We start from the raw sequence: 114,317 nt of genomic DNA on the forward strand, positions 1-114,317 counted from the left end.
CTTCATTCTCCTATTGTCGTATTTTATGCGTACACATATTGCCCCATATCATCGTTTTTCACTTGGTTTATGAAATGTGATTTTATAAAATCCAAATTTTTACGATCAATTTCGTATTATTTCAAATCAAATTAATACGTTTTTAAGCTAGTTTCAATTTTTAAGAATCCTTTAAAACGAAGGTGATATTCGATACTTGGTAATTCGAGGAATCGTGCCCTAACATGTTGGGTTGCAATTTCTCGTTCGCTCAAAGTAATCGAAGGTCCCTTCAAAATTTCACTCATGTCTTCTAAAAAACCCTTTAAAACAAAGGCAATACTCGGTGTTTGACAATTCGGGAATCATGCCCTATCGTGCTGGGTTGTGATTTCTCGTTTGTTCAAAACAATCGAATATTCCTTTATGTTTTCACTCATGTTTTTTTAGAAAACCCTTTAAAACAAAAGCGATATTCGATGTTTGGCAATTCGAGAATCGTGTCCTATCGTGCTGGGTTGCGCTTTTTCATTTGTTCAAAACGATCGAAAATCCCTTCGGAATTTCACTCACGTTTTCTAAAAACTCTTTAAAATGAAAGAAATGTTCGATGTTTGGCAATTCGGGGAATAGTGTCCTATCGTGCTGGGTTGCAATTTCCCGTTTGTTTAAAATAATCGAATATCTCTTCGGAATTTTACTCGTATTTTCTAAGGTGAGGCAATGGTTAATGTTTAGAAATTAAACCCACCGAGATACCTCTTGAAAAGCTAATAGCTTTAACACAGTGAGAAAAATTAAACCCCGATCTGTTAATAATACAATTTGCTTTTTTACCACTTAATCTTGGTTCCAGTAAACACAATATCCAGACTAAATTTCACTTATATTCATGAAGGACTTGGAGAAATTTACTGCTAGTCCACCCTTAATAATTCCCACGAAAAAAAATAGATCTAAAACCGTATACAAAATTAGAAAAAAAACACAACCTTATTATCCAAGAGGTCAACTCTAGTCAATTGCTTTTCTATTCTTAAAGAATCGTCTGTTTTAGTTTCCCCTTGTTATGAGTCAAAATAATATCGGCCAAGTGGTTTATTGACTTAAACAATAGGAATCGTGAACTTCCAACATTTTTGAAGCGGCTGTTTCTGCCATGGTTAATTTTATTAAGTTTTTTGTGACACGTCCACCTCTAATTTTATCACCAGAACCCCTACCAGCTGCACGATCCACGCTCTTCTCCGAGACCAACCCAATATTCTTTTCCACCTGAGAGTTGACATTTGGGTTCTTATTTTCTTTGAAAATCATCACCGTATGTTTGCTAGGGTCAAGACTGCTAACCATCACTAACACTGCAATGCCCACCATTCTTTCCATCACTAAGTTCGTAGTGGAAAAAGCTCCTGGAATAACTTCATTAGTTTCGTTAACTAACCCGTTACCCAAACCATCAGACCCGTCGTCCATACCCAGACCTCCATTACTGAAATCAGTTGTAGAGGACTACTACTGCTCCGAGCCCTTCATTGCCCTGTCGAAAAGAGAAGATGTCTTAACTCTTAGTGATCCACTGAGGTCCAATCTATTTCTTTTCTCCCTTAGGCCCTTAGAGAACCTATCATCTATGATTTGAAATCCATCAGTCTTCTTGCTAGACGAAACAGGCCCAACAGACAACCTCCTAGCAACACTATTAACTCTTACCGGACCTACCATGTTCCTAAAGCCCGATTCATTAAGCTGGCCTTTATCTAATGCTCCACTCCCCAATTGACCGTTGTTGTGTAGTAAAATCCCCCTACTTTCGTGAGGCCCATTAGATATTATTTTGCCTTTATTACGTCGAATACCAGTCGATTTGTTTATATTACTAGGGAGAATTACTGCATTTGATTCCATAACGGTCAAGGCCCTAAAATGAAATCGCCCATTGTCCTTCACTGAATTTTCAGTGTTTACCTACGAGTTATCCCTAAACTTTCACCTAGATTTTCTTTCTACCAGCATCCACGACCCGTATCTTTCACCCTTTTTCCTTATGTTATCCACGACCATGCTGTGATTTTTCGATATCATTTTAGATAGTGAAGGTCAAAGGTCCTAAATGTGCAAGCTTCCTTTGCATGGATGTATCTTCCACAACAAAAATATACCATTGTTAAGAACTCATATTCAACTCTTTGGATTTTTCTATTAATTGGAATTTTCAATATCAGTGGCCTATCTAAATTGACATAGATAGCCATTTGGGCAAACTGACCTTTTGCTCTATTATCAGTGTTCATGTCCAATTTGGACACTTTCTCAATCATTCCCCCTATTTCCATTAAAATCTTATGCTTATACAAATATCCTGGCAAGCCCAAAAGCCTGATCCATGACATCAACACTTTTGAAAATGCTTGTGTTAGATTAAAGGACACCATCTATGGTTGCACTGTCAAATATTAACCAAATATAATCCAAGGAACTTCTCACAGTCAAGCTTGTTTTGGAATTTGGCCAGGAAGTATCCATTTTCAATATTAATTAGATGAAATGGTGAAGAGGGCTTTCACAGGCTATAAACTTTATTCTACAAAACTGAATACCCAATATGACGACCTAGAAGTTTCAAGATCACGGTGTTATCCATAACCTAATAAGAATTTGATGGATTCTATCTGAGAATTCAATAGAATGAATGCCATTCACAATAGACTTCTAAATATCTCCTTTCAACAAATCAAAGTCCTCTTTCTCCTTAAGACTATTCTCACCAGAAATGGATGAATGACCTATTAGTTTGTCTTTCCAATTATTGGTTGTTTAGCAATCAAATCAACCATCTATTAATTGTTAAAAACGAATTGAATTTTACAGTAGAAAAGAATGGTAGACAAGAAGAAGAGAGAAAGAAATAGGGAAAAAGTATGGCAAAGAAAAGATATGGATACTAATTTGAGAATAAAAGAGAAGAACTTATTTATTTTTACTGTGTCCTCTTCAACACCCCTCCCTGCTTATATAACAGAGTCTTGGAGCTGTTATAATCCATAAAAATTAGAACTACCCACATATTTACAGACAGCAAGATCGAAACCAACCAAATCATGTGTTTTGATTTGTTTCCAAACCCACCGTATTATTCAAAATAGAAAGAAATAAAAACAACTAGTAAAATGAGTATGTAACAACTACTCAGGGATAGAAGGTCGGGGAGTAACGTCACAGATCAGCCAAATCCTCTCAGGTGGCATCCTATGGAAACAAATTTGCCTATTTAATCAACACCTCGGTCGTTGCCTGGTTTCCCCCTTAACCAATCTCCTATCTATAATCGGGACTGGCTATTTTGGAAGGGTCCCATCCCAATCTGTTGCTGGCAGTACAGGTTGAACTAGTTGCTGGCCAACATGATGCTTAAGCTAGGACACATGGAAAGTTGGATGCACTTGTGAGTTCGGGGGTAGTTGAAGGTGGTAAGCGACTTCCCCAGTCTTGGCTTCCACTTTGAATGGCCCAAAATAATGAGTAGCTAATTTATGGCTGAAGATCTTTTGGAGGCTGTGTTGTCGGTGCAGTTAGAGCTTCAGATAAACCCATTCTCTCACCTGAAACTGTCGATCATTCATTCTCTTATCTGCAAAATGTTTTATTCTCTCCTGGGTGCGTTTGAGGTGGAATTGCAGTATTTTTCTTGCAGCCTCTCGTTGTTGAAAGCTTCGGTCTACACAAGCCACACCCGACGAACCAGTTAAATATGACAGATGATGTGGAGGTGCCTGCCCATATAAAGCTTCATAAGGCGTCTCCTTGATAGCAAAATGGAAAGTGGTGTTATACCACCATTCAGCTAACGACAACCAACAACTCTATTTTTTTGGTCGTTCCCCAGTCATGCATCGTAAATAATTTGTTAAGGCAGTTGCTTAGGGTTTACGTTTGTCCATCTGTTTGCGAGTGGTAAGCATTTGAATGGTGAATTTTTGTCCCAAGCTTAGTGAAAAGTTCCTGTAAAAAATTACTGACAAAGACCTTGTCCCTATCGAAAACTATAGTGTCCGGAAGGCCATGGAGTTTGAAAATATAATCTAAGTAAGCTTGAGCAACTGTTAGAGCCGAGTATGGATGGTTCGAAGCTACGAAGTGCTCATATTTCATCAAACGGTCTACTACGACCCATATTGTGTCCTTCCCCTTTGTAACTGACAACCCGTTTATAAAGTCCATGCTTATATCTACCCACGTTCTAGTAGGTATCGGTAGTGGCTGCAACAGTCCTGGTGAAGCTGATGGGTTATATTTGTTCCTTTGCTAGACACTATATTCTATCACCTACCTTTTTATGTCTTTGGACATCCCTTTCTAATAGACCCAACCTGCTATGCAATGTCATGTGACTGTAGTGCCCGAGTGGCCCTTTAAGACACTGTTATTGAAGAAAGTTAAAAGCTCCTTTTGTATTTCTAGATCAGATCCCACAACCAACTTTCCTTTTCTCCTAAGACACGAACCATCCCATAAGTATTTTGGATGGGAGCTAGGATTTTGTTACAATTTGACACACAACTTACTTAATTGTGGGTTGTGTTTCCATGAATTCTACACATGAGGATACAATTCCGAGACAAAAGAACTTTTCACCATTCAAAACAATTACTTCGAGGAGCAATCAGGTTGTCGAGAAAGAGCATCGGCTACTATATTCTTACTCCATTTTCTGTACACAATATCAAAACTATATCCTAGCATTTTGGCCGCCCATCTTTGTTGGAAGTGTGTGATGGCTTGCTGGTCGGAAAGGAAACATAGGCTTTGATGGTTGGTTTAAATCTTGAAATGTTGACCAACCAAATACTGATGCTATTTCTTAACAACTAATAGTGTTGCTAGTATTTTTTTGTAAATAGACAGCGCATTATGCCTTACCCCGAAGGCCTTGCTGAAAAACACCACTGGGTAACCCTGTTGATGGAAGACAGCCCCAACTCTAATATCGCTAGTGTCAGTGTCAACACAAAATTCCTTGTAAAAATCAGGTAGCACCAAGACAGAGGCTAAACTGATGGCCACTTTCAGAGCTTGGAAAGCTTCATCGATAGACGTTGTTGGAACAAAGTCAGCAGCAACACACAAACAACTATGAATTTGCTTAAGAACAAAAATGAAACTGAGAGCAAAAGTGAAAATGAACTTGAGCAAAAACTTAGATGAATAATCAGCAGCACACTTCATTCATTGATAATGAAGACTAAATACAAAGTTTTCAAGTCAAATGACTATTACCTAATGATTTAACTACTCCCACTAATTTACTAATACAAATTTGAATTACAAAACAAGTAAGTTGACATATCAGCTACTACATCAACTTCAAATCAAAGACAAATCCTGCTAACTTTGACAACAAGTTACAAAGTAACTAAACTAAGTTACATTGAAACAAAATAATCAAAATGAACAGATCTTGCTGCAAATCTTGCTGCTATACTTGGTTCTGCTCCAATGCTGGTCTGTTTGCAAAGTTGCTGGCCACATGTTGCATTGCAGGCCAATGCTCAACACTCCTCCTTGGACTGTATGCAACACACACCAATTTTGCTTCTTAAATTTTCAAACCTTGTTGTACCAAGTGGCTTAGTCAGAATATCAGCCAATTGGTTTTGTGAGCTGCAATGAACAAGACTGATTTCACCAGATGGCTCAGCCTCTCGAACAAAATGAAACTTAATCTTAAAATGCTTGGTTTTTTTTATGAAAAACTGGATTCTTAGCAATAGCCACTGCTGATTGATTGTCAACCATGATTTCAGTAGGCTCAAGTTACTCTTCATTGAGATCATTTAGTAGCTTCCTAAGCCAAATGGCTTGATTTACTACTGCTGCTGCTGCTGCTATGTACTCTGCTTCTGCAGTTGATTGAGCAACAGTCTATTGCTTCTTTGAGCACCAGCAAAACACATTCGAGCTAAGAGTGAAAAAATACCCCGAAGTGCTTTTCATATCATCAATACAACCAGCCCAATCACTGTCTGAGTAACCAACCAGCTTCAACTTCTCTTCTTTCTTAAATAACATGCCAAACCTCAAAGTTCCTTTAATGTATCTCAGCACCCTCTTGGCAGCCTTGAAATGCACTACATTACAGCAATGCATAAACCTTGCCAACAAACTTACAGCATGCATCAAGTCAGGTCTGGTTGCTGTTAAATAGAGCAAGCAACCTACTAAACTCCTGTACTCCTTCTCATCGACCCTTGCATGATCACCAATGCTTGACAGCTTCTCTCCTTGAGCCATTGGTGTGCTTACAGGCTTGCAATTTTGCATGCTAAACTTGTTAAGTATCTTCAAGGAAAATGCATGTTGGCTAATGAATATCCCTCGATCAGTCTGGTTCACTTCCATGCCAAGGAAGTAGGTCATGACCCCCAAATCAGTCATATCAAATACTTCTTGCATCTGTGCTTTAAACTCATTGACCAGAACATCCTTGCTTCCAGTCACTAGCAAGTCATCGACATAGATTGAAACAATCAGCAATGTCTCATCCTTGGATTTCTTCACATAGAGGGTTGGTTCACTCAGGCTTTTCTCAAATCCGAGTTTAGACAGGTAAGCATCTATCCTGTCATACCATGCTCTAGGTGCTTGTTTCAGCCCATACAGAGCCTTTTTCAGCCTATAGACCTTGTCTTCTTGTCCTTTGACTTGGAAGCCATCAGGTTGCTCTATGTAAATCTCCTCCTTGAGAAAGCCATTTAAGAAGGCTGACTTAACATCAAGTTGATGTATCTGCAATTTCTTCTGTACAGCCAAAGCAAACAACAGCTTGATGGTGTCCAATCTAGCAACTGGGGCAAAAGTCTCCTCAAAATCAACTCCATACTGCTGATTATACCCCTTAACCACCAGTCTTGCCTTGTGTTTATTCAATGAGCCATCTGCATTGAATTTTTCTCTAAAGACCCATCTAACTCCAATAACCTTCTTCTCTGGTCTCTCAACCAAGTCCCAAGTCTAATTCTTTTGAATCATGTCCATTTCTATTTCCATAGCTTTCTTCCAACATCCTTAGCTGCTTCTTCATAGCTCGAAGGCTCCACAATGGCAACATTGCATCTCTGATAAACATCAGCAATGGATCTGGTACCTCTCACAGGAAGGTCATCAACATTGCTATTACTAGGCTCACTTTCAACTAGTTCCAAGTTGTCCTCAGCTGAGTTCTCTTCAAATTAACTAGCATTTGAACGATTCCAATTCCAAATCTTCTTTTCATCAAATTTGATGTCTCACTCACCAAAATCTTCCTTGTTGAAGGATCATAGACTCTGTAGCCTTTCTTATCACTGCTGTATCCTACAAAAATACATGGAACAGACCTCTCTTCGAGCTTGGTCATTCTTTCTGCAGGTACAAGGACATAGCACACACATCCAAAGACTTTCAAATGAGAGACTGATGGTTTGAGTCCATACCATGCTTCAAAAGGTGTCTTATCCTTGACAGCATGTGTTGGAAGCCTGTTGAGCAGGTACACCGAGCTATTGACAGCCTCTGCCCAAAATGAGTTTGGAAGCTTGCTTTGGAACAGCAAACATCTGGCCATATCCATTACAGTCCTATTCTTCCTCTCACACACTCCGTTTTGCTGAGGACTGTACACTGTGGTTAGCTGATGATGGATCCCAGCCTGCTCACATAGCCTCTTGAATCTATCAGATAGATACTCAGCCCCATTATCTGTTCTCAATGTCTTGATCCTACTACCGATTTGGTTTTCAACCATGGCTTTGAACTTTCCAAAAGCTTCAAACACATCAGACTTCTGTTTCAAGAAGAAAATCCAACAAAATCTGGTCAGATCATCAATGAAAAGTACAAAGTACTTACTCCCATTTAGTGAAGGAGTCTTCATTGGGCCACAAATGTCAGAATACACCAGCTCAAGCTTCTCTCGAGCTCTCCATGCTTGACCAACTGGAAAAGGAAGCCTGGCTTGCTTGCCAAGTTGACAAACATCACAAACACCTTCAAGTGGCTCAACCTTGGTCTATCAACTGCCAAACCAAGCTTATACAGCAAATCAAGTGACCTGAAATTTGCATGACCTAGCCTCTTGTGCCATAGGCCAGCACTGTCACTTTGGCTCAAATATGCCCTCCTTTCAAGCTGACTAACGTCCAACATGAAACACTTGTCTGCCATAGGTACTGTGACAACTTCCTGACCAAGAGAATCTTCAATAACACAGGAACCACTTCTAAAGAACAAAGAATAGCCTTTTTCAACCAGCTGACCAACACTTAGCAGGTTTTGGTCTATATCGGGCACATACAACACATCAGTAATCAGCTTGTTACCTGAACTTGAGCTGATCAACACATCACCCCTGCCTTTAGCTTCAATGAAGCTCCCATTGCTAATTCTGATCTTTGAGCTAAAACTTCTGTCAAGCTCCTTAAACAAGTTTACATCAGCAGCCATGTGATGTGAGTAGCCACTGTCTACAAGCCAACTACATTTGGTTTTGTTTGTAGTTGCAAGGAAAGATGCACTGAAAACATGCTCCTCTTGAGCTTGTTGATCCTCAGCAGGATGTGCCTGATCTTGTTGCTGTACTGGAGCTTTGCCTTTGCTTCTACAGATTTTCTCAACATGACCATATTGCTTACATTTCCAGCATTGAACATCTGGTCTTCTCCAACAGTTTCTTTCTGAGTGTGTGGTTCTTTTGCAATGAGTGCATGGTGGGTAGGTCTTCTTGCTTGAATCCCTTCTAATTTTATCCTTCTTGTCCAGCCAAGGCTTCTTGCCTCTTTATTTGCACTGGAGCTTTCTTTGGCCCTTGCTTGAAAGGCTCCCTCAGAGTTTTCTTCCTGCCTATTAGCCCTTCTCTGCTCTAAAGCATAGAGTGAGTTCACCAATTCTGATAAAGAGATGGTTGTGAGGTCTTTCGAGTCCTCCAATGAAGATATCTTAGACTCAAATCTCTCAGGAAGTGTGGTGATCACCTTCTCAACCACCCTACTTTCAGCAAAGTCTACACCAAGCAGCCTTATATTGTTCACTGTGGCCATTATTCTGTCTGCATACTACTTAATGGTCTCAGCTTATTTCATCTTGAGATTTTTGAAATCTCTCCTTAGATTAACCAGCTGTTGCTGTCTAGTCTTCTCAGACCCCATAAATTCCTCCTTCAACCTATCCCAAGCTTGCTTAGGTGAGTCACATGCCATAATGTGAGTGAAAATAACATCAGATACTCCATTCTGCAAGCAGGCCATGGCTTTAGGCTTCTTGGCAGTCTCCTCTACATGCTGTCTCATCTGAGTAACAGTGGGATTGGCTCTCAATGGAGGTGGCTCGGCATCATTCTCCACTGCACTCTATAGATCGTGTGCCTGAAGGTACGTTTTCATTTTTACCACCCAAATGTGGTAGTTCTCACCAGTGAACACAGGAGGTGGAGGTGGTGTGAAGCTCATCCTACTATAACAAGTTCAACAGCTTCGGTTTCTACTTTCTTAAGCTCGATTTCACAAACAAACAGCAACCACCAAGAGAAGGTCCTCAAAGACTTAGGCTCTTGATACCATTTGTTGGAACAAAGTCAGCAGCAACACACAAACAACTATGAATTTGCTTAAGAACAAAAATGAAACCGAGAGCAAAAGTGAAAATGAACTTGAGCAAAAACTTGGATGAATAATCAGCAGCACACTTCATTCATTGATAATAAAGACTAAATACAAAGTTTTCAAGTCAAATGACTATTACCTAATGATTTAACTACTCCCACTAATTTACTAATACAAATTTGAATTACAAAACAAGTAAGCTGACATATCAGCTACTACATCAACTTCAAATCAAAGACAAATCCTGCTAACTTTGACAACAAGTTACAAAGTAACTAAACTAAGTTACATTGAAACAAAATAATCAAAATGAACAGATCTTGCTGCAAATCTTGCTGCTATACTTGGTTCTGCTCCAATGCTGGTCTGTTTGCAAAGTTGCTGGCCACATGTTGTATTGCAGGCCAATGCTCAACAGACATCTATACCCATTCTTTCTTCTTTAAAAGCTTGGTAAGAGGTTTAGCAATGGTTCTGTACCCTTGTATGAACCTCTTGTAGTACCCCAATAATCCTAATAATGATCTAAGCTCCTTAGTTAAACATGGTTTAGGCCAAATAAACACATTATCGACCTTTGATTTATCCATGACCATTGTGCTACGAGAGATAACATGGCTTTAGTACTCGATGCTGGTAGCTCTAAACTAATATTTTTCTTTTTTAGCAAACAACTGGTGGGATCGCAAGATGTTTAACACTTGTTCTAACTGTAATAAATGTTCAGACAATGAGTTAGAGTGTAGCAATATGTCATCAAAGAAGATGAGTACCGATTTCCTCAACATAGGTTTAAAAATTAAATTCATTAGAGCCTGAAAGGTGGATGGAGCGTTAGTGAACTCGAAAGGCATCACTAAAAACTCATAATGACCTTCATGAGTCCAAAATATCGTCTTGTGAATGTCTTCATTATGCATGCGGATTTGATGATAGCCGGTGCGAAGATCCAGTTTCGAAAAAAACATTGCCTGACTAAGCTCATCTAATAGTTAAGAATTGAGAAATTGTCTCTGATAGTTAACTTATTCAATTGTCGATAGTCCACACATAGATTCTGACTCCCGTCCTTTTCTTTTACCATTATAATTGGAGAATCAAACACACTATTACTATCTTTAATAATCCTATTGTAGAGCATCTTTTGGATCAATCGTTCCATCTTTTTTTTTGAATGATCGGGTAGCAATAAGGTCTCATCTTGACTATTACCGATTCATTGCGCAGCAGAATACTATAATTTTGTAAACATGACCAGGGTACCCCAACTGGTGTTTGAAACACCCTATTGAATACCTCTAAGAGATTGAACAAATCCTTAGGAATTGGTTTAGGTGGCAATTGCAATGATGCCTGGTTAGTCATAGCCATTAAGAGCATACAAGGGCCCCAATGATTCCCCACAATAGAAAAGCTTCCAGCAACCTCTTAATCTCGCAATACTTGTATAGCCCCTAGCTGAATGCCTAATAACGAACATTTATTTCCTTTGTGATTAAACCACATTGACAAAGCCTCGAAGTCCCAAGTAATGCTCCCCACGAATAGAAACCACCGCACCCCTAAAACCATATCACAAACTTTAGCTGGTAGAACAAAGAAATTTGTTGAAAAACGTAGTCCTTGGGCCTCCCATTTCACCCCTTGGCACAACCCTTGGGTGAATATACTACCCCCATTAGTCACCATGACCTTCAACTTATGTTTTTGACTGAAGGTTATAGCGAGCTGCCTCACCAGTCTTGCTCCTATAAAATTGTATGCTTCCCAAATCAACCAAAATAATAACGTGGGCATTTCCCACCGATGCTGCCATCCTCATGGTATGGGTACCTTGGGATCCTTGTATGGCATGGAGCGAAAATATAGGATCTTGGGCCACCATTTTGATCGAAGACCCCACTGATTGCTCTAATTCTTCATGGGCCTCTTCCCCATCCTTATCTGGTTCTGAATTTAACAATAGCTGATATAGCTAAGACCTAACACATCTGTGGCCTACACTATATTTGGAACCACACCAAAAGTATAGGCTCTTCTTTCTCCAATCGTCAATCTCTGCTGCTAATAACGCATTGTTAAACTTCTTTTGTGAACCTGCCATCGAAGCTGACTTGTGAGCTGTATTTGGCCCTATGGAACCACTATTATTAAGTATTCCCTAAGGATTAAAAGTTTAAGAAATAGTACTTGTATGACTCTAAGTGGAAGACTTCGCAGAAGTAGGACTTCCTGTCAAGAGTGCCCTCCTAGAAGATTGTTGCAATTTGCCCTCTACCTTACGCATCGCTTGAAATCCTTCTACCAATGTTTTTGGCTTGAATAATTTTAAGTACTGCCCGATTTCAGTTTTCAAGTTACTAGTAAATATGCTTAAGGCATATGATTCTGGCAACTGCAATTGATTCAACAAGCTAACAAAAGTGTTGTGATATTGGTCCACCGTCCCATGTTGCTTCAATGTCACCAAGTCGTACATGGGGTCTTGAAAATAACCTGACGCAAAACGCTCCTACAAGCTCTGTGCATAAGTTTCCCAAACCAACATGTGAAAGCCCCATTGCCGTTTTACATAAAAATATTACTAGCCGATAGCTTTGCCCTCTAAGTGTAACATAACTGTTCAGACTCTAGCATTAGAAGAGACCCTTTCGACATTAAAATATTGTTCCAATTTTGCCCACCAACCTCTAAAATTGGATCTATCAAAACATGGACATTATAACTTGTGCAACTTAAAGAAGTGATCTTCCACATGGGACCACAGACTGATATCAACCTTAGGTAAAAAGGAACGAGTGCCCTTTAAAGGTGAGTTAGGAGATGTTTCTCTGGGCAAAAAGCCGATTGGTAAAAACCTAGTATTCCCTTCCGTTTATCACTCGACTGTCTAACAAAAGCTGTAGTAGATGGCTAAACACTAGCGACAGAAGTAGACGATCGACCCAAATATAGTTTCAGCAGTCCCTGCATTTCAGATTTGGTCTCCCTTCATAACCCATCCTTTAGTTCCCTCAACTCCAGCTTGAATTCTTCCTTGAATTCCACCTTTAACTCTTTCAATTCGTCATTCAACTTTGTGCTCCACTGGGAAACATCCTCCTACAGCTTTGCCACCATTTGCTACAGACTTTCCACATCTTTTTGAAGTCGAGTAGAAACATCGTCGCCAGACATCGTAGATCGGCTCTAATACCTTGTTAATTGTTGGAAACAGGTTGAATTTTACTTAAGAATTTGCAGCAACTTACAGCAGAAACGAATAGTAGACAAGAAGAAGAACTTATATATTTTCACTGTGTCCTCCTCAACTCCCCTCCCTAATATAATAGAGTTTTGGAGTTGTTACAAACCCTAAAAATCAGAACTACCTACGTATTTACAGGCAGTAAGATCGAAACCAACCAAATCATGTGTTTTGATTTGTTTCTAAACTCACCGTATTATTCAAAATAGAAAGAAATAACAACTAGTAAAATGAGCACGTAATACCATCATATCATTACCCTCATCTTCGTCTTTATCCCTAAAATGAACCTTTTTAGGATCAAACTTTCCATATAGAAATCTCCAAATCCAGTATTTTCCCAGAGAGAAGACATCGGTACTTGTTTAATAACACTTATATTTTAATCCGCCACTTTATAATTTTCATGACTTAAGTTGTTTTTAATCCCTCGATTTTAAGAGTCAAAGCCAAGAAAGTTGTTGATTGTTTTCTTTGTTAATTTTTCCTCTACTGCCACCTATCACCACCAATTCTTTTCATCACTTAATGACAACTGCCAAGTCCCATTACAGGTAAATAATACTTGATTTCATTATATTTTTAGAATCACCTTTTGTGATCTCCAAATATCATGTTTTTACCATAGTTTATCTTTAATATAAGTTTGTATGATTTTCTACTTTGAAGCAAAAGTGTTAGGCAAACCGTAGAAATGTGGCTGATTGTAAATTAATTAATTGCTTCTAGGTTATGGAAATTTAGAAATTTAGTTTGTGATTTTTACGCTTTAAAATATTTTACTCAAAAGCGCGTAGTTAGGGATGAAAAAATTTCTATTTAGGTTCTTTAAAATTTTTATAAATTTAAATTAGTAAAAATAAAATTACACTTTGACCCCCTAAAAATGATAAAATTTTAATTTGATCTTTTAAAAGTTATAAATATATATGCTATTAGAATGATGAAATTACATTTTTACTACCGAAAAAATTACAATCTAATTTCGGCCCTCCTAAAAGAATTTTCTAGATTCGCCCACGATATAGCACCTATATCTTACAAAAGTTATACATTTTGTTACCCAAAGGTAATGTGATAACCTTTTAGTATTTAATTCGAGTTTTAAAGTTTTTTTTGAAGTAATTCAACTTTTAGAGTTGATTTGATCAAAATTCATAATTAGCTAATAATATTAGCAATTTACTTTCATCAAATCAACTCTAAAAACCAAATTAAATCATATTCATTGGACCATATTTGATAAATTAAATGCAAAATTAAATAAATTCACAATCAACAAAATTATGAAGAATTCAAATATAATAATATTAGTAATTAAAATGCAACAAATCACTCTTAAAACCTAAATTAGACTTTTAAAAGTTAATATCATTATCTCTGAGTACCGAAATATATAATTTTTATCAAATACAAGTATCATATTGAATAAAAAAATAACACATACCATATAAAGAAAATGTCAAACTCAAATGTCAACTGATATATTCAAAATGAGCTGAAACAATTAAAGCCTTCAGAGCGACATTTATAGGTGAAAATCTTGTTTCAATCAATTCATTAAACCAACTTGCACACCATATCAACAATGCCTTCTTTGTTTCTGTGGACAAGATCACTAAGCGCATTAAACTCACTTTGTTGTTAACATTTGTATCAAAATGGCTTAAGCTACGGGTTTTTACTTACGGATAGGAAGGAGCTGTCGGAGCGTGATTTGGAGTCGAAATTTTAATTTCCTGCTCATCTTGATGATGGGAAGAAGAAGGAGAAGAAACAGGGAAATCATTGAGAAGAATGGTACCAAGACCAATTTCTTTTGAAGGAATTTGGAGGTTGTTGATGTTAACGTTATAAATCAGCACATCATCTTGAGATTCAACTCCATTGAAAAGATGTGGTTCATGTCTTAGAATTTTCTGAAGGTCCCTTTCAAGTTTTTGGATTGTTGTAAGACTATTGTAAACAACTGCTGACCTTTTCCTTGAATGATTTCTCCATGAACTTCCCAAATCTTCAACTGCATAATCAAACACCCAAAATTTTATAATTAATTTACTCAACTTCTAGGGTAGAAACAGTCTAATTATGAATGTCATCCTTTTATGAAAACCGAAAAGATTGTCTTTTACTTTAATTTATTAGAACTTAGATTCTCATATTTTACAAAAATCGAGAAATTAGTCGAAACATTGTTAAGTTTTGATGTTGAATTTCTAACACTCAATAATTTATATGCAAGCAATTAGTAAAAATAAGCAAAAATTAGCATTTCATGTATTTGCTGACAAACTTTTTAGTTTTTATAAAGTATTAAAATAGAAGGATTAATTTCTCCATTTTTACAACGTAAAGAGGTGGGATTCATAATTAGACTCATATTTGAAACATATGTGTACTTGATACAATGACTCGAATATAACATGTTAAAGAAAAAATATATAATCCTCCTAAATTTTAATGACACTATCTATCATATTAAAATTGTTCATACAATAAATACACGTGTTTTAAAAATATTTCATGTCAAATCTAAATTGATATTTAACGCCTAAGCTAACATTTAGGATATGAAAAAACTTGATTCATACAATAATGATAATTTTTAAAAAATAATAAAATGTTTTGAATTTAAAAAAAAATAATTAAACCATTAAAACATTGATATAATAAAGAAAAGGTATGAGGTAAAAGTAAGTGGATAATGAACCTGGATGAAAATCATCATCTAGATTCTCTTGTTTTATAGAGCAAAAGTTGAGATTATGTGCAGTTGAAGACTCAGAACTTGCATAATCTCCCATGGCGGATGATGAATAGGAGGCATTGCCATTGTTAGTCACAACTGATTTGGGCACTGCTTTTCGTTTCTTCTTTTGAATAATTTGAAGAGTCTTGGGTATATAGTTTTCCAGGGGTTTCCCTAATCTGTACCTTGAACCACAAGCATTGCACAAAACTGGTTTCTCGGGTGGTCCATTTCGCCAAAGTGGTGTGCCTAAAATAACCAAAAACATCATAACAGTCGTGGAGCAGACGGAAATGGAAAATTTTTCATTTAAGCCCTTTATAAATTATAAGATTTTAAATTAGTAATAATAAAATTACACTTTAGTCCTTCAAAAGTGATAAAAATTTAATTTAATCCTTTAAAATTATAAAGATATAAACTATTAAGATAGTGAAATTATATTTTTACTGTCGTAAAAATATAAAATTTAATTCCGCCCAAAAACAATTCTAACTCAGTATCGATTTAGGATTAAACTCGACAAGATCTATTAAATAATATTTCATATTTAATTAACATAGTCTACACCAAAAATAATTCAAATAAAGAATATTTTTATTAGGGTTTACTAAAAAAATTAATATTTAAAACTCAAAATCATATGATAGTGAGAATATAATTAATTGCAACAAATATTTATAAATTGAAAAAAAAAAGGGGGTGGGGGAGAGAAAAACTCACTGTCAATCCCACAGTGAAAACAAGGTCCTTGTTTTTTCATTTTAGTCCCAAATATAAAATCCCAATCTGTGAAAGCCAAAATCAGAAAAGATTCAAAGTAAGCACTGTAAAATAAACATCAATTTCTACAAAGAAAAACAAGAGACTTACTTGAGAACTCAATATCTACCTATCAACAAACTCTCTTCTTTCTTTTTTTTTTCAAATTTTGCACTACCCATTTGTCCAAACATGCTTGTGGAATCCATATAAATGCATTCTATTGTGGGTTCCACTATGTGTATGTGTGATGTGGCAATTCTCCATTTTTTTCTTCTCTGTGAAAAAAAAAACACCTTATAATTGGAAATATTTTTCAAAATTGCATATTTATTTTATTTTTATTAATTGCTTTGGATATTTTACAATGCAACAAAATCATCACATTTATGAGGCATAGAAAGATACCATATATATAATTACCCATTAATTCTTTGAGTATGAACTTATTAAATAACAACACATTAAGTGTATAAGCAATTATATGCAAAGATTTATTATTAAAATTTTTTTAGTTAATTTTAATAGGAAAATTTATACCAAATGTGATTGAAATCTTTAATTTTTATCAAACTTACAAAGATACTACTAACGTTTTCGAATTATTATCAAGATGCCACTCCACCGTTTACCGTTATTTGGATAATGTGAATCCGATTGTAACATATATTTTAAAAAAAAAGGGGTAAACTATTAAAATAGTCACTTTTGTTTATCTCAGATCATATTTTAGTCACTTACGTTATCATATTGTAACATTTTAGTCATTGAACTGTTAATTGTTGTTAATAGTGTAATGGTAAGCTGAGATGACACGTTAAATAATCATTTTAAACAAAAATTTTAGGTTAATTTATACAATCGGTTCCCATATTTTTTCATTTTGAGCAATTTAATTTTTTTCTTTTATGTTCTTCTAATTTTCCTTCTTTTTTTTCTTTTTTTTTTCATTCTGTTCTGCTTCTCCATCTGTCTTCCTCCCTTCTCCATTTCTTTTAACGTAGTTTTTCTATGTTTTTCATTTGTTAAAACTAGTCCTTATGCTTTTATTTTTTTAAAACAATTTAATTTTTTCGAGTAACGTGAGGTTGTAGACTAGTTTCAACAAATGAAAAACATAGAAAAACTACATTAAAAGAAATGAAGAAGGGAGGTAAATAGATAAAGAAGCAAAAGAGAATGGAAAATAAAGAAAAAAAAGTTAAAATAACATAAAAGAAAAAATTAAATTGCTCAAAATGAAAAAAATATAAGAACCAATTGTAGAATTTAACCTAAAATTTTCGTTTGAAATGATGATTTAACATGGCACGTTAGCATATCGTTACACCATTAATGACAATTAATAGTTCAGTGACTAAAATGCTACAACACAATAACGTAAGTAACTAAAACGTAACATTTAAACCATAAGTGACTAAAATATAACCTGAAGCAAACAAAAGTGACTATTTTGATAGTTTACCCTTATTAAATTCTATTTTCTATTTTATTGTTATTTTTCCTTATCTTTCGCCTCCCTTTTCCCTTTCTTCTTGTTCTTCTTCTTCTTCATTTCTTTTCATCTTATTTCCCTGTCCCAACAAACCCTAACCGCCAAAGCATGAAACCAACTTTTGACCTAAACCTGATTTCCGTAAATCTCTTATTGTCATATTATAGTCTTCTATCATTTGATAATGTTCCCAACATCCCCTTCCTTCAATGCAGAGAGAGAGGAAGAAGAAGTGCAAACTCAAACTAATTCAGTGAAGAGTCACTGAGCAGCACCTTGATGTTAAAATATCAGCCTGCAGGAACACCGGAAATGGGCCAAATAGAATCGGGAAAAGAAAGATGTCATGGCAAGATCAGGTCTCTTGCTTGTAATAGATGTGCTTACTGCTTAGTTTGAGGGATTCTAATACTAGTCACCCTCCCTTTATTTTATTTTAATTGCTCCATGTTCTTTACTTTCTGAATTTTTTTCTCGAAAATATAGTTGCATTTGTTGGGTTTAAAAAGATAAATATAAAAATGACTACTTGAGTTCTCATTGTAAATGTAATTTAGTTGCAGATGGATGCTGCTCTACTCTACTTTGGTCCGTCGGAGTAATTGAGAAGCAAGTTTCTTCCCTTACAATTATTTGTGATGTAAATGATGATTATTGAAAGGTTTCAAATTTTGTTCCTTAAGTTACGTTTGCTAAGTAATGGAAGATGATCTTTGCACAAAAAATGAGGGTATTTGGAGTAAGCTGGGGGGGGGGGGTTGTTGTCGTTTTAATGTGGTTGGAGGTAGAGGGGTTTATTTTTAACGGAATTCTGGGTTTGGGGGGAATTTACTTAGGGTATCATTTTTCTTTTTTGAGATTTTAGGGTTAAAACTCTCAAGAAATTGATTTCCCTTTTTGAGAGTGAACCAAAAAGTAGGGTGAGGGTGGGACAGTGATAGAGACATAGGAGAGAAAAGCTCCAGGAAAAAGGGAGGGAGAACGATGAAAGTGTAGTTCTATTGGAGTTTAATGGCCATTTAAGAGATTTCAGGTGAAAAAAATAATAATTTAATATTAAAATGATAAAAAAAATTTAAACACATGGCATCGCCACATCAAATAAACACCGTAACGACTTAAAAAATTGTGGTATCAGAAAATGTAATTTTGAGATTCTATTTCTATAAATTAAATCCGTCAATATTTTTAGAGTTATTTTAGAAAAAATTAAATTTAGGGTAGGTAATTTCATTGAGTTAGTGCTTAATTAGAGTACAGGAATAAAAAAAGATTTATAAAAGAATTGCAAATTGAAATGAATATAAAGGACTTGTAAATTACATAAACCATTATATGGGATTAATAATAGTGGACGGTTATGAATTAGTAATATATGTGTTTTATATTGTAAAATTTAAGTTATAATTATGTTAAGTAATAAAATTATAATGAATAAAAAATATAGTTAGTGGAATTAAAAGAAACAAAACCCATTTCTTGTTCCATTTTATATGAAAACCGAATTGAACAAGAAGAAAAGGGGGAGAACGGCCTTAGGGTTTATAAATGTCAAGTGTTGAATTTAGTTATTTTCTCATAACTTTTATGTTTTTTGAATTCCGGTACTATAAGTTAGTCGAACCATGTCCTACTTTTCGGTACTGCTTAAGATTTTAAATGTTACCATTGCTCATTAGTTAAAACTTTAGAGACTAATTTGATGGATTTTTAGGTTAGAAGTGAAAAGAACTAAATTACAAAAAATTCAAAGTTTAGGGGTAGAAATGAGAAATAGGGAGTTAAGTTTAGCTTAGAATGAAATTGATATAAAAATTTGGGATTAAATGTGAAAGTTAAGTTAGTTTCGATTTTAGGGACTAAATTGAATTAAATTTAAAAGTTTCATAAATTAGCATTTGAAGGTGAAATTGTTTGTGAATTGATGAAATGTGTTATTTATTTTTATTCCGTAGCTAACGTCAATTTGAATTCCACGAAAAGGAAAGAAAAAGACAAAGCCGTCAACGAATAGCTCGGAGTTTACGATTTATGTTTCTATAATCCGAACTAATTTATAAATTGCTGCATATTGATTTGTTTGTTTAGGGTAAGCATTTGAGGTGAGAATGCTTCTCAATTGGGATGATTTGAGCAATTTATGATGATGAAGATTCAGTTATGCCTATTTGAGAAATATATGTGTTTTTATAAATGTATGAATTGAATTAATGTTTTGGGAAAATTATGGTTATCATAAAGTTGAATAAATGTACACATGTTGAGAATGTATATGAAATTGAAACATTGGTTGTTTGGAAATATGAAATAAAAATCCTATTAACTATTCAGATTGAGTTGGATATAGATGGCATACCATAAGATAGAAAGAGTTCAGGGTTACTTCGACTTTGAGTCGATGAGACATTGGGTGTCAATTTACTTCGGTTTAATCGATGAGACACTGAGTGTCAATTTTATTTATAGCGCTGGGTGCAACCATTTGCTTTATATTTATCTGTTGTGGCATTGGGTGCCACATTAGTGTGTTGGTTAGATTCGTGTACCTGTCTCCGAGCTATAACACCCCTAACCTATATCCGTCACCGGACTATGGTTACGAGGCATTACTGAACAAAAACATAATTTCAAACGTTCACATATTCAAACAAATTATATTTATATATATAAAGTACATTGCCAATTAATTAATAAACATACATTAGTAATCATATTACATTTACGAATCATACTTCAACATTAACCGAATCCATACCATTCAAATAATCACATTGTTCATTAGAAAATATATATATACGCATGTAGTTTCATTATAAACCAAAACATTATGGCAAGCATCATTCGAATACACAAACATGTACATGTAAAAATATATATATATACATATAATTAACATCTTGCTAAAATTCATATAATTCCCATAGTGCATTATTACACAAATCAGTATTCATTTGGTAAATATCTTTATCTTACTTACAATCTATATTAAACAACTAATCACTTTAAATACACATAGACTTTACATGCAAACCGAACTAAGTTCTTTTCATAACAACAAAACATACCCTATATCATGTATATCAAAATATACTCTAAACGAGCTTATCATATGAACTTATGTTTATAATACCATAATTATCAATCACAACCAAGTTCAATAAACCATTTTCAAACTATTTCAAAACATATATCACCAATCGCATATACTTTTCATTCATTTCACATAACATTAAAATCAAAATAAAATAAACCATTACAAAACAAAACCAAAACCAAGCTTTAATGTTAAGCCATATTCACATGGCTCAATTTATACATATTCAAAGTTGAACAAAATACATATTAGCCTATACATGCCAAAAAGTTGAAAATAGACTTTTTAAAAGTACCGAAAGTTGACAATAGTGTGGATGACTTCGATAAAACTTACAACCAAAATCTATAAAATAAAATAACAAGAACACACAGAGTAAGCTAACTTAGCATAGTAAGCCTTAAGCAAATTAAACAACTCATTGTATAATCAAAACATTCAAACTAGCCAAATTATATCCATGATGCTATACTTCATCTTAATAAAATACCTTGGCCGAATGTTCACAATCAATTATATAACACCATATAAATATTTCCCATAAAACTAATTACTCAAGATCAATTATATCATCACATAGACACTTATATATAAAGTCGAATATATAAGGTTCATCATAACAGTACATGTGACCTATAGTTCAAAATTCAATAGTACGTCACATATGGCCGAAAATGCACATTCAAGTTAACTTCACATTTAACTGAATATACAAGTTCAATATAAGCTCACATGTACTCACCTTTTTGGCTGAACATATACAATGCAAAATTTAGCTCAATTTTATTTGCTCAATATCCACAATAACTTGAATTCTTATAATTATAGACTTGAAAACAAATCACCAGTATAAAACCTGCTAGGCATAAGCCTGAATCACCCACTGGCACAAGGCCTGCTAGACCCAAGGTCTGATATTTATTCACCGGCACTAAGCCTGCTAGGCACAAAGCCCGATCAAAGTCACCGGCATAAGGCTTGCTAGGCTTAAAGCCCGAATATCACAAATAAAGAATCATTCCACTACATTTCATATATCAAATTATACAATACTCTATGTAACACATACCACTTTCAGAGGTTTTAAATCAGTCAAATGAAACTCAATCACAATAATTCAATGATACATCACATTCGGCTATTATACTAATAGATTATAAAATTCAAATCATCACAGTAAAACATTCTATGTTCAAAATAAACCATGTTTAATTACTTAAAGACTTACCTCAGATATCGACGGACGTTACAAATCGGCTATTCGACTATTTTTGTTTTTCCACGATTCAAGTCTGATTTCCTTTGTTCTTGATCTATATAATTTCAAATTAACCTCATTTAAACAAAATTTGATTCAATTAAATCCAACAACACATAAATAGGCAAATTACCATTTTACCCCTAATATTTCATACTTTTTACAAATTAGTCCTAATTGTATAAAACACCAAATACTCAAAATCTCATCACATCATAGCTAGGCCGAATCTTCCTTATGTCCATACTAATCCATACATTCCAATTATTTTTCATTTTAGTCCTTCAATTTATTATTTTTTCAATTTAGTCCTATTAACTAAAAATCATCAAAAACTCCAATACAAAACATGTTAATCTAAAACATATTTTTGATATTTCATCATCAAATATCACAAAACACAAATATTCATCAATGGCATAACTCAAAATATTCACCAAAATTAAAAATTCAAGCATGGGTAAGGTAGTACTCGAAGCAACGTTCTCAAAAACGTAAAAATTATCAAAAATTGAAACCAAACTAACCTTGAATCAAGCTTGAAATTGGCCGAAAATCGCAAAGCTCTTGATTCTTTTTCTTTTATCAAGTTTCGGTGATGGAATATAATGAATATAATTTTTATTTTATGTTTTAATATATTATATGTTAACATTTAACATATTTTACTTATTTAACCTTATAAAAATAATAACATAAACATATACATTAAGGGTACATTCGGCCATCACTAATATAAATGATTATTTGCAACATAAATACTCCATATTAAAAAGCCATTATCAATTCGACCTTTATGAATTAAACTATCAAGTTTTCAACTTACGCTATTAAGTCATTTTATCAAATTAAATACACAAACAATCAAATTTTCATACGAAATTTTCACACATGCAAATTCAAATATAATAAACACAAAAAATAATATTTAAAATTTTTTTCTAACTCGGATTCGTGGTCCCGAAACCACCGTTCTGATTAGGGTCTAAATCGGACTGTTACAACTCTCCCCTTTAGGGATTTTCGTCCCCGAAAATCTTACCGGTTAATAGGTTTGGATAACGCTCTTTCATTGTATCCTCTGGCTCCCACGTTGCTTCCTCAACTCCATGTTTATGCCACAATACTTTAACCAATGGAATTTTCTTATTTCGCAACTCTTTAATCTCGCGAGCCAGAATACGAATCGGTTCTTCCTCGTACTACATATCGAGCTTAATCTCAACTTCAGTCGGACTAATCACGTGTGAAGGATTAGATTGATATCTACGAAGCACAGAGGCATGAAATACATTGTGAATCTTTTCTAGTTCAGGTGGTAACAGCAGTCTATATGTAACCGACCCAATCTACTCGATAATTTCATACGGCCCAATAAATCTTGGATTCAATTTGCCTTTATGACCGAATCTGAGTATTTTCTTCCACTGTGAAACTTTCAAAAACACTCTATCCCCGATCTGAAACTCTATGTCTTTACGTTTCAAATCTGCGTACGATTTCTAACGATCTGATGCTGCTTTCAAACTTTCACGAATCACTTTTACTTTCTGTTCGGTTTCTTTGATCAAATCGACCCCGTGTATCTTATTTTCACTGACCTCAGTCCAGTACAAAGGTGTACGACATTTACGATCGTACAAAGATTCATAAGGTGCCATTTTGATACTCGGTTGAAAGCTATTATTGTATGCAAATTCAATTAGAGGTAGATATTGTTCCCACGTACCTTCAAACTTGAGAATGCAACATCTCAACATATCTTTAAGTATCTGAATAATTTACTCGGACTGACCGTGTGTCTAGGGATGAAAGGCAGTGCTAAAATGCTGTTTAGTACCTAATGCATATTGCAGTTTCTTCCAAAACCAGGGTGTAAACCTCAGATCTCTATCTGAAACAATAGTTATAGGCACACCATGTAACCTCACGATTTGAGTAACATACAATTCAGCCAGTTTATCAAGCGAGTAATCTGTACGAACTGGAACAAAGTGAGTAGATTTAGTCAATCTATCAACAATGACCCAGATTGCATCTTTCTTGCTCGGTGTCAACGGTAAACCAAATACAAAATCCATCGTGACTCTATCCCATTTCCATTCAGGTATCATGATCGGTTGAAGTAATCCAGAAGGTACCAGATGCTCGGCTTTTACTTGCTGATAGACTAAACATTTCGATACAAAGTTAGAAATGTCTCGTTCCATACCTTGCCACCAATAGTGCTGTTTCAGATCATTATACATCTTCGTACTACCTGAATAAATAAATAATCTATTGTTGTGAGCTTCATTCAAGATCATCTAAATCAACTCTATATTTCTCGAAACACATATTCAGTTTCTGAAACTCAAACAATCATTAACATCAACTCGAAACTCTGAATCCACATTTGAATCACATTGAACCCATTTCACTATCAAATCGTTGTTGATTTTTTGGGCTTCACAAATCTGCTGAATAAATAACGGTCTTGACGGTCTTACTTTTAACTCAGCTATTATCGCACCATCATCTGACATAGCTATATGTGCATTTATTGCACGCAAATCAAACAGTGATTTTCGGCTCAAAGCATTAGCAACAACATTAGCCTTTCCCGGGTGATAGTCAATTACAAGTTCATAATCTTTTAGCAATTCTAACCATCGACACTGTTTCAAATTCAAATCTTTCTGGGTCATCAAATACTTCAGACTTTTGTGATCGGAATAAACATTACATTTCTCCCCGAATAGATAATGACGCCATATCTTCAACGCGAATACTATAGCTACCAATTCTAGATCATGCGTTGGATAGTTCTTTTCATGCGGCTTTAACTGTCTCGAGGCATAAGCTATAACTCTGCCTTCCTGCATCAAAACACATCCCAAACCATTTAAAGATGCATCACGAAAAATAACAAATTCTTTATCCGATTCTGGCTGAACTAGCACTGGAGCTTCGGTCAGAAGGGCTTTCAACTGATCAAAGCTTTTCTGGCACTTTTCTGACCATTCAAACTTAACATCTTTCTGCAGCAGCTTCGTCATCGGAGTTGCAATCATAGAGAAACCTTTCACAAACCTTTCACATCGAACTCGTCGAAAGGTAATAACATCAAATCGGCCAGAAAGCATGAATTTCGAATCATTAACGGGCAATTCTTACACACTTTGTCAACCAAAACACACCGACCCAGGGGGTTTGATACTCGAATTACAAACTCAGTAGACTCAATAGGAAAAGTCTTACTGGATACTAATGTTTCACACACATATGAATGCGTTGAACCAGGATCAATCAATGTAATAACACTAGTATCATAAAGAGTGAAAGTACCAGTAATAACATCTGAGAAAGAAGCCTCCTTGCGAGCTAGTATAGCATATGCTCTGGCAGGTGCATGAGCCTCAGATCGAACCCTTGTATCTTTCGTCCTTCTCTGACTACCACTCACATTACCTGAATGTCTGGGTGGTCTGCCTTGTGCTGACATGTTACTCGCTCTCGCATTCTGAACAGTGTTTTGCTCGGCTAACATAGGAAAATCTCGGATTAAATGATCCATCGATCCACATTTAAAACAAGACCGATCATGCAATCTACAACTTCCAAAATGCCATTTACTATAATACTTACACTCGAGTCTGTTCTGTCGATCATTGCCAACATTAGTAATTGAAGTAGCTCGTGAACTCACAGGAGGTCGGTCTCGATCTCGTTTAGAAAAAGTCCGAAGTAGCTTTAAATCGACTAGAATCATCTAGGAACTTCTTCGATGCTGATTGAAAAGTCTTACTCGATGATCTTTTACGGGAATCTCTGGCTTCAAAATCAACATTTCTTTTCTCTTTCCCGAGCTCTTCGGCTTTGTAAGCTCGCTCAACAAGTACCACGAACTTTTTAATTTCAAGTATACCAACCAACAATTTAATGTCTTCATTTAAACCGTCTTCAAATCTTTTACACATGATAGCTTCGGTTGAAATACATTCACGAGCATATCGACTAAGTCTCACAAATTTTCGCTCATACTCGGTTACGGTCATACGACCCTGTTTCAATTCCAGAAATTCTTTTCGTTTCTAGTTGATAAATATCTAGCTAATGTATTTCTTACGGAACTCCGCTTGAAAGAATTCCCAAGTCACTACCTTTTTTGGGACCACCGATACTAGTGTATTCCACTAATGATATACAGTGTCTCGTAACAAAGATATAGCACACTTTAAAAATTCATCTAGAGTACATGATAACTCGTCAAACACACGGATAGTATTATCGAGCCACAACTCGGCCCGTTCAGCATCATCATCATCAATAGCCTTAAACTCTTCGGCCTCGTGTTTTTTGATTTTATCTACAGGAGGCCTGTTAAATCTCATCGGATCAATCATCAGAGGTACCACAGGTATCGAAGATGGATTATTAGTAGGTGGAGGTTGTTGTACAGCCAGATTAGTCCGGATATACTAAGTAAACCATTCGTTTATCATTTCGTAGAAGGCTTATTTAGCCTCCCCCTCATAGCTACTCGAGATAGGTCGTGATTCAACTGGCGTTGTCCCATGCGCGGGAGCAGGCGCTACGCTCTCAACATTATCAGCCACAGCTCTATCGGGACCCATTTACTATATAAAAGCTCAATTTCAAATGTCAGAAGTCATCACACTATCGCAGTATAAATTTTGGCATGTATAGCTAAATTCACACACGCTACGTTAGTCCTAGAACCGACTAAATCGTAGCTCTGATACCAATAAATTGTAACACCCTTAACCCATATCCGTCGTCGGACTAGGGTTACGAGCATGACTGAACAAAAACATAATTTCGAACGTTCACATATTCAAACAAATTATATTTATATATATAGTACATTGCCAATTAATTAATAAACATACATTAATAATCATATTACATTCACGAATCATACTTCAACTTTAACTGAATCCATACCATTTAAATAATCACATTTTTCATTAGAAAATATATATATACGCATGTACTTTCATTATAAACCAAACCACTATGGCAAGCATTATTCGAATACACAAACGTGTACATGTAAAAAAAAATATACATATAATTAACATCTTGCTAAAATTCATATAATTCCCATACTGCATTATTACACAAATCACTATGCATTTGGTAAACATCTTTTTCTCACTTACAATCTATATTAAACAACTAATCACTTTAAATACACATACACTTTACATGCAAACTGAACTAAGTTCTTTGCATAACAACAAAGCATACCCTATATCATGTAGATCAAAATATACTTTAAACAAGCTTATTATATGAACTTATGTTTATAATTAACTGAACATGTACCATAATCGAATTATCAATCACAACCAAGTTCAATAAACCATTTTCAAACTATTTCCAAAACATATATCACCAATCGCATATACTTTTCATTCATTTCACATAACATTAAAATAAAATAAAAAATAAACCATTACAAAACATAACCAAAACCAAGCTTTAATGTTAAGCCATATTCGCATGGCTCAATTTATACATATTCAAAGTTGAACAAAATACATATTAGCCTATACATGCCAAAAAGTTGAAAATAGACTTTTTAAAAGTACCGAAAGTTGACGATAGTGTGGATGACTTCGATAACGATCCCCGAGCTTGAAACTTACAACCAAAATCTATAAAACAGAATAACAAGAACAGACAGAGTAAGCTAACTAAGCTTAGTAAACCTTAAGCAAATTAAACAACTCATTGTATAACCAAAACATTCAAACTAACCAAATTATATCTATAATGCTATACTTTATCTTAATAAAATACCTTGGCCAAATGTTCACAATCAATTATTTAACACCATATAAATATTTCCTATGACACATATATATAAAGTTGAATATATAAGGTTTATCACAACAATACATGTAACCTATAGTTAAAAATTCAATAGTACGTCGCATATGGCCGAAAATGCACATTCAAGTGAACTTCACATTTAACCGAATATACAAGTTCAATATAAGCTCACATGTACTTACCTTTTTGGCTGAACATATCCAATGCAAAATTTAGCTCAATTTCATTTGCTCAATATCCACAATAACTTGAATTCTTATAATTATAGACTTGAAAACAAATCACCGGTACAAAACCTGCTAGGCGTAAGCCTGAATTGCCCACCGGCACAAGGCCTGCTAGACCAAAGGTCTGATATTTATTCGCCGGCATTAAGCCTGCTAGGCACAAAGCCCGATCAAAGTCACCAGCACAAGGCTTGCTAGGCTTAAAGCCCGAATATCACAAATATAGAATCATTCCACTACATTTAATATATCGAATTATACAATATTCTATGTAACACATACCACTTTCAGAGGTTTTAAATCAGTCAAATGAAACTCAATCACAATAATTCAATGATACATGACATTCGGTTATTATACTAATAGATTATAAAATTCAAATCATCACAGTAAAACATTCTATGTTCAAAATAAACCAAGTTTAATTACTTAAAGACTTACCTCGGATATCGATGGACGTTACAAATCGACTATTCGACTATTTTTGTTTTTCCTCGATCCAAGTCCGATTTCCTTTGATCTTGATCTATATAATTTCAAATTAACCTCATTTAAACACAATTTCAGTCAATTTAATCCAACAACACATAAATCAAAAAATTACCATTTTACCCCTGATATTTCATACTTTTTACAAATTAGTCCTAATTGTATAAAACACCAAATATTCAAAATCTCATCATATCATAGCTAGGCCGAATCTTCCTTATGTCCATACTAATCCATACATTCCAATTATTTTGAATTTTAGTCTTTAAATTTATTATTTTTGCAATTTAGTCCTATTAACTAAAAATCATCAAAAACTCCAACACAAAACATGTTAATCTAAAACATATTTTTGATATTTCATCATCAAACATCACAAAACACAAATATTCATCAGTGGAATAACTCAAAATATTCACCAAAATAAAAAATTCAAGCATGGGTTGGGTAGTACTCGAAGCAACGATCTCAAAAACGTAAAAATTATCAAAAACCGAAACCAAACTAACCTTGAATCAAGCTTGAAATTGGCCGAAAATCGCAAAGCTCTTGATTCTTTTTCTTTTATCAACTTGCGATGATGGAATATAATGAATATAATTTTTATTTTATGTTTTAATATATTATATGTTAACATTTAACATATTTTACTTATTTAACCTTATAAAAATAATAACATAAACATATACATTAAGAGTACATTCGACCATCACTAATATAAAGGATTATTTGCAACATAAATACTCTATATTAAAAATCCATTATCAATTCGACCTTTATGAATTAAATTATCAAGTTTTCAACTTACGCTATTAAGTCCTTTTATCAAATTAAATACACAAACAATCAAATTTTCATACGAAATTTTCGCACATATAAATTCACATATAATAAACACGAAAAATAATATTTAAATATTTTTTTCTAACTCAAATCCGTGATCCCGAAACCATCGTTTCGTTTAGGGTCTAAATCGGACTGCTATAACTCTCCCCATTAGGATTTTTCGTCCCCGAAAATGTTACCGATGAATAGGTTCGGATAACGCTCTTTCATTGTATCCTCTGGCTCCCACGTTGCTTCCTCAACTCCATGTTTATGACACAATCTTTAACCAATGGAATTTCTTATTTCGCAACTCTTTAATCTCGCGAGCCAGAATACGAACCAGTTCTTCCTCGTACGACATATTAGGCTTAATCTCAACTTCAGTCAAACTAATCACGTGTAAAGGATCAGATCGATATCTTCGAAGCATCGATACATGGAATACATTGTGAATCTTTTCTAGTTCAGGTGGTAACAGCAGTCTATACGCAACTGACCTAATCCGCTCGATAATCTCATACGGCCCAATAAATCTCAAACTTAATTTGCATTTATGACTGAATCTGAGTATTTTCTTCCACTGTGGAACTTTCAAAAACACTATATCCTCGATCTGAAACTCTATGTCTTTACGTTTCAAATCTGCATACGATTTTTGATGATCTGATGCTACTTTCAAACTTTCACAAATCACTTTTACTTTCTGTTCGGTTTCTTTGATCAAATCGACCCCGTGTATCTTATTTTCATTGAGCTTAGTCCAATACAAAGGTGTACGACATTTACGACCATACAAAGCTTCATAAGGTGCTATTTTGATACTTGATTGAAAGCTATTATTGTATGCAAATTCAATCAGAGGTAGATATCGTTCCCACATACCTTCAAACTCGAGAACGCAACATCTCAACATATCCTCAAGTATCTGAATAATTTTCTCGGATTGACCGTCTGTCAGGGATGAAAGACAGTGCTAAAATGTTGTTTAGTACCTAATGCATATTGCAGTGTCTTCCAAAACCGTGATGTAAACCTCGGATCTCTATCTAAAACAATAGATATAGGCACACCATGTAACCTCACGATCTGAGTAACATACAATTCAGCCAGTTTATCAAGCGAGTAATGTGTACGAACCGGAACAAACTGAGCAGATTTAGTTAATTTATCAATAATAACCCAGATTGCATCTTTCTTGCTCGGTGTCAATGGTAAACCGAATACAAAATCCATCGTGACTCTATCTCATTTCCATTCAGGTATCATGATCGGTTGGAGTAATCCAGAAGGCATCTAATGCTCAGCTTTTACTTGTTGATAGACTAAACATTTAAATACAAATTCAAAGATGTCTCGTTTCATAACTTGCCACCAATAGTGTTGTTTCAGATCATTATACATCTTCGTACTACCCGGATGAACAGATAATCGACTATTGTGAGCTTCATTCAAGATCATTTGAATCAAATCTGTATTTCTCGAAACACATATTCGGTTTCTAAATCTCAAACAGTCATTAACATCAACTCAAAACTCTGAATCCATATTTGAATTACATTGAACCCATTTAACTATCAAATCGTTGTCGATTTTCTGAGCTTCACAAATCTACTGAATAAATAACGTTCTTGCTTTGAACTCAGCTATTATCGCACCATCATCTGACATAGCTATATGTGCATTCATTGCATGCAAAGCAAACAGTGGTTTTCGGCTTAAAGCATCAGCAACAACATTAACCTTTCTCGGGTGATGTCAATTAGAAGTTCATAATCTTTCAGCAATTCTAACCATCGATGCTGTCTCAAATTCAAATCTTTCTGAGTCATCAAATACTTCAGACTTTTGTGATCTGAATAAACATGACATTTCCCCCCGAATAGATAATGACGCCATATCTTCAACGCGAATACTATAGCTACCAATTCTAGATCATATATTGGATAGTTCTTTTCATGCGGCTTTAACTGTCTCGAGGCATAAGCTATAACTCTGCCTTCCTGCATCAAAACACACCCCAAACCATTTAAAGATGCATCACGAAAGATAACAAATTCTTTATCCGTTTCTGGCTGAACTAGCATTGAAGCTTCGGTCAAAAGGGCTTTCAACTGATCAAAGCTTTTCTGATACTTTTCTGACCATTTAAACTTAACTTCTTTCTGTAGAAGCTTCGTCATCGGAGTTGCAATCATAGAGAAACCTTTCACAAAATATCTATAGTAACCAGTAAGTCCCAGAAAACTTCTAACTTCAGAAACATTTCTCGGAGGTTTCCAATCAAGTATTGCTGAAATTTTACTGGGATCAACCCGAATACCTGATGCTAAAACAATATGTCCCAGAAAACTAACTTCGTGTAACCAGAACTCACATTTACTAAACTTCGCATACAACTATTTTTCTCGCAAATTCTGTAACACAAGTCTCAACTGCTCGGCATGTTCGGTTTCGTTAGATCAGTATATCATCAATGAACACAACTACAAACCGATCTAAATACTGCCTCAAGATCTGATTCATCAAATCCATAAAAACAGCAGGTGCATTAGTATGTCCGAACGGCATAACTAGAAACTCATAATGTCCGTACCTCGTTCGAAAAGCAGTTTTTGGCACATCGGAGTCTCTGACTCGCAACTGATAATAACTCGATCTCAAGTCTATCTTCGAAAACACTGAAGCCCCTTTTAACTGATCGAACAAGTCGCCAATCTGTGGCAACCGGTATTTATTCTTTATAGTCACTTTATTTAACTGGCGATAATCAATACACATTCTCATAGTTCCATCTTTCTTTATCACAAATAAAACTGGTGCACCCTAGGGAGAGAAACTAAGTCGTGCAAAACCTCTATCTGTTAACTCTTGTAGTTGTGCTTTCAATTCTTTTAATTCAATAGGTGCCATCCGATACGGAGCTATCGAAATCGGAGTCGTCCCCAGTACTAACTCAATACCAAACTCTACCTCTCAGATAGGTGGCAAACCCGACAATTCTTCAATAAACACAGCCGGATACTCGCACACAACTGGTGTAGATTCAATCTTCTTTTCAGTTACTTTACTATCAAACACATAAGCAAGGTAAGCTTCACAACCTTTTCTCACATACTTTCGAGCTAACATCGAATATATTACTGCTGGTAAACCATTCAGATCATTAGATTCAATCCGAATAATCTCATTGTTCTGACATCTCAAATCAATGGTGTTTCTTTTACAATTAACAAAAGCATCGTGCAAAGTCAGCCAGTCCATACCCAAAATTATATCGAACTCGTCGAAAGGTAATAACATCAAATCGGCTAAAAAGCATGAATTTCGAATCATTAACGGGCAATTCTTACACACTTTGTCAACCAGAACACACCGACCCAGGGGGTTTGATACTTGAATTACAAACTCAGTAGACTCAATAGGAAAAGTCTTACTGGATACTAATGTTTCACACACATATGAATGCGTTGAACCAGAATCAATCAATGTAATAACACTAGTATCATAAAGAGTGAAAGTACCAGTAATAACATCTGGGGAAGAAGCCTCTTCGCGAGCTCGTATAGCATATGCTCTGGCAGGTGCACGAGTCTCAGATCGAACCACTGTATCTTTCATCCCTATCTGACTACCACTTGTATTACCCAAATGTCTGGGTGGTCTGTCTCATGCTGACATGTTACTCGGTCTCGCGTTCTGAACAGTGTTTAGCTCGGCTAACATCGAACAATCTCGGATGAAATGATCCATCGATCCACATTTAAAACAAGACCGATCATACAATCTACAACTTCCAGAATGCCATTTACCACAATACTTACACTCGAGTCTGTTCAGTCGATCATTACCAACACTAGCAATCGAAGTAGCTCGTGAACTCATAGGAGGTCAGTCTCGATCTCGTCTAGAAAAGTCCGAAGTAGCTTTAAATCGATTAGAATCATCTCGAAAATTCTTCGATACTGATTGAAAAGTCTTGTTCGATAATCTTTTACGGGAATCTCTTGCTTCAAAATCAGCTTTTGTTTTCTCTTTCTTGAGCTCTTCGGCTTTGCAAGTTCACTCAACAAGTACCACGAACTCTTTAATTTCAAGTATACCAACCAGCAATTTAATGTCTTCATTTAAACCGTCTTTGAATCTTTTACACATGATAGCTTCGGTTGAAACACATTCATGAGCATATCAACTAAGTCTCACAAATTTTCGCTCGTACTCTGTTACGGTCATATGACTCTGTTTCAAATTCTAAAATTCTTTTCATTTCTGGTCGATAAATCTCGGTTACGGTCATATGACTCTGTTTCAATTCTAAAATTCTTTTCATTTCTGGTCGATAAATCTCGGGCTGATGTATTTCATATAGAACTCCGCTTGAAAGAATTCCCAAGTCACTATCTCTTTCAGGACCACCGATACTAGTGTATTCCACCAATGATATGCAGTGTCTCGTAACAAAGATATGGCATACTTTAAACATTCATCTGGAGTACATGATAACTCGTCGAACATACGGATAGTATTATCGAGCCACAACTCAGCCCGTTCAACATCATCATCATCTTTAGCCTTAAACTCTTTGGCCCCGAGTTTTCTGATTTTATTTACAAGAGGCCTATTAAATCTCATCGGATCAATCATCGGAGGTATCACAGGTATCGGAGATGGATTATTCAGGGGTAGAGGTTGTTGTATAGCCGGATTAGTCCGGATATACTAAGTAAACCATCCGTTTATCATTTCGTAGAAGGCTTATTTAGCCTCCCCCTCATAGCTACTCGAGATAGGTCGTGATTCAACTGGCGTTGTCCCATGCGCGGAAGCAGGCGCTACGCTCTCAACATCATCAGCCACAGCTCTATCGGGATCCATTTACTATATAAAAGCTCATTTTCAAATGTCAGAAGTCATCACACTATCGCGGTATAAATTTTGGCATGTATAGCTAAACTCACACACGCTATGTTAGTCCTAAAACCGACTAACCGTAGCTCTGATACCAATAAATTGTAACACCCCTAACTCATATCCGTCGTCGGACTAGGGTTACGAGGTATTACTGAACAAAAACATAATTTCGAACGTTCACATATTCAAACAAATTATATTTATATATATAGTACATTGCTAATTAATTAATAAACATACATTAATAATCATATTACATTTACGAATCATACTTCAACTTTAACTGAATCCATACCATTCAAATAATCACATTTTTCATTAGAAAATATATATATGCATGTACTTTCATTATAAACCAAACCATTATGGCAAGCATCATTCAAATACACAAACATGTACATGTAAAAATATATATATATACATATAATTAACATCTTGCTAAAATTCATATAATTCCCATAGTGCATTATTACACAAATCACTATTCATTTGGTAAATATCTTTATCTCACTTACAATCTATATTAAACAACTAATCACTTTAAATACACATACACTTTACATGCAAACTGAACTAAGTTCTTTTCATAACAACAAAACATACCCTATATCATGTATATCAAAATATACTCTAAACGAGCTTATCATATGAACTTATGTTTATAATTAACTGAACAAGTACCATAATCGAATTATCAATCACAACCAAGTTCAATAAACCATTTTCAAACTATTTCCAAAACATATATCACCAATCGCATATACTTTTCATTCATTTCGCATAACTTTAAAATCAAAACAAAATAAACCATTACAAAACATAACCAAAACCAAGCTTTAATGTTAAGCCATATTCGCATGGCTCAATTTATAATATTCAAATTTGAACAAAATACATATTAGCCTATACATGCCAAAAAGTTGAAAATAGACTTTTTAAAAGTACCGAAAGTTGACGATAGTGTGGATTGACTTCGATAACGATCCCCGAGCTTGAAACTTACAACCAAAATCTATAAAACGGAATAACAAGAACACACAGAGTAAGCTAACTTAGCTTAGTAAGCCTTAAGCAAATTAAACAACTCATTGTATAATCAAAACATTCAAACTAACCAAATTATATCCATAATGCTATACTTTATCTTAATAAAATACCTTGGCCGAATGTTCACAATCAATTATATAATACCATATAAATATTTACTATACAACTAATTACTCAAGATCAATTATATCATTATATAGACACTTATCTATAAATCCGAATATATAAGGTTCATCATAACATTACATGTGACCTATAGTTCAAAATTTAATAGTACGTCACATATGGTCGAAAATGCAAATTCAAGTTAACTTTACATTTAACCGAATATACAAGTTCAATATAAGCTCACATGTACTTACCTTTTTGGCTGAACATATACAATGCAAAATTTAGCTCAATTTCATTTGCTCAATATCCACAATAACTTGAATTCTTATAATTATAGACTTGAAAACAAATCACCGGTATAAAACCTGCTAGGCGTAAGCCTGAATCACTCACCGGCACAAGGCCTGCTAGACCCAAGGTCTGATATTTATTCACCGGTACTAAGCCTGCTAGGCACTAAGCCTGCTAGGTACAAAGCCCGATCAAAGTCACCAGTACAAGGCTTGCTAGGCTTAAAGCCCAAATATCACAAATATAGAATCATTCCACAACATTTAATATATCGTATTATACAATATTCTATGTAACACATACCACTTTCAGAGGTTTTAAATCAGTCAAATGAAACTCAATCACAATAATTCAATGATACATTACATTCGGCTATTATACTTGTAACAGTCTAGTTTAGACCCTAGTAAGAACAGTGGTTTCGGGACCACGAATCCGAGTAAAAAAATATTTTAATATTATTTTCTGTGTTTAAAGTATGTGAATTGATATGTGTGAAATTTTCGTACGAAAATTTTATCGTTGTGTGCTTGATTTAATAAAAAGGACTAAATCGCGTAAAACCTAAAAGTTGCATGCTATTAGTTAAAGGTGTCAATTGGCCTTGGCTTTTTAATATGATGGCCTCAAATGGTAAATAGCCCATTTATAAGATAGTGGATGATATTTGGTTTGGCATTTGTGTATATATGAATTTATTTTAATGGTAAAATGGTAAAATGTTAAAAAAAAGTTTAATTAAATAAATCAAAAGCCATGTGTTTTTGTCTTTTTATGCTATCATCTTTCTCCATAGCCGAATGTGAAAAGAAAAAGATGAGTTTGGAAGCTTTGAATATTCGGCACTTTGAAAGCTTATTTCGGGTATGTGTTTTACTCAGTTTTTTATAATTTTTACGTTTTTGATATCGTTGCTTCGAGTACTAGTAAACCCATGCCTTAATTTTTGGATTTAATGAAGAATTTGAGATTTTCCATTGTTTATTATGTGATGAAATTGTTGTTTGATGATGATTAATAAATCTTTGATGTTTGATTTTCATGTTTAATTAAGTGATTTTTTTATAAAAATGTGTATTAAGGACTAAATTTAGAAATTTATAAATTGAGGGGTCAAAACGTGAAATAAATAAAAGATATGGGTTGCTAGAGACCTAAGATAAATTCGGCCTAACAGGGGTTTGATGAAAGAGTAATTTGTGTTATTTTGAGATAGGGATTAAATTGTAAAAATGTGAAATGTTAGGGGATAAAATACAAAATGCCCAAATATGTGTCTTTAGATAAAATTTAATGAAATGTTGAATAAGTGAGTTAATTTTGATATTAATTAGATTGGCAAAAGTGGAATTCAGATTTGGATCGGGGGGAAAATCAAAGTGGTCGATTAGTCGTCTCGTTCTGATTATCGTTGTCCGAGGTAAGTCCTTAAGTAATTAAATTTGATTTGCTGCGCGCTTAAGATTATATAAAATGATAAGTAATTATTTGACCTTTACAAGTTCGATTTGCAATAAGTATATTGTATTTAGGCTATAAAGCCGAATATGAAATGGATGATTTATGTATATAATGTGGCCGAATGACTATTAAGTGATGATGTGAAAGTGTGTAATATGTGTATACAATTTTATTGTACTTGTTTGTATAAAGTCGAATGTGAATTGAATGGTATATATGTGGTGACCGAATAGCTATTATGAAACAAAGTCAAAGAATGTGATATTTGTATAATAGATGAATTGTGACTATTGTTCCTACTTGATCGAGGTTGTGTGTGAAATAATTTGTGAATATGGCCTATAGCCAAATGGTTATTAAAAGTGAAACTGGGATAGTGAAAAGATTATATGTTCCTTGTGTATGATTATTGAACCGAAAGTTAAAGGGTAGGTGTACATTTTGTGCTTATATTCGAATGAAGCAATTGAATTGCTAATGTGATATGTTATGTGAAATGTGTTTACATGTGAATAAATATGCAAGACACTAGAAATGTATCCGGGCTAAAGTCCCGCAGGCTTTGTGCTGGAAATGTATCCGGGCTAAAGTCTCGCAGGCTTCGTGCTGAAAATGTATCCGGGCTAAAGTCCCGCATGCTTCGTGCTGGAAATGTATCCGGGCTAAAGTCCCGCAGGCTTCGTGCTGGAAATGTATCCGGGCTAAAGTCCCGTAGGTTTTGTGCTGGTAATATAATTTCGGGTTTTATACCTAGCAGGCCAAGTGCTGATGAATTTGATAAAAGTATACAATTACAAGATCCTACACTAAGTTGACAAATTGAAAGTGCATTACATATTAAGTTGGCCAGGTATGTATCATGTACTCGTATGCGATTTTGATTTGAATTAAATTATAAATATATAAAGTGATGCATCTGTGAATAAGTGTTATGACTATAAATGTGATCGTGATATATTCGGTAAATGTATGAAGTTATGTGAAGTGATTCTATGTTTATATTCAAATATAAACACTTGGTAATTGTGGAAAGGTTTGTGGAAGTATATGATTTTATATTTAGGTGATTACGATCATGGAAAATTAAATGTGAATATGATATTGTATTTTATTCGTTTCAATTGAACTAAAGCTGATAGTGAAGCATTTTAATGCCTATGTTATATGAGTTCGATCTTGAATGACATGATATACATGTTTAGATAATTTGAATGCAAGGAATGTGTGAAAGAGCAAATTTGTAATAAATCTGCTTGGGACAGCAACAGTAGCATGATTTTGAAAAATCATCATAAATTGTGAAAATTGAATTAGAAGCTGAATAAATTATGTAATTAAAGATTAATTAGTCTAGTTTCTTATAAAAGAAACCGTGTAAACAAAAGAATTGTAGATAATGAGATATTTGAAGTGGCGTGGGATAGAGTTAAAATGACTTTGAAATCCCCTGTTTTGTATTTAGAAAATTATTGTAAATTGTACAATGATGATTATAAGATAAAATTTATATTATTAGACTCTTTAATGAGTCTAGTTTCAAATTAAATAAATGATAACATATTTCGAATTCTGTATAATGAGAAAATTGATTCGTAGTGAAGAGTGGTCAGATTAGTCAAACAGTGAAACATGGGAAACTTCAATAAAAATTTGGTATTGATTGGTCAAACCAAAAATTCTAAAAATTTTATGGATGGGAAATATATGAGCCTATTTTCAGGGAAAATTAACGACACTTGATTTGGAGTTTCTTAGCTCCAGTTATAAATAATTTAGTGACTGCTGCTCAGGAAGACAGCTTGTAGTGAATTTGTGATTTTGTTGCAAACATGGTTAAAACTAGTTAATAAGATGCTTTTCGAGTTCTTATGATCTTATTTGTGATTTCAATATTTGGTTTTAATTGAGTTCAGATTCAAGTGAGGTGAATTTGCTAAAAATGCATTATGTTCATGGATACTTGGCCAAAATGGCAATTAACTAGGAATGATTTCTTGAAAATTTGAAATAATCGATCTATAAGTAAATTAATTGTTTGCATTGCTTAAAACTTACTAAGCATTGAAGCTTACTCCTTGTTCTCTTTTCCATTTCTTATAGGTTTATACTTTAGCTCGAGTTGGAAGAGCCGGAGATATCATCACACTATCGAGTCATTATGTGAGTTGAGAAGATTGTATATCATCATGGTTTAAGGCATGTATAGGATAGACTATAGGTAGAATGATATTTCGACTTTGTATACTTTATAGCCATGCGAAGATGGCTTGCTCATTTTGTTTAGAGAAGCCTTATAATTGAACTAATATGTTGAAATGTTTTAGTTATAACTTGATAGTAGTTAATTTGTTATTAGATATTCGGTTATGTTTTGATAGTGAGTCATTTTGGAAATTTATAAGAGCTCTTATGGAAAATTAATGAAATAGGTTTGCATTGTTGATAATTTATGTCTGGTAAGTATCTTTGACCTTATAAAAGTTTTGTTCAGTCAAGTAATACCTCATAACCTTATTCCGGCAACGGATACGGGTTAGGAGTGTTACAATACTAATAGATTATAAAATTCAAATCATCACAGTAAAACATTCTATGTTCAAAATAAACCATGTTTAATTACTTAAAGACTTACCCCGGATATCGACGGACGTTACAAATCTGCAATTCGACTATTTTTGTTTTTTCCCGATCCAAGTCCGATTTCCTTTGTTCTTGATCTATATAATTTCAAATTAACCTCATTTAAACATAATTTCATTCAATTTAATCCAACAACACATAAATCAACAAATTACCATTTTACCCTTGATATTTCATACTTTTTACAAATTAGTCCTAATTGTATAAAACACCAAATACTCAAAATCTCATCACATCATAGCTAGGCCGAATCTTCCTTATGCCCATACTAATCCATAAATTCCAATTATTTTGCATTTTAGTCTTTAAATTTATTATTTTTTCAATTTAGTCCTATTAACTAAAAATCATCAAAAACTCCAATACAAAACATGTTAATCTAAAACATATTTTTGATATTTCATCATCAAACATCACAAAACACAAATATTCATTAATGGCATAACTCAAAATATTCATCTAAATCAAAAATTCAAGCATGGGTTGGGTAATACTCGAAGCAATGATCTCAAAAACGTAAAAATTATCAAAAACTGAAACTAAACTAACCTTGAATCAAGCTTGAAATTGGCCGAAAATCACAAAGCTCTTGATTCTTTTTCTTTTATCAAGTTTCGGTGATGGAATATAATGAATATAACTTTTATTTTATGTTTTAATATATTATATGTTAACATTTAACATATTTTATTTATTTAACCTTATAAAAATAATAACATAAACATATACATTAAGGGTACATTCGGCCATCACTAATATAAAGGATTATTTGCAACATAAATACTCCATATTAACAATTCATTATCAATTCAACCTTTAAGAATTAAACTATCAAGTTTTCAACTTACGCTATTAAGTCCTTTTATCAAATTAAATACACAAACAATCAAATTTTCATACAAAATTTTCACACATGGAAATTAACATATAATAAACACAAAAAATAATGTTTAAATATTTTTTTATAACTCGGATTCGTGGTCCCGAAACCACCGTTCCGATTAGGGTCTAAATCGGACTGTTACATGAGTTGTGTTGATAGGGGAAGTAAATGATAAATTTTGAGTATCGATTTGAAATGGCAAGTAATGTGAAATGAAAGGTGTATTGGATATTAATATAGGAAAGGGATATGTATGAATGGAATTTTTCATGTATTAACATTAGTAAAATGTATATAATATATAGAATAGTATCTTCTAGTTTGGATTTGAATATTTTTAATGTATAATACTTTGCTAAAAATGTTTGGTTTATAGAAATGCAAATGAGTTATACTCAACGTACATTTTCATTTCGTGCGCAGGTTAGGTACTTTTCGGTTCGTACATCGACTCAGCATCCAAAAATAATTTCGGACTCAAAATTTGGTGATGTTCTTATTTTGGTTCTTGGCATGTACCTAGTGAATCTTGTGTTGGAATGTTGGTAACATAGTTGATAGCATTTTGGACCTTGATGTTTTGATAGCTATGTAATTATATAAGGTGTTTTGGTAATGAGCAATTTGTTGATAGCTTAATGGTGGTTTTGATAATTTGCTAAGTGTTTTAAGGTGGAGAAGTTTATATGATAGGCATTGTTTCGAGGTATGCTTGTATTTGGTTTAATGCCTATTATTATGCTTAGTTATGTAATAGTTTCACTTAAGCTTTACATTATTGTAAAGCTTGTTTTCATTCATGTTAATCTTGCATTTAGTTGATAATGCTTTGTTGTATGTATTATAAATGAAATCGAAAGTTTGGTTATACATGAATAGGTATGTTTCGATGATGATTTGCATGTCTTAATTATGTCTAGGTATATCAATTGAGTTTAGGTAAGTTTTGGGCATAAAGTGGACCTTTTAAAGGGAGATTTTACTATTTTTAAATTTAGGTATCGATACCTAACCATATGAACAGTTTTAATAATAAACAAAATACCAAAATGATATCGATTTTTATTTGAGTATCGATAATTTTTATAAAGTATCGATACCATAAAATAAATATTGATACCCTTGTTTTGCAAAGTAAACAGAATTGAAATTTGGTATCGATTTTCAATAAGGTATACCAACTATGGATTTTCATTATTGACCTTTAAACTTTAAAATTTTACAATTCAATCTCACTATATGCTTGTATTTCATAGATAGGTCCGTGTAGATATCAAATTTTTTAATATATTTGATTTTATATATGATTATTTAATGATAAAGAATTGAGTCTTTGTTATTTAAAGTATCTGTTGTTTGTTGGATTTTTTTAATAGCATCTTATTACTCGGGTCTAACAATCGGGCCGGGTAATGGGTGTTACACACACTTTGGACAGAGCTTTCTCGATCCACTTTATCCGACAAGCATTCATCAAGATCAAACTTGAGCTCTTGCCTTCTTCGTTCAATCAGTTGGAGCTTACATAGGATTGGATATTAGTCTAGTTGAGCCGACCAATTACTTTTGTCCAATTATAAAGAAAAATTTTCAACAAAAGGCATGGAATAATTTAGAAAAATTAAAAATTAATGAATAAAAGAGTCAAAGAGTAATTTACCCAAATTGAAAATAAATGCTTCAAATAGATAGCGTATATATAAAAAAAAACTATAATTTAAACATTACTATTTACTTTACTTTTTTTTAACCTCATATTGCTATAATATATATATATATTAGTTTATATTCTTATGTGATGCATGGCTCAATAGTGTAATTAAGTTTATAATATTTTACAATTTTAGTTTTTGTTTAAAAATTTTAATGAATTTCTTCAAAAAATCATTAAAAAGTTGAAAAAAGAAAAAATAATGTAATTACAAATTTTTTTCAAAAATTTAACTAATTTAGAATTAGTTATATGAATGCTATTTAATTTTAAAAATATTTAATATCAAAATAATACAAAAATATCATGGTTTGAGTATTAATATTATTATAATATAATTTTAATAATTTATTACTTGTTATTTATTTTAATGTTAAAATTGTTAAAATTTTATTTTTTGTATTTTTATTTTTATTTTTGCTCTCCTTTAATCGGTGAATGTAATTATCTCTTATCATATTTGAAAAATATAAGTTTAATTTGATAAATGTTATTAATATGTGTCTTTTTAAAAACTATATTTTAATAATAATTTAATATTTATTAATTTTAATATTATAAATTTAAAAGTTAATTTATAGTAAAATCTTAAAACGAAGAGATAATTCATTTAAAACTAACTTAATATTTAACAAATAAAAATTATGAAGAAAAAATTAAATAAAAGATATGGAATAACTTAAAAAAAATTTGAAAGACAATGAGTAACAGAGTAACTTACCCAAATCCTAAATAAGTGTTTCAAAGAGTAAAAGGTTAATTTTGATAAAAAGATGAATATACCATTGTTATTATTTATTTTATTTATTTTTCTATTTTTAATTACAAAAATAATCAAAATTAATTACATATTAAAATATTATTAAATTAAATGTATTCATTTATTTCATAAAAAAAATTATGTTTAACTTCAATAAAAAATTCAAGTATTTTAAATATATATTATGAAAATTTAATTAATTATCATTAATTATAATATTTTAATGAAAAATAAATTGATTAAAATATAACAAATGATTAAATATTTAACATGTATTTGGTTAGAAAAATCTTAAAAAGGAAAAAAAATGTAAAAGAGAACACAAAAACAAAGCATAATTATTATTTATAACATTTAAAAAATAAATAAATTTACAATCGATGAGACCTTCCCTTGATAGAAAGGCTAACGCTTTTGGAACTTTAAAATCTCAAATTTAAGTATCATTCTGTGTAAATCATACGTGGATTTTCATTTCATATTTATTTTGATTTATATTACATCATGTACGAGTATTTTATAGATATATCTTGATTATTTGTTTAATTTACTTTATAATAATTAATTTTAATTATAGATATTCAGACATATTCTTTGTAATTATAATTGCAGCTATATGTTAACTTCAAAAAAAAAAAAACTTTGCATATATTAATTGGAAAATATATTGTGTTTAATATATAGTTAGATTAGAATATAATGTAATTTATAATTTAATTTAATAATAATTAAATTAAATTTTTTATAATTAATTAGATTTTTATTATTTTTAATTAAAAATTATTGAATATAAATATTGGAAATAAAAATAAATAAAATAATAATTAATTGATAGCTGATAAAAATATTTTTATTTAAATTCACTTAATTAAATTAAGACTTAAATATTTAATATGCATTTGCGTTAATTTTTTTAAAATAAACAAAAAGTAAAATATAACAATTTTCTTTTTAAAATAAACTTATGGCCAATAAAGCCTTAACCTAATGTCAAGGTTAAGAGTTTAAAATTTTTAAAATTTCAAGTTTGGGTCTCGCTCTAAATAAACAATGTGTGGGTTTTTAGTTCATATTTATTTTCGTTTTTCTTCAATTATATTTGAGTCCTGTATAGATTTATTCTAATTTAGATTTGGATCTATTCTTATTATTAGTTTAATCGCACTTTATAATAATTTTGTATTTGTAACTTTAAAAATAAAAAATTATATATTAATTGAAATATACACTATATTTAACATGTGATTATGTTAAAAAATAATGTAATTTTAATTTAAAAATAATTAAAAATTTTATAATTAATTTTTTACTTTTAATTAAAAATTATTGAATATTGAGTTTGATAACAAATAAGTAGAATAATAAATAAATAATAAATCAATTAAAATTTATTTGATAAAGATACGTTCTTTATTTAAATTTGATAACTTTATCTTTTGTTATTAAATCAATTAAAGTTATCCTTTTATTTAAAACTGATTTAATAAATAAATTTTGGAGAATTAATGTATTTCTCATTAAACTTTAGTGAGTTAGGTGGATATTTTTCAAATTTTAGAGTATAAGTATACTTTTTATTTTTCATTTAGATGCAATATTGGAGGTGGGGATGGGGTAATATAGTTTGAACCTGTTTTAAATGATGTTTGATAAGAGATTTAATCACCATTTTATACAAGTTTAAGACAATAATACTTTTTTATTAAACTTTGAGTTTTTGCTTTAATCTATATCATTATTATTTAAGCTCTTGATCGATGTTGTTTGAATTAGACCATACGGTCAAAACAGGAACCGGCTAGGGTACAGTCCTAATAGTGGCATTAAACCAATTAGATCAAGAACCGATATGAACCGGTTGAACCAATTAAAAAATCAATTGAATTGGCAGTTGAATCGACCAAAAAAATGATTGAACTGGCGGTTGAACCGACTAAAAAATGATTAAATCGAATTTTTTAATTTTTTAATCGAATCGGTCGAACTGATCAAACCGATGGCTTGACTAATTTGATCATCGGCCCAATTTAAAAAACATTGCTCCTAACAGAAGTTGGTGCTATGAGTCAATCTGGCATCAATTCGATTAAGGAAATTACGAAAATATTATTCTGTAATTAAAATAAATTATATTATTCGAGAGTACTTTAATCTTTTTATTTAAAAATAATAATAATAATATGCATATGATGATATTTGAACTTATACTAATTGCATTAGTAAATCTTTTAACTTACCACTCAACTGAAGCTTTATTTTATTATGGATAACTATTACATCCATTAATTATATTCATTTAATATTCTTAGCTTGATGTATTTATATATTTAAATTTTTATTTTACTCACATTTTAATCTATTTTTTATTTTAATATCATCGATATTTAATATGTTATCATTAATGATTTTGTTTTGGGTTAAAAATAAGCAAAATGATCAACTCAATTGTTCAAAAGCATCACAAAGTGTATCTTGTTGAATAGTCCTTAATACATCATTGGGAGGCACATTGAAAATCTGTAGGCTTGACTTCCATGCTAGACAGGGTTTAGCCAAGCGGTCCGCAACTAAGTTTTCCCCTCTAGGGACGTACTGAATCCGCCACTACCCTTCAGATCGCATAGTCTTTTAGTCCCTTTGAAGCACTGTGATTCTTGAATCTTCCATCTCCTTATCGGTTAAGGCCTCAAATTATTTGTCTGAATTGTGGCCCATTTAAATTGTTAATGAATTTCAAACCATATATTTTAAATATATTTAAAATTTAGGTAAACTATAAAAAGAGTCACTTTTGTTTGTCTTATGTTATATTTTAGTCACTTATGTTATCATTTTGTTACGAAGTGATCACTCTTCCGTTAAGTTCCGTTATCTCCCTAACGGTAATCTTACGTGGCAGTCCAATTAGATTTTAAGTATATCTGTTAATACATACTTCATCTGGCTAAATTATGCATTTGAGTGAAAATTGTATTATTTGTAAAGTTCTTTCTCTCCTTTTTACAATGCCAATAGAGTGAAAATAATTGTTAACTATGAGACAAAAGATTCTGATTTCTCAAGCATGAAATTGCTCATATTATTTGGTAATTAATTTCAATTTCGGTTGCAGCTTTTGTCTAGAAAATTTATTTATCTAGAAAAATCAATTGGCATTGTAAAAAAGAGAGAAGAAATAAACAGGCACTGCATTACTTTGATCCTGTATTTATATATATATTTTTTACTTCAGCTGGTTGCTGATTTTGTCTGCAAAATGAAAGTAATCAATTTTAATTTCACATGTGGTTGTCTTTACCATGAATACCTCGCGCATAATTTATGAAAATTTTACTCTATAAGTTTGCTCCACAAGATATATATTTTAGTTTATCTATATATATATATATTAGTGTGAGGATGAACATTCCATATGGCTTGTTATAAATCCGAGTATTAATAACAACTGTACGATATTAAAAAGTTTCATTTGACGTATATTAGAAAGGATAGTCATCCTTCCCCCGGTTGAAGAACGTAATTATAATAGTAAATCAAATGCATAATTAAGCCGGATGAAGTATGTATTAACAGATATATTTAAAATCTAGTTGGACTGCCACATAGGATTACTGTTAGGGAGATAATGGAACTTAACGGAAAAGTGATCACTTCGTAACAAAATAATAACATAAGTGATTAAAACGTAACATTTCAAACATAAATGACTAAAATGTAACCTGAGGCAAACAAAAGTTATTATTTTTGTAGTTTACCCTTAAAATTCTACATATGTGATTTTTTTCATACATACACTGTTTTAATATTTGTACTAAAGATTAACTGGCTTACTTTTCTTTAATAAATATTGAATGGGCGCACTCAAGGGACGACATTGATGAGCCGCTCTTTACATGGCTAATAAATTACTCTAATTATTAATTAAGAACAAAAATCTAAATTATATTTTAACTCCTCTCCCTTTTGGATGTCTAATCATATTGCAACATTCTTACTCGCCATAACAATAATCTTATTATAACAGAAAAGTAAAATAAAAGGAAATTCAATTGAAATATTGGGTATAGAAATAGAGATGTTAGGGATTGCTTTTAATTTCTTATGTTATAATGTAAATGTTATTATGTGAAAAGGAAACCATCATTTGGCCCCCACCAATCCAATGATATTTCTCACATTTTTTGCTTTCCTTTTCACTCACATTCAATCTTCTTCTATGGGCTTCAATCAAATCCTATTTGCCGGAGATTTGTATGACTCAATTTTGGGGTTTATATTACTTTCATGCACTATCAATTACGACGGCTGTTTTCTAAATATAAATTTTAGTAATTTTTTAAATAATTTTAAAATAAATCTTAAATAATTATTTTTTAGACAATCTTTAAGCGGGTCGAGTTAACTTAATTTAATTTAAAATTTTGAGATACATTTGATGAATTAAGTTTGAAGTTGAAATAATTTTAAGATTGGTTAATTTTGAGTTTGAATTATTTTAAAAATTACTTAAGTTGGAGCCACATTTATGAGTTATTCAATTTCGATTTTTTGAATTTATTTGAAAGCTAATCTTGTTTTTTTTAATAATTTTTGTTTCCTATGATAATAAGAGTGAATTTTATCATATTTAGGAGCTGACAGGGGCTGAACCCTTTAAAATAGAAAATTATTATTTAGGCTTTTTAAAATTTTTTAAAATTTTAAATTAGTAAAGGAAAATTGCACTTTGTCCTCTTAAAATTATAAAAATTTGATTTAATCTTTTAAAAAATATAAAGGTATAGATTATCAAAAATTAAAATTTTATTCAGCCCCTAAAAAATTGTTCTAGCTTCGCCCTTGGAAACATAGAGGCCAACCTTCTATTTCTACTATTAAATTAATTGACTTCAATGAGATGTAAGTTAAATTCAACCTTCTTGATTATCAACTTTAGACAATTTAAGAATATTATTTTCCTTTACAAGAGCGGATAATATTAAAATTATGTATTTATTTAATTTTTTCAATACATAAAGTATCATTATTTTTGTAGTCTTAATTCAATTAGCATGAGTATTATTCCCAATGCAAGAGAATGTGAGTTTGAGTGTGCCAAAGCATATTATCCTTTTATTTATGGGTTGAGGAGGGGCTATAAATAATTCTAAACATTGTATAAAAAATAACAAATATAATCAGAACTTATAATAAAATTATTATAAAAAATCATTATTTTTACCTAATAATTGAATATTTGAATGACTAGTCAATTTATGACTCAATCCACGTTTTGTTTTCTCTTTCTTCTTTAACAAAAGTTTGATCCTACAAATTATAAATCTCAAATTGAACACAACACAAGTTGTGTTTAAGTTTGAATATGAGTCATTAAATTTAAAATATTATACCTTAAATTTAATGATATTCTAAATAAATTAAATTATGTAATTTTTTTATATTACTAGATTTTAAAATACTCACACAGTGAGTGAAAAAAATATAATTATTTAATTTTAAATGATACGGTTCGTTGACACGATTGTTATTGTAATAATTAGAAAGACACGCTTTCTGGCGCGTCTAAATATGTATCTTCTTTTACTTTAAAGTTTGAGATGTTTGTAATTAAATGTTTAATAAGCAATATATATAAAAAGAATAATATTACATTTGGTACTTGTACTTTCATAAAATATTTAATATAGTATCTGTATTTTGAAAATGTTTAATGTGGTGTACTTGAATTATGAATATGTATTTTATCATTGTTCTTGTACTTTAATAAAATGTCTAATGTGGTAGCTGAATTATCAATATGTACTTTGTGTCATATTTGTTGCAAAGATGGTACCGGAGACCAAGGTCGTACACTTGAAGAAATACAAGCATCACTTACTACTTCTCCGTAGTGAGAACCAAGTGTAATGAGTTGCTTTCCTGTACTAATTATTATGATACATGGTGTTAACAACATTTCTGAATTGCTAAATCAAGCAATAAAAAATTGACACATAATTTTTTTTCAAATGATCAAATCCATACAGATAATATAAAATTATATGAAAAATTAAATAAAAAATTAAATTAAATTAAATTAACCATGTTTAGCTCTTTGCTTTTAATTTAATTTAATTCTTTTTTATCTAATTTTTAACGTAATGTTACATTATTTACATGTACTTGATGATATGGAAAAAAATTACGTGTCGAATTTGTGTTGGTTGGTTTAACAATTCACTAACGATATTAACGTCAAATACTATAATAAAACATATATTGATAGTTTAGAAACTACATAGGAAAATTTCAAAGTAGAGGTACTGCATTAGACAAATTTTAAAGTACAAGTATCAAATTGAATATTTTATAAAAGTACAGGTACCAAATATGATATTACCCTAGATAACAGAAATTCCTCGCGAGGAGTTTTATATTAGGTAAGCTTAATTAGTTAAGATATCCCCATTCTCAACAATGCGCGTGCAACACAAATCTCCTTCTTGCACTCAACTATTTTAATGGTCCTCACTCTCACTTCTACACCACTGCCTTTTCTCTGCAGGTATCTCCTTCTCTCTCGTGGCTTCTACGATTAACAGGTAAAAATACCCATTATTCTTTGATTTCTCTTAAAAGGTATAGTGCTTTTAATCTTTTTTTCTATTTTAAAGTGTTTTTCCTTTTTAATTTTTTAATCTCTCGCCATGCATGGCTTTAGTGTTCTTCCCAGTTTCATCAGAAAAAAAGAGAGAACGTTATTTCACTTTATGATTTTGTTTTTTAATGTATTGTTGATCAATTGCTTGTGCAAATGTGTACGTTATGTAGTCTGATGGATTCCAGTTATTCGCGTTGTTATATTCTGTAATCTTACACTTTGAATTGGTGCTTTATTATTATTGTTTAAAATTTTGTTTTCAAGTTTTAAGCTTTTTGAGAAGGTCTCTTAAAACCCATATAGTGAACCCCAAAGTGATTGCTGAAATATGGGTTTTACTTATTTATAATTGTTTTAATCTGCCATGGTTAATTTGTTGCTTGTCCTTGCTTATGATCAGCTACAAAGAGATTTATTGAGATAGGTTTAATCTTGGTAAGAACAAAAGATACATTTATCCTGGGGAGATTATTCGGTTTTTACTGTACAATTGGCCTATTTGGATTCCACATTGGTATTTTATTATTGTTTAAGTGCTTAAAGAATCCTTGCCTTTTGCTATGATGGAATAAAAAAGGATTTTTCTGAGGAATTCTTACAGTTGGGACGTTTTTTTGATAAGCAAATGGGCGGTCCTTATAGTTCGTTAGGTCGTTAACTCGTCGTCAACTTGTCATATGTGTGATATTTATTGTTGATCAACTGGCAGGCTCTGCATTTAGTTTTGGTTATAACATAGGCTTTTTTGATTGTCTTCGAATATGAAAATTGACCAATCTTTTCATTCAAACAGTGATCTAGGACTAGAAAGCGTTTGAAAGATCTTAATGGCAGATCCTACTGATTCATTTCCTGACTTGCGGAGTGTGTATAAAAGTTCTGGTCACCAAATTAATCGCCTAAGTCAGAATGTGGCAAACATGAAGCTAGCTTCTGCGCAAGATGGTGACAAGGAGAACTCATTGGGATCCAATAACAAAGGTGCTGAAAATGTTGGGTTTCCTCAAGATTCTACCCCTAATGTATGGGGACATCCGAATGTGATTCAGAAACTTAGGATGCAAGGTAATCATGGTCCAGAAAAGGTTACTCACAAAGCATGGTCAACTCAAAATGCTGTTTCTTGGACGCAACAAGGTGATAGAACATGGGGAAATAGTAGTATAAAATCTCCATCCTCAGAGTATGGAAGGAATGACCCTGATCAAGCTGGTTTTACTTTCTCTAATGATTCTCGGGATGGTCAAATTAAAACCGACCATGAAGTGGGTGATAAGTTGGATGATGAAATTGGAGATAATGAAAATGTTGATGATGAATATGGTAATGGTGTCTCTAATATTGAGTACGATAGTGATGATATCGATGATTATGTTTCCGATTCAGATGAAGATGAGAAGAGCCATGAAGCACGCAAGGAGAGCAAGTGGTTCTATTTGTTTTTTAAAAGTTTAGAGAAACTGACGGTTGAGGAGATTCTTTCTCCGGTTCGGCGGTGGCACTGTCCAGCATGTCAAGGTGGGCCAGGAGCCATCAACTGGTACCGAGGTGTGCAATCCTTATTGACTCATTCCATGACTAAAACAACACGGAGAGCTAAGCTGCATCGTGTATTTGCTGGACTTTTGGTTGAGGAGATGCGCAGGAGAGGAGCTTTTATTAAACCAGTGAATGATGCATTTGGCAGGTGGGAAGGGCTGACCGATAGAGTTGCAGATCACGAGATAGTTTGGCCTCCAATGGTTACCATTATGAATACAAGATATGAACAGGATGAAAATGGCAAGGTACTTTATGGCTATCATCTTTGTTTTCGGAGATCTTATTTTCCTTATTTTCCCCTGCTTTCAAGCAAACTGGTACAACTTTTTCAGTAAAATATCTTGTAAAAGAAAACCCAAGAAATTGCTACGTAGCATTTATTGCTTTTTTGGTAAAATATCTCTTGTACTCTTGTATTAATATACTCTTAATATCTCTTGTATCATTTCGTCAGTGGACTGGAATGGGAAATCAAGAGCTTCTCAATTACTTCAGCTCGTATGCTGCAGTAAAAGCAAGACACTCATATGGTCCACAAGGGCATCAGGGGATGAGTCTTCTGATCTTTGAGAGCTCAGCAGCAGGATATTTAGAGGCTGCACGCCTGCATAAGCATTTTAAGGAGCAAGGGAGGGATAGGGATGCTTGGGATTGTTCACGGGTTCCATTCTGTCCAGGTGGCAAGCGCCAACTCTATGGCTACATTGCCATGAAAGAAGATTTGGATTTATTTAACCAACACTCTCAAGGTCAAATCACTCTCGGTCCTCTCAAAATATCGTGTCTATGTGTATACACTTGTGCTTGCATGTGCTAGATAAAGAAATAAAAGGAACTCCATAGTAGCAAGGACTTGAATGCCTATACCTTTATAATTTTTAAAGGATTAAATCACATTTTTATCATTTGGGGGGGGGGGTATTACTTAATTTGTTAATATAAAATTTTCAACTTTTGGTGCCATTGCAAACTTAAAAAGATGATTTGTAGTTCTTTTTTCTTTTGGCTTCTTTGCAAAGTTTTGATTACTTTGATAATCACAGCCTTACTTGAGTATGGAGACAGTAGGCAATCCTCAAAAACAACTCTTACCGGTTCGTGACAGTTTGTTCTTGTTTAGGATAAAGCAACATTGCCTTAAATCATACCGTTACTTTAGTAAGAGAAGTAGTTAAACATGCATTTAAATTTGCCAAATTGGCTGGTGTTTTGTTTCTATAATTCGTTTTAAAATTTAAGTATTTCCTTTTCTTGAAAGAAAAAATTTAATGAATGATTGATGGTGGAAGATGCATAATTTCATCTGTATTGGCAATGTAGTTTCCTTTTTCAGTCATGTTTGATACTCTATGCGATCAAGCAGGAAAGTCCAGGCTGAAATTTGAGACGAGGTCATATCAAGAGATGGTTGAGAGTCAGATAAAGAAGATAAATGATGATAGTCAGCAGCTTAACCTACTTAAAAAGAAGGTTGCTCAAGAACAGCAGCACTCACAAGTCCTTGCAGAGTCTCTAGGACGATTGAGTGAGAAGCTGCACCAGACGACGGAGGAATATGGTATCATAAGGCAGCAATCTAGATTGCAGCATGAGCAGAACAAAGAAGAGGTAGCATTCTTAAAACTTTGTATTCCTCTACTTTTATTGCCAATCATGGTTGCCAAGTTAGGACACGAAGGGTGCCCTGGGACCACCTTCTCCATGTTTCACTGTTTGGTAAAATGGTGATCATACTCAGTGGATGCTATTACTATTGTCATGTCATTTCTTAATAACTTGTAGGGAAGCTGAACTTAAGGTAAATCTAAGAAGTCAGTTCGAGGCATGCTTGTGCTTGACATTGAATCTTCTCCATGTTTTATAAGTATATTTAAGTTGACATCGAATCTTCTAACTTGTTATCTCAATGCATTGATTTCCAGTTGGGCGCCAAAGAACAATATTTTAAGGAGAAAATTAATGTTATTTACCAAGCCATAAAGTCGAAGGAAGATAATTTTGAGAAGCTGCAGAGGGCAGCGAGGGAGAGAGTTGAGCGGTCAAATGCAACTCCGATAAATAATGAAGATCAGCACAGGTAACAGTTATGATTCAAACTATCTCGTTTTGTCACACATGACCTACTTCATGCTGTAATGAAGATTTTTCTTTTCTGAGATGGAATGTCTATACTATCTGACTACCTTGAGAAGGTTTTTGTTTTCTGCTGACTTGATACTGCTCTGTCCATCAAATAAAATATCTGTCTCTTTATTTTTCCTTTTAAGTTTCTGTGTTTGTCTGATGCATATTTAGACATAAAATGAGGTATGATCTTTCGAACATATGCAAAACTTAGAACAAGATTATTTCTATACCCGTTTTAGACGCCTACTATATCGGACTCTAAACCTCCAACCGTGGGTAATTCAAGGTCACTTGCTGCTACTGGTGTCTTGTTTTGTTGAAACTGAAACTTGTTGACTTTATACTGTAATTATGATCTGATAATAGTTTTCAACAAAATTTGAACATTCAGTGCTATTGAGTTGGAGGAAAACTCAAGGTCCATAACAATCCAGGAGAAGAAGATGGAGGAATTCGAGGCAGAGAGGGAGAAGCTAATGAAAAGTCATCAAGACCGAAGGTTGGCAATCACACAGCGGTACTGGGAAGAGCTGATTGAGCTTGAGGAAGGGTTTGAAAAAGAATTGACCCTGCTTATGGGAAAGTACAACCCCGATCGCCTCGAGGAAGAGACTACTGACAGCCTTGAAGGACGAGACAAGAGAGAAGCAAGAGATAATGAAACAGAATAGACAACAATGATCCTATTTGTCGAGGGTAAGAAGCAGCATATTTTGTTTTGGGTCAAAGGTATACACCAGTTTTATTACCAAAGATACTTCAGTTTTGGATATAAAGGGCAAAAGGTGAAGCCTTTCTGGATCGGTACAAACATTGGAATAATGAAACTTCAAGTGCTTTATTATTATTATTGAACATACATATCTGAGGATTCTTTTGTGTTTAAGCTGTCTTGCAATGACAAATTTTGCAGTGGCATATATGTTTGATGATTCGATGTCTGAATTTCCATGCAAAAAGAAAACATTTTTGTTGGCTAAGAAATCGACAAAAAAAAATGGGGTTTCTGCAGATTTGCTCTCTCTCTCTCTAATATTTTTTTCAACAAGTTAACTAAATATAGAAATTGGGTTTTGTCCATGCAGAAAACCTGCTAATATTGTGGATTGGGTTCTGCAAGTTATTAACTTTGACTCTTAATTTTAATAGACTTATAATTTGTTTTTGTTTGAAGTTATGGAATTATAATCCAACTGTTAAAAAAGGTCAGACAAGTTGCTGTTTTTTTTTTTAGTTTATTAAAATGGTTACAGTTGAGATTAGTAAAATGATCTTTCCGAATCTCAGTTTTACTAAGAAAAAACCACTATATGCATCGAACTCATTCTTTTTTTTTTATAGAAAAGAGAGCTTAAGCCCTATATGCAAGTTCATAACATAGTCTGCACTGTATGCATCCAACTTTGAACAATAAATTTCTCGATTTGATATGTTAAATTTTTTTTAAAAAAAATTGGGTATCTCTATTTTTTTTATTGGATGTTTGGTTGGTTATGAAATATGTTTTGTTTTTATGAATGAGAATTGAATCTCCGACCTCATAATGGGATAAAGCGAGTAATTGTAATACTACACTTTTTTGATTAAAAAATATTTTTAATAAAAAAGTTAATTTAATTTATATATGTATGGAGGCCAAATCATGTGCAGGCAATGCTTCAACCATTCTGTAGTTATTAGCTTTTTCACCGCCTGGGATCAATTTAATCTAAACCTACCATCTGGCAAAGGTTATGATTTGCTTTGATCACTTTTCTTTTCCGTGTTCTCCTTTTTTGCTATATGAATTCCTTAGAATTTAGGAAACTTTAATTCCACAGCTAGCTTTTTCTTTCTCAATAATATCACACTACCATTTCATTAAAGGTTCTTTTTTTTCCCTTGAAGTTTTTATTTTTTTTTGCTAAATTGAAACCGATTTTTATGGCACTGACTCGATCGAAACAATTGGTCCTACTCAAGTCACCCTAAACCAACAACCCCATTATAAGGGGCCAACTCCCTAGTCTAGCTCCTCCTCACAAGCTCACCCAGTGCACCCCACTCTTAATTTTTTCCTTGTAGAAATAGGAATGGTTCAGGGAAGATGCAGTGCAGTGGCAGCCACAGTGCTGCTCTGCTGCTTGTTGCTCCACTTTGAGGTGGCTCAATCAGCAAGTTTCACTGTTGGAGGAAGAGGTGGGTGGACCTTTAACGCCGCTGCTTGGCCTAAACGCAAGCGCTTTAAGGCGGGTGACACTCTCGGTAAGCATTTACACATCCTCTAATCTTTGCTTTCCCCATTAGATTCAGCAGTATCTATATAAACTGTTTAGCATCATCAGTGATGTTGAACTCCATGAACGTTGGCTAATACCGTGTATGTTATTTGCAGTGTTCAATTACAACCCTTCAATCCACAATGTGGTAGCTGTGAACAGAGCAGGATACAAATCATGCAAAGCACCAAAAGGTGCTAAAGTTTTCAAGTCAGGCAAGGATCAGATCAAGCTTAAAAAGGGCCAAAACTTTTTCATCTGCAATTACATTGGCCATTGTCAAGCAGGAATGAAAATAGCAGTCACTGCTGCCTAATCCGAGATTAGGCATTGCCATATGATATCTTCAGTTTGCTTTTAAGTATTAATGTAAGATTCGGTGTCACAAAGTCTACTCTAGTGTTAGATTTGCTTGCTTTGAGTGGGTAGGTGGTGCTCCAAACACTAAATCTATACTATAATAATGATGGTTTTAAGTGGAAATCTTTTGTGTAATGCTTTGTGGCTAAGGTTTTACTTGTACTCCCTTTTGCAATAAAATATATAAAGATGCTTCTACCAGTTTTATTACTTGGGTAACTTCTTGAAAATTAACCATATCATCATAGGCGAATACAGGGGGCTGGCAGTGGCCCTGGCCCCCTAAATTGGAAAATTTATGTTTAGGACTTTGAATTTTTTTAAAAATTTTAACTTAGGAAAGGTAAAATTGTACTTTGCCCCCCATTAAAATTATAAAAATTCTATTTAATCCTTTAAAAATTATAAATATATAGACAAAATTAAAATTTCATTCGACTCTCCCTAAAAATTTGTTCTGGCTTCGCCCCTGCATATCATCATTTTTTTGTTCATTTTTCAAATTCAAGGGTTTCTGCTCATAGAGGAATAACTGAAACTAAAGTAGGTCACCCATTATCTGCTATGCTTTTGCACTTTTAAACCATGATCCAGCACTCCACAGCGTGATTTGTGTGTGTGAGAGAGATAGGTTACATGCACAGTTGAGTTTAAGTTTAAAGCATAACATATATCTAAACCTCATCACAGTTGGTTCGGACTAGAGATGAGCATGGGTCAGGCCAGGCCAGACTAAAAATTTAGGCTTGTTTGTTAGGCTTGGGCCCGGCCCAGCCCAAAAAATGGGCCTAAAATTTTGTCCAAGCTCGATCCGGATAAAAATGCTAAAACTCGGGCCCGACTCGTCCCGTCGATATTAATTTTTATATTATTTTTATATAATTTTAAAATATATATAATACATCAAAAATACTAAAAACATCAAAATAAATATTTCTCAACAAATTAAAAATAAATTTTAAAAAATATGTATACTTAAATAACACTAAAATAGATGCAACTTAACAAGCAAATGTCTCTAAAATAATAACAAAATTAACAACAAAATAAGTTTTATACAATATCTAAATAATAACAACAAAATAGTAGCAACATAATAGTAAAATGGTAGCAAAATATGTAGAAAATAACAAGAAAATAATATTAAAAAATTAAATTTTTTTGTCTTTTAGTGAATTTGGGCCGGGCCTAGGTGAAAAATCCTTTACCCGAGGCCCGACCCGTTTTTTAAACGGGCCTTATTTTTTATCCAAGCCTATGTTTCGGGCCTATATTTTTATTCAAACCCTCTCACATTTTAGGCAAGCCTTCGGGCTGGGCCAGGTGGCCCGACCCATGCTCACCTCTAGTTCGGACCAGGCTAATGCAGAATTTTAGATCGCTTTCTAGACCTAAGTTCAACTTGAAAAATGAGTCTAATTTTTTTCCAAGCTCGGGCATATATTAAAAAAGTTAAACTAGAGCTCGATTGTAATAATTTTTAAATTATTTTTATATAAAAATAAATTTAAAAATATAATAATCATATACACTCAAAATATTAAAATAAATGTTTCCCCAACAAGTTGAAAACCCCAAAAAAATAGGCACGTGATATGCCAAGTTTCGTACCAAAAAAATCTGCTCGAGGCCCAACCCATTTAGAAAACATGCATTATTTTTTGTTCAAGCTTATTTTCTAGGCCTATATTTTGCCTAAATCCTCTCATTTTTTAGGCAGACCTTCAAACTTGATGAGTGACCCGACTCATTATTAAGTCTATAGATCTGAAACATGATGAAATTATACTCTGCAATATGAATGGAGATTTCAGTCCTAATAACTTATGACCCAAGCACACATTACCTAAACTATTCATATGAGTAAAATCAACATGCTTAACACACCAAAACTATCTAATTGGTCACCTAGGTGAAGTTTTAAGTCTTCATAAACATTTTCAATGATTTATAATATATATAAACTTTAAATTCTTTAAAACCCAATTTAAGAGATACAATTATAAATAAAGATTTCTCCAACTTAAAAGCTTTAACTCTAATTTGGGTAATTTAGAAAGAAATTTCACAACTTAACAGGTTGATGTAATATTCAGGGGCGAAACCAGGGGGCAGGCATGGGCCCTAGCCCCCCCTAAAATGGAAAATTTTCATTTAGGCCCTTTAGATTTTTTTAAAATTTTAAATTAGTAAATGTAAAATTGCACTTTGGCTCCCCTTAAAATTATAAAAATTCAATTTAATCCTTTAAAAATTATAAATATATAGACTATAAAAAATTAAAATTTCCTTCGGCCCCCCCAAAATTTTTTTCTGGCTTCGCCCCTGGTAATATTCTCTATAAAATGATCGTGCAAAATCTTATAAATATGTCAGTATGAGATCAAATAATCTTATAAATATGTCAATATGAGATCAAATTTAACTTATTTATTAAGAAAAATCATAGGGTATCATTTTTCTTATCAAGTTATTATATTCGTAAATTGTAATACTAGAAGCAACTTAAAAAATATTTAATAGGATATTATAATTAATCTTGTTTGGTTGGCATGTTTGTAACACCCTACGTTTGATATGAAAAACAATCAGATGCACAATTTCACATTGATTATTGAAGTAACCTTAATCTATTTATGATGATTGATATGAATAGAATAAAATAAAAAAACCTTGAAAATTTGTAGGGAATTTTGAGAGAAAAAAGTGAGAGTGTGAGAAAGAATGAGACTCAACCATTCAACCACTCAAAAAGTACTTAAGGTGGTCCTTGAGAAAATTATCTTTTAAAACCTCGTGTGTCTCAAATTTTGGCTTTTATTTATTTATACAATTGTCTCAAAAATTTTACAAACCTTAAGATTTCGTCCCAATCTCCCATCCCATCAATAACACTCATTAAAACTTAATAATTATTCTAATTAAATACCCATGACTTAACCCAAAACTAATTCTTGAAAATCTCTCGATTTGACTTTTCAAAATAGCTTGATATACAATTTTAGCCCCAAACCAACTTTTTCGACACTAGCAAAAAATTCGAGGTGTTACATGTTTTGACCAAATTTGTTTGTACCTTTAATTGTTGTTATTTGAAGATTATTAAAAGCTCATTAATGAAGATTTTATGTGCAAGAATTAAAGAAAACACGGATAGGATCCAATCTTTCAATACAATCAAAGTTTCTATAAAAGGAGATCAAATCTTCAAGGAGTTTGATGACAAAAAAAATCTCTATTGAATATACACTTTATTATATATTTTTTAGTAACTATTTTAATGAAATTAGCGATTAATATCGATTATACTTTTAATAAGCTTTTTATGCTTATATACTTTGCCCCTCTAGAATAGCAGGCGGCTAGTGGCTACTAATTTCTCAATGTATCTATATATATATTTTTTTGGTATAAAGAAAAACCTAAAGTTCGTTAACAGCAACTAGTAATATCTTAGCCAAAGTTTAAAAGATCTAAAGTCCTACTCCTAGATGGTTCACTATTGCTAACTTCATTATACTGTTTTGCCCAGCTTATTGAGACTTTGATGACTTCTATGGTACTCCATGAGATTCCTTGGAAGACAAGGAGGTTCCTATTTTTCCATAATCGCCATAGTAAAATACCGAAGAGTGTGGGCCAGAGAAGTTCGTGACTTGTTGTTCGCCCAGTTGCTACTAGATTTGATTGAGTCCACTCGAATAAATTACCGGAGAAGAATTGGGACCACTTTGATGTTGGCACAATTATTTTCCAAATATCTTTTATAGCTGGGCAATCTCTAAGGACATGCAAAATATCTTCCATCTCATAGTAGCAAACGGGGCATGTTTCTGTTTGGCTAATTCCTCTTTTAACTCGTTCAAGGTTAGTGAGCAATCGTTATTTATATACTAGCCATAAGAAGAAGCGCACTCGTTGAGGTCTTGGAAATTTCCACACCTTCTTCCATTTGCTTTCTTGCTCGTTCCATGTGTTTCCTTTAATCATTTGGTACGCACTTTTAATTGTGAATTTCCCATTCGATGTGTGCATCCAGAAGATTTTATTAGGACCTGCTTGAGAATGTGGAGGTGGAATGTTTATAATCTTTTGAATTATGTCTTCTGGCAGTTGATTCCGAAAAGTATTGATGTCCCAAGTACCTTTAACTGTAACCATGTCTTTGACTAAACTTTCCGTGGCTAGCCCTTCTGTTGATAATACATGTGTTTTGAGTGGACCTATTTTTGGAACCCATGGATCTTCCCAACAGTTGACACTGTCTCCTGTTCCAATGGACCAACAAAGGTTCTCTTTCAGTAGTGCCCATATTTTTGCAATTCCTCTCCAAAGTGCTGAACAGTTTCCTCGTGTAATTTTTCCTGGGATCATCCCTACCATTCGGTAGTTAGATCTTAAGACTTGAACCCATAGGCTCTCCCTTTTAGAAATTAGATTAAAATTTAATTTTAAAAGGAAGGAAGTATTTTGGTCTTTCAGCTTCCGGATGCCTAATCCTCCACTCTTGCGAGGTTGGAAGATAGAGTTCCAATCGACTAGTGTCAATTTTCGACGTCCTATATTGGATCCCCAAATGAATTGTCTTACTAACCGTTCAATTTCTTCATACACTCCTTTTGGGAATTGTAAGGATTGCATAAAGTAGTTTGGGATAAAAAGTCGTACTGATTGGGCCAAAGTGAACCTTCATGCAATCGAGAGCTGCTTAACATCCCAATTACATAGTTTGACTCTAACTTTTTTAACAACAAACTCTAATGTTACTTTAGTTATTCGTTTATGTAAGAGCGGAACTCCTAAATAAGACCCCATATCTTAAACTCTCTAAAATCTGAGTGTTCGGCTTATTCTATTGCACATAGTATCCTCTACTCCACCTGAGAAGAAAATATTGGTTTTGCGTGCATTAATTTGATGTCCCGAGTATTTACAGAAACATTTCAGGATATCTTTTAAAAGTAAGCTGTGACTTATGTCAGCTTTTGAGAAGATTACTAGATCATCAGCAAAGAAAAGATGTGATAAGGTTAGTCCTACTCTTGATAGTCGTATTGGGTTCTATGCCCTTGTATTGATTACTTCATGAAGATTGTGCCCTAGCCATTCCATACATAGAACAAAAAGGTATGGTGATAGAGGACATCCTTGCCTAACTCCTCTCGCTAATTGAAAATTTTCTGTGGGAACTCGATTCCATAAAATCTGCATTGTGGATGTTGAAATGGTTGAAATAATTACTTTTCGTAAATAATCTGGAATGCTTGCAGCTTGAATAGAGCTATTGATGAAGTCCCATCGAACCCTGTCGTATGCCTTTTTCAAATCAATTTTAACTGTCATCCATTTTCTACTTTTGCCTCGCATTTAGTATATAACCTCTTGAGCAATGATGGTATTGTCAGAGATTGCTCGTCTCGCAATGAATCCCGCCTGTTCTTGTGAAATGATTTTCGGGAAAAGTATTTTGAACCTATTAGCAATAACTTTTATAACTAGTTTGTATAGGACTGAGCATACTGATGGGTCTAAATTGGGATATTTCCTCAAGTTGGGTGACTTTTGGGATTAAGACAATAAGGGTTGTAACACCCTTAACCCGTATCCGTCGTCGGAATAGGGATTCAGAGTATTACCAAAATTTACAGATCATTTAACAGAAATTTCACTTGTAACAACATATAAAAGATAGTCACGCTTTTACATATCATGATAGATATAATTCTTTTGCTGTTTCTTTATAAACATTTATTATTCATTTCATTATATCAATTTTTTTCACGTACCATCATTTCCATATAATTCAGGTATATACCGGTGATAATTCATTTCAAACTCATATTATCTCATATCAGAACCTTACCCCTTGAATCATTTAAATATCAATGGGTACACTTAATTCAGCTCAATATCAATAATAACCATAAGCCTACAAATACTAATTTCATATGTCACTTATCAATCTTTGTCAAATTAGAGAACGTCTTACGAATTTGAGTCTGTCATTTGCTCAGTGCCACGATTCACCACTCGGTATGGGAAATGCCATACCTACATTTCTTAACTCAGTATGGATAATACCATACCTATATTTCTCAACTCGGTATGGATGATACCATACCTACATTTCACAACTCGGTATGGATAATACCATACCTACATTTCGCACTTTGCCATGGATCAACCATTGTCTTTTCCATCAATTCATCTTGTCACTGAAAATACTCAATTTGATCGTTTATTCAATTTTCACGCTCTTACATTATTCACAATTTTATCATCAATTCATATGAAATAACACATCATGAAATTCATAAAATTAACAAACGGTCACTAAAATTTAGTTATACAAACTCACTAGTACGATTTTTGTATTATAACGATAATCATAATTTCATATTAAATATTCCAAATAAAACATTATATCCTTTCTAATTCAACATTTATCGATTATAATCGGGCACGTGATCAATTTATACACAAGTCATTCATATATAAATGTATATTTTCCTCCTCCTCCTCTCCATCCACATCCTTAGTATAAACAACACACTTATAGGTAACATTATCCATAATTTTCACTATCTACTTATGTGAATATTCACGCTGTCCATCTGTGTTATAGTTACTAAATTATTTTTATCTTGAGCTACAGAATTCCAAATTAAGATCCATAAATTTTCCCAGAAACTAGACTCATATGTCTTCTTACCATAAAATTTTCATAATTTTTGGTTTAGCCAATTAGTACAGTTTATTCATTTAAGTTTCCCCTGTTTCACTATCCAACAGTTCTGATCTCTCTTCACTAAAAATTAATTATATCACAGTACAGAACTCGGATAATGTTCCCGTTGATTTCTTTTGAAAATAGACTCGTCAAAGATTCTAAGCATATAAATTTGAGCCTCTAATTAATTTTCTCCAATTTTTGGTGATTTTCTAAATTTAAAACAGGGGAATCTGAATTCATTCTGACCTTGTCTCACAAAACTCATTATAGCACATAATTTACAATTCAATTGCTTACACCGTTTCTTCTATGAGAAACTAGACTCAATAAGCTTTAATTTCATATATTATTCATCCTATAATTCGATTTTTAAAATTTATGGTGATTTTGCAAAATTAGCCTACTGCTGCTGTCCAAAACTGTTTTAGTTCAAGATGTTTATTACCATTCTTCCTCTAAATTTCACAGGTCATACAATTCAGTCCTTGCTCAATTAGCTCATCTAATAAGCTAATTTTTCTCAATTAACATTTTATTCCATCATTCTAAACTATTACACAACCTTTGAAAATTAGAATTTTAACACTAAACCTTAATTCACAACTTTCTCATAATTAGGTCCTAAAATCAATTTCTATTGAAATTACTTGATAAAATCATCAAACAATAAAATCAAAGCTTCAAATTCATTTTAATTCATCATAAACAGCCAACACTTGTCAATGATAACTTTTAATTTTGTCCATAAAATAAAAAACTAATGAATTAAACACTTGGACTTAATTGTAAAAGTCACAAAAACATAAAAATCTCAAAGAAAAGGGCAAGAATTGAACTCACATATGTCAAAGTATGAAAAACCAGCGGCTTTCAGACCTTCCATGGCGTTTTTGCTGAAGAAAAATGATGATATCTCCAGATTTTTCAATTTTGTCTTGTTTTATATGTTTAATTTGCAAAATTTCCCATTTTGCCCTTGTTTCTCCTTGTCTTTTTGCTGATTTTCTTACCCAGCCGTCAGCCCATACAAATTGGGTCCAATTCCCTTTTAAATCCCTCCTTTTTAATCACTTAAACTATTTAATCATAATCGAATAAATTTCACACTATTTTCAATTTAGTCCTTTTTAATTAATTGACTAACCAAACGTTAAAATTTTCTAACGAAACTTTAATACTAACTTAATAACACTCCATAAATATTTATAAAAATATTTATGGCTCAGTTTATGAATCCGAGGTCTCGATACCTCGTTTTTAACCCAATTTACCTGATTAATTCTTTTAAAAATCGCAAAATTCATTAATTAAAAATAATTCTTTTAGGCTCGCGCTTGGCCTATAATTATTATTTATTAAAATTTCTAAACTTACCCGTCGGATTTAGTGATCTCGAATCACTGTTTTCGACACCACTGAAAAATTTGGCTGTTACAAGGGTATTATTTAATTTAGGCTCTATGGGTTTTCTTGTGAAAATTCCTTTAGCCCAATCACAAATTGTGCTTCCAATTTGGTCCCATTATTTCTGGAAGAAAAGAGCATGAAACCCATCACTACCTGAGGCTTTTAGAGGAGCCATATCAAAAAGTACTATCTTAATTTCTTCATTAGAGACTTCTTTCCCTAGAAATTCTTTGTCTGTTTGATCCAATTGGGGAAAGTGGTTAGTTGGTAGGGTAATCCTCTTGTCAGATTTTCCCCCATAAAGTTTTTGGAAGTAAGCTATTGCTTCTTCCTGGATCTTATTTGGCTCATAGAGTCAATCTCCACTTGCATTACGTAGGGCATTTATTCGATTAGCCTTTCGTCTATGTAGGGTTCTACCGTAACGACCCAAATTTTAAGGTCATTGGAAAATTAAATTTTCAGGTCATTATTTCCGCAAAATGAATTCGTAAATATTTATTAGAAATATTTACGAAGCTAGTAGTGTAGTTAATTAGACTTTGGTTAAGTGAATTAGCTTGAATTAAGGTTAATTTAGTGAAAGGACTAGATTGAATATAGTGTAAAAGTTTAATTGTAGAATAGAGAAAATTCATGGGATTAAATTAGCAAATAAGCCTTATGTGACAAGTGTGTGGTAAGTATAAATACATGTGTACTATTTTAATTGGTACAAATCTATGAATATATATATTTACTTAATATTTAAGAAATAATAATTATAATTTAAAATATAATAATAATGATATAATATAATAGTTATAATAAAAAAAGAAATAAAAACATAAAGAAAAAGGAAAAATAAGGGCACGAACAGAACATGGAAAGAAAGAAAGAAAAAGAGAAATAAAGAGAAAGGAAAAATAGGGTTTTAAAGTTCAAGCTTTAAGTGGTAAGTCATTTTAATCCCTTTTTCTTGTAATTTTGGTGTCTATGGAATCCTAGGAAGAAATACTATTTGAGTTATGTTAAAATTTAGAAAGTTATTGAATTTTTAGATGTTGATTAAGTTGAATCAATGGAAGAATTATTGGTTTAATTGATAGAAATTCAAGTTAGAAGTGGGAGAATGATTAAATTGTAAATATAGATATAAGTTTTGTTATAATAGGGACTAAATTGTTTAAATTTTAGAATTAATGTTTTATGCCGAAAAAATTAAGAGTTGGAATGGTTTAAAGTGATAATTGAATGAAAATATAGGATTTATTTTGAAGAAAAGAATGGTTATGGTGATAGGACTAAATTGGAATTAAAGCAAAAGTTGTGTAGAAATTGAAATGTGTAAGGTGATATAGTATGTTGATAATTTTTAAAATTGTTTAATTTCTCGTAGCTAACGTAGTGCCGGAAACATCGTCAAAGAAGGGGAAAGAGAAAGTGAACGAGGATAATGAGTAAACTCGAGAATTTCAGTTTGTATTTCTATAAACTATGCTTAATGATTTAATACAATGTAATTGTTATTTTAATAGTTAGAATGTATAATGAATGATATGATGGAAACTGTTACTACTTCTGTATTGAAATGAAACAATTTGAATACCCTATTAATAGTGTCAGGCTAGTCGGATACAATTGGCATGCCATAGGATTGGAAGTGTTCAGGGATATTCCGATTGTGTGTTGATGAGACACTATATGTGTCGACTACTGTAACTGTTCCGGATTCGTTCCGAAGAGGTACTTCATACTTGACTATGACTGTTACTGTTACTGTTACTGTTACCCTACGGTGTATTCCGGTTTCGGCCGATGAAACACTGTATATTATCCCCGGTGTGTGGGTTGCATCCGTGTATCCGTTTAGGTCCGAGTTATGTTAATAGGGGTAAATGAAAGTACTGAAGACTGTTTACTATTAATTATGTGATTGTGACTGGTATACAAGGTTGAAAGATATCGAGTGATAAGAAATATATAAATATATACATATATATGAATTGCTTAACTACATGAAAGAGTTATGAAATGAATGCATAAGGCTTTAAGTTACAATGTATATACATGGTTTATTATTGTTTTAAGTATTAGTTTATAGAAATACCACTGAGTTTATACTTAGCGTATGGTATGTTTCCGTGTGCAGGACTAGGTACGAAAGAAAGCTAAGGACTCAACATCCAAGCCAATCCCGAACTTAAAGTGGTAAAGTACCTTTCTTTTGGTAAAATAACATGTACCTAGGTTGTTAAGGTATTAATTTGTACATGATAGTGAATAATCATGAAAGTTGTTGAAGCATGTTATGAAATATGCATATTTTGGAAGTTACACTTACATGAGTTTGACTAGTATGATAATGTAGTATAATTTTGATATGAATTGTGGTACATAATCCTTAAGGGGTATTGAAGTGAATGAATGAATATTTGCTAAGTTTGAATGGCATAATAAATGATATTTGATTTAAGAACTATTAGTAAATGTTTGGGTGTGAATTAGTTGTGTTTAGCATGTGAAAATAGCTTAAAAATGGTTAAAAATCATGTTTTCACACGACCAAGTCACATGAGCGTGTGCTCAGGCCGTATGGCTCTCTGTTTATGTCACATGAGCTGTTTCCACGGCCGTGTGTGCAAGTTAGATCTGTCCACGGCCTGGCCCCATGGCCATGGGAACCCCATGGGCTGGCCACACGGCCATGTCCCAGGCCACACAGGCGTGTGCCCCTATCTTCAAGGTAAATTTTCCAAAGTTGCCAGTTTAATCCAGAATTACTTTTAAAACATGTATTAGGCCCCGTAGACCCATTTTAAGGACTTTATAGTGTAATTTGAGAAGTTTCGATTTGGAATGCAAATTTATGACTCAGTTTTTATAAATGCTAGTGTATAAGTCTAGTAATGCCTTGTAACCCTATTTCGGTGATGGTATAAGGTTAAGGGGGTGTTACATTTACCATGAAAGAATTTTGTATTTCTGTCTCCCTGTTTGAGCCAGTCACACCTTGATTTTTGTTTCTAGAGTATTTCTTCATGATTTATGACTTTTTCCAACTCCTCTCGTAACTCTATCTCCTTTTGGAACAAGACTACTGAGTTTGTTTTTTCTAGAGTGTGTTGGATTTTTTTTAGTTTTTGCATTATTTCTCGTTTTCAGGTTCCAATGTGGCCATAGATGTTTTTGTTCCATTCTTTTAGTCCTAAAGTAAACTTTCCTAGTGTGGAGGACATGTCCCCGTTATGTTCCCATAGATTTGAAATCATGGTTGAAAAATCTTGGTGTTAAGTCCATCCTGCTAGGAATCGAAAGGGTCGACCCTTTGCTTGACTATCATCTGGACACAAGTCCAGTAGAAGGGGTCGGTGGTCAGATTTAATTCTCACTAAGTGCGTGACTAGGCTCCTTGGGAAGGTGTGGATCCAAGGAATGTTGCCAATTGCTTAATCTAGCCTTTCAAATATTCCTCCTCTTTGCCATGTAAATAAGGGTCCCTAGAATCCTAGATCTTGTAGCTAATTTTTTTCAACAAACTCTCCGAATAGGGGACATCGTTTTCTAATTGAGTTTCTTCCATTTTTCTCATTTCTCGATAAAATAGAATTAAAATCCCCAATTGCCAACCAGGGGATGTTGGTCATTGGAATAGTTACCTGTAAGGCTTCCCATAAATAGCTCCTCTTCGTTTTGTTGGGGCTTCCATATACGAAGGCTAATAGAACTTTTTGAGCATAGGGTCCGTATGATATCTATGTGAGAATGTATTGGGGGTGGTTTTGGAGGATTTCAAGATTAACGGAGGACATCCAGCCAATCCATATTCCCTCCGAAAATCCTCTAGCTTCCACTCGATGAGAATGTTGTAATCCTAGTTTTGCGATTACTTCATCCGCTTTACGACCACTAATTCTAGGTTCTAATAAACTAATGATGTATTGGGTGATGTTCTCTATTATACTCTTTAAATGTACGTGAAAATTTATCACTTGCACATCCTTGACAATTCCATGATAAAATTGAGATTCTAAAGGTCATTTGTAGAATTAAAAAAAAAACCAAGGCAGTAGTAAAAGGTACTACCTAATTTCTGCCTGATCTCCTATTTCTCCGTCTACCCCTTTAGGGACCTCGTTTACTAACCCTTGTTGGACTTGGTTTTTCAATAATTCAACCATACTACTAATGGATTTAGATATTGTAATTCTTGATGGAGAAGCTTTAAAGGGATTACCTTTTCTTTGTTGACTTTGAGATTCCTTCCTTTCCTGGAATTCCCTGTTTTCATAATACTTCGTGTTGCTGGAAAAATAGACTAATGCTCTCCTATTTTATCTCTATTCTTTTGTATCGACCCTTCTTTTGTGCCTTGAGAATTTTCTTTAAAGAGCACTGCCGAATGCTTGGTCGTGTCAAGAATGTCTGTTGTTGGGAGCTTTATAATTTCTTGCAGTGATTGCAAGTTTGGTTGAGTAGAGTGCCCCTCATGATTTCCTACAACACCGTGGCTTAAATCTCTCAAAAGATCCAGCTTGCACAAGAAGTCTGATTCTTTATTATTATCGTTGCAGCAAGTTAGATCTGATTCTTCCTTATTTAAGTTCCTAGTTGTTTCCTCTATTGGGCCAGATGTGGCACATTGACTCCGACCTTCATTCGAACCTGCAGTATTTCTCTTAGAGTCAAACTTATTTTATTATTCGTACTTCTGTTATCATGGATTGGCCTCGCAATTTCAATTCCAATTTCCATTGCTTGTTGTTGACCCAAGTTCTGTGATGTTGGCCAGCCTTCCGTTTATCCAGACCCGTGGACCCTTGACTTAGATTGGGTTTTCCCATCTTCCCGCCCGTTTCCCTATTAGGCAGAGGGGGGCTTGTTGATTGTTGTCCCAGATTCGGCCCATCCGTATGTTGTTTGGTCTAGGTATTGTGCATAAGCCCACCCCCTTCTCCTGAGCCCGACTTTGGCAGGTCAAGTGCTTCTTATTCCAGTTCATCGCCATCAAGGTTTTTCAAGATCTGGAACCTTGATTTTCTTTCTAATCCTGTTACGGCACCACCAACTTCTTGTCATCTTGTCCTTCCCAATTTCCTTGGCTTCTTTTTTACAAGCATCCACGGGCCATATGCTTCTATATTGACGTTTTCTTCTGTGCTCTCGTCTATAGTATGCTTCTGATTTGCCTTGTCACCTACTGCTTCTTCTTCAATGTCCTTTAATCCCACCTCCCTTTTGGGACAAATTTCCTTAATATGCCCATAGTGTCCACACTGGAAACATGCTGTTGGAAAGTGCTCATATTCAATCCGTTGGACTACTCCGTTGATAATGATTTGAGAAATCAATGCCTTCTCTAAGTTGATAAATACAGCCATTCTTGCAAACCTACCTCTTACCCCATTATCGGTATTAAAATCTAGTTTTGCGACTTTCCCAATTGTTTTTCCTATTTCCTGCAGAACTTGTCGCTTGTACATGTGCCCAGACAGCCCAGGGAGTCGGATCCAGGCCATAACTGTTCTAGGGTATGGCTGAGCAGGGTTGAAATCCATGGTCCATGGCTGTACCGTTAAGTACTGTCCAAAGACTACCTAAGGACCTTGACATAAAGCCCTCTCGTAATCTTCGGGATTCTTGAAACTGGCCAGAAAGTAACCGTTCTCCACATCTATTAGTCTGAATGGTTGTGAAGGTTTACAGAGTACAGTAAGTTTGTTTTGTAAGGCAGCATATCCAATATTTCTTCCTAGTAATTTGACTACTACTGTGTATTCCATTTGTTTTATGATAATTTGGTTGATTCGCTCAGAAAACTTGATCGAATGGATGCCATTGATAATCGATCGTTCCACGTTGCCCTCCGAAACCTCAAAATCATCATCTGCATTTGGTTCTATTGTGTTTGCTGTTTCCCCGTTTGTGAAAAGTCCTGTGCCCATTAATCGATCCTTCCAAGAAAGAGTACCCCTAGAGGCTATTGCTGCTTCCCTCTCGGCGCTCTGGTTCCCCTCATTATCGCGAATTTGAACCTTTTTTGTAGCGCGATTCGTTGATTCCCCGTCGTCTCCCCCATCGAGTTCCATCTGATTCGCTACTTGACTTTATTTTGTTTTCAAGGTGTCTATATTTTAGTGTTGGATATTGATACTTAGCCACTAAACTGCTTTAAAACCATCTCAAAAACTTTATAACTACATGGGATCAATTAAAAAATATTTTGTATAAAATAAAACACTTTTAGAATATGCTTTCGAGTATTTTAAAGTCTTAAAAATGTTTAATGAGATTTTCAATAAAATTTCTACAAAATAACTTAAAGGTAAACATATAAAATTTATCTTAAATATTGTTATACTTTAATAAATTAAAATTAATAATATCAAAATGTTTAATGAGATTTTCAATAAAATTTCTGCAAAATGACTTAAAAGTAACCATATAAAATTTATCTTAAATATCGTTATACTTTTATAAATTAAAACTAATAATATCAAAATTTTAATAAATCTAATTTTTTTCAATTTTTCTTTCTCTTTTTTAGATCTTTAAGATTCCACACCGTCCAATCTAGGATTAAAATAATAAGAAAAAAACATTTATTCTTAAAATTTTTTCCTCTTGATCTTTTGAGTCTTTTTCACAATTCTTTCAACGAATTTTTTTTTTCAAATTATCTTAGAATTTTATGTATGCTCTTATTTTTCTCTGTTAATTTATTGGTGTTTTTTTTTGTTGTTGATACTGTAGTGCTTTGTTTATTTAATCAATACATGAATGTGTTTTTTTTGGAAAAAAAAAACCTTAATGACAAGAAAAGTAAGACGGAATGCAATTGAACAAGAATGATGAAAACACAATAAACAAAGATAAGAAGGAAAAAAATAACAAGATTCAATCAAATAAGAAATCAATCTGATTTAGAAGAATATACTACAAGAAAGTAAGATGCACAAAGACTAATTTCTGGAAAAGAAAAGCAATTGAACAAGAACGATGAAAACACAATGAACACAGATAAGAGGAAAAAAAAAGAGCAAGACTCGATCAAATAAGAAATCTATCTGATTCACTATAGGAAAATAGGGCTTTAGCGGCATTTTTAGCCACGTTTTATCAAAAAACGCCGCAAAAATTGTAAAACACAGAATAATAGCGGCGTTTCACAAAAAACGCCGCTAAAAACAGAACAACAGCGGTGTTTTACCAAAAAAGACGCTAAAAAACAGAGCAATAGCGGCGTTTTACCGAAAGCGCCGCTAAAAACTAAGCATTAACGGCGCTTTCGGTAAAACGCCGCTAAAAACCAGAGCATTAGCGGCGCTTTCGATAAAACGCCGCTAAAATTCATATAACCCCTAAAATCCTAAACCCCAAAAAATCATAAACACTAATCTATAGCCCCTAAAATACTAAACCCCTAAAACCCTAAAAACCCTAAACACTAAACTATAACCCCTAAAACCCTAAACCCTCAAAAACATCATATGGATGTTGATGTGTATATACATAGATAGTAATGTAAAAGCTTATGTTCATAATAAATTATGGAAGCAATACTTAATATTGATTAAATTTATTTTTGGGTTTAGGGTTTAATATTTAAGGTTTAAGGTCTATGGTTTAAGGTTTAATGGCCATGGGTATATAGCATGTTAATATCAAGGGAATCATATTCAATAATTAAATCCTAAACCCTATAATTAATTATTGTTATCGATAATAGATATCTTGATTTTGATAAAAAAATCTTTTTATATATTAATAAGGTGTTATATTGTTTAATGGATTGAAGGGATATTTTGTGGAAAACGTTTTACATGATAAGTTTACCTTTAAATTTTATTAATAGTTTTTTGTTTATACTATTTTAATATTTATCTATACTGATTAATTAAAATATATATTTATTTATACGAACAAAAATCCTCTGCACTCATTTGTGTCTCCACGTTTTTTAATTGTAACTCATTTTCTTTTTATAAAACAGTGAATTGTCTTTTATTCGTAAATCAATCTTCTTACTAAAAAGTTGCAACTCTTTTTTTGTTTTTTTTTTCTTATGTTGTTAAATAAGTGTTGTTTTAGTTCCAACTTGTTTTATAGGGTGTGTTTTTATTCTTTTAAGGTTGATGGTTTGGAGACTATAATTAAGGGTTTAAGATTTAGATTAATTAGTGTGTTTTAATTTATATATTAAATAATCTCTTATATAATTATAAAAGAGATAATATTAATTTTAATATTTTAAAATTATAACAAATTATTTATTGAAAAATAAATAAAAAGTAACAGATTGATATGGATAGGTAATTATCTATTTTGGATAGGACTAAATTATAACAAATTAAATAAAGTCTTATTTTTATTTTGAATTCGATTTTATTTTGATCATATCTAAAACCGACTTTATAAACAATATAAATTAACTACACCATTCACTTAGCTATGGGAAAGTTAATTTTAGTTTAGTTACTTAATTATGAAAAGTTACACTTTGATAACTAAAATATTTAATTAGAAGTTTTCATTTAATTAAGTTACGAAACTGTTAAAATCAATGTTATGGCTTTCTTTAAACCCTAACCCCTAACCCCTAACCCTTTAAATCAACAACTTTTTAAACCTCAAACCTTAAATCTCTAATCATAAACCCCTAAAACTATAAACACTAATCAATAACTCTTTAAACACTAGACCCTAAATATCAAATAAAAAAAATAGAAAAAATAGGTTAAAAATGAAAAAAAATAAAATTTTATAGTGGCGTTTTTAGTAAAAACGCCGCAAAAGACAAATAATTTTTTATTACTGCCCATTACTCCCTCTTCTCATGGAAAATTTAGTCGCACGTCCTAAATCCCCAAATAGAAGTTTGTACTTATTTCTTTTTCCCTTTTACTCTAAAAATTTTTCCCAAATAAATTTTTCGTTTTCTTCCAAAACAAAATCCCCATTGTTGCAAACTGGAATTTTTTGGAAACTAAGTCTCTCCCTTTTCTTTTTCTCTTTTTTTGGCTCTGGAATTTGAAAAACGAAAAAGAAAAAAAGAGGATGAGTACTGAAGCAGCTAAGAGAAGCACCACCGGAGCTCTGACGATGAAACAATGGAGAACCGATGAATTGAAGCCTTCTCCAGCGCTTACTGCAGAACCCAAGAAAGTTATCATCAAAAGCACCGACATGAAAGACGACATGCGAAAAGAGGCCGTCAATATAGCCATTTCCGTTAGCTCTTTTTCTCTACCTTACAAGATTCCTAATTTTTATGGCTTTTTTATTGGAATTAGTTTCTGGGTTTTCTTCGTTTGATCTTGATTTGTTAGTAAAAACTGTAAATTTGCTGACTTGGAGTGGTTTTTCCTTCTGGGGGTTTTGACTAAGCTTTCGAGAAGAATAATGTAGAGAAAGATGTAGCAGAGTACATTAAGAAAGAATTCGACAAGAAACATGGACCTACTTGGCATTGCATTGTTGGTCGTAATTTTGGTAAACCCAAATTTCCATTAGATTCAATTTTCATGGAAAATAGAGTCCAAGATATCTGTTATTTTTAAGCGATGCTGTTGTTTTACTTGAAAGCAAGCATATCATAGCTTAAATGAGCTATCATTTCCATCGTGCGTTAAGCTATCATAACTGCCATTGATGTTAGATTGGATTGTCTTAAGCTTAGACCTTATGATTTTTCAGTGTGGTTCATCAATCGCTCGCCTTAAATCCCCCAAATAAAATTTAGCTACTATTTTTCTCTCGATTTGAAAAAAAAAAACTGAGATGTGACCCTCTTAAATCTTCAATTTTCAGTATTTCACTACAAAGCCTTATTCATGTGATCTATCAAGCTTGCCAGTATATCCACCTAGCTAAGAGATGTGAACTTTTTCCAAAACTGTGTGCATGAAGACATTAACTTAGATAGCTTTCTACCTTTGGAACCATGTTGCTTTAGTTTTCTTTCATTTTCATTTGCCGACGAAACTTCATATAAGGATATGAAGATTCAATTGCCAAATTCAAAATTTACCATTTGTTTCATATAAGGATCCTTTCATTTCCATGTTGATAACCATTTACAGAGAGTGCATTGAATATAAATTCATAGTATGTAATGTTCTTATTCATTGTGATACGAGTCACAAAAGCCCAAATTCTTGAAGGCGAGGCCCAATAAGCAAATTCCCAGCCTAATCAAGAAATCCACCCATACTTAGTTGAAAATCAGGCCAAATTGTCAAAGTGGCCCAAGTTGTAAAGTTTTATTTTTATTTATTTATTTATTTTACTTAGTTTAAATGTTTATCCAAGAGTCCCAAATAAAAGACCCTTGGCCGAATTTCCATATTAAAATAATTAGGAGTTTTTTTTTTAGTTTTAGTTTTAGTGTTCTAATTAAATTAGGAAAACATTTGAAAGGCCTATTTATATGGCTTGGCCAACCACCCTACATTACATTACAATTACATTGAAAATTTCAGATTTGATTTGAGTGAAAATTCTCTTTGAGTTCTTCAAGGATTTTCTCTTGAGTTTTCTTTAGAAGTTGTTTTAACAATCTTTTTGATTGTGGGAGCCATCTTCAACCTTCTTCTTGCCATTGATATTCTTTGGAGGGGAGATTAGAGCCGTTTGAAGGGAGTTGTGAGATCTTTCGAGATTTCAAGGCTTCTTAGGACTTATCTTTTAATTTCTTACTGTCAATTCTTTCTTTATTTCTACTTGTGCTGAATCATTATCTAATCTATTTTCTGTTCTCATTGTGTTTTCAGCCTTTTTCTATCTTAAGGAATCAGCCCAAAAATCCCCAATTTCTAGGTTTTTCCATACTTTTTTGGGTGAAATTAGATTGTCGAAATTTGGGGAAAACTATCTTGTTGTTCAATTGGGCAGAATCACAATCTCCTTGAGGGTTTCAAGAACCCTAACACTTATTTCTATTCTCAATTTGATTCTTTGCTGATTTGGGGATTTTATTTCAGATCTGAAAATTTAAAAATCTAATCTTTTAATTTTCTGTTTCGTTTCAGATCTAATTGTTTAGGGTTTTCGTAGGAGTTTCTCGTGACTTGGCAACTCGATCTTGGTCCGCGCGCAACTCCGTATCATTTGGTATCAGATTTTGGGCGTTTTGGGTGTTCTTGGTTGATTTCTAAACTGATCTCTATTTTTTAAATTACAAACAGCAGTTTTACCCAGAAAAATTTTCGAAAAAAATTCATTTGAGTGGGTAAACGTTTTCTGATTGATCTGAAATTTTACATACATATTTTTGGCACTGTTATTGAATATACAAAAATATTTCCCGCAAAAAAATAAGTCGAAAAAGTCAAAAAATTGAAAAAAGACGAAATCCAATAAAAAATTAAAAAAATATTCAGCGGGTTGAATTTGGTGCCCAAATTTTCCAGATCAAAAATTAAATATATAAGGACACTCCAGATTTAGTTTCGTGATTTTTGGAGATCGGGAACACCTCGAACGAAGTTGTCAAGTTACTCCGCAGTTTTTCGGGTTTTCTGTTTTCAGCAATTTTTATTGATTCTTAGCTGTAGGTTTTCATTTGTTTACCTTTATTCTTCCTTTACGTTATCTAACACCTTCTTGTTTCTTGTGTTAGTAGGATTTAAACATGTGCACAACTTCTTCCTCGGTGCAACACGAATCAATTGGTGTCTCGTCAGTTTTTGGCATCCTAGTGCAAATTAGGATTCTTTGGTAGTTTGGTTCACACTCTCTAATTGGTTGATATAAACTCTGATAAAGAACTCACAAGATTGAATTCGACCTCATTGAGAATTTGAATTTTCTTTTTGAGTGATTAATGGTGAGGTTTGCTAACTTTTATTTTTGAGTGTTGAGTGTTTATTTTTTACAGGTTTTGAAGATGTCTAAAGGTGATAATAATGATGCACTTATGAAAGTCCAACAACAGTTAGATGGACATACTGCTGCAATCACACAAATAAATGCTACACTTCAAGCATTGAATACTACTTTGAATGAGGTACGAGTGAATCAAAAACATCAATATCGAGATCCAATTAAGGAAGATAGGGATAACCAACCCCAAAGGCGCGGCCCTCGACGTGTCACTAGAATGGATGATGATTTCCATGATCGTGGACAATCATCTTTGGCAAAACCAAGGAGCGAGCAGCAACGAGAACATCTCTTTCATACTCGCTGCCATGTACAAGGTAAGCTTTGTAGAGTTATTATTGATGGTGAAAGTTGCTCGAACATAGCCAGCACGACGATGGTGGAAAAGCTTTGCTTAACCACTACCAAGCATCCACAACCTTATCAACTACAAGGGCTTAGCAACGAAGGCCAATTTAGGGTCACTCAACAAGTGCGCATTGCCTTTTCTATCGGTAAGTATCAAGACGAAGTTGTGTGCGACGTAATGCCTATTCAAGCCTGCCATTTGTTGCTAGGAGAACCATGGCAACTGGATCGAAAAGTCACTCACGATGGTCGTACCAATAGGTATTCTTTCAAGCATCAAGGAAAGAAACTTACCTTAGTGCCGCTCACTCCGGAACAAGTCCATGAGGACCAAATCAAACTGAGAAATTCTGTTAAAACAAGTGAGGAAAAAGAAAAAGAGAATGAAAAAGAGCAAAAAGAGATTGAGAGTGAAAAGGAATGTGAAACAGAAAAGAAAATTGAAAAAGAAGTTGAAGAAAGAAGAGAAAATGAGTTAGAAAAGAAACAAAAGAAAAAGACGAGGAAAGGCTAGTGAGGAATGTTTCCACTAACCAAGATATGAATTTTTCTTGTGTTGCTACTTTTCAGGTTCCCGAAAGATCGAAAGATAACTTTCAACTTCAATACCTCTCAAATGAAAGACGCTTTCATACGATCAACTTAAGCAAAGATGAAATCACACTACATGATCCCGAAGGTAAGCGAGGTAAGGAAATTTTAGAAACCGAGTCCAGTGCAGATTTGAAAATTATTGATAAAACTTTTGGTGACTTAGTTCTTAAAAGATCCCATCATTTTGATCCGATTAATTGTTACTCTTCGATTGTGGTTGATAAAGTCATTACGAAAAGAAGCGTGATTTGTTATTCTCTTGATTTACCTTGTGTAAAATCCTTGAATTTGTCCAAATCTGTTTTGGAGAATAAGGTAACGAAATTTGCCAAATTTGTTTTCAATTTATATTCTTGCCTTAAACAGTTTATGTGGTTGTACATGAAGTTTGAGTTCCATTTGACAAAGGTTAACTCAACAACGGAGATTCGACTACACTATGCCCCCGATGAACGAAGGTTTGTTTTAAATGAAAAAGGTAAAATCGACCCTTATTCTTTTGCTTATCGAGGTAAGATGCTTGAAACCTTTGAAACACTTTTGTACTCCTCGGATAGTGATAAAGATCGTGTTGATGAACACTTAGATCGAAACGTGCTTGACTGTCCTATTTTATTTATTGATGATCTATCTGTTTTGATGGTTGATAAAAAGATTCTTGTTTTTGATAATGCATGTGTGAGTGAATCTATAGACCGTCGATTAATGCATGGTATGATTATGCAACTCTGTGAACCATGTAAATCTTTTCAAATACCTACTTGTGACGATTATGTTTACCATTTGATTTATTACTCGCAATTTATTCATGGTTTGTGGGAACAATGTGAGACGACTGAATGCCTTAAAACATGTCCATCTTTGTTTCAAATATTTGACGAGGCAGTGGTGAGTAAATTAGATTGTTTGCATGGTAATCTGAATCTGTCCATTCACATGCGTTATACCTGTTCTGTTATGCTTATGATTGGACTACAAGCTTGTTTCCGTTGCTATTTACTATCTCATGGCTATTCTTTTCAGTGGACTCAATTGCCATTAGTCCCGTTCGATAGAGGAAAGTCGAGTTCATTTGATTTTTCAGATTCGAGGACGAATCTTTTTGAGGAAGGGGGGAATGATACGAGTCACAAAAGCCCAAATTCTTGAAGGCGAGGCCCAATAAGCAAATTCCCAGCCTAATCAAGAAATCCACCCATACTTAGTTGAAAATCAGGCCAAATTGTCAAAGTGGCCCAAGTTGTAAAGTTTTATTTTTATTTATTTATTTATTTTACTTAGTTTAAATGTTTATCCAAGAGTCCCAAATAAAAGACCCTTGGCCGAATTTCCATATTAAAATAATTAGGAGTTTTTTTTTTAGTTTTAGTTTTAGTGTTCTAATTAAATTAGGAAAACATTTGAAAGGCCTATTTATATGGCTTGGCCAACCACCCTACATTACATTACAATTACATTGAAAATTTCAGATTTGATTTGAGTGAAAATTCTCTTTGAGTTCTTCAAGGATTTTCTCTTGATTTTTCTTTAGAAGTTGTTTTAACAATCTTTTTGATTGTGGGAGCCATCTTCAACCTTCTTCTTGCCATTGATATTCTTTGGAGGGGAGATTAGAGCCGTTTGAAGGGAGTTGTGAGATCTTTCGAGATTTCAAGGCTTCTTAGGACTTATCTTTTAATTTCTTACTGTCAATTCTTTCTTTATTTCTACTTGTGCTGAATCATTATCTAATCTATTTTCTGTTCTTATTGTGTTTTCAGCCTTTTTCTATCTTAAGGAATCAGCCCAAAAATCCCCAATTTCTAGGGTTTTTCCATACTTTTTTTGGGTGAAATTAGATTGTCGAAATTTGGGGAAAACTATCTTGTTGTTCAATTGGGCAGAATCACAATCTCCTTGAGGGTTTCAAGAACCCTAACACTTATTTCTATTCTCAATTTGATTCTTTGCTGATTTGGGGATTTTATTTCAGATCTGAAAATTCAAAAATCTAATCTTTTAATTTTCTGTTTCGTTTCAGATCTAATTGTTTAGGGTTTTCGTAGGAGTTTCTCGTGACTTGGCAACTCGATCTTGGTCCGCGCGCAACCCCGTATCACATTGCTTCTTTACAACCATTTCTATTTCGTTAAGTTTTTTCAGATACTATGATTCAACGCTAGTCTTTTAGGGTAAAACGTTGCTTTTTATTGATAAGAGTGTTGTTGATCCTCCACTTTATGTTCTAACGACTCAAACACTAACAAGGTTAGCTTAATGCCATCTTTTCATCCACCCTCAGTCAATTATTTCCTCTTAACTCTCTAAACTTGCTGTCAAGGAACAACCTAAATGATTGAGAAACCATCCTATTTTAGAAATGTAGTCATTGTCAATGCTAAAACTATCCAGTAATATCCTAATCCTTTATTACATTGGCATTATTTTTGAATTTAGCATCTTCAGAAATTCTTGTTTGACATATATATTTTTATTTGAACGTGCAGGAGATCCAGATTAGGAAGTTGGAACTTTTTGGCATTGAGTATTTTTTATTTACGCGTACATAAATATTGTTATATATAATATAATTCTTATTTTTTAGAATTTTAATAGATTTAGTTCTGTTTTCAAATTAAAATGTTATTTAGTATTTTAATTTTAATATTATAATTTAGTTATATTAATAAAATATTACTTGTATTTTATAGGTTATCATGTTTGAGGAACATTGCAATATTGAAAATCTTGGTCGAGTTAACAAAGTTAAGGTCAAAAAGCGAATTACAGTGAAGAGTTTGCAATTAGAACCACTTTGTAATCAGGTTGCTGAATTTCTCCTTTTTCTATATTTTGTTCACTGATGTTATATTGATTTAGATGTCAGTAATGTGTTTCCTCTATCTTAAATGCAGTTAGGCTTGTAGGTTTTCTATTCAGCATTGAAGCCTGTTTATTCCCAGTGCAGAGTAATAGATTTTTTTTGTGTGCTGTTGAGTTTATTCTTACAATTCCTTTATCAGTACAAAATTTCCAATAGTTAGATGTACTTAAAATAACTAGTTTATTTTTCATTTTGTTTTTCTTAAATGCCTTTTGTGCTTTTCATGAAGAAACAAATTACAACAAATTTTACTTTAAACTACTTTGCTTATCGTATGAACTCCACATGTCATATGTTTAATGTACATGTAAATTGTATTTCTCAATCTAAAGACAATGTTTATGTTAAGATTAAGTTGGTAAAAGACCTGTTAAACCTGTGGTTGGGAAGATAAGAGAAGAGTAGATATGATGCACCTAAGCCATAAACCCTATACCTTGTATAATCTCAAACAGAGTTTGAAGAAGAAATAAGAAACATTGCTTTTGCCCTGTCATCGTTCACTTGCCAAGTGTGATATTTTACAGTACTGCTTAATATAAATTTGTGCAAATTAGCTACTAGTTCTGTGTTTGTTTATGTCAAGTCGTCACTCTATTGGAAGGTAGAGCAGTAGACCTCTGAATCTTCATTCTATCCATCAATTATCACAAAAGTTGAATGTTTTTCAACATTGTTTAAATTCATAAATGAAACTGAAAATGTTGATATATGTTGCTTGAATTCAAAATGCTAATGTTCAGTTGCATTGTAAGATAAACTTCCTGGTTTACTTGTCAGCATTCTTTCTTTTACAATTAAATGGATTGTCCTTGTTTTTCCAATTATTGCTTCTTTCTTTTGGCTGATTGTTTTTCTTTTCTTTCTGATGAGTTGGCTAATTTCATATCTACAAAGCATGGAGAAGTTCTTCAAGTTCTCCACTATGAAGTTGGACAGAAATATGAACCATATCATGATTACTTCTGCTTATCGTTTCTACTCTTACAGAGGACACAAAAGCTCTCAATCAGCTTGTATGTCAATTTATTTTATTTTTTCTCCTTTTTGCTTATATGCATAAATACTTATTTTTTGCCCAAGCTAGTTAGAGTCTAAAGTTAATTGCAAAATTTTGATAAACTTTTTAGTGTTTTGTTTTTGTTTCTGATCTTGTATTTGATGGCATGGCAGAACACACTTATCCAGGATGGGAAGTAGATGGCATCAGTTCTTTATACTTATCGCAGCTATGTCAAAGCACTTCCTCAGGTATTTTAGCCGTAGTTGATTTTAATTTATACATATTTTTAAGGAAAACAATGTTCTAATATAATCTGCTAGTTTTAGTGTAAAGCAATGTTTTTTTTATATGGTGTAGGGGGTATGTTGGAATTCACAGTTCGGGATTTAGAGACTTTTTGCCGAAACCGGAGCTGCTTCGATCTATTGTGGATTCTGGTTTTGAACATCCTTCCGAAGGCAAAGTTTTAAACTCATGTCTAATGTTAACATTCGTGAATTCCATGAATTAAGTCATTTTATTTTTCTTGCTTTTAGTGACTTATAATGGTGGGCAGTATACAAGTTTGGTGCTTTATTATTTTGATTCTATATTTATATTTAATCTAATTTTTATTATTTATTTTAGTTTTGATTCTATATTTTTATTTTTATTTTAATTTGATAATGAATTTTAATAGAAAATTTTTATATTTATATCATGGCATTATTCTTCTCAATATTTTGATAATGAATTTTAATTTTTTATATTTTTCAAGACCTTTATAATATATATATATTTAAATTTCATGACCTTTAGCGGCGTTTGTGGGAAAAGCGCCGCTAAAGGCCATGATCTTTAGCGGCGTTTGTGGAGAAAGCGCCGCTAAAGGTCATGATCTTTAGCGGCGTTTGTGGAGAAAGCGCCGCTAAAGGTCATGATATTTAGCGGCGTTTGTGAGAGAAGTGCCGCTAAAGGCCATGACTTTTAGTGGCGTTTATGAAGAAAGCGCCGCTAAAGGTCATGACTTTTAGCGGTATTTTTTCAAATAAATGCCGCAAAATTTAGCGGCGTTATCTATAGTGGCATTTTTTTGCGGCACTTCTAAAAACGCCACTAAAAAATCAGTTTTATTGTTGTGATTTAAAAGAATATACTACAAGAAAAGTAAGTTGCAAAAAAATTAATTTCTAGAAAAGAAATGCAGTTGAACAAGAATGATGAAAATAAGAAGAAAAAAATGAAGAAGACCCAATAAAAATAGAAATATATCTGATTTAGAAGAATTCTAAACTCTGGATACCAAATGATGCAAACCTCACATACCTTTTGTGAAATCTAACAACAATGATTGAAAATCAATTCTTAGATTGTCCAAGGATAGGTTTTCAATAACAAGAGAAATAAGAATTAATAATATTAATTTAATGAAATATAATATTATGAAGAGATTGAAAATTCTTAGAGCATGTTTGGTTGAAGGTAATAGCTAAACCATTATATGCCTATTACTAACCTATTCTTCAGGCCAACTTAAACTGGCGTTTGGTTCAACGTAATACCTTATTACGAGTGGATTCCATTCCGGGCTTAAACAGAGATTTTTGGGGATTTCTATTCCGTGCCTTCTTCACCGTTTACCTATTCGTTGCTTGAAGAAACCTATTCTACCCTTACCAAAATTTCACGTCAAAAACACTCTCAATCAGCAGCCATTTCACATACCCTTCGACTCCGGCATTCCTCCCCTTCATCCAAGGTCAGGTAAACATTTTTGCTTCTTCTTCCTTCACATCATCTTCTTTCATTGTTTCATCATCTATCTCCTTTCTGTAGTTTCAACTACAGGGCAGCAAATTGACTTGGCACGAGCGCTTCTTGGTACTTTTCTTTTCCAATTTCTCTTCCGTAGAGTTTTGTTTGCTTATTAATTTCTGGGCTCCAAAGAAAGGTACCAAGAAGCGCAGATTGGGTCATTCAATCAGTCACAGAGGACAAAGAATTGGCTTCAAAGAAGAACAGTCATTCCCATGAACCTAAGAAGCTTTTGTTCCCAAATGGCTCCAAAACTTTGAAGGCTTCTTCTTCAGAGGTTGGAGGTGGTCACGGTGATGATGGTGATGGCCGTGATGATGTCGAGAAGTTGAGTAGTAGAGCAATCAATGCCTCTATCGTTCTTGGATTTGACACGTTTGTTGTATCCAAGTTGCTTACAATTGATCATGATTATTGGCATGTAAGTTATCTCCTAGGTTTTTCAATTTTTTTTTTGCATTTTAATTCTATTTCCTGTTTTACTTAGAGTTGAATAATGATTCGTTTCAAAAGAGCTTTTTTTTGGTATGCTCTTGTTTTGAGAAGGGTATTTTTGCTTGGTAGTAGTTTTCCTTGGTTTCACTTCTCTCTGTGCTAGAGTTGGTTAATCTCTTTCGTTCTTCATTTTATGATTTTAATCTTGAAAATTGTTGAGGTGTTTATAACTTTCTAAACTAACCATGAAATCTGAAACATTGCTTGTAAAAGAAAAAGGGGGTCTTTATTTATGATTTGTGCTTTCCTGGAAATTTGAGGTTTATGCAGATTAGCTTTCAAAAACCAAGTGAAAGCTGGAGTCCTCAAAATAAAATGAAGTGAAATCTAAATGCTACAATATTGTTTTTTTTTCTTATCTCAGTATTTATTTGATTCTTATGAATGATTAACAGGGATGGACACTTTATGAGGTACTCCAATATGTTCCAGAACGTAATTGGATTGCATACAAACAAGCTCTTAAAGCCAAACCAGTGATAGCCAAAATGGCAATAAGTGGGATAGTCTATTCAATAGGAAATTAGATTGCACAAGTAGTTTCTCTCTCTTCTCCACTCTCTCTATTAATCCTTTAAACGTAAACATATATTGCATTCAGCTCATATTGTATAGCCTGTGTGTAGTGTTATGAAGGAAAGCCTTCAGATCGGGCCTTGTTGGATTTACTCTTCATGGATCCCTTTCTCATTATTATTACCAGTTTTGAGAGGTAATACTTGTGGTTCATAGTTTATATGTTTTGCTGCTTTGAGTCATTTTTTTTCCATGGAGCACTGAAACACTTTGAGTTCCAGGCTTTGTTTCCTTTCGATGACTGGTGGGTGGTTCCAGCAAAAGTTATCTTTGATCAAACTGTTTGGGCTGCAATCTAGAACAGTATATATTATGTAGTTTTGGGGTTCTTGCGTTTTGAATCCTCGGCTAATATCTATAAAGAACTGAAGGCAACATTTTGGCCTATGCTGACTGTAAGAAGCTTTTCTTCTGTTTCTTTTGATGCATATTTTGGGTGTCAATGGTTGTGGTATGAATTGCAAACGATGTAGTCTACTCTACCCATGATTTTTGATATACTGGAATTCTATTTCATGCTTTATTTGTTAGAGCAGGATTTATCATATATGCTCATTTTTCTTTTACATTAATCACTATCAATGTAAAATGTCTACCTCTTCTCCATGATGTATTGGAGGATTCAACCTTTCTTAATAGGTGTACCTTAAAATCGACTTAGAAAAAATATTTTGCGGAGAAAGTGAAATCTGTATATTTTAATTTAGTACTATAGATCATTGGGATATTGAAATGATCAAATGACTTTTATGTACTGTTCTTCTTACTTGATGGTTAACTTAACCACTTGATGTCAAATAATGCTCAAGAGCCTATTATTTGCCTATGCATTAGGGAATAAGAGACATTTATTTTTAGTATATAATTAGTAAAAAACCTGTCATCCTTCTTTAGGTCTTGAAGGAGGCCTCTAAGCTTTATACTGCAAGTTGGGTAAGGGATATTGGTCCTGATCTTAGACCAAACGATTCTAAGAAGGATGATGGGATTAAAGGTAAATCCAATGGAGATAAGAGTAAGAGTACAGAGATAGAACCTTCGACCTTGGAGGATATTGGTGAGGAACTTTACTTTGTGGTTTCTTATCTTGAAATGTTCAAATGTATAAGTTGTCTGTAATGAATCAAGGAGTATATAGCATGACTTGCAAAATATATGGCATATTATATATGCAATAAACCGTTAGATTCGTGCTTGAGACATCTTATGGAGGTCAAAGAACAAAGTCCCGTAATGCTTGAGTTCAGTTAGGTTTTCATTTAAATTTCCCTTTTTAGTAGAACTTTTTTAGAGGTAGCTTGGAATTTATTCTTTGATTTCTTCTTCCCCTGGCTGCTCAGAGTCATCTGTGACTGCATTTTGTTTTATTTTGTTGTTGGCACCTGTGTTCAAGTCTTATATTTTACACTTCCATTGGCATATTTTTGGTGAATCCCTTCTTCACCAGGCCAAAGTTCAGTTGTTGAGGAAATATTAAATTTTCAACTAAAATTTTTTAGGCCAAATTTCTCTCTTCTCACCCTTTTCTCTCTCTTATTTTCCTGGTATTGTAGTTTATCTTGTTGAATTTTACATTGTTTTGATGTTGTCTATGGAAATGATTTAATAGTGATTGCTGCAAGAGGAGGGATGGAGACTTTGAGGCCTGTTTTACAGAGGTTATACATGACAAGGGCTTCTGCATATAGAGATGCTCTTAAGAGTTTCATAGAAGGATATCAAGAGGGTATCCAGCAGATCATGGAGAAAGAGGAAGATTCTTCTAAAGCACAGCAAGAAGGCAATACTGATACAACTTGATGGCTGATAAGTGCATAATCGGAGATGCATGTGAGTACTTCTCCAGCATACCTATTGTAGATACAAGTTTGGAGATTTGGTGGAGCTAGGTTGGCATGAAATCACAAGAATGATACATGTCCTGAGAATTTTCCTGTATTGAGAAAGTGACCTTTAGAAACTACAAGTATAATGGAAATCTCCATTGACAATGGTGATGCTCTTTCCTTCTGTCACAATTTAAATGAAATGAGGATGTGAAGTGTAACATTATATTGTTTGTTATATGTAACAAAGTATCGATTAAAATTATTACTTAACTCATAAATTAACATTTAAATTATATCATTAATTCTATTTTAGTGTCTAAATTTTTTTAATCACAAGCTATTTATTACTTTTAATACTTTGTTTTTTTATTGTAGAATAATTAAATTATTTGTTTCACTAATGATATTTTAGCACATTAAATATGTATTGCAATTTAAAAATAATAAGGTAAGTTTTATATTATTTTTATAATATTATATATTATGATTTTTTAATTCATATAATAATTATTTTATTAAGAATGTTATTAAATTATATAATATTTTATTAAATTGTATTTAATAATTATTATATTAAAAAATGATTAAATTATTTATTTTTATTTTATTAAAATATATTTAATAATAATTTTATTAAATTTTAATAACAATAACAATAATTATCTATCAAAAAAATTTAAAGCATTTTCAACGGTTGTTTTGGTTGCTTATTACAATGTTTTTTTTTGTCTTGGCAGCCCTTTTTTTATTCATCTTTTGGATGCTATTAAAATGTTTTATTGATCAGAGTGATGAGGGGCGGATCTGGGTAGAATCACATTTTGGGGCAAACCGATGATTTTATTTCGTAATCTTTTCAATGTAAATACCAGCTCCTACCATACACTCATTTGTTGTCTTATTCATGTACAGTTTCTCTTTTCTTCCCTTTTTTTTTTTTTGGTGGTTGAATTAAATATGAGAACTATGAGAAACTGAATAGAATATTTAAGGATATCAAGTTATTTTATTAACGCATTACTTTAACCTAGGGATAGATTGCAAAACCTCTGCACATTCAATCATGTCCTTCTACAATGGCGATTTCTAGAGAAAAAATATTGTAGTATTCCAATCTTATAGTGAATGATTTCTAGAGAAAAATATTGTATTATCTCATTAACGATTTCTAGAAAAAAAAATATTGTAGTATTCCAATCTTGAAAATTATTCGAGGAACATTCCCAGGAACATATGAATATTATGTTTAAATGTGAAATATAATTCTCAAGTTATTTATTACTTCTTATATTTTATTTTTTATTGTAGAATAATCAAATTATTTGTTTCACTAATGATATCTTAGCATATTATGTAGTGCAGTTTAAAAATAATAAAGTAGATTATATATTATTTTTATGGTATTATATATTATGATTTTTTAATTCATATAATAATAATTATATTAAATTATATTTAGTAATACTTATGGTAAAATATGATTAAATTATTTATTATTTTTAATAAATTATTTTTAATAGTAATCTTATTAAAATTTAATAATAATAACAATAATCATCTACTTAAAAAATTCAACTAAGGGTATTCTGGTCATTTTAGTTTTTTTTCTTATTCTATTACAACATCATTCCATTCAAACAAACACAAGAATTCTATTACAGTTCTATTCCATTCCATCCAACCAAACAGTTGAATTACTTATTACAGTTCTATTCCATTACAGCTCTATTCAATTACAGCTCTATTCCATTACAGTGAACCAATCGTACTCTTAAGGTTTTGCCCATGCAATTGCTATAGAATAAAAAAAGATTCTTACAAAAAGTGGTTATTGTGAGGGTAACTTACACCCAACCTCATTAAACCATAAATAAGTTTATATTTTGGTTACTTAACTTTAAAAAAAATTACAAAATAATCATTGAATTATTCGAAAATTTTTATTTAAGTCATCGAGCTATTTAAATCATTGTTGTATGGTCTTATCTATTTATTCCTCCTGCATTAATCGAAAACTCACCTTCTCTTTCTTTTCTATGGTTCAAATTTTTTTCATAAAATAAAAACATTATTCTACGAATCAAAATCTAAACAATACTTTCTTCATTAATCATTGGTACTATTCGTCAAATCGACTTGGATCTAATATATGTTCTTCTACTCGTCAAATAGGTATTGATCTAGCATACCGATCGATCATCGCTTGAAGCTCATTACCCGGATTTAAAAAAAAACTTAATATCTCAATGATTTAAATAAAAACTTTCTAATAACTTAGCGACTTAAATGAAATTAAACTTCCGAATAATTTAATAACCATTCATAACTTTTTAAAATTAAGTGATTAAAATGTAAATTATTAATAGTTTAATAACTTTAGGTATTATTCGGTGTATTTAAAAATAAAAAGTAGGGCATAGACTACAAGTCTAACTTAGTAGATTAAAGTCAAATTAAAAGTTTGGCATTGTTGGAGTGGAAATGGAGCGTGCTCCTACAACACCAAAATCAGCAAGGATTCCTTTAGGACAGAAAAGATTACTTCGGTGAAATTTAGGATGGGTTTGGATAGGTGGTAAGATGTAGTGCAGTACGACACGTTTAGTTTATTTTTTATTTTACGCTATAGTATTACTACAATATCTAATATTACCGTCATTGTTATTTTTATATTAATTGCAAATAAAGGCATCGTCCATCCAAATCGACCCTTAAAAGTATTTACTTCGAGATTCTTCTGTTGAAGCAAATTATCCTCTCCGTTTTGGCAAAACGGCATGTTTAATTTTCCCAACTCATGACTGTGTGTTTGGTTTAGGTTTTTTTTTTTTTTAAATTGCAAACATAAATTAGTTTGATTTATATGCAAATTAACCCTCAATTATCAGAAGAAAAAAACACTACTTTCACCAAAAATGGAACTCTGGGATTTACGCCACTTTCCAAGATATTGCTTCTGGGAATCCAAAGCTAAAAAAAAAACATTCTAAGAGCCATTGACAGTGGAACACATGTTCACCATAAATAATCATGAAAGATACTTTAAAAACGTGAAAGTTATCATCTTTACACCATCATTACAAACAATGAAAAAGGTCAGGAGGAAAAACAAAAGTCGAATTTTACGTAGTAAATTTGCCTGCTTTAATTTTTAGCACTATTGCAGATGGCTTGACTTATGTTCATGTTATTATTATCTGAATTTTCTTTATATTTTTATATTATATATCTGTTTAACATATATACTTAGGCACAAATAGAAAAAAAAAGTATAATGTTTTAAACAATATTAGAAACGGATATGGAAGAATGCTGGAAGCCATTGCCAATTACCAGCCAAAACAAGTGATAAGCATATTATAATAAAAAAAATACAAGAAGAAGAAAGAAGGGAACATTTTTACAGGGAAATTTTTTGAATATTTAATGTTCTTCACTCAATTATCTATGCGAGCAATAAGACAAGATAGATATGTGTATTACCTTGTCGGAATTGTATACCTTAAGAGCTTCAGTACGTGCACATTTCTTTCAAGGTTGCACTTGCAGCAGCAAATGGGAAAAAAAAGAAAAGAAAAGACTGATCCTTGCCCCGGCAAACATGAAAGGGTGAAGGGGTATTTCATTAACCTCTCTTAGGGTTTCTCAGAGAGAAATTTACAGAGTCTATTTGACATACTGGCCGCCTCCATTACTTCAAAGACAAATCATTTTATAAGTTGGGTAGGTAAGAAGAAGTACATCAATGGAGGTGGACAGAATGCCAAATTGGCTCTGCAACAAAGCCTCTAAGAACCCCTAGAAAATACCCCCAAAAAGAAAACAGCAAAGAAAGACAAGTACTTCAGATGGAAACTTGAGGGTAAAACTTAAAAAGATAGTTAGGTTTGAGCCTTCGAAAAAAAAAGGAAGGGTTTATAAGTAGAAAGAGGGTGCATGAGCGTGCATGGTGTTGTACGACTTAATGAATACGGTGGTTGGCGTTTTTGCCTGCAATTTTTTCCACAAATGGTCAATTATTCAACTAATACTAAATGTTGTCTACCTTGGAAAAGAAGGTTGCCCTAGGCTTTGAGCCTTTTACAATGAAAACCCAACTGTAACCTTAACAAAGAATATATGTTTTTTTATAAAAAAATTATATATTTCATTGCAGACGGCAGACAATTTAGTTTCATTGACTATGGGATTTCAATTCATACGTCTGTTTTGGGGTTTGGAAATGCTCTATTATTTGGTCCCTAGGTTCAAGGCAAAGAATGGGTTGTGAGCTGTTATGTTATTGTCTTCCACTCAGTACTGTTGCTGTTTAATCACTTTGTCAACTCAGCTTCCAATTCAAACTTCCTTTGATTTAGTATTTTGCGAATGATTAGTGTTTTTCTCAACGAATTTAATGGTCATTTCAAGCTTACTATTTAGATGATGCCTGAAAGCCAGATTATTCCTTTCCCATTTCAGTTTTCATAGTCCCCCCCCCTCCCTTTTTTGTTGGGGAGGGGAGGGGGTTGGTGGCATGCAGATATGCGTTTTTCAATGCCATGCTGCACTGTAGCGCATGCTGTTATACAAGGGAATCCGTGAGGTGTGTGTTAGATTAGAAAATGAAAAGAGATTTGAAATTGAGGAATCAACTTTATACAGCTCTACTTCAAGCTTTCTCATGGGAAGAATGAATGAGCCTTTCTCATTTCTACACGCATAACCAAAATTAGTGCTCCTTTCTAATACGCATAATTGAACAGAAGGAAGTCAGAACTTGGTCATGTAAAAGACTAGGAATAGCAATGGGGTTTAACTTTTTATTTATTTTTGAGTTTTAAAATTATTAGTGTCTACCAAAATACTTTTATATGAAAAAAATATTTTTTTAGACATAAATTATATTAGGATGATCCTAAAAAGTATAGTTTTTAGACACCAATAAAATAGTGCCACATCATTAAATTTTAAAGATAATAGAATATTGTTATACACTCATTTATATCTAATATCTTCTCTAACTTAATTTAATTTTAATTAAATTACTTAAAATAATTAATTTTTTAAAATTATAAACAAGCATTTTTTCTCCTTTTACAAATTTTAATCATTTTGTTTTTTGTTAATATTTTTTTATATTCATGCAACCAATTTAAAAAAATAGTAATTTTTGTGCAATTCTTTCTACGTCATTAATACATAATTTTGATAATTATTTTACTCTAAACCCGAACCCAGAACCCCAAATCTTGAACTTGAACTCTAAACATTAAATCTTGAACCTCGAGGTTTACGGGTTGGGATTTAAGGTTCAGTGTTCGGGGTTACTAGTTATGAGTGTGGGGCTCATGGTTTAAAGATTTGGTTACGGATTTGTATTTAGGGGTTGGGATTCTATATTCAGAGTTCAGGGTAAAAAAGTTACCAAAATTATGTGTTAATGGCATGGATGATTTTGTTGAAATGTGATTAAATAATTGAAAATGGGTCATGAATAATGTGGTGAGAAAGGTCTATAAAATAATTTTTCTATGGATAAGTGTATACTAATAATTTCGTATATTTAAAATTTGATGATGTGGCAAAATTTTATTGGTGCTTAAAAACTTAAATTTTTAGGATCATTCTTGTGTATGTTATTCTCTTACTATAAAAATTCACCTTAGAAGTAATCGTTAATAGTGCAACATATAATTAGGGATGAACAAAACTCGACTCGATTCAAAAAAAGTTTAGAATTTTGAATTAATAGAATCAAGTTATTTGAATTATTCGATTTTTTGAGTCAACTTGAATAAGTAATTTGAGTTTTGAGTTCGAGTCGAGTTGAATTTTACAATTCGAATAACTCGAATAATTCGAATAATAGATTGGTGTAAATACTCATTCCTTGTCAATTTTGAAAATAAGCAAATTGGTCTTTCTTTCAACAAAAATACAAAAAAATTCAAATTTTGTATTTTAAAAAATTACAATTTTTTTAAAAAAATTCTAAAGAATATATAAAGAAGGTTAAAATTTTAAATTTTTTTCTAAAATAATCATTTTGGGGTTTAGTTACATATTAAATTTTCTTATTTTTTCTTATTTTGCTTTAAAATTCTTTTCAAATAATATGATTTTAAATTTACATGCTCTAACATAGAAGTAGTTGTATTGTAATAATATTTTAATTTGACATGTTTAATTTTTTTAATTTAACTTGAATAATTTCACTAGATTCAACTCGAAATTTTTTAAATCAACTTAAGATGTTAAAATATGACTCGTTAACTCGTATAATTTTATAGGACAAAATTTTTGAAAAATATAATCCTATCAAATTTAAGGATTGGCATTTGCTCTTATTAATTGTTGTAGCAAAGCACGGTTCCAATATATATTAATTCTAGCATGATATCCAGTAATTAATTTATCTTAACCAATTTTATTTCTCAATAATGTAAATAAGACCAAATAAAGCTATAGGATGAAACCTTAATTTATAAAATTGTTTGAGTTAAATTAAAAAAATTGAACATGTTAAATTAAAATCTTGTTACAGTATAACTAATTCCATGTTAGAGCACATAAATTTGAAATCATGTATATTTGAAAACTTTTTCAAAGCAAAATAAGAAAAAAAATACTTGATGAACTTGTATCATTAATTAACTTATTTCGGTCCCGAAATTATTATTTAAAAAATAATATTTTTTAACTTTCTTTATATATTCTTTAAAATTTTTTAAAAAATATATAAATTTTGGAATTTTTATAAATAGTTTGAATTTTAAAAATTATTTTGAATCTTTTATAATTTTTTTAGAGAGATCAATTTGCTCATTTTTAAAATTAACAAGGACCAAAAAGGTATTTATATTAATTTATTATTTGAATTATTCAAATTATTCGAATCGTAAAATTTAACTCGATTCGAACTTAAAAATTAAATTAATTATTTAAGTTGAATAAAAAAATTAAATAATTAAATTTAATTAACTCAATTTTTTTTTAAAATTTTCAAATTGAATAAAATTTTATTCACCTTTTTAAGTATTTGGGCTTCTAACTTAATAGGTGGCTCAAGCATAAGATAGAACTTGAATAGAAGGCCCTTACAAATCAAGGTGCAAGGAGAAAGAAACAAAGCCCATGAAGCAGTACACCAAGCAATGCACGTGTGATGATGGAAAACGTTACGTTTCCAGCACTGGGGAGCCATTGAAGAAAGTTGAGTTGAGCCATGGCCTTATCTCCAATCCTCCATACAATTCTCACCACCTCTGTCTCTGCCCCATCCCCTAAGCTTCCCCCTTCTATCTCTTCACCCCAACGCTTTCCCTTCTTAACCAAACCCCTCCGACCCAATGCCTTCAATCTCTCAACATCATCATCAGCTCCTGATCAGAAATGGAGGGTTAACGTTTCTTTCTTCCCAGCTTTTTTAAACAAAGGCAAGGACGCTAAGGTTCTCAAGCAAGACCTTCTTGATTGCATTGCACCACTTGACCGAGGTGCCGATGCCACCCCCGAGGACCAGCAGAGAGTTGATCAGGTGGGTTTTCTTCCCTTTTACCCCCCTCATTTAGAGAGTGAAATTCTCGATTTAAACCTGGTTTTTTCATTGATTTTGTGTTATTGAATTTGAAAGACCTGTGTCTATAATCCTAACAGTTAGCAAGCAAACTTGAAGCAGTTAATCCCACAAAGCAGCCTCTGAAATCTGATTTACTAAATGGAAAATGGGAGCTTATTTACACCACTTCCAAATCTATTTTGCAAACTCAGGTTACTAAACTCACTCTGCTTTCATGTTCTTTTTGCCATTTCTTTAGTTTAATTTGAAGTAATATTTTGACAGAGACCCAAATTCCTAAGATCTTCTACAAACTACCAAGCAATCAATGTGGATACATTTAGGGCCCAAAACATGGAATCTTGGCCTTTCTTCAACCAGGTAATTTTTAAATGGCTCTCATTCCACCATTGGGTTCCAATTTTTGTAATGAACTTCTTGTTTGTTGTCTTTTTTTTGGTTACTCATAAATAACTTTTCATGGCCTTAGGGGTCTATTCATTGGCATGCCTAGTGATTTTTTTTAATTTGGAGAACATTAAATGATTAAAAAAATAGTAAATTTTGACTTCCTTCTTAAATATAATCTGATTAAATTGTGAAAATCGACTATTATGCTTTTGTAGGTTACAGCAGATTTAACACCTCTGAATGCAAGGAAAGTGGCTGTAAAATTTGATTATTTCAAAATTGGAGGTTTGGTAAGTTGAAATGTTTGAATCAACTCATAGTTTGGTATCTAAAATCTTGTTTCTCTTTTTAGTTCATATTATCAACTTTGCTTCTCCTTCTGCAGTTTTAACCTGGATTTGCTGTTTGAAGCATGAATTCCTATATTGCTGTATTAATTAAGAGTTTTGATATCCGTAACAAGATCAGCTTTAATGGTGGAACTTCTTTTTTTTTTTAACATGAAAAGCCTCCAAAATGTTTTTTTTGGAATTTGGGTGTTTGGACTAGGGAGCTGTGACAACCCAACCTAACATGCGGGGCATGAGTCTTGTCGTGAGAACATAAGTTTGAATTGTTTTCTTTAGGCCCTCCTAAGGTCCCCTCTTGTTGAGGAGTGTACTCATTTGTGTTATGATATAGAGTTCGAATCTCTAGAAGCACACCTGAGGATGACAAAACCTTGAGGGACCTGTAGGGGCTTAAAGAGGATAATTTCGGCTTATGTTCTCACGGTGCAGCCCGTACTCAACGAGCTGGCTAAAGATATTCAAACTCACACCACAATACAAAAGAGTGCACTTTGCAAAACAGATGCTTGCCGATTTCTTTTTAAAGTTTGGATTTTATTAGAACATGTAAATGGCTTGTAAAATGACCTCTTTTAGTTCCAGTACTTACTTTACAAAGCCATGGATAACATATTGAAGGTGAGATAAACAAAAAATTGCAGAGAGGGCATTTTCTTTGCCTTAACTTATGATTAGCTCTCCACGTCTCCATCCATTAATTGTAAAGGAATAAGAAGCATAGAATATTGTCTAAAAGCCTATTGTATTGTATGCTTCATATTTATCTTGATTTGCAGATACCTATAAAGGCACCTGGAAGAGCTCGTGGTGAACTAGAGATTACTTATTTGGATGAAGAACTGAGGTGAGTTAACATCCCGAGATCAAAACGAAATTTAAGTATTCCCGAGCCAATGTAAACCTATTTTATTCAAACTCGGATACGTCTCCGACATGGGTATGCTCAACTTTTCCCGAGTTTTTCTCTATATATATGTGCCAAATATGAGTTCCGGAAACGAGTACTTTTTAAGTAAAAGGAAAAGCCCGAAACAACAATATGAATGTTGATTTATAGTAGTTAATTGTTGGTGTGTTTAAATTGTGAACAGGATATCAAGAGGTGATTTAGGAAACTTGTTCATCTTGAAAATGATCGACCCTTCTTACCGCGTCCCTGTCTAGTGAAATGCAGCATTAGCATCATCGCTCTGCCATTGAGCTTTACTACCAATGGATCTACTCTTACAACAGTGGTCTTGTATTTGATACACAGCAGACAGTCATTTTTTATGTTTTATGGCTTTATATATATTTCATGTAAAGATTTGTATTTGATACGCATACATTATATTACAACACATTTTTAATAAATAAATCATATTGACTTATGATTTATGTGCATGTTTTATCAGTATATATTTTTTTTCCTTACCTTTGTCGACGGTTAATATAAATCGACCAAAACAATCTTCATCAGGAAAACATAAACAAAAGATATTTAAGACAGTCTTTTTTTGACCAATTTAAGACAAAAAAAAAAAGAAAAAAGGAAAAAGAAAAACAGTGATTTAAGACAAGGTGGTCAACTAATGTTTTATGAAAAGGTCATTATCGGATAAAAACCATGAGAAAAACAAGTAAATGTTTTGCCAAAAAAAAAATGCTGGGAAATCTATGTAAAAGAAAAAAAAGAACTTTTATTTCAAGGAGTTTGGATTGTGGATTAAGAAAATATTTTTTATTTTCATTTAAAATTCGATTTTAAATTTAATAAAGTTATTTTTGAGTATCAGAAACAGAATGTTGTGTAAAAAGAACGGCTATGATTATAAATATAGTACAAACTTTGGGTAGTAAAATCAATCCAAGGTAAAAATATTTGAAGTTTGTACTTGTTTGTAGCAAGTTCGTTTTTGTCGTGTCCTCAAATTGGCTGGGTAGTAAAAGGAAAGTTATGCCCATCTCGCTTTCTATATTTTTCTTCTCCTCTCTCTAATTCCCAGTTCCTTTGATTTGATTTCCAGTTTTCTTTATTAGAATTCTGTCTCAAAAACAAGAGTCTTTTGAAACCAAAAGCTAAAGCAATTTTTTTTTTTAACTCAACAGCTTGATTTTCTTAAAGTCATCCCCAGCTTATTTTTTTAATTCCATTCTTTAATAATTGTTTGTAACTACTTGTTTGATTGAGTCTACTACTTAATTATGGACCCAATCTTTGAATCTTGAACTCCAAACAAAAAAGAAAAGAAGAACAAGAAAAAGAAAAAATGTTTGCAAAGTTGCCGGTTACCCACCAAAAAGCTTCAACTTTGGGGTTTAGTCATTTGATTTCCAGTAATAAAGATGTTTCCAAGCTCGGGTATTTCTCAATAAACTCTGCTTCATGCCATAAGCTAAGGTTCAAGTTTGTGGGAGCTCATGGGGATAGATGGAAGCATACCAGTATGTTTGAATTCTTTTTTATTAAGCTATATTATTATTGCTGTTGTCAGGTCTTATCATTTTAGCTATTAAGATGAGATGCTGTCTAAATTGTTTGGTTTTGCTGATTATAGTTGTCCTAATTGTAGCAGTTTACAATTAATGGAATTATTCTCAATCCATTGAATTCAGCGCAGATATCTATAATATAGAATATAGTTAGTTAGCAAAACCCAAGACGCTTTCGATACTTTAAAGTGGGATTTCCTTTTTCTTGATTCTTAGTTCTATATTTATACCTTTTGTTGTATTGACAGATGCTGTGCAAGAAAGCATAAATTCGTGGTTGTCAAAAACCCAGCATTTTTTGACTGAGGTAACTTTGCCTCTAGTAAAAACTGGTCAAATTGGAAAGCCTGATCCTGGAAATGAGGTTGACACTCAAGACATGGATGACATATTCTTGGGAGAACAGACTATTGCTAGTAGTATGCCTAATGGAAATCTATCATTTGCTGCTATTGTGTCTATTGAGCAGTTTTGCAGGTGAAATTATCTTTTACTACATCTTTTACTACATGTTTCTAAGCATTCTGTGAAATACGGATTTTGGCATGAATATTTCAAAATCCAGTGGTTTCAATTAAAAAAAAAAAGGAAGCAGCTGAAAGCTATTGGATTAGGGTTTGAATCTTTGAAGTTAAGTTTGCAGGTTGAATGGATTGACTGGACAAAAGATGCAAAACATATTTAAAGCTCTTGTTCCTAAACCTGTGTATGATGATGCTCGTAATTTGGTGGAGTATTGCTGCTTTAGGTTCTTGTCAAGGGATGCCTCCTCTCTTCATCCCTGCCTGAAGGTCTGTACTTTGTACAACTATGATCATATGAAAAATTTATGTTCTTTCCTTTTATTAATATTATGCTCATCATCGTCATCATTTTCTTCCTAAGATCATACAAGCCAGCTCAATGAATGATACGAGTGAGGATGATCTTATGACCTTTTTTGTAATTTCTGACATTTGTCCTTGTGTTTCGTACTGGTTGCATGTGTTTTGTGTCATCAGTGTATGGCTTTTGCAATATTCACTTTTAGTTCTACACATAAAATGTGAAGACAAGAAAGAAAATTGTTTTGATTATTAATAATTTTGAGAACTTGTAAATAGTGTATGATTGGCATTTCCACTACCACTGTCACCAGTTTCATGAGCTGCATAATGAGTAGCTTCCCCCCTCAGTTCCATTTTATGTCTTGGGTGTCATGAAGTTCCTGATTAGCTGTTTTTTGGAACAAATTTTGTTTTATTTACAGGAACCTGCATTCCAGAGACTAATTTTCATCACAATGATTGCTTGGGAGAATCCTTACAGTGGTAAAAATGATTTGCGTGCTCATGCTTCGAGAAAAGCTTCTTTTCAGGTTCCTTTTGCTATCTTTTGAAGTATTCTGAAATTAAATCACACACCCCCACCCCCCTTTAAACACAGAGTGAGAGAGAGGGAAAAGTGCCCTTCTTATCATTCAACATGGAGTTGCAAGAGCATGAGTCATGAAATTAATTATTTTCTTGGTGATATTGAAGGGAAAGCTGGTGGGAGAAGAAGCCTTCACTCGGATCGCTCCTGCAATTCCTGGTGTAGCTGATCACCCTACAGTGGATAACCTTTTCAAAGCTCTTGCTGGTGATGAAAAGGGCATCTCGTTAAGAGTGTGGCTAACTTATATTCATGAACTTCTCAAGTAAGTTCTGGTTTCGTACTACTATTTGTTCACATTAAAATTTCATGGTCATAGGTGAATCAACATGAGATAAACAATCAGTAATAGCTCAACCTCGCAATTTTATAAGCATTACTGAAGGAAAGGGGAAAACCCTACATGACTAATGTAATAATAAGAATATTAATTGAGCTGGTCTTGCCTTTCATGAGTGTTGGCCTGCATTTTTGCATTTGTTCAACTGTTTCCACTCGTAGAACCATCCAAAGTCCAATATAAATGGTATGGGGTTAGAACAAACAGATCCAAACTTGCTTAACTAGAAGAGGTCCAGTTTGTTTTTCCCTTATTGTTTGCTCTATGCACTCAATTTTTAGCTTAAGCTTCTAAATGATATCCTTTTGTTTCTGTTTTCGTATTTCTCTTCTATTTCATTATTTCAACACTTGTACATTTAGTAAAAATAAAAAGTGTTTAAAATCGGTATATCGGTTGGTAGATTCTGCATACATTTTAATGTGTATCTTTTGTTTGTTAGGCTCATTTCTGTTAATTAATTCTTCTTAAATTCATTATGGTAAGCTTGATTCCTGCCGGTTTTAGTGTAGAGTGCATGAAGCAAGGAAATCATATCAAATCCAAGAATATCCTCATCTCTCAGAGGAAAGAATTTTGTACACTGGTTCTAGCAGGAAACAACCTGTTCTAAAATGGGAGAATAACATGGCATGGCCAGGAAAACTTACTCTAACAGATAAAGCACTGTATTTTGAGGTACTTATCATCCGCCATAAGGTGTTTATCAATTTTATATTGCAGCCTATAATACCATTTTCATGAGTTGGCTGATGTTGCTAGTTAATAAATGCATAAACATTTTTCCTCTTTTTTTTTTTTTTGTTTATTCTACTATCCCTTCCCGCAAATAAATGGGGAGTGAGGACCTTTAGCATACAAAGAAGAATGGTGTGCAAGTATCCTGCTCCATTTAGAAATTTAATTAATTTATTGGTTTCAATCATGAAAATGAGTAACAAGGTTTGAAATTTTTTAGCAAGTTTGTTAGGGAACTTAGAATGATTTTATGATCTATTGGAGCAGTCCTTATATTTGATTTAAGGGTAGAACAGCTGCAGTTCACTATAGAACTGTTCCAATTTTTGGGCATAAAATTGTAGTTGATGTTAGTGACTGTCATGTTCTCGCAGGCAGTTGGAATTCAAGGTCCGAAAGAAGCAATAAGACTTGATCTTACAGAGCATGGATTGCAAGTGAAGAAAGTGAAAGTTGGACCTTTCAATTCAGGGGTTTTTGACTCTGGAGTAGCTGTTTCATCAGGCCCAGGGTGAGTTTCTCTAGTCTGGTTTTAGTGGTTGAAAATACTAAGCTATATGTAAAGTTTCTTTTTTCAGTGATGTGGTTTAATTTAGATCCTTTTTCTTTTTCTATTAGAATTACTGCCATATGAATAAATAATTATATATTTGAACTTTTATTCAGGTCAAAGTGGGTGCTGGAGTTTGTTGACTTGGGAGGTGAATTGGGACGAGATGTTTGGCATGCATTTATCAGTGAAATTATTGCTCTACACAAGTTTCTTAGCGAGTATGGACCAGATGATGATGACCAATCGCTATTTCAAGTATTTGGTTCTCACAAAGGGAAGGACAAGGCAACTACAGGTGCCATTAATGGCATTGCCAGGCTTCAAGCACTCCAATCTTTGCGAAAGTTGTTGGATGATCCAATCAAACTTGTCCCGTTCTCCTTTTTGCAAAATGCACCCCGTGGGGATGCTGTTTTCCAAACTCTAGCTGTAAATTATTGGGGTGGTCATTTAGTTGCAGAACTTACAGATGCAGGTTATCCTCAAGCTCAAGGAATGAGCCCTTGCAAAGAGGAATATGAAATCAGTGATCACGTGTTTGACATAGATGGTAGTGTTTACTTGCGGAAGTGGATGAGATCTCCATCTTGGGGTTCTAGTGCTTCCATTAGTTTTTGGAAGCATTCCTCTGTTAGACAAGCAGTTGTGTTAAATAAAAATCTTGTTATAGCTGATGAGACCCTGGTAGAAAGGGCAGCAACAATCTGCAAACAGAAGTACCAGGCTGCAGAGAGAACTCAAGCCACAATTGATGCTGCAAAACTTCAAGGAATACCCAGTAATATTGACCTTTTCAAGGTTCGGCATATATTTCTCTATGTTTTGTGTTTCTCATTGGTTCCATTGAGTTTATACATATAACCTTACATGTCAGTTGATTTTCTCTATGCAGGAACTTATTCTTCCCTTCGCATTAACTGCTAGGAATTTTGAAAAGCTTAAACGCTGGGAGGAGCCGCACCTGACTCTCTCTTTTCTTGCATTCACTTATACGATTATTTTCAGGTACACACTTTGCATAAATTATTTCTAGGCAAACAATACCAACATTCTAAATGGCTGATATATCATTGGAGCAAGATGATGATTCATTCATGCTTTAAGAACAGAGATGTTACAAAATGTTTACAATGACCAAATTTGTCCATTGCTCTTGAGCTTCGGCTCTCGGGGAACGAAATGGGATGTGGTATAGTTACTTAAATGTGATTTTGTTGTTTTTCACTCATATTCCTCCATGTTAGCACACTAAGCTGATTGCTTCAATATTTACTCCGTAGGAATCTGCTACCGTATGTGTTTCCCGCAACATTGATTGTTTTAGCCATTTGCATGCTAACCCTTAAAGGGCTCAAGAAGCAGGGTCGTCTGGGTAGATCTTTTGGAAAAGTCACGATCTGTGATCAGCCACCTTCGAATACTATTCAGAAGATTGTAGCTCTAAAAGATGCGATGCGTGATGTGGAATGCTATCTCCAGAATCTGAATGTTACTCTACTGAAATTACGCACGATTCTCCTAGCAGGTCAGCCTCAGGTATGATGTCATGAGCCTTGATGGAACTAGTAAAGAGTGCAAATGTACTAAGAACCTTTCGTTCTTTTATGGTCCAAATTTGAATTAAATTATACTGGTTTAATCATTTTAACAGGTAACAACTGAGGTTGCACTGGTGTTGTTATCATCTGCAACCATTCTTCTCATTGTTCCTTTCAAGTATGTTATTGCCTTTCTTCTATGTGATCTCTTCACTCAAGAGCTCAAATTCAGGAGGGAAATGGTTAAAAAGTTCTTAAGTTTCTTGAAGGAGCGTTGGCTCACCGTGCCTGCAGCCCCTGTAATAGTATTACCGTTTGAGGACAGGGAATCCGGAGCTGCAAATCAAAGAAGCCAAATGGATAGGAAAAGTGATACGAGTCACAAAAGCCCAAATTCTTGAGGGCAAGGCCCAATAAGAAGATTCCAAGCCCAATCAAGAAATCCACCCATACTTAGTTGAAAATCAGGCCAAATTGTTAAAGTGGCCCAAGTTGTAAAGTTTTATTTTTATTTATTTATTTATTTATTTTATTTAGTTTAAATGTTTATCCAAGAGTCCCAAATAAAAGACCCTTGGCCGAATTTCCATATTAAAATAATTAGGAGTTTTTTTTAGTTTTAGTTTTAGTGTTCTAATTAAATTAGGAAAACATTTGAAAGGCCTATTTATATGGCTTGGCCAACCACCCTACATAACATTACAATTACATTGAAAATTTCAGATTTGATTTGAGTGAAAATTCTCTTTGAGTTCTTCAAGGATTTTCTCTTGAGTTTTCTTTAGAAGTTGTTTTAACAATCTTTTTGATTGTGGGGGCCATCTTCAACCTTCTTCTTGCCATTGATATTCTTTGGAGGGGAGATTAGAGCCGTTTGAAGGGAGTTGTGAGATCTTTCGAGATTTCAAGGCTTCTTAGGACTTATCTTTTAATTTCTTACTGTCAATTCTTTCTTTATTTCTACTTGTGCTGAATCATTATCTAATCTATTTTCTGTTCTTATTGTGTTTTCAGCCTTTTTCTATCTTAAGGAATCAGCCCAAAAATCCCCAATTTCTAGGGTTTTTCCATACTCTTTTTGGGTGAAATTAGATTGTCGAAATTTGGGGAAAACTATCTTGGTGTTCAATTGGGCAGAATCACAATCTCCTTGAGGGTTTCAAGAACCCTAACACTTATTTCTATTCTCAATTTGATTCTTTGCTGATTTGGGGATTTTATTTCAGATCTGAAAATTCAAAAATCTAATCTTTTAATTTTCTGTTTCGTTTCAGATCTAATTGTTTAGGGTTTTCGTAGGAGTTTCTCGTGACTTGGCAACTCGATCTTGGTCCGTGCGCAACCCCGTATCATTTGGTATCAGATTTTGGGCGTTTTGGGTGTTCTTGGTTGATTTCTAAACTGATCTCTATTTTTTAAATTACAAACAGCAGTTTTACCCAGAAAAATTTTCGAAAAAAATTTATTTGAGTGGGTAAACGTTTTCTGATTGATCTGAAATTTTACATACATATTTTTAGCACTATTATTGAATATACAAAAATATTTCCCGCAAAAAAATAAGTCGAAAAAGTAAAAAAATTGAAAAAAGACTAAATCCAATAAAAAATTAAAAAAATATTCAGCGGGTTGAATTTGGTGCCCAAATTTTCCAGATCAAAAATTCAATATTTGAAGACATTTCAGATTTAATTTTGTGATTTTTTGAGATCGGGAACACCTCGAACGAAGTTGTCAAGTTACTCCACAGTTTTTCGGGTTTTCTGTTTTCAGCAATTTTTATTGATTCTTAGCTGTAGGTTTTCATTTGTTTGCTTTTTATTATCCTTTTAAAATATCTAACACCTTCTTGTTTCTTGTGTTAGTAGGATTTAAACGTGTGCACAATCCTTCCTCGGTGCAACACGAATCACTTGGTGTCTCGTCAGTTTTTGGTATCCTAGTGCAAATTAGGATTCTTTGGTAGTTTGGTTCACACTCTCTAATTGGTTGATATAAACTCTGATAAAGAACTCACAAGATTGAATTCGACCTCATTGAGAATTTGATTTTTCTTTTTGAGTGATTAATGGTGAGGTTTGCTAACTTTTATTTTTGAGTGTTGAGTGTTTATTTTTTACAGGTTTTGAAGATGTCTAAAGGTGATAATAATGATGCACTTATGAAAGTCCAACAACAGTTAGACAGACATACTGCTGCAATCACACAAATAAATGCTACACTTCAAGCATTGAATACTACTTTGAATGAGGTACGAGTGAATCAAAAACATCAATATCGAGATCCAATTAAGGAAGATAGGGATAACCAGCCCCATAGGTGCAACCCTCAACGTGTCCCTAGAATGGATGATGATTGTCATGATCATGGACAATCATCTTTGGCAAAACCAAAGAGCGAGCAGCAACGAGAACATCTCTTTCATACTCGTTGCCACATACAAGGTAAGCTTTGTAGAGTTATTATTGATGGTGAAAGTTGCTCGAACATAGCCAGCACGACGATGGTGGAAAAGCTTTGCTTAACCACTACCAAGCATCCACAACCTTATCAACTACAAGGGCTTAGCAACGAAGGCCAATTTAGGGTCACTCAACAAGTGCGCATCGCCTTTTCTATCGGTAAGTATCAAGACGAAGTTGTGTGCGACGTAATGCCTATTCAAGCCTACCATTTGTTGCTAGGAGAACCGTGGCAACTGGATCGAAAAGTCACTCACGATGGTCGTACCAATAGGTATTCTTTCAAGCATCAAGGAAAGAAACTCACCTTAGTGCCGCTCACTCTGGAACAAGTCCATGAGGACCAAATCAAACTGAAAAATTCTGTTAAAACAAGTGAGAAAAAGAAAAAGAGAATGAAAAAGAGCAAAAAGAGATTGAGAGTGAAAAGGAATGTGAAACAGAAAAGAAAATTGAAAAAGAAGTTGAAGAAAGAAGAGAAAATGAGTTAGAAAAAGAAACAAAAGAAAAAGACGATGAAAGGCTAGTGAGGAATGTTTCCACTAACCAAGATATGAATTTTTCTTGTGTTGCTACTTTTCAGGTTCCCGAAAGATCGAAAGATAACTTTCAACTTCAATACCTCTCAAATGAAAGACGCTTTCATACGATCAACTTAGGCAAAGATGAAATCACACTACATGATCCCGAAGGTAAGCGAGGTAAGGAAATTTTAGAAACCGAGTCCAGTGCAGATTTGAAAATTATTAATAAAACTTTTGGTGACTTAGTTCTTAAAAGATCCCCTCATTTTGATCCGATTAATTGTTACTCTTCGATTGTGGTTGATAAAGTCATTACAAAAAGAAGCGTGATTTGTTATTCTCTTGATTTACCTTGTGTAAAATCCTCGAATTTGTCCAAATCTGTTTTGGAGAATAAGGTAACGAAATTTTCCAAATTTGTTTTCAATTTATATTCGTGCCTTAAACAGTTTATGTGGTTGTACATGAAGTTTGAGTTCCATTTGACAAAGGTTAACTCAACAACGGAGATTCGACTACACTATGCCCCCGATGAGCGAAGGTTTGTTTTAAATGAAAAAGGTAAAATCGACCCTTATTCTTCTGCTTATCGAGGTAAGATGCTTGAAACCTTTGAAACACTTTTGTACTCCTCGGATAGTGATAAAGATCGTGTTGATGAACACTTAGATCGAAACGTGCTTGACTGTCCTATTTTATTTATTGATGATCTATCTGTTTTGATGGTTGATAAAAAGATTCTTGTTTTTGATAATGCATGTGTGAGTGAATCTATAGACCGTCGATTAATGAATGGTATGATTATGCAACTCTGTGAACCATGTGAATCTTTTCAAATACCCACTTGTGACGATTATGTTTACCATTTGATTTATTACTCGCAATTTATTCATGGTTTGTGGGAACAATGTGAGACGACTGAATGCCTTAAAACATGTCCATCTTTGTTTCAAATATTTGACGAGGCAGTGGTGAGTAAATTAGATTGTTTGCATGGTAATCTGAATCTGTCCATTCACATGCGTTATACCTGTTCTGTTATGCTTATGATTGGACTACAAGCTTGTTTCCGTTGCTATTTACTATCTCATGGCTATTCTTTTCAGTGGACTCAATTGCCATTAGTCCCGTTCGATAGAGGAAAGTCGAGTTCATTTGATTTTTCAGATTCGAGGACGAATCTTTTTGAGGAAGGGGGAATGATACGAGTCACAAAAGCCCAAATTCTTGAGGGCAAGGCCCAATAAGAAGATTCCAAGCCCAATCAAGAAATCCACCCATACTTAGTTGAAAATCAGGCCAAATTGTTAAAGTGGCCCAAGTTGTAGAGTTTTATTTTTATTTATTTATTTATTTTACTTAGTTTAAATGTTTATCCAAGAGTCCCAAATAAAAGACCCTTGGCCGAATTTCCATATTAAAATAATTAGGAGTTTTTTTTTAGTTTTAGTTTTAGTGTTCTAATTAAATTAGGAAAACATTTGAAAGGCCTATTTATATGGCTTGGCCAACCACCCTACATAACATTACAATTACATTGAAAATTTCAGATTTGATTTGAGTGAAAATTCTCTTTGAGTTCTTCAAGGATTTTCTCTTGAGTTTTCTTTAGAAGTTGTTTTAACAATCTTTTTGATTGTGGGGGCCATCTTCAACCTTCTTCTTGCCATTGATATTCTTTGGAGGGGAGATTAGAGCCGTTTGAAGGGAGTTGTGAGATCTTTCGAGATTTCAAGGCTTCTTAGGACTTATCTTTTAATTTCTTACTGTCAATTCTTTCTTTATTTCTACTTGTGCTGAATCATTATCTAATCTATTTTCTGTTCTTATTGTGTTTTCAGCCTTTTTCTATCTTAAGGAATCAGCCCAAAAATCCCCAATTTCTAGGGTTTTTCCATACTCTTTTTGGGTGAAATTAGATTGTCGAAATTTGGGGAAAACTATCTTGGTGTTCAATTGGGCAGAATCACAATCTCCTTGAGGGTTTCAAGAACCCTAACACTTATTTCTATTCTCAATTTGATTCTTTGCTGATTTGGGGATTTTATTTCAGATCTGAAAATTCAAAAATCTAATCTTTTAATTTTCTGTTTCGTTTCAGATCTAATTGTTTAGGGTTTTCGTAGGAGTTTCTCGTGACTTGGCAACTCGATCTTGGTCCGTGCGCAACCCCGTATCAAAAAGCAACCAGAAAGAAGGCAGATCAGTTACGCGGCTAGAAAGTTTTTGACATCCAGTGTAGTTTTATACTGAAAAATCTGTTCAATATCGTATACAGAGAAGGCAAAGTTACATCGAGTTTCTTCCTCCATTTTTGTATAGGCATCATCAGGATGGCCGATGCTGTCACTCTTCCCGCGGGGGGAGGGGGGGTGGGAATGCGGCCTGGTCTTGGTATGCCCAAGATTCATCTTAGGAGTGCTTACCCTTTGCTTTTCTGTTGCTGCTTGGCCTGTGGTCTCAGTGATAGGACCAAATTTTCTCCATCATGTCTCTATAACAAGCTTTTCATGTAAATGAAGTTATCTGCTAAACGATAATGGAAAGAAGAAAGATCATAAAGATAAATTTAGTTTTTAACCTATACTCATTTTCTCACTTTGGTCCTAATTTTTTTATCACTTCGGTTAATTTCTTTGGAACGAAAAAAAAAGTTAAAAGATTTTAGTAGCATTGACAGATTGGTAAAATTGTGTACAATTGCGTTTCCAAGAAAATATATTTTACTTAAAAAACGGTGCATCTAAAAGCAATTTCATTCAAAAATACTTTAGAGAAAGCAATGGAGCTCATTAACAATGTTCCAATTATACAATAGTTCACATGCTTCTTTATTGAAAAAACAAGTTGACACTTTATTGAGAAAATGTGAAGCTTTTTCTCTGATTTATTCACCAATCGTTACAGGATCATGAACGTTTATCCTTATCAACAACAACAGCAACCTTCTTCTGTTTGGCAGCATAACTCTTGCCATGGAAATCAAGAAAAAGAGCCAAAAGAGAGGCATTGAAAACAGCATTGAAGCACCAACCCAACATCCCTGAACAACCCAATCCACTAAAATGGTAGTACAGCATCATAACAGAAACCATAAAGCTAAACATGAACTGCACAATCTGGCAATTTGTAACCAGTCTCTTCCACTTGGGACGAATCCCCATTGCACACAACAAATAGTAAAAGTACATTATTAAATGTACGGTGGCATTGGTGACGAGTGCTACCGGGAACAGCGACTGGGATGTGCGTAACCAAAGGTAGCACATAACGACAACGGTCCCATGGTGGTAGACGTGGAGAAATGTCAGCCTTTGCTTAGAATTACTTAAGATAATCAGAAGGGTATCGATGAATTCGAGAAGCTTGGAGAGATAGAAGATGTTGGCCCAGAAAAAAAAGGGACCCGTGGGAGGGGTGTTGGGGGGGAAGCAAATGATGTGGGGTAAAGGAGATGGAAGGGATATGATGGAGAGGGTGCATCCAACGGCCATGATGAGGGAAATAAGGAAGAGATTGAGGGAATGAAGGGCTGTGATGGGTTTGAGAATGTTGGGACCAAGGGAAGGGAGCGGTGCTCGGGAGAGGAGGAGCGTTAGTGTGAGGTAAGAGAGGACTGTGAGAGCGAGGAAGAGTGGGGTGGAGCCGAGGGTTTGACCTTCCGTCCATTGGAAATGGAGGATTTTGGGGTGGTTCACTAGCCAATACTGGAGAGACGAGTAGATTTGGTCCATGCTGAAGCTCAGAGCCACCAGTTCTGATAGTAGAGACTGCCGGCTGTGGTGGTTGGACGATGGATGAGGGGGTGGTTCAATGCTCTATTCAATGGTTTCTATGCTATCCTTTCGTTTAACCTTCTTTAATGTCGGGAGACTATTCCTCATTTATTATTTTATTTATTGAATAAACTATATTCATGGTCAAGCAAAAAAAGAAAAGAAAACCAGAAACGGTGCTTTTATTGTCTTGCATTTTTTTTCATCAACAAAAAAATCGTATTAGGTTAGGGGCAAATTTATTTAAATATGTTAAAAAAAAATAAAAATTGAGAAAGTATGTCATTTAAAAAAATTATTGATCTATGTTAAGAAAATATTATCAAATTATTTAATTTTAAATAGTTAATTATTACGCTGTTCAGATTAATAATTTTTTATGTTTATATACTAAGGTTGAAGATCGAATTTTGAAAACACGCATAAACAACTTAAGCAAAGGTGCACTGGAGGTCATTCATGGATACTTGTGAGATGTAGACTTTTTATATGTGACTTGTATACTCGGGGGACTAAATTGGATTCCCTATTCATCAATGCTTTGGTCGAGAGATGGAGACCGGAGACGCACATGTTTCATCTCCCCTTCGGCGAGTGTACATTTACACTCGATGACGTCAGTTTACAAATTGGTCTACAGATTGATGGGAATGTCATTACGGGGCCAATTGTTAGTGCCGGTTGGAGTGCAACATGTGAGCAATTGCTGGGGAATGTACCGAACAGATTTAGGGGTAGTCAAATCGAGATGAGATGGTTGGATGACAACTTTCAGACTATCAAGGCTTCAACGAGTGATGTTGAAAAGGAGCAATTCGCACGCACATTCATCTTAAGGTTGATCGGTGGTCTGCTAATGCCAGATAAATTTTGCAATCTGGTACACTTGAAGTGGCTACTACAACTAGTCAACTTGAGAGAAGCGGGACGACTTAGTTGGAGATCAGCGGTGCTGGCGACATTGTACCAAGAAATGTGTACCGAGAAAAACTAAAATAGGCAGTTGCATGTTCCTTCTTCAATTCTGGGCAGGTATCGACTACCATTTTTTACACCATTGAGTGCAAGTCCCTTACAAATTCTCACACGTAACATGGTAAAATTCATTTAATAATATTGTCACCATTTTGGAATTTTTATTGTTGTAATTTTGAAATAACATATTTTTTGAATAAGTGGAATAACCCCGTAAGCCACAGTAGTATATCGACCGAACTTAAAGATATCTAATTAGCTTTAGATGAAGAAACCGAGGAGGAGGTTAGTTTATTAATTTCATAGTTATCGGTTTTTTATTCTAGCATTTGAAATTAAATATTAGGCTTTTGCTGAAATTTATAAATTCGTATTGCAATTCGTATGGATGCCATACACAGATTTGAGGATTCAAGAATGTGTCCTGGAGGAATTTTTGGCCAACCGCAGCATCTGGCACGTGAAAGTGTCATTGATCGTTTTGCAACGGTCGAGATGCACAAATTCAACCGAGTGATGCGACAGTTCGGGTGTACACAATGTATTCTGCAACAACCTCAAGAGCTCGATGACCTACACAAGAACGACATGCGGGGGAGACCAGATGAAGATTAGGCAACATTCCACAAGAAGTATATTGAGTTATGGCCGCACAAGTATGATTACTTGCCAACGCGTGAACCGTATCTGACATCAGAGTTGGCGACATCTTCGGATTACATGGATTGGTTCAAGCATTATGGGAAGCTATGTCTACTGCCAACTTTAGAAAAGAGTAGGCAATATCGCCGTAAAAGGCCAAGACGAGAGCCTATCAATCTCAGGTCAGTAGGACATATCACATACAAATTGACATCTGCTCCACATGCACACGCGAACCCGGTTCCTATGCAACCTCCCGATCAGTATGGTTCATTTATTCCTGTCACTAACCTATTTTATTTTACACCATCATCACAATACGCACCAATTTATTTTACATTTGCACCACAACACGCGCAATCATTCATTGCACCAACATAGTCATCACCATTTTATTTTACATAAGCACCACGACATGCACAATCATTCTCTGCACCAACACAGTCATCACCAATTTATTTTACACAAGCACCACAACATGCGCAGTCATTTCCTGCACCGATACCTTCTCTAGTGATATATTTCACACGGCTACCACCCCTTACATCGTATTATACACCTTATGCGTCATCGCCCCATGCGACACCATATAGTGGCCCGCTGATAGTGTCGCAAACACCCCCAACAACATTATTTTTTTGAGTTGGGTCGTCCTCGCAAACGCCGACTTGGTCAGGAAGGGATGCACTATGGCTTCTGGAACATGGTCCTAGTCATCCACGGAGGGAGGAGATGAGGTCATCGATCAACCCCAACGTGCACATGAAGAAGAGGCTGAAGTCCCAATGGAGTTGCAAACCCAAACAATGTGACGAAACCGTAGGCGTACCAGACGCGCACTCGGTTGTGGCATACATTCGGGGGATCGATAATTATGTCCATTTGTAATTTTACGAAATTATTTACTTCGTTTTACATTTACAATTTACACTTATTTAAAATATATATCTTGTTTACTACAATTTGGATGCATATACATAAGTGTTTAAGGATTTTGAATATGTTGAGTCATGCTACAAACATTGTAATTCTTGAAGGATTTAAATGAAAATTTAGTAAATTAATGTTGTATATGGTTTGTGTGTTTTTTATGGTGAATTTTTTTTTGGTAAATTCAAATATACCTTAAAACTATAAAAATGTCTATCTTTATAGAAAACGCGACCTACAAAATGCGTTTTCCTTTCTCTCTCCAAAAACAACATGGATCGGTAAATTTTAAAAAAATTGCCATACTTTCTCAATTTTTATTCTTTTTCAGCATATTTAAATAAATTTGTCGATTTTAGGCATTTTTCTTAAAAATATATATTTTTTAACTTTTATGAATTTTTACTTTTTAATAATTTTTCGTAAAATTATGATTTAAAAAATATTTTTAAGTATAGAAAAATAAATCATGAATTTTTTGACTTTTATTATAGCTTTTTTATAATTTTAGTTTTTTTTATATTTAATGTTAAAAAAAATTCTAAAAGAGCTAAATTGATATTGTAGTTATAGTTCAATGACCAAATTAGCTATTAAGTTTGAGTTAATGTGTCATTTCATCAAATCCGTTAGTGATTATTTTATAATTTTTCATAGTTAGGTCATCAAAACAAAAACTTAGTAATAATTGGATGATTAACGTTGTAGTTTACCCAAATATATTTGAGGAATAATGTCTTAATGACCCACATTAAGATCCATTAACGAGTAAGTGATGAAATTAGAATAATTTAGTGATTAAATTGTAACTTTTTATAATTGAGTGATCAAAATGTAAATTTACTAATAATTGAGTGACTATAGGTGCAATTTAACCAAAAAAAATTATCTATTTCAATTATTTTCCTGGTTTTTCAATTTTCAATTATGATTTTACATATCAATTGGTGTCTATCTTTCATAGAAAATGACTGATTTGTTTTATGAAAAATAACTTAATTAATGAAAAATAATTTACTAATGCATAAAATATGTCATATTTTTCTTCTAAAATTTACTTTTTTTTGAAAACCATAAATTATTTTTCGGAAATAAATCATCTATTACTTGATTTTTATATAAAAAATTAAATTGAATCAAGTTTAAAAAATGTTATATTAATAATAAATTTTTAATTTCAATTTTTTCTAAAAGGACATTATTTAATTTTTTAAGGGAATCTGGGTTATTTTATTGATAATAATAGGAACATAAACGAACCACACAATTAGAAAGAATTCAAAACCAAACAAACAAACAAATAAAATAACGAAACTAAACATAAAATTAACAACCCAACATTGAGTTGGCATCCACTTTCCCTTTCCATGGGCAATCAGCAGCACCATTGAATCCATAACGGCAACCTCTGTTCCTAGGCAACAATCATACCGTTCATCGCCCCTGATCTCAACCGAGACCCCCCAAAAATCGTCGAACACCCAAAGAATTTAGCAACCCATCACCACCTCAAAAGTAACCCACCGATCTTTGTACCCCCACCCTAGATAGTAGTAGCCCTCAATACCCTTCCCCCCTTAAAACCCCGTTAAAGTTTCTTGCGATGCCATCAGAGAACATCTCCACCATTTCTTTCCCCTTCCCCGAACTGTCGTTCGCGCCGGTCGTTGTCCATCGCATCCCTCGCAAAGTCCAACACACACCCTTCCAGATAAGTACTCCCACCTCTCATCAACCCCTCTCTTGATAGCATATGTGCAACTCTATTCGCATCCCTGGGAACATGTCTAAATGAGCATCTTGTGAAACCTACTTTTTTCTTTGCATTGTATATATAAGCCCCTATAACCGACCCATCTTCATTGCAGGACCTCATCTTTTTTATCACCGACAGGGCTTCCCCTTCCACTATCACCTCTTGAATCCCTAAATCTTCCCCCAAACTCACTGCCTAAAGACATGCAAGGGCCTCCACTACAAAACTCGTAGGTATGGACAATTTACTATTGTTTTTTAGCCTACCACTTGACCCTCCCAATTTTTTATAATTATCCTCGAGTATGATCTCCTATCATTCCCTTGAAATGCTGCATCAAAATTTATTTTGAGGAAAGGATCCTTTAGAGGCCTTCAACTTTCATTCTTAACCCTTCGAACATGTAATTTCCTCTGAACCACATCAACATCTCTAATGTAGGACTCAACCCTATGAATTATGTCTTGAGATGATAAGATCCTCCTGTCATGAATTAATCTATTTCTTGTTAACCACATATACCATAGGGTACAATATAGAATGTGGAAACAATGTAATTAAGCCATTCTTGTAAAGATCCATTAGCAATATCATTAGGCCATTCGAAATCTAACTTTCTCCATATTTCCGCTATAGAAGGACAGTCTCCAAAAATATGCTCAGTGGTTTCGACATCTCTTGTACACTTGGGGCACATTGTTGAACTTCACAACCTCTTATTGTACAAATTATAGTAGCTAGGGGTGTAATTTTTAAAGATTCTCCATGCTGTAATTTTTATTTTCTCTAGTAAATTGATCCACCAGAGTCTCTTAAAGAAAGTTGTATAATTATTGTTTCTACCAATAGACTTAGCATTCTGAATTAAGATCTCATAGCCGCTTCTTACTGAAAATATAATAAATTATTTAAACACACATATTTATATTTAATAATAAAATAAATAATTAATATAATTTATTATCTTAATAAAATTATTTAATATTCTAATTTTATTTAATAATAAATTTTAACATTAATAATAATTTTAAATAGTATCTTTAATATTTTATTAAATATTTTAATAATAAATACTAGATTATGACATATTTACCATGTGGATGAAAACAAATGTAACAAATTTATAAAAAAATATATATATAAAAATCGATTGTAATTTTGGTTGAAATGTTAATGTTGATATAGTGAATATTTGGATGTCTTGTGTTCAATTCTAATCACGTGTATGTTTTTTTTAAAGATTTTATATAAAAGTATAAAAAAACAAAAATAACCTCAAAATAATATATTTTACTTTATAAAAATAATAAATTTTTGATAATTTCACAATTGACTTAGGATTCAACTGATTGGTGACATCAATTCAGTTAAATAATTAAATAATAATATAGATATATATTATAATTTATAAATATCTAGTAATAAATATTTTAAAATATAAAATATGAATATTTTAGTAACATAAATAATAGTATCTATTTAAATCATGCTTAGTATTTATCATTTACAGTATCAATATGTCATTATTCACCCTCATAAATGTAAGTTTTAATTAGGGATTAGTTATTATTGAGTTTATATAAGATTTTATTTTATTTTACTCATGTGATGCAAGTGTTAATTTTATGTATTAATTTAAATAAATGAAATTGTCTCATTAATAATCATAATCGTTGATTTGAACCAATTATTAAACAGTAACAACATAGTATGAGCAGGAGTGACTGCGGGAACGAACACTTCTAATCAAATGGCGACAACCAAAGTAAAAAAAAAAAAGGACAACAATATTGTTTACACAATTTGGTTTCTCTACATATGCGGAGCCTAGCTTAGTCAGATGAATCCATTATCTTTGAACACAATAAAATAAATGATCCTAAATCTAACACACCCAAGTGAAGAATCCTCACTTTTATAAGTCAAAAACTAGACCTCTTACCATTAAATACTTCCGTATGAGAACTTAGCTTGTAAAATCAATCACAAAAAAGCCTTATAGTCAAAATGTACTCTCACAAATAACATTCATTACTAAATAGATACTTGT

At 33.0% G+C, this 114,317-nt stretch overlaps 6 protein-coding genes, 3 long non-coding RNA genes and 1 pseudogene across 15 annotated transcripts; 8 read left to right on the forward strand and 2 right to left on the reverse strand.

Annotated features, from left to right (window-relative positions):
- Window positions 1–17,893: 17,893 nt before the first annotated feature.
- Window positions 17,894–18,549, forward strand: LOC121229235 (uncharacterized). Of its 2 annotated transcripts, none has more exons than XR_005926934.1 (2): window positions 17,894–18,226; window positions 18,425–18,549. It is a non-coding gene; the product is annotated as an uncharacterized lncRNA (long non-coding RNA). The 2 variants fall into 2 exon arrangements; XR_005926933.1 differs by having other exon boundaries at window positions 18,431–18,549.
- A 31,307-nt stretch (window positions 18,550–49,856) lies between these two features.
- On the forward strand, window positions 49,857–54,738 carry LOC107925499 (protein SUPPRESSOR OF GENE SILENCING 3). Its single transcript, XM_016856213.2, has 6 exons — window positions 49,857–49,997; window positions 50,850–51,843; window positions 52,053–52,347; window positions 52,962–53,206; window positions 53,521–53,675; window positions 54,117–54,738. The coding sequence occupies exons 2-6, from the start codon at window positions 50,884–50,886 to the stop codon at window positions 54,394–54,396; spliced, it is 1,935 nt and encodes a 644-aa protein (XP_016711702.1). The 5' UTR covers window positions 49,857–49,997; window positions 50,850–50,883; the 3' UTR covers window positions 54,397–54,738.
- Window positions 54,739–55,380: 642 nt separating this feature from the next.
- On the forward strand, window positions 55,381–56,553 carry LOC107925396 (basic blue protein). The gene is made up of 2 exons (XM_016856058.2): window positions 55,381–55,969; window positions 56,100–56,553. Exons 1-2 carry the CDS (start codon window positions 55,798–55,800, stop codon window positions 56,297–56,299), a joined length of 372 nt encoding a protein of 123 aa, XP_016711547.2. The 5' UTR covers window positions 55,381–55,797; the 3' UTR covers window positions 56,300–56,553.
- Window positions 56,554–62,145: 5,592 nt separating this feature from the next.
- Window positions 62,146–63,957, reverse strand: LOC107925420 (uncharacterized). The gene is made up of 2 exons (XR_001691985.2): window positions 63,917–63,957; window positions 62,146–62,558 (listed from the first exon to the last, which is right to left on the reverse strand). It is a non-coding gene; the product is annotated as an uncharacterized lncRNA (long non-coding RNA).
- A 9,368-nt stretch (window positions 63,958–73,325) lies between these two features.
- On the forward strand, window positions 73,326–81,774 carry LOC107925407 (uncharacterized). 6 transcript variants are annotated; one of them, XM_041112926.1, is made up of 5 exons: window positions 73,326–73,693; window positions 79,978–80,091; window positions 81,024–81,166; window positions 81,324–81,401; window positions 81,511–81,774. In XM_041112926.1, exons 1-5 carry the CDS (start codon window positions 73,520–73,522, stop codon window positions 81,662–81,664), a joined length of 663 nt encoding a protein of 220 aa, XP_040968860.1. In that variant the 5' UTR covers window positions 73,326–73,519; the 3' UTR covers window positions 81,665–81,774. The 6 variants fall into 6 exon arrangements, 2 of the variants coding, with proteins under 2 accessions (XP_040968860.1, XP_040968867.1); XM_041112933.1 differs by having other exon boundaries at window positions 81,048–81,166; XR_005926936.1 differs by lacking the exon at window positions 73,326–73,693 and adding an exon at window positions 80,182–80,235 and having other exon boundaries at window positions 79,917–80,091.
- Window positions 81,775–82,726: 952 nt separating this feature from the next.
- Window positions 82,727–86,154, forward strand: LOC121203344 (uncharacterized; annotated as a pseudogene).
- A 6,730-nt stretch (window positions 86,155–92,884) lies between these two features.
- LOC107925347 (probable plastid-lipid-associated protein 4, chloroplastic) lies at window positions 92,885–95,518 on the forward strand. The gene is made up of 6 exons (XM_016856008.2): window positions 92,885–93,366; window positions 93,486–93,599; window positions 93,673–93,768; window positions 94,014–94,088; window positions 94,925–94,992; window positions 95,240–95,518. Exons 1-6 carry the CDS (start codon window positions 93,055–93,057, stop codon window positions 95,310–95,312), a joined length of 738 nt encoding a protein of 245 aa, XP_016711497.1. The 5' UTR covers window positions 92,885–93,054; the 3' UTR covers window positions 95,313–95,518.
- A 391-nt stretch (window positions 95,519–95,909) lies between these two features.
- On the forward strand, window positions 95,910–106,772 carry LOC107925464 (uncharacterized). Its single transcript, XM_016856163.2, has 12 exons — window positions 95,910–96,572; window positions 96,869–97,097; window positions 97,264–97,411; window positions 97,870–97,977; window positions 98,141–98,298; window positions 98,886–99,051; window positions 99,486–99,622; window positions 99,778–100,462; window positions 100,557–100,669; window positions 100,945–101,200; window positions 101,316–101,571; window positions 106,372–106,772. Exons 1-12 carry the CDS (start codon window positions 96,398–96,400, stop codon window positions 106,416–106,418), a joined length of 2,478 nt encoding a protein of 825 aa, XP_016711652.1. The 5' UTR covers window positions 95,910–96,397; the 3' UTR covers window positions 106,419–106,772.
- Window positions 106,773–106,973: 201 nt separating this feature from the next.
- Window positions 106,974–108,159, reverse strand: LOC107925365 (elongation of fatty acids protein 3-like). Its single transcript, XM_016856028.2, has one exon. The coding sequence runs from the start codon at window positions 107,920–107,922 to the stop codon at window positions 107,098–107,100; it is 825 nt and encodes a 274-aa protein (XP_016711517.1). The 5' UTR covers window positions 107,923–108,159; the 3' UTR covers window positions 106,974–107,097.
- A 3,570-nt stretch (window positions 108,160–111,729) lies between these two features.
- On the forward strand, window positions 111,730–113,135 carry LOC121229250 (uncharacterized). The gene is made up of 2 exons (XR_005926948.1): window positions 111,730–112,500; window positions 112,904–113,135. It is a non-coding gene; the product is annotated as an uncharacterized lncRNA (long non-coding RNA).
- Window positions 113,136–114,317: the final 1,182 nt, after the last annotated feature.

Source organism: Gossypium hirsutum, chromosome A01, assembly GCF_007990345.1.
Source record: "Gossypium hirsutum isolate 1008001.06 chromosome A01, Gossypium_hirsutum_v2.1, whole genome shotgun sequence".
NCBI lineage: Eukaryota > Viridiplantae > Streptophyta > Magnoliopsida > Malvales > Malvaceae > Gossypium > Gossypium hirsutum.

Coding starts and splice junctions, on each gene's coding strand:
- LOC107925499 (XM_016856213.2), top strand. CDS start 50,884: ATGGCAGATCCTACTGATTCATTTCCTGACTTGCGGAGTGTGTATAAA. Junction 51,844..52,052: donor AACAGGATGAAAATGGCAAG/GTACTTTATGGC, acceptor TCATTTCGTCAG/TGGACTGGAATGGGAAATCA. Junction 53,207..53,520: donor ATGAGCAGAACAAAGAAGAG/GTAGCATTCTTA, acceptor ATTGATTTCCAG/TTGGGCGCCAAAGAACAATA.
- LOC107925396 (XM_016856058.2), top strand. CDS start 55,798: ATGGTTCAGGGAAGATGCAGTGCAGTGGCAGCCACAGTGCTGCTCTGC. Junction 55,970..56,099: donor TAAGGCGGGTGACACTCTCG/GTAAGCATTTAC, acceptor TGTTATTTGCAG/TGTTCAATTACAACCCTTCA.
- LOC107925407 (XM_041112926.1), top strand. CDS start 73,520: ATGAGTACTGAAGCAGCTAAGAGAAGCACCACCGGAGCTCTGACGATG. Junction 80,092..81,023: donor TAGAACCACTTTGTAATCAG/GTTGCTGAATTT, acceptor CTTTCTGATGAG/TTGGCTAATTTCATATCTAC. Junction 81,167..81,323: donor CAAAAGCTCTCAATCAGCTT/GTATGTCAATTT, acceptor ATGGCATGGCAG/AACACACTTATCCAGGATGG.
- LOC107925347 (XM_016856008.2), top strand. CDS start 93,055: ATGGCCTTATCTCCAATCCTCCATACAATTCTCACCACCTCTGTCTCT. Junction 93,769..94,013: donor CTTGGCCTTTCTTCAACCAG/GTAATTTTTAAA, acceptor ATGCTTTTGTAG/GTTACAGCAGATTTAACACC. Junction 94,993..95,239: donor TATTTGGATGAAGAACTGAG/GTGAGTTAACAT, acceptor AATTGTGAACAG/GATATCAAGAGGTGATTTAG.
- LOC107925464 (XM_016856163.2), top strand. CDS start 96,398: ATGTTTGCAAAGTTGCCGGTTACCCACCAAAAAGCTTCAACTTTGGGG. Junction 99,052..99,485: donor ATAAAGCACTGTATTTTGAG/GTACTTATCATC, acceptor ATGTTCTCGCAG/GCAGTTGGAATTCAAGGTCC. Junction 100,670..100,944: donor ACTTATACGATTATTTTCAG/GTACACACTTTG, acceptor TTTACTCCGTAG/GAATCTGCTACCGTATGTGT.
- LOC107925365 (XM_016856028.2), bottom strand. CDS start 107,922: ATGGACCAAATCTACTCGTCTCTCCAGTATTGGCTAGTGAACCACCCC.